This window comes from Ciconia boyciana, chromosome 8 (assembly GCF_034638445.1).
Source record: "Ciconia boyciana chromosome 8, ASM3463844v1, whole genome shotgun sequence".
In the NCBI taxonomy this organism is placed as follows: Eukaryota; Metazoa; Chordata; class Aves; order Ciconiiformes; family Ciconiidae; genus Ciconia; species Ciconia boyciana.
In genome coordinates, this window is record NC_132941.1 from 4,195,149 (window position 1) to 4,322,197 (window position 127,049).

At 40.0% G+C, this 127,049-nt stretch overlaps 3 protein-coding genes across 9 annotated transcripts; 2 read left to right on the top strand and 1 right to left on the bottom strand.

The window, feature by feature from the left end:
- Positions 1–23,587: 23,587 nt before the first annotated feature.
- Positions 23,588–52,310, bottom strand: ASB7 (ankyrin repeat and SOCS box containing 7). Of its 3 annotated transcripts, none has more exons than XM_072870195.1 (6): positions 52,175–52,310; positions 51,216–51,311; positions 45,578–45,674; positions 42,088–42,348; positions 35,048–35,653; positions 23,588–24,801 (listed from the first exon to the last, which is right to left on the bottom strand). In XM_072870195.1, the coding sequence occupies exons 4-6, from the start codon at positions 42,296–42,298 to the stop codon at positions 24,662–24,664; spliced, it is 957 nt and encodes a 318-aa protein (XP_072726296.1). In that variant the 5' UTR covers positions 42,299–42,348; positions 45,578–45,674; positions 51,216–51,311; positions 52,175–52,310; the 3' UTR covers positions 23,588–24,661. The 3 variants fall into 3 exon arrangements, with proteins under 3 accessions (XP_072726296.1, XP_072726297.1, XP_072726299.1); XM_072870196.1 differs by lacking the exon at positions 52,175–52,310 and adding an exon at positions 51,448–51,466; XM_072870198.1 differs by lacking the exons at positions 51,216–51,311; positions 52,175–52,310 and adding an exon at positions 46,514–46,626.
- Positions 52,311–52,551: 241 nt separating this feature from the next.
- LINS1 (lines homolog 1) lies at positions 52,552–65,685 on the top strand. Of its 4 annotated transcripts, XM_072870594.1 has the most exons (8): positions 53,047–53,467; positions 56,870–57,047; positions 57,223–57,413; positions 57,510–57,599; positions 58,822–58,963; positions 59,228–59,818; positions 63,196–63,376; positions 64,353–65,685. In XM_072870594.1, exons 3-8 carry the CDS (start codon positions 57,249–57,251, stop codon positions 65,242–65,244), a joined length of 2,061 nt encoding a protein of 686 aa, XP_072726695.1. In that variant the 5' UTR covers positions 53,047–53,467; positions 56,870–57,047; positions 57,223–57,248; the 3' UTR covers positions 65,245–65,685. The 4 variants fall into 4 exon arrangements, with proteins under 4 accessions (XP_072726693.1, XP_072726695.1, XP_072726692.1 ...); XM_072870592.1 differs by lacking the exon at positions 53,047–53,467 and adding an exon at positions 52,552–52,605 and having other exon boundaries at positions 56,870–57,413; XM_072870591.1 differs by having other exon boundaries at positions 56,870–57,413.
- Positions 65,686–65,845: 160 nt separating this feature from the next.
- Positions 65,846–120,944, top strand: CERS3 (ceramide synthase 3). 2 transcript variants are annotated; one of them, XM_072870596.1, is made up of 12 exons: positions 65,846–67,169; positions 68,199–68,348; positions 84,067–84,249; positions 85,846–85,963; positions 88,018–88,136; positions 91,940–91,997; positions 92,993–93,043; positions 94,243–94,335; positions 94,614–94,742; positions 96,473–96,579; positions 98,574–98,730; positions 116,645–120,944. In XM_072870596.1, exons 2-12 carry the CDS (start codon positions 68,287–68,289, stop codon positions 116,774–116,776), a joined length of 1,209 nt encoding a protein of 402 aa, XP_072726697.1. In that variant the 5' UTR covers positions 65,846–67,169; positions 68,199–68,286; the 3' UTR covers positions 116,777–120,944. The 2 variants fall into 2 exon arrangements, with proteins under 2 accessions (XP_072726697.1, XP_072726698.1); XM_072870597.1 differs by lacking the exons at positions 65,846–67,169; positions 68,199–68,348 and adding an exon at positions 73,402–73,450.
- The last annotated feature ends 6,105 nt before the right edge of the window (positions 120,945–127,049 follow it).

Consider the following 127,049-nt stretch of genomic DNA (forward strand, 5'->3'; position numbering starts at 1 on the left):
ACCCACCATAATAAATACTCTTTTAAACCCTATCCCCTGACAAAAACTAATTGCTAGGTGACAGCTTGAGTCAGGGAAAATATGCATGAAAACTAGAAATATGGCATCTAGTAAGCTGGCAAACAAAGGCATTTTAGGGTAGAAATCTGAGTTTGATTAAGAGAGAGAAAAAACGCAGTAGTTTGGGAATTTTCCCACTCTTACAATCACTATAGACTTTATTATCACTTTATACTTTAGAGGTAACTGTTTTCAGTGAAGTCAAAGATGGCGTAGTTCATGAAACTGCCTTAAGACACTGAAGTTCCAGAGAAAGATAGTAACAATACGCCTTTACTGCTGCGTCTTTTTCATGATAAGCGATAACCCTATATACTTGCATTTATTAGAAGGGTATGATAAAGTAAGCTATATCACAAGAAATACTTCTATTACAACAATAAAAGGACACAACCACTGTGCTGTCAGAAGCAGTGCCCTAATTCCCTGGTGTATTGCTATGCTAAGGTTGCTATTAGTCCTGAGCAGTGCAATACAAGAACAAATCACTTCGTAGCAAATAAGGAGAAGCTGCACAGGGTAACAGCAAGGATGAGATCCCACAAGTGAAAACTGAGAAACTTCAGGTGAGCACAGAAATCTGACACCACTTGTAGACGGAAGAATATAACAGCAGAATGAAGCTTCAGATGGCACGAAGATCCATCCTAAGGAAAAATAAAAGAAACCCAGACCGGTGCTCTCTGCAAAAGCTTATTCCAGACAGTCCATTTTGGGGAGGAAACATGCCTTGGCGAAGGGAAGCGGGGAAGTCTGCAGTGTTTACAAATAGTATGTGAAGAGGTAGCTGGTAACTGGAGCGGTGTGGAATGTCCCTTGAGGAAAGGGAGGCGGGGGGAGAATGAAGAAATTTGGTAATTTAACTTCCTGGAATAATGCTTTTAAAATCTCTCTTAATAAGCCATAGATTATGCCTTGTAAAATGTGAAAATAATGCCTCTGACAGTAAAAGGAATATGAATACCAAACTAGTTCTTCCTATGAAGTGCTCACTATGGCAGCTACGTAGCAGCTGCCTGTATAGCTGCACGCACTTGAAAAAGCCAAACACAGCTGCCCTGGGTAAAAACTGCATCCTGTGTTGTATTTTCAAACCAAACATTTAAAGAGGTTGCAGTTTTGTGGATGTATTTCATGTCCTTTGCACCACAGTAGCAACACTGGCATTCCCAACCCATACAAACAAGGAATCAGTCTGGTATCTGTGTTTTGTAAAAACAGTGTCCCTGGTTTAATGTAGGGGTGGGCTATATTGCTCATCCTACTGGATTATATAAAGATAATAAATGGATCTTGTAGTTAATCAAAGAGCAAAAGCATCTATCAACTAACAAGACCAAAGCTTAGCAACTCAGGTAACCAATTCAGAAAGTTTAAGCAGCTCATCCAGCTCTGCCTGTGTAAGAGCACCCCTCCCGTAAGCACACAGTAAGACCTCAAAAGCTCATGTGCAAAAGGAACATCCTCCATTATGTACTGGAAAATTCAAGATAACCAATACTCGGGCTGTTTCCTTTTCAATATAAGGTCTAAAATTCTTCTATGCTGAAGCTACAGGCTATTGGTGTTATTCTTACTACTAGGAGCTGGAATAAGGATATGATGATTACTTTTTTTTTTGAGACTTCTTCATCTCTTAAGTTGGGACTTTCAAACTTCTTAAATCACACAAATATTCCCATTAAAATGTTTATCCAAGATAAAGATTGATCAGCTGTTTCTTCACTTTGTTTTTAAGGCTTAAGCTACATACACGCTTGTCTACCACTACGCTATCAGCTTAAGTGGCCATCCAGAAAACTGGACTGGACATCCAGGCACTTACGCTCCGAACTTCACTCCTTGTTACATGTACACGTACTTTTCTTGTTTATATCTCAAAAGATTAATTTCCATCCCAACGTACATTTAGTTTGTTTATGAGAAACTGCTTCAGTCTGCATGAATTTCCTTGTAGAAGTGAAGAGGTCCTGCCCTCCTATATAGCCCGCTGAACTGCGAGGAGTTAGAGATTAAATTACCCGAACCCTTCCCATTAAACTTTAACTGAATCAAAACAAAACACCCCACTGGAACAGAGGCAATAGTGCTTGAAGGAGCAGAAGGAGCTTCTGGATTCCAGAAAATATCTTAACCTAGCAACTTTAGTGGTTGCCTGTATCTGATGGAGGAAAAAACAAACACAAAGAGCCAGGCATATTCATCACCAGAAGAGCCCGTCCCCAGTAGCTGCTCATGGATGCAGGGAACACACCTGTATTTCTTACGTACTTTCCATCCAAGCACATTGTTCATTGCTCATTTGAATGGCAGCCAGTTCCCAAATTAGCTATTAAAGCCACCTCCAGTGAGCCCTGCTTCTGCCCCTTTCCCGAGAGCTGTGCCACTTGTTTCTGGCTCAAAGCATCTCCTCTATCCCACTGCTTGTTCAGAGGCTGCAAGTCCCTGCTCCACTCTGGTTGCTATTAATCTGGCTGCCCACTCCTTTAGTATTGATGTCCTCTTACCAAATCGTGAGAAAAGCAAAAATCTTGGCCTTTGAGGTCATTGAGGATGAGACATTGTGTGTCCACATTCATAACTGGCTCATAAAAGTGAACACAAAGGCAATTAATCTTACCAACAGTGCAAAATCCTTCAGGGTATTTGAAACTAGAACCTACTGTGAAATGTTGCAAAAATTTATGATACCCTCAATTTTGTCTGCCTTTGTAGCACAGTGGTAATGCAGGCAAAGTAACACACATGGAGAAAACCACTACTTTTGCCATACAGACAGTGGTGGTGACTGAATTAGCTGTTGCCACTAAGAAAAGAAATCTTGCCGTTATCATGAGTGATACTTTAAAAAAAAAAAAGTTCAACAGCTGTCACAAATGCAAAGAGAACAGAGAATCCAGCAAAATAAGCGATGCTATTCTGCTTTCTAAATCCACAGCTCACCCATGTCCTGAGCATGGCATTCAGCTCTAGAACTGCCCTTCCCCACAGCTCAGGAGTTTGTAGTAAAACAGAAAAGTGATAAAAAACAGGCTACATGCAAAGAGAAGAGTATGTGAATTATGACTGGAACTGGAGGTGAAGCAGGAAGGCAGCTCGTCACATGACTTGAATGGAAAAGATGAAGAAACAATTCACTTTTTTCTCATAACATGAAAAAATTAGGGGAAAACCAATGAAATAATCAGGCAGAAAAGGAAAGTATGTTTTTCTGCACAACAGTCATTCGATTGTGGAACTCATTGTCATGGGATGTTTTGGATGTCAGATTATAAGGGGATTCGAAAAGAGTAGAGGAAGTAACGGCAGATGATGTGGTGAGGGCTGTTAAAACACATGGACGGAGATGCAACAAATGAACAAGACCCATGAGAAAGGATCAGAGAGCTGATGCATGCCCTCTTCTTATTTTTCTCTAATAACAACCACTAGCTACTGTCGAAGTGAGATGGGTCTATTAGGACTGAAAAAGATAAGTCATTAAGGAAGGAGCTTCTGGGAAGGGAGCAGGATGTCCACGTCCCCTGCACTTGATCGCAGCCAACTGCAGATGGTGCTTGGAACCAGAAAGCTCAACGGTGCTCAGGGGCCTCTTACTCCTACCACCACCCCCAACCTCCCTTCCAATGGGAAAAAATAAAAACTGCTGTTGATTTTTCAAAGCTCTCGGGAAATTCAGTCTCTGTGTTGTCCTGATCAGCCCAAAAGGGGTTGCGGCCTCTTCTAGACCCACTTCTGTTTACTAACCAACTTACAAGATCAAGGAGCATCTTCACAAGACAAGGCTCTTCCGCCAGTATTTTGCTATTACACATACTTGCACAGTCTGAAATCTGCAAAGACTAACTCACTCGACCCTCTGACACATTTTGTTTCATTTTTTTTCAATAATGTGTAAGAATTCAAAACAACTCTATTTTTAAAACTTTTAGCCACATAATCAGGTGGTCTGGTTCTTGGCTTTCTACTTAACAGTATTTTAGAAAGCAAGACGGATTGTTCCAAAGGTGCTATCCTGGAGTGTAAGTGCCATGTACAGACCTCCATTGCTTTTCAAAAGAGAGTTTAAAAAAGTGTTAGACTTTTTTTCCCTATTACAAGGTCATTAAACTGTATGAAGCCATTGCCTGACATGAAGGATTACAGTTTTAGAGTTTTGCAAAAGACTGATTTTAAACTCATAAAAATCAAGGTCCATCCTTGCTACACTTCAGACACTGCCAGAAATCCCCGGTCCTGCCGGTGGCACCCCATGTTCAGCAGCTGTGCTCTCTAATGGAGTCACCTCACTGCAGGGCCCATTCGTCTACACTTTCCAGGAACATATTTACACATTCAGCATATGATTCCAGATCTTGTTTCCTACCTGCTACCTCTTTTAGGGCAGTATGAGCATTATTTACCTTGGCTTTCTTCAAGGCTTTTGCTACATCTCCTTACTCCTTCTCAGAGTGTTGCTCTGCTCCCATCTCCATTCTTGCCTCCACCTTGTGTAATAAGAACATCCCATCATTTAATATCTCTGGGTTCTGGTAAAGGAAAACCACGTACCCTAAGATCCTACATGACAATACAGCTAATTCAGTGATAATGAAGATGACACAGATGAGGAAGGAGAGGGCCAGGAGGTGCCATCTGCCAGGCAACCACTCAGACTGACAAACAGCTGCTGGTTCGAAACGAAACTTTGAAAGTTTTAGAAGGATCCGTTTTCTTTATGCCTGCAACACCTAGATAATCCCATACAAAACCAGAAGCAAAGCTCGTTGCATGTACCTGCTATCCCCAGACAAGCTGGGATCCCACTACTACACCACTGGGATTCTCCTGTGTGCAGTTGCCCATCCTTTGGGACTGATTTCCTTTGACATTTAGAAGACCCCAACGCACAAAGGTATTAATTTCCCAGTAAACAGAATACGACTTGTACTTAGTCCCAACTATCTCTCTATTCTCCCTGACCCCCATCCACCCACACTCAATGTCTCCTCATAGGAGACAATCTGTAAACGCTAAGTCAAACCAGTCAATATCAAGATAACTAGATACTCACTGTTGGCCAACTGATCTTGCAAGAATGAGAAAAGATTCACACTGAATCTGAATTGAAATGAGAAAAGCTCACATTTGCCAAATATGCTAAGCACAGTATACTGTTAGGATGAGACATTTCACTGTGGGGGTATGTGTTTATGTTTTAAAGATCCTCCTAAGCACAATTACATATTAGCAGCCCAGACAGGCAGCTTCTATCTTAACATACCAGCACCTTGATTTCAGCAGCTGGATGAAGCATGTACAGCCCTGGTTTATTTTTATGGTTCTGCAGATCGTGATGGAAAGTTGTTGGATATGTTACTAAGGTTCACCTGTAGCTCACTTCATTTATGTTGACATTGCGTATTCTTTTTGCCTCTATAATCCTGATTTTTCTTCCCCAGTTTCTTTCAGTAGAGGAGCTCAAAACAGCTTGCCCTTATGGGAGTACCTGCTTCAGCAAGAGTGATCCAGGTGCGTCTGCTGACAAGAATCCTTATCTCAGTGCTAGAGCAGTCCCTCCGTCCTCCCACCCCAAGGTACCAAACCTTGTGCATTTTCCTTACATTTATCACCAGTGAAGTAGATGTACAAATTCCCTGTCTAGTTTTTGCTTAATTTTAAGTTTGAAATCAAGCAACCAGCAAGTAAAATCCCTCTTGGTCTTTTGAGTTGTCTATAATATCCAGAAAGTCTCTTACTACCTTCCAGCACTGGTGCTGGGCCTCTCTTGAAAGGACTCTGTCCATGTGTTATGACCAAACATAACCATCAAACTCAGCAGCAGGTAACTGAAATGAGTAACCAGAAATCATCTTCCCTGCTATGCAAAATGCAGGGGTCACCTTTCCCAAAAGCTCAGCAATGCAGTCTTCTTCCGAACCACCTGTCGGATGTGCAAGTTGTCTACTGTTTCCTAATCTTCCCCTCCCTTATGGCGTTTTTGGGTGTTTCAATATTTCCAACTCATGAGTCTTCCTATACAGGGGTAAAAAAAAAATCTAAACCTAAACATTCTTGTATTTGATGGTAACACAGCTCAGACAACGCTCTCCGCTCCCGAAGTGACAAAAGTTAAACCACTTAATGACCCCATGTTAAATTTTTCCCACATCTTGACCATAGCTCTCAGTCCCCCCCTCTTTCCTTGCCTGTAATTCTTACTGTTGCCTACAGAAAAGTTACCAGAAATCTTGATCTTGAGTCATATCTTGCTGTTACTCATCCTTAATCACGTTACACCTGGACTACTGAAATATCTGTTTAAAATATTCCAGGAACTCTCCAGCTCACTTAAGCACTCAGGGTCTGGAATGCTTTGGCCAGAAACATCTCATTTTCCAGGAAATGGATGATATCATCCCATTATCTGTCAGCTGCACTGCCCATCATCCCAAGCTTCACAGCTCTCTGCTGATTTACTCTTATCCACCCACTTGACTCCAACATTAGCAGATGCAAGAAGTTACGACAGTTCAGATAAAATTCTGCCATTTTCAACTATTTAGCTGAAGCCGTCAAGATGTACCCCTACAGATTATCTTTGCTTTCCTCGGAGCAGAGGGAGGGTGAGCATTGACCTCCTTCGGGACTCTGGAAAGGCTGTGGTCCCCCAACATTCTTGATTGATTGAGCAAATTGTCCACGTTAGAATTTCAATGGATTAATTGCAACATGAGCTTATTGCATGAACAACTGCTAGTCATAGTCATAGTTCTGCTGAGCTAACTTCAGGCAAGGTTTAGGGAAAAAAGTAGTAATTTGGGGAGTGTTTCTTCCCCTCAAAAATATTTAAGTCAAACTAATAGGAGAGATCTCTTCCCCTACAAATCTTGCCTTGCCTAAAGACCATTGTGACTGTGACCATACTGCACCAAACATGGTTCAGTGCTTCTACAGCAAGAGACCTGGGAGATGCAGTGAAAAGCCTGTAACACACTCAGTAGATGTCTCTTAGGGACTGCATTTTGCAAAGCTCACTTTTTCATGCCACCGTGGCGTGGACAGTGAGTAGCTGATACAAGTCACAGGCATTTTCCACGATGCAAACTCTCTGCAGGGCTGATGCGTCTGAGAAGTTTCTGCCAAGAAGGGCTTTGCAGAGGCAGAACTCAATTCCGAAAATCCAGTTGTGAGAAAGGCAAGGACATGGGAACAGATCAGCAAGAGCAGGAAATGGGTTTCTAACTTCTTATCTCACAGGGTTATTTTTTGAGGGGAATAAATAACTAAATAGAGTTTATGCATACTAAATTCAGGACAACTAAAACGCAGTATTACTCACAAGAAAGCCAAATGTTCTGGGCTTTCCTTACCTAGTAATAGCAGCAGCATCTGGATTCTTGCAAATACACAAAATGACAGGGAATACTGGGGAAGCCTGTAAATTTTTTTTAATTTGATTTTTTTTTTTCCCCTGCAGAAGTGTGTGTGTGTGTAGAGAAAAGCATGACTTTTGAGTAGGGCAAGAAAGCACTGCATGCTCAGCCAGCAGAAAAGATCCTGAACTCTGGTTTTAGCAGGATCAGAGATTAAATTATAATACAGCAAAATGTCACTGGAGCAATGAGAAAAATGGAAGCGTCACCAGGCAACCAAATTGGGTCAGCGGGGCTGCTGCACCTACCCCACTGCCATCCTTCCAGAGAGGCTACGCAGGACAGGAGGAAAGTCTTGGGAAAGCCTCAGGGAAGGACCGGAATGGGATAATTCATTCAAAACCATATGCTGCGAGCATGCAGTGATCAAGCGTACCGAGTTACATCAGTCACTAATGCAGCCCCTGACAGCTAACCACATGGATCAGAAACATCTCCAGCGCACAGCTACACATGGCAATGTGATTTGAGGAAAACAAGAGTGTTTCCTTAAACGTCCTGTTTAAGATGACTGCACAACAACTATCAACAAATAGCAGACTATCACCATATTTCACACCACACCTAAGGCTCACATTAGGACAATCTACCCAGCAGCTGTTTTAAGGAGAGCTCGTTTAAATAATTATTTATGGGTGTATTGCATCCTTCAGTTTTTTATTTCACCCTTTTGGAACAAACTCCTTATTTATGCTCCTACTGTCCACAGCTTATCTGGAAAGCTCCCCTGCCACTTGAAGCCAGCTGGTGTGACTGTGAGCAAAACATAATGACTCCTATTCTGGATCAGCTTGTACAGTCCCACCCTGGAGGTCTTTCTCCTTTATCTCCAACTCTTCCTTACTTCTTTTCAACATCTGGGTAGCCCTCCTGAGGGTCCAGAAATACGTGCATCCTGTTTCCCCACCCCCCATTACATATTGTAATGAATACAGAAAACACATGCTCGAGTATAATTTGTTATCTCATGCAGAGCCATTAGCATCAGCTTCCTTCCCTAGATGGAGTCAAGTCAAGCTCATAGACAAGTTTTCCAGGTTGCACATGCCACATGTCTCCTTGCTCCTTCTCTCCCTCTCCTCCCATTAGGGACTATCCTTCCTGCTTATCAAGCTCAAGGAAAAAGAGCCAAACTCAGGAGATCTCTTGAGATACTGATCTGCCTATCCTGTAATGCAAAGCAGCTTATTAGTCATATGAACCACTCAAAAGCCATATAAACCCAACACAGATTTCACTCATTCCCCCCAGCACTACAGCACCTTGCGATTCCTAGTAATAAAAAGGTGACAGCACTGATGGGACATAGTTTGGAAGCTCTCCAGCCCGTCTCAGCTGAGGAATGGAGGGATTACCCAGGGCTCCCATAGCTTACACCAGACACTGGAGGCATGAGGGATGGGGGAGAAGGATGGAAATCACCTACTCTGCAAACTCAAGGGATAAATTCACTGTGAACCCACCAGATTCATATACTCTACAGAAGGAAACTGAACTTTGACGCACTGGTCAACACGCTTCCTGTCCTCTTTCTTTTTTTTTTTTCCAGAAGCTACAAAAACTGTTAATCTCTTCCAGTTCCAACCAGAGTGGCTGGCTCTTTCATGCAGGCAGTACCTGTTTTCAGCTCCTGAGGTCACCAGATCAAGACAGCGGCTAATGCAGATGACAATGCAAGAGTTTTCAAAGCTGGACTAGTCTTTGGCTCTAGTGAGTTGGTTTTATTCACAACAAAGAAAAAGCCTTCCTAATACAGGGAAGCTCCTGGTGAAATCGGAGTGGCTGGTAACATCTTGCTTCTTTCCTGTCTCAGACCAAGTGAGAAGCCCACCACTGGCAGAGGGAAGACCCACTGACTTCACCAGGCTTTGGCATAAAGTCTCAGTACAGAGAACTGATGGGGATGAAGTTTTGGAAGCATGGAGGTAGCTGACAGATCCCAGAACATGACAAAGCACTCACAGCATTTGCATACAAATGCTATTTGCTTGCTTATTGCTTCATTTGCTGCTCGTAAGTCTTTTTAATGCACCCTTTAATTCTGTTATTACAAAAAGAGTGGATGCAAATAACTGCCTGAAGTGAACTCAGGCAGGGAACAATCCATTAACCACTATGCCGATATTCAAAAAAAGGGTTAGAAACCCTCAATAAGAAATGGTGGTTTGAGGGGAAAACCCTTAGGATTCAAGCAACTGTTGTAAATACATGGCCCTGAGAGCTGGAAGGCAGAATGCAGAATACAAACGTTCAAATTAAAACAGACTGCTAATTCAGAGCAGGCTTCATTATAGAGATTATATATCTTTAAAGACTCTCACTAGGCATGCATATTTTCATCCTCAAGCACAAACTAGCAAGCCACAGTAAAATACTCACAGTCTGAACCCATTTGTTTCTCGTCCTTCCTGACCCTAACGGCCATCACACATCTTTTCTGTTTAGTCTACAAAGTTCAGCGTCAGCCTTTGGGGGGGAGCCATGAGAAAGGAACAGCCGTGGCAGGGCTAAATGACACCGTGCCCCGTCCCCGGCACAGGCGAGGACCGCACGGGCGGCTGCCAGCAGCAGTCTAGCACCGGTTCCCAGGCCTCGACGGGGCTCCTCGTTCTATTTAATGGTACGAGAGCTGCAAAAACAACTCGCTCAAAAAATGCCAAAAGTGACCTTGTCAAAAGATTATCTGCAAAATCTCCCCCACTCCCTCTATTTTTAATGAAAAAAAAGTATTTTCAATAGTAGAAATGTCAGGTTTTTGGCCAGATAAACCAGCTACAGAGAATGAGTGCTGAGTTTCATGGATGCAGACTGGCATATAATTAGGGACAAGTACAGAAGTTACTTGTCAGATTTTTACCCTTGAGAAATAAACTCCAATGTTGATGTAAGAAAAAAGTATTTCTCAAGTCGTGGCCTCATTTTACTCATTATTTGCCTTCCTATTGCCACCTGTTATTTTGAGAACTGTTTAAATACAAGAAACACATAACCAAGTGTTACATAAAGCAGACCTATCACATATGACATTATTTCTCTACTAAAAATGTCTTTTAAAAACATACGGTTAGTCCAGCATACAGAAACTGGATTTACTAAAATAACTTGACTACCTGAACTCACAGAGCTTTTTCCGAACTTCAGAGAATTACCTTGCTGTTGAAAACTGGGTCTCGGACCTCTATAACTCATGCCCCAAACCAGGTGGACATCGGTTACAGCCACATTAGGTTGCTCTTTAAAACTTCTCTTTTTCAGACAAGACAATCAATCAAAAAGGACAAAACAAAGATCTGCCACATCGTCCCGAGTTGCAGTACCTGAAGAAAAACTGCTGGTATCAGCGATAGTTCAGCAGAACGAGTTACGGAGAACAGAGTTGGAATAACCTGTGCAACCCATAAAGCATACAGAGACTGCAGAGTCGGGCAGCCCGTCCTGTGTGACGGCAGCACACAAACACCAGCACCGAAATAAGCAGCTCAGTATCACAGTTAACCAGGGAAAGGTTATTTATTTAAAAATTATATCTTGCCCAGCTACAATGCACCAATTGTTTTCTTCTGCACCAAATCACTCCAAGAGTAAGCACAGCCTGAGCCTACTCCTAATCTCATCTCCGCCTTAATTATTGCTTAATAAGTAGGACTCAGTTTGATACACTGGTATTTTTTAACCACCTAGAGGCCTCCAATTACCCTATAGAAGATGAAAAATGCAGAAACAGCTTTTCCATTCTAGCCTCCAGAGGAAGTGTTTGCTTTTGGATGGGAAGGGTGAAGAAGAAAGCAGGGCTCCAACGCTCGTCAGGCTGCGCACATGCAAACCCTGCACTGTGAAGAGGCTTCCCCTCTGCATACACTGACGGGTGCTTTTTGTGTATCTTACTGAGCAACTTAGGGAAAAAATCTGGTTGGATTTAAAGCCTTACATTAGGGAAAACAAAGATTTTTTCAGCTGAAGGAACCAGTATATTTGCTCAACAACTTCTCTTTGCTTGCACAGTAAGAAAAAGTTCTGATAACTGAGTGTAGACCATGTAGCCTCTTTGGAGCAAGACCACATATCTATGATTTACACTGAATTCAGAACAATGCTTGCAAATCTGACAGTAGCTTAAATGTTAATTTTTGACATGGGCAACCATAGCTTCTTTTGGCGTAAAAAGCCCAATGATGCAATCAATGAATTTTATTCATTCAGGCACACCTATTCTATATTCCCAATGTAGCTATAAAACCGCTGCTCGTTTTCAGCACCGCACACCTTTTTTACGTAGTGCTGAGAACAGAGAACAACCATTTTGCTCCTGAAACACATGCAGCATGGGACTGAGAACAGACACATTTTCATCTCTGTATCTGTTGGAGACTTTTGTTCTTCTGAGTTACGCTGTCTCAAAGAAAAAAGAAAATCTTTCTTCTGAGTACATAGGATCACCATTCAACACGCTATCAAAAATGAAGGCTGATTGTACAAACTCTTACTTAGAACAACATCAGAAATTTTGTAAAGGCACAGGGAAATAAGTCATCGCATCCAGCCGGTTCCTTCTTCTCTCACCTCCAAATAGAGTAAAGCAGATTTCTGCTGGCATTTGTTTCAATTAGCTAACACTGTTTTTCCTTGTATGGTAGAGATTCTTACTATTATAGCTATCGAGGACTCTGATCACAAAGCATACCCCCAAGAATGTGTAATGGTCTCATTTTCCATCTGTGATATGGCACAAGAGCCAAGGGCAAGCCACTGACACTGGAGTATTTGGACTGGGAGTTTCAGTTTTGCCTCGTGTTCTTGTCAAAGGGCCACTGTTGAAAGCCTCCAAATAGGACTTTATAAAAGCGGCTTTTCAAGGTTCAATAGAAATTCAAATGAACTTATTTCCTTTGTGATGAATTTCTGAGTCAACTTTTCCAAGGGAGGGGAGAGGAAATATAATCAGAAAAGAGGGTTATTCCTATTCTGAAAGAGGGAGCAGATCTACACTAGTCATCCTTTATCTTGTCATCTTCCTGACCACAGTATTGTGAAAAGCCCAAAAGCAGAAACAGCAACAAACATCAATGAAATACTGTGCTCTTTATATCATTAAGTCCTGCAATGAGGAGGAAGGGAAACCATAGTATCTTTCAACCCTGCCTTTGTTACTCACATCACGCCTTCTGGAAGGGACAGCACACAAAATGTTATGCAAAACCAAGTAGTTCCTGGTAGCTTAGGAAGAAGTATTCATTATAAGGCAGAAAACTTTCATTTCAGCATCTCCTTGTTGACTGACAAAACCTGAAAGAATGTGCCACAAGACCACCACCGTCCTATGGTGGGAGGAACATTACATGGAGCATCAAACCATCCTGCTCCCCCCTCTCCCATACACTTCTTCACTGGGGTACACTGTAGCTCCCAAGACCAGAAAGTTGTATGCATGGGGAGATGGGTGGTGGGGCTGAGGGGAGGTTGTACCTAGTCCTGGGTCCTACCAACATGCCAAGAGGCACACAGCTCGGGTGAAGTCGCAACCTCCAAAACTCATTGGTGCCACTCTGCAACAGGCAACGATGTTGCTCTGCACTGAAACTGGGGTTACATTGACAGCTTTTGAACTCTCCCCTTTAAGACACATTTTCTGGGAATCTGCCTATCCGGGAGCTAGCTATCATCACACCAGATACTGGAAAAGTATAGTGCTTTCTAGTGAAAGTTTAAACACAAAAGGCACCCTCTCTCAATAAGTAAAAGGAAGGCTGATTTGAATTTCTAGTCTGCAGTTTTCCTTTACTTTGCATCTAAAAGAAAGAGTAGTTAGATGCAAGGGTGTCAAGCAATATGAATCATCTTTAAACTATTCAGTTCAATTAGACAAGGATAAAGAGGTTTAAACAATGTCACTGAAATCTAATTCTCTGTATTAACCTCTGTCATAAAGCAGAAGAGTGAAATCAGTAGAAGTGAAAATGTGATGGTTTAGCTAAGCTTATTTGTTACAGCCACTGCTCTTGAACAAAGTGATTTTTATGGCCATGAGCCTCCATAAGAGAAGTCAAGGTCACGATAGCAATACATCATTCTGGGGGGAAGAACTGTACTGTAACCTCACATCTGTGCACTGCAGGAATAAGAGGCAGCTGTGGCTAGCTACTCTGACAATAAATGCTACTTAAAAAACATGATGTATCTATGCTGCGGTATGTTCTGGTAAAACGGATGAGTCAAGGGAACTTCACTGAGTGTCAGCTCATCTCCTGCCTTTACAAGAGATCACACTACACAGAGATCAACAGCAAGCTGTGGAGCCGTATCCGGACTTCATTTACACTCTATAATAAAAACCTAAGTTTCTTAATAGTATACAAAACATATTTAGGATTTCAATTCAAAGTCGATTTTTTTTTGTTGCCGAATAGTTGACTTGCTGATGCTATATTTGGGAAAAAGAGATGGGAGAGGACATGGATGAGGACAGGAAACGAGAGATGAGACTTCAAAAACGAGCTGTGCATTTTCTTCTGCATGGACAGGAAAATATAGCACTTAAATGCTATTTCAATTAAAGATCAGTACAGCTTTATGCTTCAACAAGAGTGTTTATTCCAGCACCAGCTCTGAGTGTGGCTCTTATGCAAGGAAAAATTTTATGGGTGAGCAATTAGAACAACCTCCAAGGTTTCTGCCTACAAGGGCACTTTTGCATGGAGCACTTGATGATGTTCTCTTGACCTAGCAGATAGGCTGGAGGGGAAAAAAACCCCAAACACCCAAAACCAAAGTCCATATATTTTTAATGTTCTTATCTGGGCAACCAAGTGGCATTGCTTCTTCATTACATCACAAACAAGAGAATCCTCCAAAGAAGGTTTGGTTTTATAGTGCCTTGTCAGAATCAAACAACCTCAGTAAAGAACTGGTGGGTCTATACCATGGAAATGTTCGATAAAGAGCATAGCATAAGAGATGACAGCAACAAAAACAATGTGGGGAGTGAGAGACACAAACTCTTTAAGTCTCATTTTAAAGAGGAAGTCTGAATAGTAATCATTTGCTACCCCCATGATTATACAAGAAAATTATATCATCAGCAAGATGAAAGACTGTACGGAAAGACAACAACATTCATTACTTCCCAGCTGAAATCAGAAAGGCTCAACCTGGAAACAAAAGCTTCATCTCCTTTGCGGTAGGGTAATTAAACACAGAAGCAGTTGAACAGTAAAGGCTTTTAATTTGCCATGATATGGACCTTAAAGGTGCATTCAAACTTCTTTCCTGAAGTTAAACTATCATCCAGTTATCAGGATAGATTATTTGGCTCAAGTAGATGGAAGTCTGAGTTTTCCTTCTGTTCTCCCACAACCCATTGAAGAAAGGGGACCCATCCACACGGAGCTCAACATTCCCGTAATACTTTTGGCTGTCTATTAAGAGTCAAGGTCATACCACCTCTGGGGCTTTAGAGCAGCGTTCTTGTCTGTACAACAGCTCTGTCCACAGCAGAAAGGCCTGAGAAGGACAAGCATGGCATTTTTGCTAGAGGAAAGAGCTATTCCTACTTGCTGGCGAGGTACGGTTTCTGACTCCGAGCCACGGGCAAAAAGTCTTTGTAGTGCAAAGTACAAAGTATTATAGAGTCCAGATGTAGCTCATAACAATGACAACCAAATTCTCACTGGAGGGATACAGTTTTGCAGGGCATAATCACTACAAGTGAAAACTATGCAAGCCAAGAGAAAGATATAATCTAATTATTTCTGGTTTCTCAGGACTGAAGGAGAGAGGGAAATTTAAAAGCAAACAATGCTGTGTTGCTCAATATGGAATGCTGGAATATAAGGAAGTGAAAATTAAAGCACTGCAAAAAACATGTCAATTTGCAATAGATATGACACTAACATATATTAATATTTCTGAAAAGCCAAGAATGTCAGATTTCTAAGCACAATATGAATCACATTAGAATTAAGAACAGCTGAGCCTGCACAACCCATTATATAAGTATTTATGAAGCACAGGAAATACTCAAAGCCAGCAAGTTCAGCTGTATATATGAATACAACTAATAACTGTTATACTACATGTTATCTGATAAAAAGCCACTTTATTGACAAGATAACGGCAAATTAACAAAGTACTAGATAAGACATTGAACATCTGGGCAAAATGTAGGGGCCATTAAAAATGCCCTTTAAAACAAGGGGTCTGCTCTCATTAAAAGCTGTTCTCTTACCAAGACAGAAGGAAGGCCAATGAATTGCGAAAGCAATTCAAGTTCAGCAAAGTTTTTATTTGCTCAAAATGGTAATTTCAAATTTTGGCAAAATATCTTGAGGGGAAAGATAATCAGTGTTGTACCCAAGCTTGGGAAGAAGAAAACAAAAAACACAAGACTCAATTAGCAGCAGAAGTTATCTGAAGCTATTTACCAGATAAGATTGAAATTGCCCATATCTGGATCATCTTTCACAAAAGTCTTATTTGGAATTGTTTAAATTGTTTTCTAATATTGGTTGATAACAACTGATGAGACTCTTAAAGAAAGCCACTTAATTTAATTTACTTGGACATGAACAAATTAAAAGCAGAGTTACAGGATATAGTACTGAATGCAGATATGTCACTATAAGAATTTGTTGTGCCCTTAGTCAGTTTGATCCATTAAAATAGTAACTGGTTGTGATGAGAGAGAAGTTTGCTAAGTGTTTTCGAGTCTTAAAACAACACCACAAGATAAATCAGTGATCTGGGATGAAACATTGGAACTGAAGTGAATGAAAATGCAGGGTTAGATATTTTGGTTTATAAAAAAAAAGTATTGTTTCTTTAGCCAAGCAACCAGACTAAAATAAAATAAAAACAAAGCATATAGGAGTCCTGAGCAGTATCATAAAAACTAGCACCACATTAGATTTTTCACTTAGATTAACAACAGATCAATAGCAAATTCAGCTACACTGCAACAAAGGTGTGATCCTTCCTCCCAACCACTGCTCGAGGTGCACATGACAATTGTCACTGCCACCTTAATTATCATCCCCAGTCTCCTCTTCCTCACCACCTTTCCTCATCAAGCTACTCTGCCTTCGTATGGTGAGGAAACGATGCAGAAGAGGCTGACGTGGTAGGAAACCAATGCCCCTCAGATAGGGAAAGGGCAGAGGAGACGGCATTAAGACTGATACACTACATCCACGATATCCCAAAGTTGTAGCGATGGCACATTCCTCTGATGGAAGAACAGGAGGTCTAAGCAGCCAGACATTTTGAAATGACACCAGTAAATACATTTCAGACAATATCCTACCTCCCCTTCTCAATCTTGCTCTATACATCCCAGTTAACATTTGCTTTGTATCTGCTTTCACAGCATCCCATTTTTCTAACCACACAATCTTAGGTCCATGCTCCTGGATGCCAGCTCAGCTGCCCACCCTACTTACAAATTCAACTTACACAAATATTCATTCTTTTCAGACTCAGCCTAAATATCCTTCCATACGCTTCACCCAGACTCCTTCCCTCTTTCAGACGCCTGCAGGGATCACTCCATCCATTCCTTGGTGGTTCTGACTACTGCCAAGCACTAGATTTGGGACTGGCAAATGTCACCGGTATGTGACGCCTGAAATCCCACCATTCAATCCACCTGCTAGGGCAGTCTCCTTCAGAGCAAGGAAGGTCTCATTCCCTGCTCATCTCAGTGACCTGGTGTGGAGGACAGATTGTGAAGAGGAAGAGAAGGTCAGCACTGATATCAAAGACTAGAGCTGGAAGCAGGCAAGTGCCCATAAATACAAACACCACCAGAGCTCAAGATAAGGCGCTCAGGGAACCAGAAGAGGTCTGAATTATTTTTTCCAGGTCAATTACAGATAAGTAGGGACAAAAACCCCCACAAGCATCAGTCGTTTGTTCACACATGCAAGAGATGTAAGGGTGAGCTCCATCCAACTGGGTACCTGCTTTGAATTACTTTTCAGGGTCAACCTCGGAGATTGTGTAACAGTTTTGTTACGCTCTCTCTCTGTGGCACACTTTTACAAACCTGTAATCACAGCACTAAGAGGTGGGAACGAGAGTGCAAATCCCCATCCTTAATTGCTTTGCCTGGTTCAGAGTGGGAATTTTAATTCAAGTCTTCCACTCATCAGGAGGGTGCCTGAACCATCAGAAAACACAGTGATTTTTTTTTCTGGATCACTAACCATTAAATAGCTCACACAAAGTAGAAAAAGAACAGACTCAAATACTCATGCAGATTATTTTATGTTAAGGACATTCAAACTTCTGAGCCCAACAACCCACATACCAAACATTTCTGTAAGATCAAAAGCCATATTTTCTGCTCTCACTCACAATCCCACATCTCAACTTCATCCTCCTACCAAACATCCCCGTCACTTTATTTTCAGACTGACTGCTCTCTAAAAATTATTTGGTTTTGCTTCCTAACAGCTATATTAAAACCCATTATGAGATGAGCAATATCCAGATAGCTAGGGGATGGATCTCATGTCGAGCTGCTTGAGACAGGCATAGCTTGGAAGTCACATTTCAATAACCCATGTCCTGCAGCTGGGCACTCTCTGAGGTGTAAAAATCAAGCACTAGAAGCTGAATCTAAATTTCTATTATCCCATGCAAATGCTGTAGTCAGGTAGGAAGAGATGAGAACCTAGAAATCACACAGAATTGGCCTGTAGCTGAACAGGACATCGACATGTAACTTTTCCCAGCCTCACTTTAGGCTTAGACATAGCAGTGGCAAGGGCAGCTCTAACTGTTTTGGCCAACAAGATGCTACTCAAATTCGCAACCTAGTATTTTATACACATTGTGAATGCAGACTGCTGGCTGCAAGCAAGCATGCATGCAGCAAAGAACAGAAGAACCTGCTGTTACACTGACGCATATAAAATTTAATCTGTAATGGCTTTAAAATTAATTAAGCCTTTAAAATAAAATGAGTTTACATTTCACTGGAGATGTACTTTAATCTGCTGTATTAGAGAATAAGCAGATACGTTAAGTTTCTCAAGATACTAAATGGACAGTCAAACTGAAATGTCTCTCACCAACTCAGGACTAGATATCAAAGCACTTAAGCAACTCTATGAAAACAGGCCATGTTTTTAGGGGGGAAAAAAGCAATTGTCGACTGGTTGCTTATAAATTTGGCCCCAACTACAGAATCTCTCTCAGCGCTCCTTCACAAAGTGTTTTGCAAATACTTTCCAAAAATACTCTCCTCATTAGGCCATAAAGCAAGGAGCAGGACTGCAAGCTGGCCATCGAAATCAATTATTTGCTCTTTCACACTAGATTAAATGTTGAATAACCACCACCTTCAGTGGAGTTACAATGGTGTAAGTCAGAAATGAGGACAGAATTTAGTATAATACTTCCATTAACTCTTAGTTACAGAACAGGAGGAGATGATCTTCTGATATATTTGGAGAGTACTAAGATTGCAAATAAACTCTATTTTTGCAAATCAGAACAGAAGAGTTATGGCCAATTTTGTGGTCTTTAAAGATGCTCTTTGCTGTACATCAGTTGTTTACAGACTTAAATTTTCTCTTAAAAACATTTACCCTTGTATAACCTACTGCCTATAAGCTTGCTTTTCATTCACCTTTCCCAGACCTTTTAAGAATATTTCATGGATGCTGAGGTGTCTGAAAAACACTGCAACAGATCAAGTCGAAGTCTGGGAAATACTCACTCTGTAGCACCCATCGCTCTCAAAGACACCTGCTATAAGACTACACAAACTCCACTATACAGAAAAACCTGGCAAGTTTCGAGAAGGCATAGAAATGCTTTCAGACCCTTTACAGGCACCCTCTGTAGATGCATCAAACATCCTTCTTGCAAACATGAAGACAAGCCCTAACAGCATTCAAAACTTACCTGGGACCTCACAAACAGCAGTCAGCAGCACTAGAGATCCCAGATGTGGAGGAAACAGCTGGAGTTCCGATTTCTTCACTAGGCTGCTGGAGATTTCCCAATAAAAGTCAACGCAGCTTTCGAGCCCAACTTTTTGCTGTTCCAGCTGCACGTTGTGGATCCCTGGGGAATGCACTGGCTGAGGAATTCCTGGTAGCATGGTTTCATAAAGCAATGTATATATGTGGTTTGTTTCTTATTGTCACGGAATTAAATCTCATGTTGATCTTTACTTTGGCTAATAACGTAAGTCAAGAAGCAGAATCATACAGAAGAGATTCAATATGCCAGTGATATAGGAAAAGAACAAACTTTAGCCTGTCAATACTATTCCAGTTTCAAAGAACAGTATAAAGCCTTTGAGGTGGTGGCAGCCCCAACCAAAGCAGAGGGGAGAGACTAGAGCAAAGAGAATTTAAATGCTTCAGTCCAGGCTGTTTGGGTAAAGACATGGCAGAGCCTGTTCTTTGCTCGTTTTCATCAGCTCCATTACTTTTGCTTTCAAAGGTACAAAAGTTTTGTTATACACTATGGTTAAAAAAAAATGTTTTGCCATATAAAATAAGTACGCTTCCTTATCGCACGCTTATACCAATATATGGAAAGATTGTATATTCTAAACACGTCATTTGTCAACAGCTTGTAAATCAGTTTTTTAAAAGTAGTAACATTAGTCATTGTTTTAAACTTAACAAGTGAACACTCAAACAGGAAATATAATACATAAACAGGAACAAAGTCTTTAACACAGCATTCAGTAAATACACCAGTCAAAGTCTGGCCAGTCTGTTAGTAACCATCATCAACAGTTCTAAACACAACTGTTGGTTGTACAGCGTACGTACTCCCAGTGACGTTTGTCTAGTTTGCTACCGAGCAATGGAAAACGTGTTTTTTTTTCCCCCTACTACCCTTTAGCAGTAATGTCTTTAAATCTAGTCTCCTTCCTCTCCAAATTTTTAGGATCCAAAACCTTACTGCAACTTTTGGTTGTACATTACTCTCATGACTGAAACCAAATGCTTTCAGTTCCCATTTGTGTGCCAGGAATAGTCATATACGTCCCCCTCATTCAACTTTTATTAGTAGTAAATGGGACACCGAGCAGATTCAGTTGCAAAACATGACCTATATTTGGTCCATTTTTGTATCTTAGTCAGTACACGAACTTGAAGAGGAAAGGTGAACCTTTCCGAAAGCCCTGAAGGGGCTGCACTGGAATCTGAGCAGAGAAACCCAACTACTCATAGCTAAAGACCAGTTTGTTCCCCCTTCTGAAGTCCAGCTCTAGAGTGGGTTTTATGCTTATATTTACTGGTAAAAATCACATTACAATTCATGAGACATCTGAACTCCTATTTGTGGGGGCAAATTTGAGTACCAAACGCATTACCTGAATCACGTGCACCAGAGAAGGGAAAAGGAGTAGAAGAGACAGACAAACATTGAGAGAAAATGTGTAAAGTGGTATTATGTTATTAAACCATTACATTAGAAATAAACAGAACATAAACAAAAAAAAAGGTTTTAACCAGGTTTAACTTTTTTCTTTTTTTTAAATTCAAATTGACCCAAAGCAAAAACTTACATTGCAAAGGAAGAACAAAATACATTATGGTATTGGTAACACAGTGTTGCATGGAAGCTAGACCCGTGGGCAGGCTGCAAGCTGCTCTTGTCACAATGTCATTGGGGACTCTTGACAAGATTTAACTGAGAAAGTTAGGATCCAAATTTTTGCATCTAGCCCAGGTCCACCCTGGTGAACACGCTACATACTCTCTTTTGCCTCTGGGTATTTATCTGATGAATTTGTCCAGATGTGTTCTCCTATGATTGCCAACTAGAGCCAGAAATCTGAATTTTCCACGCTATCCCGAGGAAGCCAGAGTTATTCCAAACACGATTGATAAAGAATTTTTTTTTTAAAAAAACAAAACAAACCCAAAATAAAACAAAAAAACACTCAAGAGCTTTTCAAACTAACAAGTATTGTCTATAATGTAAATAGTTTAGAAATATGGTAATTAAATAATCTAAAAAACACTCTTACTCTGCTGTACATTTATAAACATAAATATTTACAAAAACTTTCTGCTTTGTTTTAAAGGATGAGGTTTGCAGTTTGTTAATGATCAGAGTCTTTTACTCATATTGATTCTTTGGTGTATTTGCCAATTTTTTAAGGTTTAATAAAAGTGTTCAACTGTGAATTTTAAGGTAATGGAACTAGGCTACATAACAAGTCTATATTATGCACTTCTCCTTCCACATTCTAGTCCAAATGAAAAACAAAGTTCAGTTTGTTCTGTAAAGTATTTGTGCACAATATTTAAAATAATAATAATAAAAAAGACCAGATTCCCCATTACTGAAATTTGGGCAGGATTAACAATGAATAATCATACTTCACTCGCACTCGAGCACATGTATAACTTAAGATAGTGAACGGGACTATCAGTAGGTTCGGAGACACATGTGCTGCGGTGGCTTGCTGAATCCAGGTCAGAGAAACCAGCTACAAGAGATGGCTTAGCATTGTAAGAAAGGGTGAGGGCTTCCCTCCGCCTTGGGGAGGGGAGAGAGGATAGGGTGAAAATTAATTTAAATGAAAGCCTTTTTACTGGCCTGAAATGTATCTGTGTTCCCTTTAGATGTCAGTTACTTAAAAGAAATAACCAAAAAACAAACCTCAAACAATAAATAATGGAATTACACATTTCTTCATTAAATAGCATTCTTGTTGCCAACAAAGTCTTCCATAATTTTCTTCAGTCACAGCGACAGAACAAATAATTTGCCTTAATATAGACTGCAACTAAAATATACTCTCGATTACCTTAGAAAATATTACGGTAAAACTTCAGTGGGGAAGGACATTGGTTTAGACCAACTTACAAGTGTAGTGAACAATACTAAGTGGTTTTGTTTTTTTTTTTTTTTTAAAAAAAGGAAGAAATTTTAAGGTTCTGATCTCGTGTCACAAAACTGAAGATTCATGCTTGAAACCTGCCAGTCAATTCTTAACATCTGTCCTGTCTCAGTACTGCAGAGCTTAAAGATCATAACGGCTGATCTTTCTTGCTTCAGTAGAAGCCGACAGACACCATCATGCACACAAGCTCACAAGCATACCCCCAGCCATGCTCTCAGGTTGTCCCTGCTACAGTGCCACCACCATTCCATACAACCTGGAGGAAGCACTATAAAGCTCTACTGCCTAGAGGTGACCGCCGCACAGACTGCGTGGTGTTAAGGTTGGACATACTTGCTCGCTCGTGCTGCTGAGACATGAACTTTTGGTCACTGCTCAAGCAGGCTGAACTTGAACCGATACAAGTTGGAGATAAAAAGGTTCAACATCCCATTACCAATCCTCTGAGCCATGAATCTCCAAAATCACTTATTGTTTGGAAACCTGATGCAATGCCAGGCACAATAGGGAGAGATAATCCTCCTTGCTTGCCATAGTTCCGGTGCATTCATTATCAGTGATAAGGTTCGTGCTCAAGGAACTGGAGTCCAGGGTTATAAGATATTAAAAGGAACTAGCGCAGTTAAATAATATGAGTATACCTGCTTCACCTTGCTTTTCATATTTTTAATATTAAATATTTTGAAAGTGACAGTGTTAAACTTAAGTCACCACCGTTCCTTTCATCTTCCCACTTCCACTCGTATAATTGGTACAGAAGCACTCCTGATATTAGAGAGGCTCTTTCGGAGCCAGTAGGATGGCAAAACAAAAGTAGAGGACACTGGCAAGAACCTTATGATGACTCAGTAATCCTTTGAAAATAAAGAGAGTGAAACAACTGCACATTTTGGCCCAATCTTTTTTTGATAGCAAGAACTCTTTTTTTTATGATCAGAAACAAAACTCTTTAACAGATCTTTTTAATACCTAGTATGAAAAACACATTCAGTAGCCGAATTTCAGTACTCCTTTCAGTTGCTGCTTTCAGATTAATTGGAAACCACTTAATGTTTGCAAAATTTAAATTTGCAATATGAATGGGGCTTTTCTTGTTAGTGCACATACAAAATGCATCTTAATAACTTATGTGCTCTTCCCACTCTCTAACCTGAAACAAACAGAATTTCACAGCAACCAAAAAAAAATTTCAGCCTTAAAAAAAAAAAAGGGGAGGGGGGTGTTAGCCAATTTCTTTTCTTTTTTTTTTTTTTTAAATGGACTGAGAACCCGTAGATAAAATTTCAACTGAAAGTGAAATAAAGCAGGTTATACATTCATGAAATTCAGGGAGTAATAATGAACAGCAACTGCCACTTCACTTTAGTAATGTCACGTCAACACTACAGCGAGGCAGCAGTTCCTATTCTCACAAATAATGCTCTGAGACTAAATGAGGAATAGTGTGTGTGTGGGGAATCACACATAAAGGGAAAATACATCAGAAAGATTATTGCACAAGAGGCACTGTATGAGAAACAGAATACATTGGCTTCAAAAAATCTAAATTTGTTTACTCTTAAGTTAATGTAAAAAATACAGAGGCTATGCCTCTTTGTAGTGTACTGTCACTGTTAAAAATAGACTTACAAACAGCCGCCCATTTAACAGGGAATGTCAGGAAAGAAGAGTGCCTGAATTTTATGGGCATCCCAACTACAGTAATTAGGAAAAGAATAATATAAAGAGAGCCAATGTATAGACCCTCAAATTGAATAGGGTAACTGCATTTTTTCTTTAATTTCCAAATTATATTCATACAGTACCCTAGGACATGTTGATTATCAACTCTTCCCTCTATCCTGCAAAAACATACACCCTGGCAGAGACAAGTCCCAACAGACAACAGGGCTCTGAAGGTCTTTCTACTGGTATCCTTTTGCAGGACTGGTGCCTTGATTTCCAAACTTTATTTTCTTGAATAATTGCTCAGCATGCCAATTCAAACCAACCACTCCCTTGAGAGGCTACCTTCCATCTCCACTGCAAGTCTGCACACTTAATGTGAAAACAAACAAACAAAAAACCAACAGCAATTTTTAAAATGTAATATTGTATAGAAAGCTTGGACCTTGTAAACTTGGACCAAGAAACCAAAAATTAAGACCTTCTAGCGTGTGGTATAAAAAAACCCAAGGAAGTGTATACCTGCCTTCTGACTTCACAGAAAAATCAGAATTTGCATAGGATATACTTTGTGCAAGGCAACAAGCCTCTTCAGTATCTGGAATATAACTAATCTTGCTCAGAGTTCTTCTCTTCATGGATATCAGATATCATCAAATTTGTGTTTTAAGTAGTCTTTCATGACCTTGGCAATGGGTAGTTCATCAAGTAGTTTTAGGTTTTGAAGGCCTATACACTGACGGATTTTAATTCGGCATAGATCTTGCAAGTTTCTGGGCTGTCCTGAAAAGACAAAAGGAACACATAAAAGTAAAATTATCACATTTTAAACATACTTTAAGAGATTATTTACTCAGAAAAATCACAGATGTTTGCTGTTTTCTAAGAGGCGGAGGGAAGGGAAAAATCACAAGAGAAAAAAGGGTGGAAGTTAATACCTTTCTAATGAACAATAATTCAATGAAATCAAGGGTTGAATCCTAGAAACATTTTTACATGGACATAATTTTACTGATGCCAGTGTAAAGTGACATTATCCATGTGAGGATTCCCACGAGGTGGCAACATACACTTAAGCACTGTAGAACAGCATAACTCCTCCATTTAATTTTTTGTGGATTTTTTTTTCTATCCTTGTATCACTTGGGGAAAAAAAAACCCCTCAGTCTCACTTCTTTTCAAAAATTAAGATGAACACTTCTATGTTCAACTGTAACAGGACTAGGCAGTCTCCTTCGAGAGTGAGGCTTTATAAAAGTTATTCAAGGATCGTGTGGCAGAGTCAAAGATTTTTTTTTCCCCTTCTAATGAAAAGGAGAAGCGATTAGGTTTTGGATACAGCCACAACCTTGTCAAACAGAAAGAGATGAAAATATGAGTTAACCACTGTCCACAGAGGAAAAGCTCTACTGACATCACATGAACTTCAGAATTTCTGGCAAGGATTTTCCAAAATAACTGGTTCCTTTTCAAACTTATTCTTAACAGGAAACTGTTCAAACACCTTGGAAAACGGTCCCCCATGCAACATAACATAAGAAAGGTTAATCTAGCCTTGTATCTGGAAGTACCCAGCAATGGATCCCAAGGAAGAAGGAAAGAAAGAAACAGCAGAACAACAGACATTGAGAAATCCTGTCCCAATATACCCTTCTAGCTTTCAGCACCGGTGCCTTTGGGCCTTCCTAAACCAGAGATTGCACACAGATCTATGCCTAATAGCTGTGAATGGCCTGCCCTTTGTAAATCTGTCTAATGTTTTTTGAACCCATTCATACTTTCAGTATCCAAAACATCCTGTGGCAACAAATTTCACAACATAATTAGGCGTTGGCTGGAAAACTACAAAGTGCTTTTATTTATTTTAGATCTGCTTCCTGATCACCTCATTGCATGCCTACCATTCTCTGAGTTACAAAAAAAATAACGAATAATTGTTCTCACGCCAGTCATGATTTTACATACCTTTATATTAATCTCCGTCCTCCACTCATGCTCGGTACCTCTTTCCAAAGCTGAAAACTCTATTTAATAACCTCGCACCGCGGGAATCACTCCAAACCTCTGACCAAACGCTGCCTGCCTTTGTGCTTCTTCCTCATTCTGCTATATTTTTTTTTTTAAATTACCCAAATAACACATTGAGGGTGTGGTAATCAATATTTTGATCATCGACTTCACTGTGTCAAGGCTTGGGAAAAAAAGGCTTACACAGTTATGGCACCTGATGGCTGTCCAAGTCAAAATACTCAGCACCATGAACAATGTAGGTGCTCATGCAGGTATCAAGATAATCTGTTGCCAACAGAGCAACTTACTGCAGTCTTTTATTATCTGTATAATTGTTAATGGTAAAAGACAGCGCTTGCTTTTGCAAAGAAAGTCACGGCGATTTTATTGAGCTGACTGCTTGAATCAATCATTTCTTTAAAAAGCAGTATAAAAGCTACTTTAAATAACTTAGATGGACGTTTCCACCTAGCTTTCCTGAGCTGCCACCAATTAAGCAGGACATCTTTGAAAAAGGAAATGCCTTCCGTACGGGGCTCGATGCGGGCAGGCTTTACGGTGGACAGTAGGATGCTGTCAGCTCACGGGGCACAAACCTGTTTGGAGGAGACAGGAGGGTTTTTCTCACCCGACCCATCCCCAGAGCTGGCTCTGGAACCTGTCCCTTCTTCCATCCTCCTCCTAGTTCAGCAACAAACCTTCTATAAGCTAAATAGACATTGACATTATGAGTTTATCAGACTTTCCTGGTAAGCACGTAGTAAAGAGATTACGAAACTATTTCCTGTTTTCTACTTTGGGCATTCTGTACGTGGTTTCAGTTACCCTTTATAGCAAGTTCCTCCTTTTTCCCTCTGCATGGGTTTTTCTATAGAAAAGGGCTGACAGACAGGTATACACCAGGATTTATCTTAAGCACTAAAATTATCCAAGGTAAGCTAGCAGAAGTAATGCATGAAAATAGTCTCAGTCTGTTTTTAAAGAAATTAGATTTGAAATTGAAGAACATAAAAATTTGAGTTTCCTTCATATAAGTTTAAAATACTTTTATTATACTTATCACCACAGTATCTGAATGTCAATTTATTTTTAATTATATCTTTCAGCCATGACTTAGAATACAGACCATTAATTACTTTGTCCACTGGTGGTTTCTTCTTAGCAATTTTTTTTTTCCCCACCTGAAGGAATGAATTTATACAACTCGGACAACAGCTGAAAGCTCAAGCTTTAGGGAAAGAAAAGTTACTTTTGGTAAGAAACCAAGCAGAGGAATCTTTATGCTGATGAAGTAATAGTTCTAATGCTTTAAATGTGAACACAAACAGGGTTCAGAAAGGATGCACCTTTTCAAAAGTAAACTGCAAACAGCAGCAGTTAGAGGGTATAGAGGACTACAGATCTATATGTGTATTTTCTGTAGTAGAGTACACAATAATACAGCTATGAGACACTGATTTCTGGTTTCAGAAATGAATGCCTTTTAATTAACATCCTATGGGTTTTTTGAGAACAAAATGGAACAGACAACTTAAAATACCCAGAAGAAATTGGTCATCAGTTAATTCAAAAAGACCCGATTATCAGATGTATGAGATTTTCCCCTGACAAGCCTAAATATTTCCTGGCAACATGTTAACAATGGACATTTCCAGTGTTAAGCACCAGTTGCTACATCTAGTGGCTGTTAGTGTCTTAGGTCACGCCTTGCAAATTCCAGGGTTATTAATGCATTTGTGATTTATTAGAAACGGTGTCTAGAACACTTACTCATTCTTGGTTGCATCTGAATGAAAAAGAAAAAAAAATAAAGGATTACAGACCAATGTCAGTGAACCTTGGTTTGGCAAATGAAAAATGTTATTAGTAATCTGGCAAAGACAAGTTAAATGATTAATAAAGTTCTGTTTAAAAACAATTAGGAAGTAGCAACTTTGGTTATATCCTGCATCACAAGTGTGGAAAGTTATTTAGGCAAATAAGCTAGAAAGGAAGAGATTTAGAAAGAAAAAAAATGAACATAAAAGGTTAAGACTGACCTAATTACCACCATCATGCAAAACAGTGACATAAAACTACTGATCACCTTAAAAAAACCCCAACACATCCCTGATCTGGTCTCAAAGGGACACCTTGATGATGGCAGTGCTGTTATTCTGGAGCAGCCGGGTTATTGTTAGGCTGTTACACAACCCGAGTTACCACCACGGCAGCAAACACCTGCCGCGGTTGTAGAGCTGAAGGTTTGCTAACGTGTTCACTGGAACAACTTCAGTCGATTTATTGTGCAAGCTTTATAGCGATAGTCAAATAAATTAGAAGTATTAGTTACAGGGGAAAAAAAAAAAAAAAACAGAGATGTATAGTTCATCTTTTGTCTTCCACAGCTCATGCTATGTGTTGTAATGAAAAGCAGAAATCCCCACCAACGTGCTTCTTGTGTATAGTTTCCCCAAACATGACAGAAAAGTTGCTTCCAAACAGAAGAAAAGTAAAACATAGGGTTATAAAATAAAGAGGAATTCCTTTTTGATTTTTTTTCTCTCTAGAGCCAGCAGACTTCAGTATATATAAATTTAAACATTTTCCTAACTCAGTTCTTCAACTACTAACAAAGCAAGCTCCTGAGCTCCCCCTCCCCCTGAAATAATTAATAATTATTTTACTTAAATAATGAAATAAGCCTTTTAAATTATTATTAATAGATTGGCCTTCTCTGGTAAAGCAAGTGAAAAAATGCATGTTTTAACAGCAATAAATTATTACAATTAAACCTCAATCTCCACTCAATACTCCATTCCTTTCCTTTTTGCAGTTTCAGGATTTTTCTGCTATTCTATCTGGGATTTTGCTGTTCTATTCCAGAGACAGACAAAACTTACATTTAGGAGTTACTACCTATACAAAGAGCTGTATGTCATCGTTACAACTGCTCCACAGCTTATGCATTTAGATTTGTGCCTGCCCATTTTTCCTATGCAGACCATGCTCCCCAAGAAATAAAATCCTAACTCACCTCATAGGTCTATATTTAAGGATCATTTAGGCGTTATATTAGGCATAGTACTTCTGACAACACTGATTTTTAGGGATTCTCACCCGGTTTTAAGCAAAAGCATTGTAAAGGCAGAAAGGGGGAATCCCTACCAGTTTCCTCCACTGAAGATACAAGAGTACCTGCGCAAAGCAAAAATCATGAACTGACCTGTTCTGTTACCCAGCAGAAAACTTAGGAGTAACTGAAATTAATACCCTTGTAGGCTGCAATAAGATCCTCTCTGATGTATTGTTCTACCTACTAAAAAAAAAAAGTACTTTTAAAAAAAATAATCAGTGTCATTGGTTTGAAGTAGATAGACAGTTTCTGAAGAAGTTAAAAAAAAAAATCAGTGGCATATTTCAGAAGCCGCCCACAGTTTTCTCTGCAATATTAGTACATTTCTCTAGAAAAAAGCTGACTGTGGTATTTCTCAAACTGAGCCTCTGCCTCCCCTGGGAACTGTGAAAAGCTGAAAACAGTAGCAAGAAACCATTTGGTAGTTTCTTTTTAGCTACAAAGGAAACTTAAAAATAAAAGTTTTGTGAAACATTAAACAAAAAGTTGAAACCAAGCTGATGTATGGCTGGCAGCAGCTCAGTTCCTCTAGAGTATCAGAATAAATATTTATATCCACAGCTAACTATTAAATCCATCCCTTATTTCACAACTGTGAAGGAACTCAGCTACTGCCAGCAATTAAATTTAGTTACGATTTTGTTGGCTTTTGGGTGGGGAATTAAAAAAAAATAATTGAACTTAACTGGAAACTCACACCTACCAGCCCAGAAACACATTGAAGAAGATGCATGAAAAAACCCAGGATCATACTGAGAGGATGCGATCACCTAGTAAATGGCTGTTGCTGAGCTGAATGGGAATTCAGCTGTTCATTGCAATAGGAGTAGGTCTAACAGTTTAGGAAATGCATTGCCTTGTACTCTATAAAAAAACAGTGGAATAACTAGAGAGGATATTTGGTTTTCCAGCATTCAAAATGCCAGAAAAATCCAGTATCAAGAATCTGTAAGTCTGAAATATTAATGTAAGACACGCAGGACTGAATTTAGAGAGAAAGAATTACAGAGTGTTCACTGACAAAGTGAACAAACTCCTTGAACAGTATCTAGCTCAATAGGATAAAGAGAGCTTTTAATTCTTTTCAACTGGATATCATACAAGTTATTTTAAAAGTTCTAGTTTAATTTTGTGTTCAGTATGCCTCTGTTAGAATACTTGAGCTTGAAGTATGTTTTCATTGCTCTTTGAAAAATAATTCTCCACAATGAGTTTTAGATGTCTATTAAATTTCAATATTTTTGGCACAGAAAATATGTACCAAGGAGGAGTGTATTTTGGACTGAAAATTTATATATGGGAAAGCAGAATGCCAGTAAAGCTCAATGTTAAGTATAACAGGTGTATTTAGCAATGAAATTAAGATTGAATATGGTTGTATAAATTGGGGGTTTTTATATTTTGTAACATTTCTACAAATTCAGTCTTACTGAAATTGCTATGAAAATTCAGCTAAGAATTTCAATACCATAATGTTTATCTATTTTTAGGAGACAGTAAATAAAGTGCTCTGAACGTAAAGACAGGCTTAAGATGCATTGTTACACTCTTTTTACATTATAACAGAGTACAGCATAGGTGTGCAAATGGGAGCGGGGGGTGGCTGTACCTTACATATAAAAAATATATATTTTTTTAATTTTTTTTTTTTTTTACATAGGCCTCTTCAAAAAACTCTTCCAAAGTATACACCTGTATATAGATATATAAAAATGATTCAACTGCGTAATATAAACAGTCAATTGCACTCTGATTTAGTAGCTATATTTTTCACTATCATACTAGGCAATTCTGAGTTGAGAGTTAAACAATTATTTGAAAGGTACCTTCCCTCTTTCTAGAAAGAAAAAAAATTGGGCTATGTCTTTATAAAGGTATCAAAAACTATGCTGGTCTTTAACAAATAGGTACCTGCAATATGCAGAAAGTAATCATGATTCAGATGGTATTTGTTTATCACTGATCCGGCTAAGATGAAAACTATAAAATAACCCTCTTACCCTAGTTCCCTGCATAACTCTGGATGACAAAGCAGACCACATTCATTAGTGCAAGATTTCCAGCAGCACCCAAGGAAGCAGACAAAGCTTGCAATTCCAATACAGTTCTTCTATGTTAAAACAAACATGAAGATACTGTTTCCTTTGCAATTATCCGTGTAATAAAATACGCAGAAATCTACTTAATTCACTATGACACTTCTGTATTCATAGAAGTTTAAACTATGCAGAGACCCTTTTAAAAATGTTCTTCCAGTAAAAAAAAAAACCCTAGTGAAAAGTTATCTTTATTTCGCAAAGGAATAGAGACAGAGGATGTATAAGAGTTTCCTTAACAGGATTTTTGTCTAAATTTTTCTGCACATTTACAGTGCTGTATAAATCTAAACACAAAATTACACTGTCTAGTCAAAGCCAAAGATTTACCCTTTGAAAAATTAAAAAAAGGAATGCAGATTAAATATTTGTAGTTTAATTCATTTGGTGTCCTTTAGCTCTTGTTCCAGATCTGAAATTAGTTCTTTGATACCTGTTAACATAGATGCCATATTACGACACTACTGTGGCCATATCCATCTACTTAGCTATTTGCCTGGACACAGACAAGCAACTCGCATAGCTAGTCATAGACTCTCTTGTCCGCTATGTTATCTGACCAGTGATTAAATTAAATGAGAGCTATGGGGAGGGGAAAGGGTTCAAGCCTTTTTTTATTCCCCTTTTTGAGATCATAATTGAATTTCTAGTGTCTTAAAGTTTATTTAAACCTTTAAGTATTTTTCTAATACTTGCATTTTTTCCTACTGCCAGCATTCTCTTTATAAGCTTTAGTATTCTCAAATCCCATTCAACTTCAGCTTCAACATAATCCAGGACTGTAATTGCACATGTTAATTCTGTAGACATATACACTACCAAAAAAAGTCTATATGTATCTCTGTCTTCATATATATTACATACATGCATCTCTACTTTAATTTTGCATTAGTGTATTCAAAGCTTAACCCATTGACGCTCCCGAAGAGGCAGGTTCAGATCTCATGAAACTGAAGCATTATACTGAAATGCTCCAAAACAACTCTTTATCAGATGATCTCAGGTACTATGGTGGTTGCCAATAAATGTTTTTTGGAGTAAGAAAGTGTAATACAGATTAGGAAAAGGAAGGTGATTAATAAATCATTGAGCAATTTTAATCTTCAATATTGTTTTTTCACAGGAAGACTTTACTCATTTTTGTATTGTAAAAAAGAGGGGGCGGGGGGAGGAAGACATGAGTGACTGTCTAAACACCAAGTCAACGGCAGACTCATGATGAAAAACTTTTTTCATAACTTCCAGCTTTGTGCTTAAATACTGAGATACAACTACAGAATAACTTCCTTCCTCTTGGAATTATTCTAGGAGCAAAGGAATCTCTACCTGTAAGCAGGAAGAATATCAGACCTTCAGGGTCAAAACCCAAAATCCAATATCTTCTTGCAGACTCTCAGGGCCAATACTGAGTATTTCTGAGAGCTTGGTTTCTTGCCTGTTATTCACAGCCGGGGACCTGGGCTAAAGGCTGCGATTATTACCGATTACAATACCTACCAAAACAAAAAGAAATTCACATACGATGTTTTCTGAGGAACTGAAACTGTACAAATATATTTTCTAAGTATAAAAAAAGCTACTTATATCTTACATGTAGACTGCTAAATAGGATCCCATTTATATGAAGCATGCAACTGCTTTCACTTGAAGACACAGATCAGTTTGATAACTTTCATAATTCACATATATTAATCTTTAAGCTTAAAAATTTTAATCTACTGCAAAAGTAAAAACTAATCCCTGTTTTGCTATCGGATATACTCTTCAAAACTTCGGATGCACATATAAAACTTACAGCTATGGATTTTTATATTAAGCACTTAGTATAAAGTTCAAATAAACAAACTAGAAATTCCCATTAAGCCCTACGACCAAGGCACTGTTACCAACTGCAAGAGATAATTTCAGGAATACTTCCACTAGAAGAATTCTCTAAAAATTTTGTACATTTTTCTTCTAGTAAATACATATTGCAAAAGACTCAGAAACAAGATTCTTCCCCGAAGTGCTACAGTGTGAGATCTCAACAATTCCCTGTACACAGTCTGATCTAATTGGGAACTCCGCTACCAAAATCCCAGCTCACTCTTTATCCATTTCATCTCTCCTACACCATCTTATTAAAGTGATTATTCACGAAAGCCGTGGAAGACAGTGTTTGGATATTTATAATAAGGGCAGCAGAGTCTGTTTATAGCTGTTTGTAAACATATATTCATAATAATTTTCCTCAGAAGCACAAAGTTGAAGTGTTTTTGTCAGCACTAGTCCTCCCTGCTTTCCCAGTTCTCCCTCCGTCAGCACAAAACTGGGATAGTTCCAACACTGTTATGCCGGCCCCAAATCTAAGCTACTTTTTTGTAGCAGAACTTACTTCTCACTTAACATTAAACCCTTAAGGTATGGAATCTGCAACCTAAAAGTAAGTTACAGTACCAGTTCCCAACTTTCTGAATTGCTCTTTAGACACTGAGGAAGCACTTAAGCAGTCTAAGCCTTCATGCTTACCAGTACATTCTAAGACTGAAAAACTGCAAGTCTCGATATTATATCATCTAATAACAACCCTAATGGTGCTACTATATAGCAAGAGGCTTCCAAAAAAGGAACCAGAAAGAAAAGCATTTGAATGAGAAGGGGCAGGTAAATCAAAACAAAATCTATTAGTTGCTTGTATTTCTTATTATCAACTTCCACCTTTCCAAAAATTCTCTTTCAGATAAAAGCAAAAACACCACCACAAATCATGAAGACAAAAATGAAATTCCAAATGCTTATTTGTGTCAGCTACTGACAACAGATCTCAGCTGATTCACCCCCAGCCCACACTAAATTTAAGTTTCTTAGCAGAGTATATAGGGTGCTTAATTCTCATTAAAAACTACCACATCAACAAAACATAAAAGCAACTGTAGGGGGAAAAAAAGGATATATGAAATACCCCATCCTCTGTAGCACAAAGATCATCCTAGTTGGATGGTAATTTATCAGGCCATCTTAACACGTTTGAATTAGCAAACTCCTACTAATTGCTAATCAGCAATTCCTAAATGCTTTAGGCAATACTATAATTATGAAACACTATTCTAGCATTCAGTGGTGAATGAGAGGGGAAGAGAAAACTTTCAGTAGATCTAGTACACCAAAACCTGATAATCAAAAGTAACCAGAATATTAGGAGCCTAATAGTCTCTTTAAATACCAGAAGTCAAGACGAGTTCAAATCTCTTTCATATTTCAAAGACATCAACAAAATCAAGTCAAAGCTACGCAGCACATGAAACCCCTTCTTGGTTGCACAAATAAACTATGCCATTTTGTTGTCTGGTGTAGGGGAGAGAAGGAGAGAGAATGCGGGAGAACACAAAGCAGCAAAAGCTCTTTTCTGCCCTAGTCGTAGTGCCAGATGAAAAAGCCAGCAACTGCAGAGTATTTGCATGGTAATTAAGAAAAAAAAGCAAAAGACACTAAAAAACCCAAACAAACAACAAAACAAAACCCAAACCCCCAAACATCTTATGTGCTAATGCCATTAATAAAATGAGATTTTACAGTTCACTTTTAAAAAAAAATGAATGCTTCCTGTAGATATTTAAACACAACTAATTTAAACAAAATATACTTAACATTAGCACCTTTGCCGAGTAAGAGATTCCCAGTATCACAATCCCTTCACCTTCCCAGAAACTTTCTAGTGCATTTAAATAGCATCAAGGGGTAGAGAGGAAGCATTTTTTTCTGGGGCTAAATTCAAAGAAGGCTTTTAGAGGACACTGTGTCCTGTGATTAACTTCTCTTACATACATACTTGTCACTTCTTGTAAGAAATCCAGACAGGGTCGGCTACTTCCAGAAATACTTATTGAAACAGCCAGTGGGGTCTGTCCTTCATAGTTCCTTGTGTTAGTGTCTGCTCCATAATTATACAACATTTGTGCACAAAGCACATCATCTCTAAGAGCAGACAAGTGTAAGGGTGTCTGTCCATCTTCCAAGCGACCCAAGTTTGTATCCGCCCCTCTCTGAAGGAACATTCGGCAGTAAGAGTGATTGCTTTTGATCACAGCGTATCGTAACAGGAAACCATTTTGAATGTCGATGTTGGCATTGTGATCCAGAAGGATTTTCACACAGCTTGACCTCTCTCGGATAATGGCCAGCTGAAGCGGTGTAGTACCTTTATCACTGAGCGGATCAACCTCAGCCTTGAACTCCAACAGGAGCCTGACAAATGAGTCTCTGCCATAGTGGGCTGCTACATGGAGGGGAGTCCAACCATCGTTGCTTTTTGCATTAATAATGTCACTTCTATATTCAGATTCCAACATCAAGCGTGCAATCCTCGCTCGGCCATGCATGGCTGCATAATGCAGAGCAGTGAAGCCTCCAATTAAGTCCTTAACTGTGGGATCAGCTGAAGTTAAAATAAAATTAAAAAATAATTAGAAGGCATTACAGTAAACCAGTGCTGCAAAAAAATAACCAAATGGTTGAATGTTAGTATTTTCAGGGATAGCATGACAGGATTTTTTGTACTTCAAACTAATTCTTGCTTTCATGAACATGCTATTTTTAAGAAAAAGTTAAATTATATTTAAGAAAGAGTTACACAAAAAAAAAAGGCTTTTCATATACATATGTTTCCATTTGACAAATAGTTTTCCACATCTTCCTAGCACTCTTAGGCTAATTACTCAAATCTCTCTGTCCATCCAGTTTTCCTCCAGCTCTACAATATTACATTTCTTTCTCAATGTTCAACTTTTTTATTTTCCCTTGTGTTGCTTCTTGGTCTTAAAAAGAAGCATGTGTAGAAACATCTGCTGTCCCAAATTGCGGATGTTTTGTGGTCTGGCAGGACTATATTGTTTTTAGAGTGTAATACTGTATTAGGTAAAATGCGTCTCTCTGGTCTGCAGGATTTCCAAAGCATGTAGGATATATGTTATTTTAGATTATCTTGATAAAGTCTGTTTTTATAGATGATGAATCTGTTCTGAATTTATAGTTTTACAAAAATTTAAGATTTTACAAGAATGTAAGCATCCACTTATGGAAGGAGTCAGGAAAAATATTAGTGCAGAATACAAATTATTACACGGATTATTCCCCCTCCCCCCCCCAACACGGGACAAAAACTCAGTCTGATTTAGGAATTTAAAAACTAAAATAATCAAATCAATTTACTTAATTTCCTCAATACACCCAGACTTCTAAAGCAAGTGACTATTCCTATGTACCAAATTAATTACCAAAGGAAAGGTGCCTGCCTCATTACCATTTCTCAGCTACAGAACAAGTCAGGCTGCGAGATTTCTCCTTCCACCATCCATAGATGCTGCCTGTGAGACACTAAAAAGTACAAACTACAGTTTGGAAGTTTGAGGCACTTTCCTAACCCAAGTCTCCTAGCAGGTAAAGACAGATACTACCTGCAGAAGACACTAGCCTTAAGCTGACACATTTTCAATACTCCTGTGTATCTACTGAAACAACTGCTGGGGTCTGTCCTTCACAGTTGCTTGTGGTGTTGTCTGCTCTGTAATCATACAACATTTGTTCACAAAGCACATCATCTCTAAGTGCAGACAAACATAAGGGTGTCTGTTCACCTTCCATAACCTTGACAGCCCTGTCCTTGCATCCTGGCACATTGAATTCTTTGTAATTTCCTCATCTATACATACTGTGTTTAGAGGGAAAGTAGGAGTGGTCAGGGTGTGGGTGGACAACCCCAAAAAAGAAAAAAGAATAGGATATTGTGACCACGCAGGTTTCAAACAAACTTGGCTGAAGGCTATGAACACCCAGTGCTCACACATTGCTCAAGAGGAGTACTTGCTCTCCTGTACCACATAGAGAGGGCAGAGTTTTCTGCTTAGTTGCCACCACACTCAAACAGGACAGGGGAAGAGGGTGGGAGACACCAATTTGCATCTCAAAATTCAGACCTGCTGTAAGTTAAGTTCACAATACAATACAAATTGCAAGCTAGTTTAGTCCAAACACATCCAAACGTACAAAGGTGCTAACACAAAACAACAGGAATAAGCTTCCCAATATGGACCTACTGAGACCATATCCAGATAACACACTGAGATAGACATCATATCAAAATAAAAGTTTTAAAATAAACATTTAATGTTGTGCCTTCTCTCTTCCATGCTGCATAGAGCATGGAAGTCAATCATTTCTACCTCCCAACTGAGGTGCAGGATACTACTGTTAGCCTGTTTAGTCTATGCTATTTCCAAATCCAATTAGATATGCCTCAACTTTTATGTGTGCACGTATATGCATTCTTATACAAGTTGCTGTAATCCAAATCCAACAATTCACTTGAAAAATAAGGATGCTATTTAACTACCTTTCCATGCCTTCCCACCTCCCAAAGTTTCATTGCTTTTGACCACTAAAGTGAACCAAAATAAAAAATACTAAGTCATGTAAGAGAAGTGTCTCAACAAGAATAGGAAAAAGGCCTCTCAGCTGGGCAACCAAGCAACACAAACAACTAGCCTTCCAAAAGTAAACCCGGTAGCAAAACCTCATGATAAAAATATTGTAATTCCCGTTAAGATTATGGGCTTCTAGTGAGCTAATAGTACCAGTCTCCCCCCCTGATCAGGGAAACAATTTTAACAAGACCAAAACGGCTGTTGCTATTCAGTCAATGTTTTGCTGCCATCTCCTGGAAAGCTTTTGAACTTCACAAGGGCTTTTAGCAGAAGTTGGACCTGTGTTACATTGCACACAATTTCCATCCTTTCAGTCCCTGTGTTAGTAAAAGTAATGCTGCAAAGCTGATGTTGCCTTAAGAACGTGGGCCGTTGTGGGGGTTTTTGTTTGTTTTTTAAAAGGCTTCAGTATTGGCATCATACTGTAAAGTAACTCTCTCCCCCTGGAACACAAGCAAGGTAGAAATGAATTGGGAATGATTCTCAGCTTACCTTTCAGAATCTGCACAGGGGTAAAAAAAAAAAGTACCTGGTACAAGCGTATTTAACTAGGAAGGGATGAAGCCAGCACTTGCCAGCATTTATTTACCTTGCCTCCATCCTGACTGTCAAACAATTATTTCTTTTCAAGCTTCCCATTAATTTGGGGAGAGCAGAATCTAGAAACATGAACAGCTACATTTGGTCACTTCTAACACTCTTAAATATAAGGCATAATACAATGGCATAAACCTTGAACTGCTTATCAAGAGTACCAAATTATTGCAGTCAAGGTCACTTGTGATTGAAAATTTGCAACACTGAATGATATTCAGATTATTTTACTTCATGTTAAAGTTGGGCACCTAAGCTTGTCATTTAAACTCTACTGTTAATGAAACTCTTTTCTAATACTGTAGTCTAGAGGATATATAGATTCCTAAACAAGAGTCTCTAAATCTCTAATTTTCTCTAAAATATCAGAGTTTCAATTTACAGCTCAGTGGGACTGTTTCCCTTCTTCCTTGACACCTTCATTAGGTCGCTCTATCACGGTCTAACTTAGGAAGCCAAGAAAGCAATCCTTCTGGCTTCATAAAGTACTTCTATTACTTCAAGCTTACTTCCTCCAACTAGGGCTTAATTCTGACCACAAGGTTTAGAAACATGGCTACATATAGCTTCTGTTTTGAATTTTCTAGGACAACACTGATACAAAAGACCTCCAGGAAAGCATCACTCTTCAGACACAGAAACACTTTGAGCTGGCTTAGGCGGATGAGCATTTGGCATTCTCTAGTTTCTCCTGGATTCTGCATGACCTAAAATTTAGATACCTTGCAGCCAAGACTAAAAATAAATAAATAGGTCGTTTGGCTACTTCTTTCTGTTAGTCTTCAATTTCTAGGAGCTTTAGTGAATCATTTCTTCACTTTACAAGTAAAGTGTTACTTTACTTCTATACAAGTAACCAGAAACTGTCCTGCTCAATTAGTATTGAGAAGATACCGCCAAGGGACAGCTAACAACTACACACTTTCAAGACTTTAGCTCGTTGTAACATTAACAGTGGTGGCTGGGGATTACTAAAACATAGTTCTTGTCCAGCGTTGGATTGCCTGTCTCAATGTGTCATTTTGAAAATAAATTTAAAAAAAGTACACTAAAGGGGACACAAAAAGGCTCGTTATGCAAAAAATCCAAGATTACTGAAAACTATACTCCCTATTTTTGTGTTGCTTTCCTGTTGAGCTTTGTGACTCTAGATTGTTTCTATGGATGGAAAGAGCTGGCTTCATAGAATCTTCACTTTATTAAAAGGAGACAAATACACTAAGAAAGTCAAATTCACTATTTTTCATGAAAACTAAGTTTCTTCATGGTTCTGATCAACTTTCTGCATTTCATCACTCGCTAAACAGTATTTATTATCTGACCTATTATCTCTGTATCTAGTTGGTATTTCTGCTGGCTTCATCCTTTAGTCTGGACTGGTTTTTTATGCATTTTCCCCATCTACCTGTCTCTCCTTGCTCAGCAGATAATAAAAAGCTTCCTCCTGTTCCACCATCTCCACGCAAATCAGCCAATCTGCATGCACAATGCTGTCCTCTGGCTGTTTTCTTTGCTGGTGAGCAATGATGGAAGAGAAGAAAAAAAAGCAAAAGCAGGAGGTGGCCAGGTCATGACTCCCATAAGAAGCTACCTTTTATTTCCAGGTCAGTGACCAGGTTCCTTCTCAGCCTTTATTAGCCAAACTCCATCTCCATCCCACTACTATGCAAGACTATGTCAGTAGTCTTCCAGCTTCTCAGATCTGAGGCAGAGCACTCTACACTCAGCAACAGCCCAGTGTGGTTTTCTCATTCCTGTACTATGAACTATTTCCAGCTCTGCTAAGCTTCATCATCCCTCTAGACAGCCACAGCTATCACCAGTTGCCCCTTCCTTCCCACTAACATCTCAGTTCCCTCTTTCCTCCAGAACTCCATCCACTCCCTCTCACTATCTTCATTACGAATATATAGTCAGTTCAGTACTCTGTTTACCATAAGATTCACACCAGAAAATGACTTCTTCCTTCACCCCAATATCATTTTGGTCCATAGGGATTAAGCACCAACATCAAAATAATCTGCTTCTTGAGGGGGAGAAAGGTGGAGACTGCATGAAAAAAGGTAGACACAAACCTCTCACTAATGAGGCAGGCATGATTAACTCAGCTTTTAAGAGTCAGCTCATTCACTGCTTAATAGCTCATTTGTGACATTATTATGTTTTAAATACTCATCTTTTATGCCTCTGTTTTGAGGGAAAACAAGGCAAGGAACAAAACAGTGCCAATTTTCTCAAGCGAGGCTCAGCTACAAGAAAGCTGCCGTAGATGACTAACCCTCACACTATTTGTTACTCAACTTTCTAGTCCTGGTGATTAAACGCTATACTGCTTCCAGAACAAGGGTGTTTCAGTACAGGCAGTTTTCACGAGGCACCAGATTCAGCTGGTGCTTCGTATAGGAAAGAGTAACAACAAAAATAAAAACAAAATATTGCATCAGCAGCTATTTAATATCAAAACCTATACAATGAAAATACATAGGAATACATAAGGGTTTGTTTCTTTCAGATCATCTTCAAGTTTACAGAACTAAACCCAACATATTTCAAGACTTACAGCCTAAAAATTTTGAATTATCAAGCTGAAGGCTTGAGATTATCCACATATATTACATTTAAAAAGTAGAACTTAAAGTTATTTATTAGTGCAATTTAGTAGCTTTTTCCCCCCTTCCAACAAAGACATGAGAGTTTGCCAGTATTATATGGTTAGAGTCTGTAGCAGGTATATCAACGGGGTCCAGTTGTTCAGGCTATATTTCACTACTGCTCTTAAGGAACATACTACTAATTGTACAAATACCACAGCCTATTAATGCCATTCAATTTTAAGGGTGATCCATACCTCTGACAAATACTGCAACACACATAAGGGGCCCATATGGCCTCAGATAAGTAAAACATTAAAAAGATAATTTCACTTTGCTTGGGACTGAAAATGTCTTAGTTCATAATTCATTTGATAAGAACAGCGCTAGAATAGAGGATGCTGTTCTTTAAGAGCACTAATCAGAATGTGGAGAACACCTACTGATTTTTATTTTTCCTCTCCAGTATCACATTAAAAGATTAAGACTATCCATTTCTAAAACTTTAGGTGGCCTTGAAAGAAGACATAGCAAAAAAATACTGACTGTACCATTTGAGGGGTAATAACCATCACCCAAATGAATATATCACTTAAACCAACAAAACTCAATCAGTTCTTGAAATAAAGCTTCACTATGGATGGATGCAGGAGAGGTGTAAACTCAACTGGACTAGCTGACACTAAAGTCCTTGCACAAAGAGTACTGTTTTCATAAAGTTTAGCAGACTCTGTTAAAGCCTATAACAGAAACTTAGTCTTTAATGCGACTTGTTAACTTGCTTGAGAATTATGAAACAAACTTCTGTAGGGTTTCAATTCAAGGACCTGCCTTCTTCTAATAATACCCCCTAACAGAGAAGAAAAGCCTATAGTCAGTGCTGTGAGTGCATTTAATTTTATAATGAGTCCTTCTGCCCTATTTTCATAATGCTTATTCATTTTTTTTAACAATTCCTACACAACTCTGGGGAAAAAAAAAAAAGGAAGGTATCGAGATATAAAACTAATCTGTTACCTCATTCACAGGGTATGCATCAGAAATAAACAGAGATGAAGTACTACTCCAAAGAAAGGGGGGGGGGGGGGGGGGGGCGGAAATCAGAAGTAGTCTCATACCTAGCCAGTGCTGGAAATCCCTACAATAGAAATCAGGATAGAAAGTTGTGAGATGGGTATCAAGATTTTTCTCTATAGGCAACTCACCTCCATGTTCAAGAAACACACGGACACATCTCTCTTTCCCTCTTGCTGCAGAGAAATGAAGCAAGGTCCAGCCATTGGCATCTCGACCATTTGGAGAGTATCCTTGCTCCAGCATCTTGCGCACGGTGTGAACATCGCCAGCAGCAACTGCAGCCTGAATCTGCAACTCTTCCTGTAGTTCAGGGTTTCTCCGACAGTGATGGTGTAACATCCTAGCTGAATCTGGCTTTTACAGAAGCGTCATGAGGTCACACTAGTCACCTTGAATCAATGTAAAGCATGAATAAATTAGGATTGGGACCAGGAAAGAGATATCTATAAAAAAGTCAGTACTAATGAAAAGCAATGCTAAGATTTACTCTCTATATGCAGAGCAAAGTCATCTTATACATAGGATAAAAACCAATCAATCTCACTGTTGCTAGCAAAACCATAGTACATGGTTCACATCACTGAACTGCAAAAGAAAAGGATACTTACACATTATAAACAGTAAACATTTTCTTCAGAAATGACAGCAAACAGCAGTCCACAATTAAAGCACATGAGCAATACGCAAAATGAAAAAATCTCTAGAACCCAACATTCATTTAAAAAAATCACAACATGGTTAATATCACTAACTCCAGAGACACTGGTTAATAGATGATCTAAACTGTTGCATAAACAGCACTGCATTGCTACAGCAACTTCACTAGGATATTCTTTTTTTTTTTTCTTTCCTCCTAGAAATGTATCACTTCTAAGCTTCAGTGAAAATATTTTCATCTTACTAATATAATCTTTTCCTGTGACCTACTGCACATGAATATTAGTAACACTAATGTTCAAACTGAAAACTTTAATTTTCTTTTTTTCCCCCCTTTTTTTTTTTTAAATTAGAGTCTACTGTCTGTATTTTGGCTTGTGGACTTCTTTATTAGTACATAAAGACTGCAAAGAACCCCTATATTCCAAAGATCAAACACAAAGATGATAATATACGAGACCTGAAAACACATAAATGGAGTTAATGTAGACCTGTCAAACACCATGAGAACATATACCAGAACAATTCAGTTTATCACCACCTTGATCCAGTAGGAGTAGCCCAGTTACAGAGCTGGGCTAAAAGGCTATCTAAAATAGCCATTGTAAAAGAGCCTAGATACAAGCATACATTGGGAAAGAAAGAAGTACTATACTCCATGCTCTGTTTGAAAAGTACTCATCTGCAATTCTACTTGCTACCCAGCTGGGGACAAGAAAAAAAAAATACAGGTATTTAGGGATTTCTTCCACAGTACATGAAGTCTGTTAAGTGTTTACATTTTCACATACATTGTGTATCATATCCCATTAACAGGTATTCCTAGAATGGAAAGGAATATATGAAGAAAGCAAATAAAAGCAGGGTATTAGAAAGGTAATGCTGAGCAATGGGAGTCTCAGAAAATATTCAAAAACTGCTGCAATGGATATTAACACAGTACTAAAAGATAAAAAAAGAGAAAGAAAAATGTGTTTAGACTCCTGTAAAGTTAATCAAGATTAAAGTACAATGAAAAGTTCTAAAGATGAAAATTAATTTTAGGCAAAACTTTAAATTTACAGCAGTGTTGTTTTATTAGGATGTCAACCCACATCATCACCTAAACCTTCTTTTACGTAAATATCATAAGGATTGCAGATCCTCATGATTCATAGGTCATTCAGAAGACATTGCAATCAACTCCCCATATCCCACTGGGCACTTGTTTTCCTGTGATCCAGATATACACACAGACAAGAGAAAAGTGAAAACATCAATCACTGCCATCTTTCCAGATAAAGGCACAGATGCCTATTCACTCTTCTATAACCTAGTTGCGCCCATTGCAAAGAAGTTGTTTATCTGCTTCTTGGAGAGATATAAACTCATCACTACCAGGTAGCTACAATGACCCTACTTACATTGCAAATATGGAACTTACATGCAGCCAATGCCTGTCTTTGACATTTATAAATGCTTCAACTTACCATGTATGACAACAATCACTATTTCAGCATAAGGTTATGAAGGAAGACTTTTTAGCTCAGTATGTTATACATGGCTTAGGCATTGGCTTTGTTTTGTTTTATAGTATGAACTCCATTATCTGACACTAGAAGAAAAGGGGATTTACAAACCAGCAACTGCTAACTCAGTAGTTCATCTTTTGCAGCATATTCCAAAAATCAAACTTGGTTAATCTGATGACAATGGAAGTATTTCTAATGACTCTAATAAGCTTTTGCTAAGCTCTTTTCTAAACTCCAATTAGCACTTCCGAACATGCTCACCTATAAGACAGTGAGCTTGACTTCATTCTGGATCACACCACTAATAGTACTGTTAATGAAATTCCAATTACAAGAACAAGATTTTCTTCGGATTTACACGTGAAAACAGATAGTAGAACCTGACTGATAAGTATGAGCCATGGGGAGATCCTTAAAAAAAACCACAACAAAACAAAATCAGTGTGCCCCTTTGGCCCTACTTTCTGAATCCCTTTGGCCCTAATTTCTGAATGTGTACAAAAACAAGACATGAAAACTCTTTTCTTAGACTGAGAATATCTGATCAAAAGTTAACATAAACAAATTTCTACTACCATTTTTACAGTCCCTTTTTGTAAAGCACTAATACTTGCAAGATCTCATGTGATCCTGAAAATTAAGGTCAAACTAGTTGCTCAAAATGCTACAGAAAGAGATAGGATGACTAAACAGATGAAGAGAAATGGGATTTCTCATTTAAGGGGACAGCAGTATCCCCCCTGCAAATATCTATGAAGACAGTTGGTTAAGAAAAAGCAAAGCTCTTTATATCACACTTCTCAGCTGGTGGGTATATTTGTAATGCAGCATTATAAAAAGTTGGCACTGGCCCCATATGTTGCACGTGACTAGCAGAGCTTATTCAAATTAGCTAGTACTAAAGTACATAAGTACTAAAACATACAAAGCAGAAGACAAAGTCAGGCATAAGTAGCTCCTTTTATCACTTGCGCAGTTTCTGTAAATATCTACTCTTCTATCTCACCTCTATGGCAAGCAATGAAATTCAAATTACAAGAATACTTAACTGTAACTTTAAAGGTTTCAGGACAGTTCTAGGTACACACCTGCTTTGAAAATGTTTTCACTTCTGCTCTATAGATCATTTAAAATTACTGTTTGCAAATCCCCATTTACAGCATCAATCTTTGGAGAAGGAAAGGAGGACTACTGGAAGTCATTAGCCATTTGGCATTTAATATTTAATGTTTTGCAACTGTAATCAATCTCATTCAGAACACAGTATGCATTTGGATTGCTACATATTGGCTTTCTCCACGCAAGTAAAAAAATGAAATGAAGAAGTGTGTGTGTGGGGGGAAATGTACCTATACATTCTTGGTTATAATGATTGTATAGGAGGACAACAACAACTACTTAATTGATTTTGCAAGCACAACAGAATAAATTCAATGTGTTCCTGAATTACCTTATAAGAGGTTGTCACTCTTTGATGGATGTCCCACTCTTCATTGTCTTCACTTTTCATAATCTTGTATGCCCATGTGTGTCAAAACCTGCTACCCCTTAAAAAAAAAAAATTTCTTATTAGTTGCAAAGAGTAAAAGTGAGAGGTTTACTTACTTTTACTTTGTACCTGTGCTAGAATGCTACATTTGAATGCAGTTATGCTAGAAAAGGCCCTGAAGTGTGTTTTCTTCCATTATCAGACAGTCCTCCAGAGGCCGGGGTGGGGAGAGTTTGCTTCTGCCAGATGACAAAAAGGCTACAGAGAATATTTTATGGAAAACAAGAGAAGTGAGAGATGCACTTCCTCTCTGGAGTAAACCTTGAAGAAACAGCCTAAACTCTTCTTTACGGATTATGCATATCTGCTGCTGCCATGGAACAAGAATGGATGCAAAGGTTACAGTAGGTATTTCTGCCTGACTGCTCAACATCTCCCTGTGGGAGTCAGATGCCAGGAAAAACCTTCAGGATCCATTTAGCTCCTCCCAACCCATTTTTGTGGGTTTTTTTGTTTGGTTGGTTGGGGTTGTTTTTGTTTTTTTGCCCCCCCCCCCCCTTTTTTTTTTTTAAATTTCCATCCCATCTATGCTTCCCTATCTAAAGAATAAAACGTGACAACATAGAGCATTGACTTCTCTGTCCTTCAGCTGGACTTCTAGTGCCACCAGATAGTCATCTCTCCCTCACATGACGGATCAGGCTAACACATGCTGCGTTTCACAAACAGGTAAAGATACCTTCACAATACAAGCAATACCACCACCTCAAAAATCTTCACCCTTTTCTTCATATATAAAAACTATCCTTTTAGTATCAAAGTTTACTGAACGCCAGTTACGATCTCTATCCAGTTTCCTCCTTCAGACTAGCCTTCCTTATCCTCCTTCCTTGTCACCTGCAGTTAACAGGATCAGTCCCAACGTCTGACCATGTCTCACAGCACTGTTGAGAGTCCGTACTCATCAATGTTATTTCATTAATCCTTTGTACACCTCTATCTGACCTTTCGTTCACTTTGGCTGCAAGCTTCTCACGACAGGACCCCTTATTTATTATATTATTGCAGTGCTCACACATGATAACAAAAGCATTAATTACTTCATTGTATAGCAGACCACACCAAACCAACTGTGACTTGTTTCTTCTGCAAATGAGTTGCACCAGAACAATTATATGAACTGTACAGCTTTTAGCTTAAGTTAAAATTTCTGTCACTTAATGCAACATAAAATCTTGCTTTCCCCGATGATAGCTCAGAAGAGGAGGATGAAAAAAAGCTCTCTTCATCCCTCTTATGCACATTTTCTAAGAGCTTTGCTTCCCAAGATAAAACATACAAGGTCTGCAGATATGCTCACAGCCCTGCAGAAAATTGCACTGCCATGACCTAATTTGATCACATTTCTAGCCTTGTTTTTTTGCGTAGATGATCAGTGGTTAGTTCACCTTTTTTTTTTTTTAATTTTTTGCATGATTTTCACTTTAAAACCCACACATTTTTTATTAGCTGATGCAAATGAGAATTGCACTGACTTCACAGACTACAGACAAGGTAACAGATTGCTCCACTAAAAAAGTAACAAGCTTTTTTCCCCCCAAAGGAAAATTAGCTGCATATGGCAAGAGTAAAATCTGCAACTTTAATAAAAAGAAGTCATATTTAGCAAAAGTAAGGCTCACTTACTCAATGACTTAAAGTTTGCTTAAAATACTAATAATTGTAGTAGAAGTAGCACACAAAAGAAAAATAAGACAAACATCTTCATTATCTATTGATGTCTCATGTTGTCAAAGAGATCTTAGACTTTTCTACATCAATGTGTCACTTCATTAAAGCCATTGCAAACATCACGTGGAAAATTAGTTCTGACATATGTATATACTTATTTTAAAAAAGTTCAAGGTTGGTACTAAAAGCAAGACCTTATAATACAGTATTTTTCTCATTCAGATGGCCTAACAGATAGCCCTGATTCTTAAGCCCTAAGATTATACATGCAAGAGCAGAATATGGGCAATAATTTACTGACGTTAGCCTAACGCTGTACAAGAAGTGTACCATTACACATGACATTTAATATCTAGCATAGACCTAATCAATGTAGATCCTAGTTGTCTGTGGTTGAAGTATTCCAAGATGTTTAAATCAAATAAACAACAACAACAACAACAAAAAGCCCTGTGGAATAAGGATAATCACATTAGTATTCATTATTCTCACAAGCCACTTCTCCCACCCATTTCAAAACTCGAACCAGCTAAATGTGTTCTCACTCAAATGGCATTTTAGAAATGATCAATATGTGTTTGACAAAGAAACTAAATGCGACTATCATCTTCATATGTTGCTCAGCTTCCTATTTCAGGAGCTCTTCAGACAAGAGAGTAAGGCAAACAATCATGTTAATGTGTTCTCCTATCACAATCGTAAAGTTTGCAAATAACACGTGAAATATTAGTATTTCACAGAGCCTTATAATCCTGAACGTATTTTCTGCTAGATGTTCTATGCTACATCCCAGACAGACATCAAGCGAGGTATCCAAGTGGCCGAGATGAAAATCACCAAGCAACACATGCAAATTGCTGGGTCTGAAAGCAATGAGTTAACAGTGCATGAATCCAAAACATCACAGAGGATCTGCTACTTCAAAGGAAAGAAGCCTTCACTCTTCATAAGCGGTCATTAAAAGTTACACATTTCTCATCAGAGCTTCTGTAATGCCATCTCGTAGCTTGGACACACTAAATTTAAAATAACTAAAAGAGTTAATCTAAAAGTCCTCCATCAACTTCAGGTGTTTATAGCACTGTATGATGCTGACTGGTGTTGTTATATACTAATAAGCAGCTGCTGTGTTGTTACATTCTGCAGGTGGCTGAAACTGAAGTACAGAGGTATCATTTTACCAGCTATTATCCATTTCACAGAGATGTTGTGAGGTCTGACTTTTGGGCCTGATGGAGAATTAGTGAAATCACCCAGCTCAAGTAACTTCAGGTCTGCAAACTGGAGAGTAAAAGAAGAGACCTCACCTTCAGAAAGCACCGGTAACGCATCAGCTATTCACCATCCTCAAAATTCCCACCCGCACATTGGCAACCTTAACCACAAGCAGAGCCCAGTGAAGAAAATACTGCGAATCTTTCCAAATCAAGGACCTCAATACTAGTGCTAAAGCAAGGCCTTACGGATCTTTTTCAGTAGAGAATGCTGCATCAGGTTCGCACAGCCACAACTCTCCTCTCTCAAGATGTGCGCTGACAAACTGCAGGGAGCTTGTGCTCTGCAGCATGCTTGGAGATCCTCTTGCACCAGCCATAAAATACAATCTCTCTTCTGACTTACAGTGGTGCTGTTACTAAGTTTTAAACAGTGAAAGTCAGCTGAAAGCTTAGCCTTAAAAGTAAGTAATAATTCGTAGCAAGTGCTAATGTGTAAGATTTATGTATTTTAACACGACTTGCTATCATTAAAGAATCCAAACACCAATATTTCATAGAATGACAGAAGCAGAAAACAATGGCTAGTTCAAACCATGTTAAAGCGGTTACTTCAGCCCTAATACTTGTAGCACAGCTGATGAACAAAATGAGTACCGCTTATAGAGTTTATGTCATTCAACAATCTCTGGAACACTTATATTTGCTCTGTATTTCTTTTTAATATAGCCTAAAAGAATCCAAGTGGACAAAATTCATTGGATGACTTCAGTGGATAAAGTAAGTTTTTCACTGCAATAGCATCATTCTGTAAGCAAATGCTGGAACAACGGAAAACAGCCTCTCAGCACATTTTCTTTAAGAGTTTAGAATTCACAATAAGGCAAAACAAAATGAGTATACAGCCTGAAGATTAAAAAAAAAAAAAAAAAAAAGGATGTGCAACTTTATCTACAGGGCTAGCTATACTTGCAGTATGCTGCATTTCTTCCAGAGATCAAGAGCAGGACTTCAGCACATCGTTTATCTCTGTTCCTTGTTTTAACCATGTGCAAATTTCTGCCAGAAGCTAATTCCCTGATTCCTGTGAACTCAATTCCAGTCTCTGCACCTGAATCAAACTTTGCTGCACCAACATTTCACATTAGGAAGGGGCTTCACAAATCAAATTAAAACATACATTTCCTTCTGTGAATAAATCCCAAAGATCTTATGACTTCCCGGAACCAAGAGGTGTCCTGTTGGAGTAGCTACATTAATGCAAGCCCCGAAATTAGATGCGCCAGATGTGTTGTAAAAGAGGGTGTTATAATAAACCAACTTCGGATGAAACAGGTGTGCCATAACTGCACTGGTAAATTTGTACTAATGCACATTTGTCTTGCCTATTAGCATAAAAATCCCTCCTGCAATCACACTGGGCATCTCCACGAGTTCCACTATTACTCGTGGTTTTGCAGTATGCTATCTAAATAATATGGAATATTTCTTTCCTGTACTTTCAAAACACGTCTCAGAATTTGTTGCACTTGTGTTACGGGGGGATTTTCTATTTAATCTTTGACACGTAGCAGCTACTTTTTATCATATGCTAAAGACAACTATATTAGAAAAATGATTCACCCTTGACCAAGATTGTTGGCAACAGGTACAGCTCTTTCCCCTCCAACTACTGCTAAAAAATAATTTATTGCTGACACAATGAAAAACATTCTGGTAGAGTCAATGACATCTCAGAAAACACAAAGACCAGAGGGACCTATATAGAGGATACATTTGCCAAAATAACACAAACTCATCTACATTTGAAACGGATTAGAATGAATTCAAGACAGACTCTGCATTAAAAGGCGGTGCAGAAACTCCATTATTTGGAGCACACTAACAGTAGGATGCAGAAAAGGCTGACTGACATCATTCACCCCCCCACTCTCTCTCCTTCTAGAACCCATCTCTTCATCTCACCACGTAAAGCAAGCAATTCTCCCTACGAACTGCTCTCCCCCTGAAACCAAACCTTCCTCCTACCAGCAGGATTCAGTTTTTGATGACTCCTTTAATTTTTTCCCTTGAGCACCTAACAGCATTATCTTCTTCTGTGATCTCAACCCAAAAAGTAAGTACTTGTAAACAAACACCATCCAATTAAATGAATTTCAATTTTTGCAGCTCTGTTACAATACAAAAAACCCTGACCCACGCAAAAGTTAGGTATGACTAAACCAACATAATGCAATTACCATGATGTACTCCAATAAAGATTTTAGAATCAGAGTGGAAACAAACCCAGCATTGCACCCATAAACTTGTGAAAAGCCTTTAAGAAAAGAGCCTTTTAACTACCAAGAGTGAAGTAATTTTAAGTGACATTCCTGAGACAAGGAGACACAAAAAACCATTAAGTAGCAATTCATAATAAAAATGTTTGCAGATTAAATTTAGAAAATGACAAAGCGCTACAAGAAGAAAGAGGAACCGTACTTCAAATGGGCTTCAGAGCTTTCAAACTTTTAAAGCTCAGTAACAAGTAGGTTTTAAGAGAACAAAGAAATCAAATGCTACCTATTCAAATCCATCAAAAACACAACACGAGGCCCCAGTCCCAGCCAAACCATGTGTCTAGGATGATTTTGAGAGTCTACATGAATTATCACCTTTCTGGGGGTTTTTTTGAGTGCTGCTTTCTCTCTTCTGTCTTATTTTGTTCTTTGGAGTCACAATTTTTAATTCTCCTTTAAGGCAGCTTAAACCTAAAAAATAAAAGTAGAACTGAGCCACACAATGACATAAGAGAGAGAAATGGAAAACAAAAATGGTTAATACCAAAGCAACAGCAGGTCGAAATAGGGAGAGCCTTCAAAAATTAGAAAGGAAAGGGTTATTTACCTAAATCGGCAGCTCAACTCGAGAAGAAGGGCACTCTCTCGGGATACTAAAGAGTTGGAGGGACAATAACGGCAGGACCGCTACCCTGTCAAGCCAGCTCCTCCAGGGAATTGAAGTAAAGGATAAGTACTAAAGAATGGGACAGGAAGTAACCCAGAAAGCAGAGCTGCTGGGAAATGAAAATCACTCCCTTGCAGGAGTTCATGCTTCAGGAACCGTCAAGCGCACACACACACACACAAAAAGCCGACCAAGCCCCGGCGCGGAGTTTCAGGGCCCGGCGGCGGGGGAGGCAAGCCAGGGCGCCGCCGGGGACTGGGGAAGCGGGGGACGCGCTCCAGAGGGGCCCGAGGCTCCCCTCCGCCCTCACCGCCCGGGGAGCCCCCTTCCGCCGGCAGCCCCGGGAGCACGGCGGCGGCGGGCCCGGCGCCGGGCGGGGTGGCCCGGAGCCTGCCTGCCTAACCCCGCGGGCGGGTTGGGCAGAGACGGCGGGGGACTGAGCACCCCCTCCCGAGGGGGGGGTGGGGGGGGGAGCGGGGGGGAGCCCCCTCACAGCCCGCTGAGGGGCAGCGGGGCGGAGCAGGCCGGCGGCCAGCCCCGCCGGAGGGGCTACCCAGCAGCGGCGAGGGGAGGCCCCGCGGCGGGCCACGGGGTCGCGCCCCCCCCCCTCCCTCCCCCCGTGAGGGAATCTGGGGGCAGACGGGGCTCCGCCGCTCGCGGCCGTTACCTGTCTGCCGCCGGGGGGGTGGGGGGGCCGGCGCGCGCCCGTGCGCAGCCGCCCCCCGCGCTGGCGGCGGCGGCGGGGCGGGGGGAGCGGCGGGGCCGGCCGCGGGAGGGGGCCGAGCCGTGTGGGGACACTTTGCACCGAGCCGCCCCCCTCGGCTCGCTCCGGGGTCAGCGGGCAGGGACTGACCTCCGCCGCCGCCAATCCGCTGCTGCCGCGCTGGGCCCGCCCTCAACCGCGCGCCGCCGCCGCGTCTGATTGGGCGCCGGGCTGACGGCGGCTCCGCCCATGGTTCTTCCCCCTTGCCGTAAAGGTGCGGGGGAGGGGGAGGGCTTTGCGACAGGGGAGGGGAGGGGAAAGGGGGCGGCTGCGGCGGTTCCGGCGTTTTGACGGAGGAGAGTTGGGCCTTACGGCGCCCTGTCTCCCGGGGGCGGGTGAGTCGCGGCGGTTGCCTAGCAGCGGTTGCCTAGCGGCGGGACGGGGCGGGGCCCGTACGCGCGGCGGCTCGGGGTGACTAAGCGGGGCCGCGGGCTGCCGGGGGTGGGGGGCGAAGGGCGGGGCCTGGGGGCGGTCGCGCGCGTCGAGGTGGAGGGGCGGGGTCTCGGCAGCGGCGGGCGGGCTGAGGGGAGCCGGGCCGAGGGGGCGGCGGGAGGCGAAGGGCCGCCGGGTGGGTTAGGCGGGTTGAGGGGGCTCGGGACTGGACTGGGCTGGGTGGGTGGGTGAAGGAGCGCGGAGCTGCGCTGGTTGAGGGGCGGGAGGGGAAGGGAGGCGGTGCTGAGGCGAGCGGCGGCGCAGAAGGCCTCGGCTGGCCCTCAGGCCGGCGGGAGGGGGTTGTGGAGGCTGACGGGGCCTCTTGAAGGGGGGGTAAGGGGAGAGGGCCTGCAGGCCGGGAGGGGCAGTGATTCCACACGCCGGCCGCTCTGGGGCAGTGATTCCACACGGCCGTGCTCTCGCCTCCGCTCCCCGTCAGGCTGGAGCGTCGCTTTTAGCGAGGTCTGCCTACGCAGTGCTGGCATTTCTGAAACGCCAGTGTGAGAGGTGCAATAAGGGGCCCGTGAGGTCGGATCGGGTCCGTCTAGTCCTGTCTCTAGTGGCTAAGGATGCTTGCAGAAGAGCAGGTAAAGCATCTGGCATCCTTAGGTGTCCAAGTTAACAGCCAGGGGTTGGACAGCTCGCAGCAGAGGTTATTTGCAACCTCTGGAAGGAAATGACATTATTTTAGAGGCGTTTACAGTATTTCAGCGCTGAGCGGAAGCATATTCTTTATTGAGAGATGAGCCTACCAAGTCATTGCAGGTACAAGTAGTCCAAAGTATGTTTTATTTCTTAAATGATTCAACCGTTGCATTGTAAGAAGATCCAGAGCCTTCAGACTCCTATCCCAAAGTCATGGACTGTGGTTTCACTTCGCTTTATCTGATTTAATTTTTTAATGAGAATAGGTTTTTTTGGGCAGTTTGTTTTCTCCCAGTTGCTACTCATGCAATTAACATTTAATTGTATATATAACAGGGAAAGACTAATTTAGGAACTTGACAATAGCTTTCTCTAATCACTCACTAATATCTCTGAGTAATTGTGTGTCATCGTATGCCATTTGTGTTAGTAAAAAAAAGTAAAATGTGATACCAACAATGTTAATCCAGTCAAACCAATGCTTTCTACGACTTTGTGCTAAATTAAGTATCCCACCTGGTGGAAATATACATATTTTATAACTCTGATTTAGGATATTCTGGAGGTGTTTGCAACCACTTAGACTTCACTAGCTTGGTTTATGATGATCCTTAAACCTTACAGGCTTCAGCTGCCATCTGAGTTTTCATCTCCAGTTCTTTGTTTCCTTTGCCATCAAGTTTCTTCTCTCATTCTGTTTGCAGCTCCACATGACTTTGGTTTTGATTTTAAAGCCTAACTAAAGTAGTCATGAAAATAACGTATAACAAAATACTTATTTGGGTTTTTTCTGTATAGTTTTCCTTTCTGTCTTTTGCCTGATCAGTCTATATCTAAGGTTTCTAGAACTGTTTCCTGTTGTTTATGCAGGAGTCTGGCACTCTGAGGCGTTACCTTAATTGGTTTTTAGATGCTGTCATGAATAACTCAAATAAATAATACAAGTAAGGGTTGGAGTTTGTCATTTCTTGTGTATGAATATGATTGCTTTTCTTTACTCTTCAGGTTTGAGCTTTTCACTGTGCTTTCTTACTATATCTGAAACAAATTTAGTCATTGTCTGACATTTCCCCCCCCTTTGAAGTAAATTTCTTCAAAATAAGCCCACTCACATTTCATTTCCTTTAATGACTTCTATTCATGAACTGTTGTCATGTGTGAGTGAGACACAGATGTTTTTGTAAAGTGTTCTGTAAATTAATGGTATAATATAAATGTGTTATGGTAGGATCAGGGAAAGCACAACCAATATCATGTGGTGAAGGTAGAATCTCATAGTGCATGTCCTAGGGGAGTTCTAAATCTCTTCTGCCTTAACAACCTTGCTGTATCGTGTGAATTTGTGCATGAGAGATCTGATCATTTACCATGTAGGATGATAATTCAAGTTGATCTTGAACACAGAGGTAAATGTGTTGAGATAATTTTACTTTATTAGGTATTCATTTAGGAAGAAATAAAACTCAAAAGATAGGAACAATAGCTATATAAAATATTCAGAGTGATTTCTGAAGAAATTTTACGAGGTTTCAGGTCATAAATTTCCACCTCAAGTAGAATTCCAAATAGATTCTGCAAATGAAGAAGGAATTTATTGTCTGAAGTATCAGATTTATTCTTAACATCTAAAATGTGGAATATGGGAAAGGATGCGGGAATGGTTCTTAGCTCTGTCAGGTGAGGGTTAGGTGAGGAACATACTATAACATTTTGGAGTTGTCAGGTCAGCCATTGCTGAATGTGTCTTTAAAAATACCACACTGGAGTGAATTGTAGATCACTCCCTGCAGGCAACTTCTTATTCTCTGATTTTAGTTCTCTTCTGAAGGAAATAATGCCCAACGGTGGAAGAAGTGAGGAGTCTGGGTAGCATATCTTGGTCTGCCCCTAATCCTTTGTACCTTTGGGAAGCCATTTTGTCAATGCATACTTCAGTTGCAGTTAAAAAAATCAAATTGTAGAAATGAAGGTGTAATTCTCAATGTTTGATAGTGTTTTAAAACCTTGTGAAGATTATAAACTAAAACAAAAATGCCTCATATACTGAATTTTATAGTTTCATTGTTTTCTAATATTCTGCTAAAAAGCAATAATAATTTAAAATATTTGGTGTGATGATAAATGCAGGTGTAATTGATACATAGATGGGCAGATCTTTAGAATTTCTTACCAGTTGGAAGACTGAGCTGTTTTCTTCCATTGGTAAGAAAGGGGAAATGTAACATTTAAATAAAAGCCAACTACAGACAGATGGCTTCAGGAGTCCACCTGGAAGTCCCCCTGGTTGATTATGCCAGACTTAAAGATGGGGATCCAAAAAGCATGCAAAAAGAAAATTCCTATAAACAACATAAGTCCCACTCCTAACTTCACAGTAGATAAAGGTAATGAGTTTGTTTGGCTTTTAATTAAAAGAATTCTGGTTGGAGAACATGTTAAAACTGTTCTAAAAAGATAAATATTACAGACTAGCGTCACTCTTAATATAGGGGAAAAAGAAACCCTGATGTTCTTAAGTATATCCTTTTTGTTTTCTGGGGAGATATGATACCTGTCTAGCCATTTACGTAATGGCTAGAAAATTGTGGGTGTTTAGGTGCTCACACTTTAAAGAGAGATTTGAATTCTTAATAGCTCTTCTTTTTGCGCTATAGTGAATGTTCCAGTGTTGTGATTGAAAGATATGATCCATTGACATGGTGATAAAGATATTTTTTTAATATAGCTTTCCTGAATATGGTTAAGTATTTTTATTGGCTCTTAATAAGTTTTACACTTTGTTTTTTAAGTATTTTTTAATTTTAAACTTCTCAGTCACTGGGCCCTTGAGACCAGCCCTGTGGCATTGTTGGTCCTTTGCACTATCTGAAAACCTGTGTTGGGTCTCAAGATGTAGGTGCTCAGAGTAAGAGTTCTGCACGTGTAGTCGTAAAGGAATTATTTGGTCCTCCTTACTAAATTAAGAGCCCAGTTCTCCCCTCCTGTATCTTCACGCTACTTACCTTAAGCCTATGTGCAGTAGAAGACAAGACTTGTCCTTTGGTTTCCATTTTTTTTGAGAAGTGTTGCCATATCCAGCCTTAGTGGAGCAATAAATGGTTGCCAGTTCAGATGAAAATTTGCAGTTGAAACTTTATGCCTGTTTTTGGAGGAATCTGTCAGAAAAGAAATGAAATTTTAGTAGTTTTAGCAATGTGGAGAAAGATTTGATCCAAATTCTCATATCTTTCAGAAGTAGTCCCTAGTAATAGTCATCTTTGGTTTTGTTAGTTCCAGCAAACTAATGTTGGTGTCAGTAGTATAATATTGGAACTGTAAACTTCACGGCATGGTAATTCTTGTATCATTTTAATGTCTCACTGGGACAATTTTGTGCTATCACTCTTGCTGTTTTTAAACAGTAAATTCATATTTTCAAAAGAAGTTGAATAATGGCAGTATTAACTCTAAAAATGTGTGGTGTTCTTTTGTATCTTTCTAGTTATCTGTTACATTCAGTAATAGCAAAACATTTATTTCTAGGTAACTTAGAAGAGAAATGCCTAATAGTGCTTCTGTTTCTCTTACTGGATAAAAATAACTTGGAAGCGGATTTGCAGTGACCGTGAATAATCAGTGAAGACATACGGCATTTTCTGGAATATTGAATGTTCTCATAATGAAGATCTCTCTTCTGCAGCAGATGTATAAGGATGTACTGGTAGGCATCCCACTAGCAAAGGAAAGCCATCATTATACCTCTTTACTTAATCTGTGTGTTGAGCAGTCACCAGAAAGAGATGAATCATGTAATCGCATGCATCTGCCATCTACTAATGGTGGTATTAGGAGCCATGAGGACATTGATATGTCCGATGCGGTTGTCCCTACAACAGATGATATATCAAATAGCTTTGCAAACATGAACTCCTCATTCTGCCCACGAGAAGTGATGCTGCTTCAGTTAACCTTGATCAAGATGATGGTTGCTAAAGCAGAGTCCCAGGAAATTGAATTCCATATGAGACAGAAGTACTGTGAAATCTTTGTCCTTCTTCTGAAGGAGGCAAAAATTGACTCAAAATTGGTAAGCTTTTATAAACTTTTGAAAGATTTTTGTGAAAAGAGGGGAAAAAAAAAAAGGAGCATGCCTTAGAAACTTTTTCTTTCTACATGTCTGCAGATTTGTCTGCTCAGTGGTTATGATCACCTGTTATCTCACATGGCTTCAAAAAGTTTAGCATCTCTTGTGTATTTCCAGCTGAAGGAAGAGGTGAGTATGGCATAACTTTTAACAGCTTAAAAAAAATGACTTAGTGAATATGTGCCTTAAAGTTGTTCCATTTGACTCTAGAGCCAATTTATAGTGTTTATATGGCACAAAAGCAGTCACTATATGACTACTGTAAAACCTAAAAGTACTTCTAAAGAGGCTCCTTTCGTAAGTAGACCCACCGAGCGACGTCAGAACTGCTCCTTTCCTCCGTCTGCGTATCTGCTCTAGCTTTCTGAAAGGCACATCTGCAGTCTGCTGCTGTTCAGCCTGCGGATTCTGTTAGTCACCTTAAAATGCCACACAGTTTCGTTGAAGTGTGTTTAGCTCCAGTATCAGGAACAACATGAAGGTTATACAAGATAATACTATGTGATAGTTCTCCCATAAAGTGTGTCTTAAGGGGCTTTGGGTTCTAAGTGATGGATAGGAAAGATATGTAATAGATATTCCAGGAGAGTATTTCAAGTGTGTTGGGGGGGCATGGAGTATAGAAAGAAAGGAGATCAGATATGTAACAAGCTTGTAACGTGAGGTAGAATGTCTTTATATATAAAAATTGTGAATTTTATGAAACTATTTTAAGGTAAAATGTGTCTAGATGACAAGAAGTATTCTCTTTAAGGTTGCAATACAGGTATTTCAAAAAACAATAGACTATCAATATTTTTACAGTTACTTGATACTTGTTAGGTGATGCAGTAGATAAAAATAGGTAATAACCTATTGAAAATTAATCAAATGCTTTTCTGTATTTTCTTGTTTGAATATTCCTATTACTTGAGGGTTTTTTTACTTGCTGTATATTTGGTGAATACATACTGTAGCCTCCATAGTAGCATCTCTGAATATAGATTTCTCAGAAATATGTTTGTAATATTTCTTGCAAAGTTGTCTGGGTCTGGGAATTATGAATTCAGGTATGGCCTGTCTACAGTATTATCTGATTTTAGGTAGGTCACATGACATTAGGAGTTTTGGTTTTCCCTTTCTGGAAAATGCACATAATTTCTATTGCATGTGTATGTGACTTCACGTTTGTAAATACAGCCGCACATACTTAAAGGGCACTGGACAGATATGTTGTTTCTACCTGTGTTTTGTCTATGCCTACATTTGAATCTTTTTAATGTACAAATTTAAATCATTGTATTATGATTTAATTTCATTTGCATAGCAATTGTAAAGCATACGTGATTATTTTTTGAACTCATTTTCTTAGAACGCATTAAATGTCACCTGGCTCACCTTTAGTTTGAAGACTCTTTCAGGATTCTCTGTGAATACCCATGTAGCACAATGTCTGTGGACTCTTACAACTATTATCAAGGACATATTGAAAGATACAGTTTTACCCAAAGCAGGTACTGTGGCAATTTTATGATGTTATCGATACGCGAGTACCCACTAGGGGGAGGGATGTTACTTGCAATCTCATCTAGAGCAGCTTGTCTGAAGAACACCTATTTTCTTCCTTGTAAAGAGGGTGACAAAGTACTATTACAAATGTAGTGGCTTAAACGTGCTTAAAAACTGAGAATAGTCACAATCACCTGTTTTCTGGTTATTTGATGATTTAGCTGACTGTGTTACACTCCAACTCCATAACGTTCTTCTTGTTGCTGTAGGTATTTTGAAGAAGTTGTTGGCTCCTCTTGATGCTGTGCTTGAAGGATTTTATAATTCCATTCTGTTCCATCATTTTGACAGTCACCACTATACTTCACCTTATTCTGAAGCTGCAAACAATTTGATCAGTTTCATAGATCTGCTTGAAGCACTTTTGGCTTCCAGAATTGAATTAGACCTACTGCTCAGATGCCAGAGACTATTGTTTTTGAAAGTTTCTTACATCCTGAACCTCATTAGCTCATCAATTCACTATTTAATCAAGAAGAAGTTCATTATGCTCCTTAAAAAATGTGTCCTTTACAAGTCTAGAGAAGATGCTAAAAGTGGATCGCTGTTCTTACAAAACCCATCTTTATACGAGGACATGCTTGCACTGAGTAATGCTGTTCTGCAGGTTGTGAATTTGACTTGGCTTAATCAGATCCCGCTCAGTGAAAAGGTCAGCTACTTTGGAGGCAGTGAAGCTGCTCCTGGAGGTGATACTCAAGGTGGTTCTGACCAAACTGTTCTCAGAGCCTTAAGTCTGGTTGTGCTTAAAGCACTAGAATTCAAGTGTCACAACTCTGCTACAGAAGCTGAAATCAAAGGTAATAGTCTCTTTTAGTTTTGTTCATTAAGCAGGAAGAGTTTTAAAGCTTTCAGATTTTGTAGTCACAGCTCATTAAGACTGTAAATAGAATTCAGCTGAGTTAGTGGTGGTGGGAGGGAGGAAAGAGAAGACCCACCCAGGAAACCTGCAATCACTGTGTCTTGCCTAATTAGTTGCCTCCTTGCATTTTATCCTGTCCTTAACCCTGCAATACGAGGGGCTTGAAACAGCTGCATTTGGGATTGAAAACTTTTCCTGTTAAAAACGTGTGTTAATATTTGAAATAGTTGAGCCAGCTTGGGAACACCAGGCTCTTCTCCAGTTGGAAAAGAGAGCCCATAGCACAAGCATCTACTCTATTCAGGGTGGGGAACTAAAAGGAAGTGCAGGTAACACTCTTTTTGTTTTCTAATGTGGAGGTAAACCTGTAAGTACCGTTATCTTGGTTGAAGGTACTAGGCATTACTGTAATGGACAAATAATGTAACCGGGCAAAAAGCAGCAGTGGCAGAGAAGGTAAAAATAATGAAGCTGTAAAGTAAAAGACAGGAAAATTATGGGAGTTGGCAGAGTATAGTGGTTGTGTTCTTCACCCTGACTTACAGATCTAGTTCTTTGAATTAGTAGGTGTTAGGCATACTTTTCAGACCTGCTTACTTGAGTATGTTTGTTCTACTGAATAGATGAATTAGATTAGTGGAACAGCAGATCTGGCTCTTGTGCCAGGGCTATGCTACAAGGCAGGCAGTGGGATGGCAGGGGAATGCTGTGTAACTTGCGTTCCTGATGGGAGAGGATGTGTTGCTGTGTCACGCTGGTAGCCAGTTAGCAGCCTTCTCCTATGCTATATTGAAGTGGTGGGGTGAGGCTTTTTGCCTGAGAGAGACTCCTGGAATCCCATCTTTCCACTTGCTCTTTACCTCTGAGAGGCACATGATGCACATCTGATGCTAAGCCATGTGAACGTGGATGTGGGAATTCTATGATCAAAGCAGCTTGCTGTCCTTGGATTATAGGCTTCATGGCAAAAATGGAAAGGCAGTTCTGAAGCAGTGTTTCTAGTGTTACAAGTGAGAATGGGTCTTCCTTATTGTCAGCCAATTGGTGATGTGGCAAAAAGTAAAAAATAGTTTATATTTCTTTTTAAACAAGGTTGAAACTTTACAGCATCTTAAATGTATTAAAATGCCTTAATATAAGTTCTAGATGTAAATGTTATTTTACTTTTTATATTTCTACATTATGTAGCAAGCGTAAAATCAATTTTTAATTCATCTGACTTTGCAAAAGAGCCATGGGCTTCTGCAAGACAGCTTATGACACTTTTTCCAGATTTTGGAAGATGTTATATTTGTGATGCCAGTTGCGTTCTTAGAGTTTTTTAAATATTTATAAAGAATATTTTACTTATGGTCCACCTTCTGAAAAATGTGTAGAGACTGAGACTGTCTAAGAGCAAATGAATAGAAAAAAATGTAGGTTAAATCTATTTTAGGTGTCTCTATGAAAATTCTTTCTCAAAGAAAAAATTCTCCTTTCTTTTCCACATTCATGACACAAAAATGAGGTCTTTAATTAGATCCAAATACCCCAACTGTCAAGAGGAATTTCAAGTTGAAAGGAATGGTGCTTCTATTTTAGTGACATTAAATTAAGTGGTTAAAACAAGTATCAAAATGCTTTAATATGCTAACTTCCCTTCCGGGAAGCTGGTTGATCTTATCTTTTTTTATTAACATGAATGACAGTGGCTTAACTTTAATTCACTTCAATTTTGAGAGTAATTTCCAGATAGCTTTGATTTATAGAGAAGAATTTCAGTCTGAATAGTAACTATTAATAACAAAGATAATTTGCTGTTCCTATTATTTGCTAAGAGGAAAAACAAATCTTGAAGTCAAATATTAAGGAAAACCACATAATGATGGTTTTGTAAGTAAAATTGATTTCCATGTTGCAGGGAATTTTTCAAAAGCGGTAATCACTGTTTACATAAATGATGCAACTGTGCTCTTCAAGCCATAGTGTACTTCCAGCAGCATTAGAGTTCTTACTTAAGGAGTACCTTTGGGGTAAAGATATATGTCACTATATTTTTTTCTGTTTTCTAAACGTTAAATGTATCCTGTGTTACATGAAAAACTGGTACCTACGTTCAGACATAAAGAATCTTTTTATAGTATGTCATTAGTATTGAAGAGGTAAGTTTCCTGACTTAAGGGAAGGAGTCTGTCTGTCGTGTGAATACGAAGTTATTTGTATGAGTAAGCTACAGCGCTAAAATGGCATAAATTTTGAAGTGCTTTTCCCATCCAGGAGTGCAGTGTTTAGAGGGAACGGAAAAATGAAGATTTGCAGGAAAAACACTGCTTACATTAATCCTTCCAGCAAGGATTTTAGACCATCTCATGAGAGTACCTTTATCCCAAGCCTGTATGTACTTGAAAACGTACATTGTTCGTGAAGAATTTATTTTATAAAGAATGTGGCTATACTACAAGCTTCATACTTTGTTTTATAGTAGAAATGACAATTTATTCCCATCAACTATAGATCATTGCAGTTAATTTCTACAGGGAATCACACTGGGGGGGTTTACCCTCAATCCTATCAAAACATTACGATTGTATTATTATTTCATATGGGAAGAGCTACCTGAGATGAAATCTCAGCAAAGTGCTCATATTGGATCATTACATCTGTGTCATTGACTTGATTACAATTCACCTTTCTATAGTTTCTGATGTACCTATGAAGCACCTAATTGGGGAGCTAAAGGAAAGTATAAATCCCAGCTGTGTAGGTATAGTCACATTTTTGTAGGTTTCCTGATATATGCAAATTTTTAGAGGGTGTAATCTTGTTCATTAGTCTGCAAGCTTAGTTGTGAGAGGATTCACCCTGTTGTACCCAAAACTTTCTAGGTTACCTCTGATTATTCTTCCTTGAATTCCAAGGAAATGAAGAATGCTGTTAGATGAATAAATTGTGTCCTTAAGTTTTATCTGTCTTGGGGGCGGGGGGGGGGGGAAGTCCTGTACTTAATGAGTAAATTAATTTTCTGCAGGCTACTTATAGTTGTTAACATTGGCATCTAAACATTGGTATGTTTAGAGTTTAATAAAGTAGTCATTCACATTGAATTTAAGGTTGGATAACTGCTTATGGTTTTCTGCAAAATATTTCTTGGGTTTTTTTGGTACCAAGAAGCAAGAACTTACCTATAAAACTTGATGCTGTGTTAAATCAGTTGAGCTAAGGTATGATAAATGCATACATGAACTGTTATGCACTGTTAACTTAAAAAATACAAAGTGTATGTTTTTTAGTAACAAAAAATGTATAGCAAAATTCATGGTTACTTCTTTTTTCTAGGAGACTTTCAGAGTTCCATGTCCCAGCTGTTGATATTCTGGAGGAGTCATCTGAAGTCTTCCCCACGGTCTCAGCTGGTTGTACATCACTGTGAATGGCTCTCCTTGATTTTCATAGAGCAAGATGATGATATGTGGGAAGCTGCTAAAGCTTTATTACTCATTTATTTAAAATTTGATAGGTTAGTGTACATTTTATTTGACAGAACTATGGAAAATCATAATTTAGTGAGGTTATTGTGATATACATAACATTTCCATTGATTACTTTTGTATAAAGAGAAAATATTTTTAATAATTAAAAAAAAAAACCCTAAACCTCAGGACAATGTAATAATGTGTGGTGTAAGAGCAGTTAACTTTGCCGATATTTTGATTAAGTGTTTTTTGGATTGAAATGAGGAAGTTGTGCAACAGTTCCCTATTAAACACTTTATCATATCCTGTAATTCAGAGTAATTGACTTCACAATCTAAAATAGTGGTTAGACACAGATAAAATGCAAGACTGTTTTCTTTCAACACTGAGAGTTTGACAAGAGTGGGATATTATAATTATAACTTCAAGAATTCAGGGACTTCTGTCAAAGTAGCTCTCTACAGATTGGACCCATGTTCATTCTAGCTAGTTGATAAAAACTGTTATTGCTAACAGCTGAAATATGTCCATCATTCTGGATATTCACTGCTTCATTGTTGTTCAAATTACCATACAAGATATTATCCTAATTTATAAAAGGTCCCTCAAGCTTCAAATGTGAAGGTATTGCAAGTAGTATCTTAGATACACACAATTCTTCTTAGACACCTAAATAAAAGTAGGCCACTCTTTTCCAGTGTGCTTAGCATCCTGCAAGCTAATCTATGTTCAGGTTTACAAAAATATTAAAATAACAATTCATGCATTGTAAGTAACTTTGTTTATTCCAGAATGCTTCCTAAGGATGAGTGCTGTTCAAGAAGGCCTGCTTTAAGTGCTTTGGCTTCCTAAACTGTCCGATCTCCTAGCCCCACCTGCCTTCATTCTTTCTCATTCTAATATAAAAACTTTTTTTTGGTTCAAAAAAAGAGCAAGAATACAATTTTCTGGACATACTTGTTTTTTAAAAAAACTGTAGATTTCCATTTAATTTAATCCATTTCATGACTGACTTTTCAGGTTACGGCATGATGCTGCTGATAACTTAAGCCAAAAAGAGGAGGAAACCTGGAACTTCCTTACACATACAAGTGGATATAATCCTCACTGTATCTTTTTATTTTTGCTAGAAAAAATCGCATTTGATTCCACAGTACTTCTAGATTTTCTGATTTCATCAGAAACTTGCTTTCTGGAGTACTTGGTAAGGTACTTAAAGCTTCTTAGAAAAGACTGGCATCAGTTTTTAGATGTCTGTAACCATTTTGATACCAAACATAGCACTTTTCAATCAATTTCTTCTGTCAAGCCACGCCATCAAGAAAAACAAAGCTGTATGACTGATGACAGTTTGCAAAATGCTTGTTGTGAACGAGAACCACAGACTCCGATATCTTTGGCTTCTTCTCACAATTACCTAGTGTTTACAGCAGAGCAAGGTGATAATGAAGTTGCAGAGTCTAACTCATTGGTATGCACTGATAGTACATCTCTGCTGGGTTCTCTTCAAAGCCTTGTTAATTATGACAGCTCAGAAGACTCTGAATTGGAATCAGATGGAAAAGAGTGCTTGGTAAACACAAAGCAGGTGCCTTTAAATAATGAGGATGAGAGGAGGATAAGGGAAACTGGTTGCAGCTACACAGATGATAAACGGAATGCACTCAAATCTGAAGTGTTGCCTCTGAAACAAAAGGGATCCAATACCTCATCCTGTTTGGCTTGTATGGCGTCTTCGGATAACATCATTCCTCTAAGAATAATGCTTTACAAATCAACAAAGTGTTTGGAAGAACTGCAAAAAGCTATTTCTAGGTTGCAGAGAAGAAATCTTTTCCCATATAATCCATCTGCATTGTTGAAACTACTGAGCCACATTGAGAAGATCAGTAAGAACGTGAATCCACAATAATCCAAAGAAGTGTTCTAGTGATTTTTTTAACTAGTACACTAGGGAATGTTTCCATGAGATTAATGACTTGTAAAGCCCATGCGTCTTGCACCTGTCAGTGTATTTAACCTGAAACAGGATAAAGGTGGTTTTGGTTGACACCTTAAAAATCTGCAATTGCGTTCAGTGATATGATCCATTACCTTAGGGTCCTAGGCTTATTCGTGGTATGTATGTCAGTGTACAGTATATAAGGATTAATTGTTAGGTATTCAAAATTTGATAATAAATGACTAATGTGAAAGCATATCAACAATATATGATACTTAAGTATTGTTGATTATACTTAATGTCGTTCTATATATGACATCATTGCCAGATTGGTAGTGATTTATGGACTACAGCGCAGTGTCAATGCAACACTGGACTGCTTAGAGGTTGAGCTAAATAAAATATTTTAGTTGGGGACAGTTTTGGTGTCTATACTGTGTGTTCCGCATCAGTGCTTTGCTCTAAGTGGACATTCAGATGTGCTACCACAATCACAACAATCCATGCCACGCTTTTCTTGGCTGAAGTGCTTAACTGATGTCTAGGATGTACTTTTTTTAGCTTTTACTGTTTGCCTGATTTAATCAGCAGCATTATCATTTCACTGAAAATTGAATTTAGTTTTATGGTATATTCCTTTAATTAAAAGGAAAGGTAGATGTGGGACTAATGCATATATTGTCTATTTATAGAACATTTTAGTGGAGCATGATATCTAAAATCATGCTTAGGTAATGCAGAAGTGAAATTTCAGCAGAATTCCTCACATCCATTACGTATTTTATGTAAGTATAGCATATATACTTAATAGATTTGTTAAATCAGAAACAGATAACTAGAAATTAAGTGTCTGCAGTGCAGTGAGATGGATATTGAATTTGAATTCTTATATGTACATCTTTCATTAGGTCTAATTTGAATAACCTGAAAAGTAAGTGTCTAAGACTTTGCCTGGGGAGAGTTAGTTCAGAACAGGATCCAAACCAGTGTGTGCACTTAGCAGGAAGCCACCTAATGTTGGTAAACTTAATGTGTAGCTTGTAATGATTTTACAAGGGTTAGGCAATGGGAAAGTCCTGACGACAGGAACTACTGTAAAAATCTCAGACCTCATCAGAACTGTACGAAGCAGTTTTCCTCTTAGGATCATCTCTTGAAGGTAAGTGCTGTATTCTGATTGAGAGCCAGGTAAGTTCTATCTTCCTTCTAAATAGCTATTTAGTGTTAAGTTAAAATAGATACTGAGTTAAGACGAACAGTCTCTGGAGCAGGTGACTGACCCCCAAATCTCTGTGGCCGTCTTCTAGATTAGTCTTGAGCTTTCAACTGGTCAATCAGCACTATTGGGAGGGGAAGAAAACTAGGTGAAGCTTATGGGATAATTTAGCTGGAAATTACAGTGCTCTCCAGAGACACTTGAATGGTATGAATTCCCAGACAGGAAGGTTTGAACCTCAGTCTTATTCTTTGAGGATGACTGCTGCAATCACTTGGCAGTTACATAGGAAAGAGTGATCCCTTTCACTGGCATGTAGGAGATCTGAATATTCTGTGCATTTGTTGTGCTTTGGTTTCTTCCTGAGAGAACCTTTGTGCATAGGAGTGGGTGAGAATGTCAATGAATGGAAACTTTTCCATTCATGCTTATAGTTACTTTAGTTAAAAACTAACCTCTGAGTTGTCCAGGGCAGAAGAATTCCGGGTTTCTCTTTACTGTTTGAACTTGGTTATGCTCTAGATGCCGAGTTGCTCATTCCTGTCAGGACTAAAATGGCTCTGGGCGTTTTCAAAGATGCAACTCTAGACAACTTGGGAACTTTTCAGTTCAAACAAAGGAAGTGCCTTTGGCAAGGCAGTTGAGCAAGAGTTTCTCAGGATTGCAGTTTTCAACATAGGTAGGTACTTCCATTTCAGTGAAATCCTTTCCACTATCCTCACTTTTCTAATCTAGCCTTTGCTGACTAGTTTATTTTAAATGAGTAACTTCATTGTTTTCACTGAGCATAGTATTGTTCAGCATTTCTTCGTCTGCACTTTGCCAGTGGGAAGTATCTAAATTACAACAGGATTTCTCAAACACTGATAAGATAAGCAGGGTGGGAAAGGTAGAATGGGGACATAATCTTGGTTTTGTTAAGTGCTAGTCGTCTTGTTTGTCAGTGATTACTACAACTATAAAAACTTCTTTGAAGTAAAAGTTTAGACATCTCAGAACAGTGTGTAGAATTTAGCAAGAAGTGTAGGAGCCATAACTTTTGATTTTTTTGAATACAGCAAATCCAATTGCAATCCAACTGTATTTAATTCTTACAGGCATGAAGTTGATTGTGCGCCCAGTTGGTTATTAGTAGTGATCATTCCCACATGTTTCACTTCTCAGAAAGCCATTGTTTTAATTCTCAGAATGTTTTAGTGGTAAAAATGGGTAAATGTGGTTTGTATCTGGCAACTAGATACCTTAATGTGTTGATATTTTACCAGTTATGAACTGTAGGACCTGAGATGGGGTAAAACTGATGTGAGTCAACTTTTTTTGTTATTGCACACAGAATGAGTGTGAGCAGTGAAGGTAGCTAGTAGTTCTATGGCTATATTCAAAAAGCACAAAGAAAACACTTGGCAAAAGAGTTTGTATTTTAATCCATTGGTGAGTTTATAAGGTAGGATGGTTGGGGTTTGTTTGGTTGTTTGTGGGTTTTATGGTTTGGGGTTTTGTGGTTTGTTTTTTTTTTTCTTGAGTTTTTACTATCTAAAATTTTTAGGCAGAGCTGTTATTTTATTTGTTAGAGCAAATAAACTCAGCTGCAGAACCTATTACCATTGTTAAATTAGAACTTAGGAAGTAGGTCAGTTATTACTAGGAGGTTGATGTGCCTTACATTTGGATATTGATATCTAACAACTTTTCTTGTATTATTTCAAAGCAAGACACAGAACAAATCAGGTGACCAGTCTGGAGACAGTTTTCTATCTGAGGTCTTATCCTGAAATGTCCACAGTCTCCATTTATGTATGTGCAGTTGTTTTGAGGAGTTTACCTTCAACATCAATAGAATAAATTATGCTTTAATGAGGTAAGCAGTTAGCACTAGAAGTTGCTTACAGGATGTGCTTTATAAAAAGACTATTTTTGAACTTGAATATTTGTAGAGCTTGATTGCAATTACAGCTGAATCCAGGTGGCTCCATGCTTGTGGTTCTTCAAACTGGATTTCCTCCAATATTATGACTGCTTTCCATTCTAGTTTTAAGACTTGTAATACGAGTTTTAATCCTGTAATACAAGAATAAAAACCAACCTTCAGAATTTCTATATTTATGATACTCTTGTAAAGCTGGGAATAAGGAGCCTCGGTTGTTCCCTGGCTTATCGCTGCAGGATAAGCATTGTTTGTACTTCTTCCAAAGTCAATCTGGGATGGTGTCTGAAGTCAGTATCAAGTATCTATCACAGCCCTTCAGTGTCAGTAGGAGTGAAAATACTGTGGTCATTACAATTTTACTTGAGTGTATTTTCCCTTAAAGAGTTGTCCAAATGAATTTGTAAACTCTTGTATTTTGTACAACTCTTTTAGGCTACCCGGTTCACTCTGAAATCTTGTTAGAAGCCAATTGTATGTGTCGGAATGGATGATAGGCAGTCTTTTACTATCACTCCTAGCTCAACAGCAGGCATGGACTTGGGCTTGATTGAGAAACATCTCAGGGATTTAAGCTTTTCCACGTCATTGTCTTTTTAAATATTGTGCAAATGAATTTATTGCTGATAACCCTCAGAGACACTCTTTAATAGACAAGCTGGCTTGCTGCTGGCTTACATACAGCAAGGAAGGAAGGAATACAACAATATATTTTGTGGTAAAAAGCTTGCATGGAGAATTACAGTATCCTTAGTTATTTCTGGTTCCTACTTACCTGTGCTGCAAAACATGAGTTTTGTCAGTCAGCAGTGCCCTTTCAGGGGGAAGATGTGAGAAAAATGTGAAATGTTTGAAAAAGTAGCACATGCAACCTCAAAAGTAATTGCACTGATGAATATTGGCTTCCTTAAAAGGTTGTAGGAAAGTTTGTATGTACATATCCTGAAACTATGTCGGGAGTTCTAGCTGCTAATCGTAGTTGTCCAAGAATCTGTCCCATCTCATCCTGGTGCTGGAGAGTTGAAACCTGAAAGACTTTCTGTGGAGCTTCAAAGAGCTTCCAGATGCCTATAGCTACTTTGAAGGAAGTAATAGCTACATAGAAAACAATGGATAAGATTTTGAAGCCTATTTTGCAAAAGAGCATGTACTGATTAAGTAAAAAGCATGTGCTGACAAATGACAAAGTCCTGTGTGCTTATTTCTACATTCACAATGTTCATCCTTTGCTTGCTAGCTTTATCTTCAAATGTAATCTTTTGGAGTTCGTCAGCTCTTAGAGTAACTTTTGTTACTACAGACCTTTTATAGCTATTTCACGTAGGGATTTAACCGAAACAGAAATTAATGCTTTCTGGAAACTTACCTCCAGTACTTGGCTTCCTTAATAGTATTTATATTCTTATGTATGAAATGGTGTTCTCTTTCTGCTGACACCACTACAGCTGCTGCGAGAATTAGGCAAAGATCCATTATGCTGCAAATGTACGACTCAACCAATTTTTTTTTTTAATCTCCTCAAGAGAGAATCTAGTACTTGGTCATCTTCGACAGCTTATTGGTCTCTCTAAAGGGGTGTTTCTTCACCTAAGCTAAAAATACTGACCAGTATGATGCCAGTGTTTCCTGTAATTTTCAATTAAGAGCTGGTGCAGAGGGAGGAATTGCTGGCTGTGAAGCATCAAAGGGATTGCCTTTCAGTTTCACCAAGCAAATGCTCATAGTTTGCACTTGTGTTCTCTGTGGATGGATAAAGATTGATGGTCTAAGAGTCTTCTAGTAATGTAATCAATATTTGCAGCGTTGTCTTATGTGCAAGTGTTACAAATTGTTGAGGTTTATTTTCATACGGTTGTTAAACCAGTGCTTCCAGCTCCAAGGATCAACAAAGCATCTTTTTTTTAATCTTATGTTATTTCATAGAATCATAGAATGCTTTGGATTGGAAGGGACCTTTACAGGTCATCTAGTCCAACCCCCCTGCAAGAGCAGGGACGTCTTTAACTAGATCAGGTTGCTCAGAGCCCCATCCAACCTGACCTTGAATGTTTCCAGGGATGGGGTCTCCACTACCTCTCTGGGCAACCTGCTCCAGTGCCTCACCACCCCCTCATTGTAAAAAATTTATTTCTTAAATGCAGTCTAAATCTGCCCTCCCTTAGTTTAAAACTATTACTCCTTGTCCTGTCACAACAGGCCTTGCTAAAAAGTCTGTCCCCGTCTTTCCTATAGGCCCCCTCTTGAGTACTGGAAGGCTGCTATAAGGTCTCCCTGCAGCCTTCTTTTCTCCAGGCTGAACAACCCCAACTCTCTCAGCCTGTCCTCGTAGGAGAGGTGCTCCAGCCCTCGGATCATTTTCATGGCCCTCCTCTGGACCCGCTCCAACAGCTCCACGTCCTTGTGCTGAGGGCTCCAGAGCTGGACGCAGTACTCCAGGTGAGGTCTCACCAGAGCAGAGGGGCAGAATCACCTCCCTCGACCTGCTGGCCACACTTCTTTTGATGCAGCCCAGAATACGGTTGGCCTTCTGGGCTATGAGCGCTCATTGTTGGCTCATGTCCAGCTTTTCGTCCATCAGTACCCCCAAGTCCTTTTCTGCAGGGCTGCTCTCGATCACATCATCCCCCAGCCTGTATTGAAACCGAGGATGGGTTATTTGCACTGTTGGAAATGAATTTAAAAAACTCTCTGAATGAATTGGTTGGACTAATTGTTAAATCTCTAGTGTTGGAGCCAGAATATTTTGTGTATTAGTCTCCTGCATCTTAAGATAGTAATAGCACACAGGAGTATTATTTGAGTGAATTAGCAGTGCTGTATTTGGAGTAGAAAGGGTGAACTATAGAAGTCAATCCTTAGATACAGTTGTTCTTGCTAAGATTTTGTGAGCAGCACCCAAGTTTTAACATACTGCTTACTATAAATGTGAGCAACTGAAGTTACTCTTCTTGCTAAATTTACCTTTTCAAACATACTAGAACATACTTAGTGAAAGGACCTTATATAGATTTGTGGTTATATTTGAACTGCTCTAGTGTTTCTGGTTATTAGAAAGGTGAATTTGACAAGTATGGACAAGGTGATGCTAAATCAAGGGGAAAGGAAAAAATCTTCTCACCAAGGATAATTTAATGACAAAACAGGCTAGGTTTTTGCATAAAGAATGCTGACCAAACTGTAACCATCTGAATTCTTCACTAAATCACACACACATCTCTGCCTCTGGATATGAGAGCATTCTTAATTGCTGTCCTGGAGGCTTATTGGTACACTGGATGTTCAGTATTTAAATGATATACAGCCAAGAGTTTGTAACAACTTGAAAGAGATAGCACAATTGTGGTATTTATATCCCTCAGTTGTTAAGTGTGCAAGAGAAATTGGTTAGAAAGCCGTCCCCAAGTAATGTCAATGTCTTTTCCTGGATGGAGCCTTTTTCCTAGGGCATATTTGAAGCCTATTAATTGTCCTGTTCTCTGCATTTTATTGAAGTGATGGTGGCTTGGGTCAGCAGTAGAGTATGTTGGTCTGTTCCTTCACTTCTCTCCACTGTCTTTATCCTTCCAGTATTACTACTGACATTCTCGTTTTATCCAGTTGTCATCTTCCTTCTTGTTATTAAGGCCCAGATTCTCAATTATTGAGTTTTCTAGTTCTTATTAAAATTCACAGGAACCAAATTCTGAAACAATAGTTTAAAAAGATTTAAGTGTTTTGAAGATTTCAGCCTGTGTGTTCGAATTGTGTGTATTCCTGATTTAGTCCTGCAATGGCATTCATGTACGATAAGTATTTATTACCTTAACACTTGCTCTGTTCAAAATCAGGTATCTAGTCTTCAATTATGACAGATGGTATTATTAATTAATTAGAAATGAACCTCTCGTTACTTAAAACCCTGTATGGATTATGAATCAGGTCATACTCCCTAGTAAAAAAGGTCTTGAGGAGAAAGCTTTTCGAGGGATTGTAAATGGACTTCGTCATCCCTTTTATGTAGGGGAAGGTTGGTATATTAGGAGAAGATAAGAATTCCTGTGAAGAAGAGGAGCTTAGCTTTTTAAATTACAGATTGTAAGATTATGAGTTATGATATTGATGTCCTTGAACATGTGACTTGGAATGATTAATTTTCAGATATTTGTTGATTCTTGGGGAGCAGAAAGTATAGGAATGTCAAAGTTTTTTACCTTAATCTTGAAGGAATGCCAGATGGCAAGTAGATGGGTTTCACTGCTGGTGAAAAGAGAATTCAGAGTCCAAATTATTACTATTAGATCAAATTGATTCCTACTTTTTCTCTGTGTATACATATGACTGAGATTTGATTAACTGTCTGCCATTGAGATAATCAGTTAGCAAAAATGACTAGGTACTAATAGGCAATATATTTAGAACATTTATCTGTGGGCTTCCCAGATTAATATATTTTTTTTTTGTATAAAGGAAAACAAAATAAACCCTTAGGTTTGGGGGTTGTTTTTTTTTTCTTCTTCCCCCTGCAGGTGCAATCATACACAACAGCTATTATTCTAGAAGTTTAAGATTTAATACAGTCTCAAAGATTTGCTGAGGGTTTTCTCTACTGAGAAAGTTAATTAATACTACAGTCTTTCTCATGTAACCCCTTAGAAGCTCAGGTGAAAGCTCACATCCAGTGTGTGGATTCACTATAATTTAATATATGTATTTAACTGGCTGGAAAATGGAAAGAAGTGAATTTTGTGATTTTTTTTTTGTTTTGTTTGTTCTAATATTTTTTTCACTGAAAACTTATATATAATTTCCAGTGATATGTGAAATAATTATTTCAGTCAAATACATGTCTCCATTATCTAGTTATATTTAATTGTCGTATGATTGAGTAGGTGTTACACTGCAATCAAGGAGTAGTAACACTTAGATTTTGGTTTTTTTCTTTTCTCAGTGAGATGTACAGACTAAGGTGGGTTTTTTGTTTGGTTTTCTTTTTTGCAGCATTCAAATTTAAGATGCCTGAAGGATAAGTACTATGAAAGTGCAGCGATAATTGAAAGGTCAGTGGGCAGCTTTGATTAAGAGGATATGGTTAGCTTGTTATTTACCATGCAGTATCTTTAATCTTGTAATAGTCCTGCGTAGGTGGTGAGTGCTACCTAACAAATGCTCCTCAAAAAGTATGTAAAAACATTTTTTTCCCATTTTATTATTTGTAGCAGCCCCACATTTGCTCCAGTCAAACAAGCATGTTTTCTGCAATTTAGTGTAACAGTGAAGAAATCATGGATTGAGGCATAAGAAAGAGGTGTTTCTGCCAATTACCTATTACATTACTGGCACAGTATTAGCCAAGTGATATATGAATCAGCTTGCTCTAGGCTTTCCTAATTGGCAAAGTGTTCCTAAATGTTCTGCTTGGTTCATACTAGTGGTTCAGATGTGGGAAAGTATGGAGATGATTTAAAGCAACAGCAAAGCCATAATACTACCTTTCTGGAATAATCCTTCATGTTTAATACTTCTCTGGTGCATCAGTTTCTTGAATACCACTCCCAGTTTTATGGAAGGACTGAAGACTTACAATAGCTGCAAAATAGAATACCTCAAAAAGAGGGAAAAAAAAAAAAGGCAATATGAACAAAACCAAACTTTTCCCTGGAGGGAAATAAATGAACAGGATCCAAATATTGCTTGGGTCACATCTTCTTTTATTGCAGTCTTATGGATTATGATGAAAGTTTAAATATACTCAAAAGGAGTTGTGGAAATTAAGGCTGGGTGGGGAAAACATCTCCAGTGTTATTTACATAGACACCGTCTGTGGTTTAGGAAGTCCATGAGCCCCAAACTACTGAAGGCTGGGGGTATGATGAGTTACTATTTTGTGTTTATTCTGTTCTTGTACTCTTCTGTAGCCATCTATTATTAGCTTCCTTCAGAGACAGTATGCTGGGCAAGGTGAAACTTTGGTTCAACTTTGACATGTCTGTTCCTATTTCATGGGTTGCTGTTTGCTGACTGCAAGCAGGAAGAAAGGGCTAATAAGAGGTTCTCTCCTTCCTTTTGAACAACATTAAGGTGTCCTGCCCACCAGAATGCTAAATAATGCCAACACTTCTGAATGCTGTTACTTATTACTTGAAACTGGGGAGAGCTGGTGAGGAATGACTTTCAGCCTTATTCCTTAGTCATGGAACTTAAAAGAAAAATTAAAAACTGATACAGGGTTAGGTAAAATTTACATGTTTGTATGGTATCTCTAACAAACATACACTCTGTATGTTTCCCTTTGCTTTAGGAATTTCAAAAATTCCACTTTATATCTTCTGAGGAACTGGAACGCTTTCTGTAAAACATTTAGTTGATCGAGGCTGGAAGTATTCCTGAGGCTGGTCAATAGGAGCAGAAACCTTTCTCTAACTTTATTTGAAAACCCCTATGGCATTTAATAATGCATCTAAAAATATCAGTGTGAAATGAGGCATTTGGGATTTCCTTTCCTGCACAGGCAGTGAGCGCAGCATCCTCCTGTGCATATATAGAGCAATATAAGTTGAGACAAATTCTCATCCTGCAACAAAATACCATGTGACTTCAAACATTTCTTCACCTACTATGTTGAAACAAGCACAAGGGAAGGCACTCAGCATTACTACTCCTGAGTTTCACTGAGTAGATACATATGACATCAGGATTGCCTTCAGTCAGAAATCTTGAAGTGCAGCTTTGCTGGGTGGGTCCCTGAAGAATTTGAAAGAGTTCTGTAGATAGGGCGTGTTTACCTTTGTCAAAGTAGTGAGCGCAATGCCTCTTCCTTGCTAATGTGCTTACGTTCTCTTTGACTGCAACATCATAAAGGTAGGAATTTCTTTTTCTTTCCTTTTTTTCTGGTCGTTTTTTTTTTATCTTTCCCCTCCCTACGTCAGATTATGGTCTGAATCGTTAGCAGGTGCTGGTCTCTAACATTGTCTGTTTTATAAGGGAAAATTAGAGTAACTCGGATGATAGTCTTCAGATAAAGAGTGGAATAGGTGTTAATGAGATTTTATGTTGCCCCTAAGTATTCCAACCGATGAGAACTTTTATTTTCTATTTTAGAGAAAGGTAGTACAGGTTACAGTAGTAGTTTTGCTTTTCCCCTTCTTGTATCATTATTCTGTTAAGTGCTTGTAAGAGCACTTCTTTCTGAACTGGAAGGGAGGAAGATTTATTAACACGAAAAATAATGTTAGCTAATGATGTAAACGTGATTGCATAAAAAACCCCTTGAATTTAAGCTGCTTGAAAAAGCTAGTTCTAATTTTGTTCTGTAAAATGCTAAGAAAAATATGTTCTGTAAGAAATTCAGTTTAACACAGTTTTTTATAAGACTTACCTGTTGAAGATCTGAAGAAGCTAGTGTTATAATTAACACATTTAAAGAAGCTGCCAGAAAGGGTTCTTTCATAGTAATGCTATAGCATTCAGATGGAGGAGCCCTGTTCATTTTCTCCTCTTACTTTTTGTGATGTGTACCTATTTTTAGCTAGCTTCCTGTCTTGGGTCAAATCTTCAGCTGGGGTGCCACTGTTGATGAAGAGGCTATGCTGGTACGCGTTTACCTGAAGATCTCTCCCTTGCATTTGTTAGGACATGAAAAGGATGGCAAACAGTGGCTGAAATAATGAAATACCAGTTACGTTCTGGCTCCTCCTCTAGTTGGCTTTGTGGGTGGAGAACGTCTGGGCAGGTTAAACTGCAAAGGAGGGGACAACCAACAGGAGGAGAACTGAGAACAGTGGAGCACAACAGACTTGGTTTAACTGCTGGTTCAGGGCGGTGTAGAGATCATTAAAGTCAGCGTACAAGCTTGAGCCGCTACATGTACGTGGTAGCTGAAGACCCTGTTTCAGGAAGCTGCAAATAGGACAGTTTTCCAGAGCGCAGATGCACCAGCCCTGTCCCTTTCCCTGCCTCCCAAGGGCTAATTTAAAACCTTGAGTCATCCACCGGGCAGGTGGAGAAGCCAACAACCTTTGCATCTGCACCCTCGGGTCCCCTCTCCAGTTTCTTACTATTCTGCTGTCTTCACATGTTTTGTGGTACTGTTGTACTTAGAATAATGAGCTTATCCTGGCCACTGTGTACCCGTATGCTGCTCTGTTCTGCCCTTAACGCTTATCTTAAATAAGTGACCAAGAAGGCTCACAACTCTGGTACAATCTCCATTATGTAACTTCTCATTTTAAGTTAGATTTCAGGTTTTTATTTCAAATACAATTTTTGTAAGCTAGAAAAAATAATAATTTTTTGCATCTTTCCCCAATAGTAATAATTTGAAGAAAAGTGTCATACTTAAAAAGATTTTTTTTTCCTTACCTTCTGACAAGTGTTACTAACAAGTTCTTGAAGCAACTGATGGTGTCCCTCTAGGTCCGTTCAAACTTTTTATGATTTAACAATCTATTAAGAACCTGTAGTTTGGATAGGCCTATTTTTCCAAAGAACTATTTTTTTACCTCAAAATTATTGCAGATATTTATTTCTTAGATCTTTATCCAACTCTATCAATGTTATGGATTTTTAAAGCTTAAAAGCAGACATAGTTTGCACTATAACTGTACAGTGTGAGGACTGTATTTCACTTTCCTCAGCTGCCTGCAATCAGCTAAAATAGTTTTAGCTGCTCAAACTTTAAGTAGAGAGAGCATGGTAACTTTCACCCAGAAAAGGAATTACTTCAAACAGGTCTGGCTTTCTTTTCCCCCCCCAGAGAACAGGGAAAAATATAAAACTCACTTGCCACCTTAATTGAGATTTATTCAAAGTGCTATTTTAGCCTGGGACAATATAGTAACCAAGTTACAAGGTAATGTGATAGAATAGTAAAAGAAGTAAAATACGCTAATTGCCCCATAACTGGGCACTAAAACTGTTTACAGTTGAGATTTGTACAAGCTAGGGAGTAAATTTGAAGTTAAAGGTCTCATAGCAATCTTAATTCAGCTGTTTTATGTGTATGGAGTATTTCAGTGTTTCATCATAAGAACCTCCAAGTCCAACAGCTCTCTTATTCTGTGCTGCCACTGGTTGTATGTGTAGGCTTGGTAAGATGTCATTCACGCTGTTGGCTCAGGTTGTGCGGAATTTAACTGGAGTCGTGTTTTCACATTTAGACAAACAAGATGAGAAAAGACAAGATGCAAAGAGATGGTAGCATCAATCCAATATACTTCATTCAGTTCTCTCCTCCACAAACCATAGTTCAAACCCTTTATGCCAATTAGGTGCAAAACACTGCTCAATCAAATGCAAAAAGCAGTGCCAAGAAGCAGGAACAAGCAATGTCTCCAACTGGCAGATACCTACAAGTAACAACTGATGCCTGAATGAATCATTCTGTGTGGAAGAAAACAGTGGAGGTCAGGGTTGCTCTTGCTGCCTTAGGGACTAATAATTTTTTATGCTAAAAAAATTATCAGTGGATAAGCTAATCTGGTGTCACATCCTGTGATTTCTCAAACTTGCAAGTTGCAAGTATGTCCAGAAGATGTATAAAGCAGCTGTTGTACATTTGAAAGGCTGTATAGCACAGTATCAACTGTCAACACTTGCACAAATACTAAACCATTGACAAGTTAGGGTTTGTACATGTGGGGTTTTTTGGATTTTATTAAAACTCACTTTTCTGTAGTATTGGGATTTTTTTTAAAGGTATCTCTTAAGTAGTGCTTCTGCTATCCTCAGGAGGAAAAAGGTTGCATAACTGTTAGCAACAAAGTGTAAGTCCCATATTTTTTCACCTGTTTTGTGGTGGTGATGGCAGTTGGGATTCTTTAAACAATGTGATAGCTATTTTTAGCAGAACACAAATCTGCTGCTGGAACTTGTGTGTTAACTGTTGCATATATTGCTTAGTCTTAAGCAAAACCAAAACCTGTGATGCGGTGGATCTGATCTTTATTTACTCTTTTAAACCACTTTGTAATGTTGATTAACAGCCTGGAACAGCTTTGCTATCTCTCTTGATATCTGGGAGACCTGATTTTTTTCCCAACAGTCGCTGCACAAGCTTTGCTAGTTCTACCAGATGATGAGAGAAATAGGAGAATTATGTTGTTCTTGCTTTTTGCTGATTTCATTCTCTTCCCTGTTACACCTCTGGAGTTACACCGAGTAGACAGTCTAGTAAGATGCTTAGAGAAATTAAGGCTTCTTTCACTTCCATGTTTGTGTTAGTGATCTGTTGGGTTTTCTAATTTAGTCAGTACAGAAGGATAGGAAATCCTCCTAACACATCCTTCAAACCTGGATATTGCACTCTCTTAGTTCTGGTTTTCGAAATGTAGTTTTTGCAAGCAAGAGCTTTTGTGCAGAGAACACCATCAAAGCTTTGGCTCTGTTTCTTTTTATTCATTCCCCAGACTGCAGCAACCAGAAATTCCACTTCAAAGCAGCTCCTGAATTTGTTTTTTCAAAATGTAGCCACGTAGCTTTTGTGAAAGCAAAATTTGCCCTTTTTTGCTTAACAGCATCAAACATACAAGATTCTGGTTTTTAACTGAATATATCAAGGATCCAAGGAACAGAGCTTTGAAAGAAACTTCACATTGGTACTCCCAACTGTGTAGGCTTTCCTTTAATTATAAAGGATGCAGTTCCTGAAGTAAGCATTCCTGATTTTCCTGTTTTGCACTAGCCCGTTTAAAACTAGATTAGGCTACAGAGGAGATCCTTCCTTAGCAAGGAGGTGATTAGATTTCTTTACTTGGAGTATTTAATTTCCAAGATGCAGCGGAAATTTCCAGTTTTCTAAAATACCTTTATTTTATTGTTAGATTGACTTTTATGCCCTCCTAGAGCAAGGGCAATGATTCCTGTTTTGTCAATGAAAATAATATTGGCAGTGCTGGTGTAGGGATAGGCATCTGGGAAGAAGCAGGGTCTTTTCACCCTAGGTTGGGCAGAATATCGGTGGCTCGGCTGTTGTCATTTCTCACTTGACGCATCTTGCTCCTTGCTTGGTGCTGTTATGAGCAGTAAGGGGAAAAAAAAAAGCTCTGAGCTCAGCCCTCAGCAACAGGAGGTTCAGGCTGGGTAGGCTTTCGAGTTTCTCGTTAGAGCTGGTCCCAAATCAGGACAAGCTGCGCCTTTGCATATGCTACCTATTCTTTGGAAGCAGGGTGTGTGAGGGGAGAATTTATGCAAACTACAAAGATCGGCTGCCTTTGAAATCCAGTATCTACAGCCCTGGAACTGGTTGCTACCACTTGTGGTTACACTGGAACACATGCCTTTGTGGTAACCAGCTCCTGACAAAAGTAAGTGTCCTCTAGTTTTACGCCGATGTACTAGGGAAACAACCTGGGTCCCAAGGACTGCAGTCAGTGCTTCTCAGAGGAGAACGTTTCTCAGCAGCATAAATGAGCCTGTTGCAAAACACGCTCCGCTCACCCAAGTGATAAGAAACTGGTTCTCCTGTTTCCCACTCAGATTTTGGGCACTATGTGAGAAAATGCCTGTTTACCTTGCCATCACTGCTCATAGCCCCTGGGTGGCAGAAGGGACAGCTGAAGGACTTCTACCTATTTATTAGTCCCTTCCACAAGAGGAGCTGTGGTGGATGCCTTCCCTTTCCCACTCATGCTACGGGCACTTGGAAGAGATGTTCTCAGTGTAAGATTGTATGGCCAAAGGGTTACTGACCTTCCTAACCTGTTAGGATTTAACAAGTTGCCAAAAATCTTTGTGTTAAAACCAAAACTAAACAGTACAGATTACATAATTTAAAATATATGCAAATGCTTGAGGTTGGTCTACATGTAATATGCCAGAACAATAGCCCTTGTAGGGGCAAAACCTTTTTTTTCCAGAAAAAGTAGCATGCAAACAATAATGGGAAAATGTTCTCTCTCATGGCACTGGCAATGTGCCTTTAACCTGGTGTGGTCTGACAGCAGAGTTTGCTCTCTTCTGGCCATTCAATCTCTGCCTGGTGAGTTGACATAGATGTGGGATTAAGGGTTCTGAGAAGTCACTCTGCCACAATTGTCCCAGGCAGCTGGTAAGCGGACGGAGGAGAGATTAGCAAATGGCAGCTATGTTTTTTCTAACAGACAAAGCTTGCTAGAAACAAATTACTTGTGTGCTTTCTATCTGTCTCCTTTTCTCCATCCTCTGGCCTCCTCTTTTACGATTTACACAGCTTTTGTTTAGGGTCAAAAGGATTCAAAGCAAATAATTTAGAATGAAGTGGTCAAATCATAATGTGGAGAAAGCTGATAGTGAGGATTAGCATTTGGGACAGTGGTTGCTGTACGTGTGGTGAGTAAACCATAGAGCTAGATTATTTGTATCGATGATGCTGTGGGAGCATTGAAAGAACCTTTTTGGCAGAGGGGATGGGCTAATAGGTGGGTTCATCTTTAAAAGTGTAATTGAGTTCCAATACTAATTTTAATCAGGGTTTCTAGGAAGTAGCAAGTATGTTTGTGGAGAAGGAGATGATGCATAAAGCTAGTGCTGAGTTATTCCTGGTTAGCTTGCTTTGAGTGGTGCTTGCTGAGATGGAGACTTCTGTCAGGTGTCAGCTTCTTTTTCATACAGAAGAAACATACGAAGTACGTGTGGGTTTCATGAGAGATTTCTCAGCAAGCTGAAAGGGCCACAGCTTGCTTGCTTGTACAGGAAAAGAGAACCTTGCTTGTATATGATGTATGCGACAAAACAGTATTTATGGAGTTCCTGTGTTTCAGGATCTCTGTGATTTAAGGAGGGATAAAACTACTTAAGCACATGGCCACAGCCGTCAGCCATTTAAGAGCAAAGAGGGCAGAAAGAGAAACTGTAAAATGCTCAGGTCACTGCTGCCCAGGTGTGTTTGGAAGGACTTCCTCACCTTCCAGGTGCTCCAGGAACCTCATGATGAGAACTAAAGCTGAAGGGAGACAGGAAAACAGCCCAACTACTTAAACAGCTGCTATTATGAAGATGGAAATCTCCAAGACTGCCCAGGGAATGGCCTGATTTGCTGTGGTGAAAACATAGGTTGGATGTAGGGTGAACATCCAATTTAAGGGTAATGAAACATAAGAATAGGCTGCAGACAGATGTAGAATCTCATCCACAGTTTTCTAAGAATTACTTGGACAATGTTCATCGGGAGTGGTCTAATCCTGTGTGCAAGGCAAGTCCTGGTGCAAATACAGAGGATTACAGAAGAAAGAGTTTCAGAGAACCCACCTTTCTATGACTCTACTTGGTGTTTGTGAGGAAGGATTCCTACCGAAATCTGTGGACTTTCAATCAGACTCCGAATCCCAGAATTCCCTTAAATTTTAGATTAAGCATGTATTTATGAGTTTAATAGAGACATATTAACTAATTTAAGACCTGAAAAGGTAGTCATAGGGTAAGGCATCTGTGTGTGGAAGCAAAACACGAATTGGTGAAATCCCATGAACACATTATGAAAATACACACTACTGTGTTTTTCTAGGGTTTAAGTGTGGTCTGGGTGGATATTCAGTCACAACCCATCTCACCATAGTCTGACTGTTAGTACTCTTTCCACTGCATTATAATAGACTGGCCTATTTTTATTACCATTACAGTTTGTGATAGTTTGCAATGCACAGCCTAGTTTAAAAATACAGATATATTAGGAAGCAGAACTGTGTAATGAGTCTCTCTCCTGGTCTTCTAGGGCAGTTTGTCTGCAAGCCTTTCTGTCTGACCTAAAATGTCATGTTTCAAAGCCCTGCTTCATTATCATGGCGCCTGCTAGCTGTAGTTAAGGGTCTGTTAGCAGCCCCATTATAAATCCCTACTTCCAGGAGTTTATAATTCAGCAGTAAAAAATTGCCCTAGGCTGAAACTTGGCATATAAAGTCTCGGTGCAGGAACAATTGTGATTTCTCCCTCCTTTATTTTTGCATTTGCTTATACACACACAATTCATTCAGTAGGTTTTTACTGTCCCCTTTTGGCATTTAAAAAGATTAAATGGCTGGGTTATTAATATTTCAATACTGACTACTGTGCATGGCCAGTAAATTGATTCACAGCTCTGTTTGATGGATGCAAGTCACTGTTTCACAGACCTGCTTGCTTAGTGGAAACAGCCCAGTGTGGATTGCAGGGATTGTTCGTTAGCTGTTGATTAAAGTGGGCTTCGGAGCCAGCCGTGTCCGAATCTGGAAAGCCGGTTTGAGTGCACTAAGCTGGGTGTCCTGATCCAGCATGGGTGGAAGCTACGTGTGGCTGCAGGCAGAACTAAAGTTGTGTGGCCCCGGCTCAAATACGGAGGAACATGAAAGGGCCTGAGCTACGATCTGCCCTCAGCATGATTTGATCTTATCACTTGATCCGATATAAATGTATCACTGAGATCTTCGGATGGGATTTCTAGTGCTATGGGGAGACTTGGTTGAAATTCTCCCAGCTCAACTGTTTCCTCATTGAAACTGCAGTTCAGTGAAGTCAGTTATTTCCTTATATCTTTTCTGGTTTACAGGAAATTTTAGTATGGAAAAGGTTGGTTTTTTTTAAATGTATTAGTCCTAGAAATTATAGACAGAATACTTATTTCAGCCTTATGGAAAACATTATAGTAACTTCTATTTTTATTCAATTTTAGAATATTTTTATAGGATATATAACATTTGTACTGTGAAGTCCTTACAACTAAATGAGGGATAACAGAAACTTCTAAATATATAATGTAGAATGCAAAGGTTGAAAATGAGACTTCTACAAGAATGAAATGTTTTTGTTTAAGTGAATTTTTTTTCCTTCAAGAACTGATTTTAGACATTTTGTTCTGATCTAGGATTTGGTCACAGTTAAATCATAGTATTTCTTGCAAATCCCAGAATAAGCTTGCTGTGCGCTGTAATTTTTATACTTGGTCCTTTGCGCAGGTGTTTGCAAAATCAGGATCAAGGTGTATATTGCCATTAGCATATTAAGCAGCAGTAATTCAGCAGTGAAATGTCTTCATTATTACGGAACTGAGTCACCCCCTGGACTTCCTCATTTCTTTTCCACCCTTCCACCCACTTATTATAACTTAAATTTATAATTAAATTAAATACAATTTACAAAGACAGCATAGGGGAGATCAGTTCTCTTCAGCATCTTTTGTCTATTGGTATGATAGATTATAAATTATTATTGTAAAACATTTGACCAGGTACTAAGCAGTCTAGTGTGAATGATTGAAATGAGAGTAGATTAACCCCCCGCTGCAGATTTCAAAGGCTCTGCATTGGTTTATACCACCTCAAAATTTAGCTCTATTATTTTATCTCCTGCTGGATTATAATCCCACCGGCATGCTCTAAAGCAAGGGGTTTTCAACTTCCTGTAACTGATCTTTTTTTTTCTTTTTTTTTTTTTCTCTGAGAAAACTGACACAATTGCACACTTCACTGGCAAGATCTGTTTGCTCTTGATTTAGTCTGGGACACCTGAGCATCCCTACAGTGTCTGCAGGTTCTCTGTAGAGTGCCAGGACAGCTTGCTCTTGTGGGACTCGAGCCTCGTCTGCTATTTGCTTGTACCTTATCTTTAGGAAATGTCCTGCCAGCTGAGAACCACTGTTCAACACAACAAAACTTCAATGTGTTTTATTTAATGCATTTTCTTTTTAATATATTAGGAATAATTTTTAATTATCGTTTTATTTGCTTAGCATGGCGCACATATTAAAGACACTCAACAGCTGGTTCTGGTGGGAGAATATCTGGATGCCCGTCAATGTCACATGGGCACATTTTGTAGACCGTGATGGACTTGTCTTTCCAAAACCACATCAATTATATGCCACAATACCATATGCTTTTGTATTGCTGATTATCCGATTCTTCAGTGAAAGGTAAGAAACAAACACAATTTTATGCTAATGTTAATCCTCATTAATGCTAAAAATTTTTGAAAAATAAGGTATCTTTAGGTCAATGTTCTTACGTTTTTATAAAGGAGGATTAGCTGGTGGTTTACTAGAAAGATCTAGTACAGATAATATGGCAGGAGAAAAACTGAGAAATATTTTCCTTCTAGATTGGACCACAGCCACATGTACCTAATAGTGAAAATATTTCCATCTAGCTTTTCTAGATCAACGTTTGGATAATTCTAATTATCTCCTTTCACTAGAGATACAATTAATCCAAAACCATTTGGGTTTCCTTTTGCTTTTTCTCCTTCGGTGGAAGGGTAGAGGTATTTGTCCTCCAAACCAAGCATCTCCTTTTGTTTGGTCCTCCACCAGAACATTTGTCTGAGGCTGATAGATCCCAGGTGTCTAGCTGTTGCAAAACTGGGCAGACTGGAGGGATCTCACAGTTTCATGTAAACATTTTATGGAGATCTAGTAATGCTGATTCTCTCCCCCCCCCCGCCCCCCCCTTTGGCACTGAAAGATGGATTGCTTCTGCAGCTGGAATCTTATGGGACAGGCACGAGGTTGGGTCCACAGAGGAAAGCTACAAATATATTAAGATTTGCAGTGCTTTGACTTATTTATTTGTGCATTTTTTGCTTGACTTTCTTTTTTTTGCTCTAAAGAACGTGATTAGTAGGTTTTTTTAATTATTTCAGGATAGAACGAGGAAATTTGGAATGTCGTAAGTTGGACAGACTTAAAACAGAACCAGATAAGATCATTCATGTTAGAGATCAAAAGTAATTTGGATCATATGTCTATAACCATTCACAGCGTCTCCTGAGTAAATGCTTGCCCAACTGTGTCTCACTGCGCTGCTATTGGAAATCGCTCGTGTGAATAATTAGCCCACACATCTGGCCTGCAGTGAATCTGTCCATGAATGAGGAAAACTGACCGCTGCTATGAGTTATAAGGAATCAATTGCTGATATCAGCAGGAGTGAAGGCGGGCTTTTTCAAAAGGCCTGCCCAAGTAGAAGAGCGAAGCATTTGGCATGCTCTGCAGCAATTTGTATTGGAAAATGGAAGAGAAAGAGAAGCCTTCAGTCTCTGGGGGAGTTGCTGTGTGCCGCAAGCCAAATCCAGTGTCTTGGGCAGTGGTAGCCTGGTGAAGCAATGTGCTAAGTGACTATCTGCCACTAGGAGAAAGTATCCCGGTAGCAATCTTTCAGCTCACACGGAGAGAGCATCTGTTCTGGTTTCACTCTCCCTTAACTGTTGCTTAACTCCGATATGCCTCTGAAAAAAACAAGGACACAAAAATCAGCATCTTTCCTTTAGTTTTATAGCATTTCTCGACCACATACTTGAGTCCTTGGGTCTGCTTTTTTGCATAACTGCTAATATGCTATGGTTCTCTCTTGGGATTAGCTAGAGGGAGATTCCTTTCTCTTACAGTGCACTGTCATATCCCATGGCAGATTAAATTGCTTCAGATTTATTTTCTTCATATCCTGGCATGAGAATAGCTAAGGTCTTGTAACTGTGTTGTATTTTTAAAATTTTTCACGGTATGTCTTTTCAGATATGTTGCTATACCTCTAGCAAAAGCCTTAGGTATAAAGAATGCAAGACGTGTGAAGCCACAGCCTAATCCGGTTTTAGAGAGTTATTTCCGGGAGTGCTCAAAACATCCATCCCAAGTAAGGATTCTCATTCTTTTAAACTAGTTTTGGTTTTGGAAAATCCCAAGTCTTACTGTTTGAATCAGCTATCAGCAATGACATCATGGGATGAGTTCCAGCTGATTGACAGATGACTTAATTTATTTGGGTTTTTGTTGCTGTTCTGCTGACAAGGGTATATAGCATCCAAACCAGAAAATACGTTTAAGATGTTTAATTTTCTGGCATGCTGTCCTAGGTTAGACTGTTAATATTATTTCCAGTGAACATCAGTGTTCCATCTTTAACTCATTCTGCCTGGAGAAAACATCAGCTGACATCTGTTGTTGGAAAGTGGTATCATATTTATTGCAAGCAATAATATTGGAACACTGGCATGGAAGCCTTTTGATCAGTTATATTGCTGCATACTTAATCCTGGCTTATGTGAGAAAGAAAAGCAATCTTTCTATTACCTTGCTGTTTGTTTTTAAATTTGAACAAGAAAAAAAAGATAGCCAAAGTTTACCATCTCAAAAAATGAGGCAACTTGATTGTTGATGGGAAACAGGTACGTTGCTGTGAATGCAGCCGCAAAAAATTCACTTACCTGAGTACAGATACCAAACAATTGCAGTGTTCCTACGCTGTTTTTTGAAAAGCAGTATGTGCTTTCTAGTAATGAGGGATATTGATAGTTATTGATACGTGGAACTTTGCTTTCTATCCCTAACTCTGCTATTCTCTTACTGTGTCTTTTGCCTGATATCATCAGGAATAGATGTATTCGTGTTCACATATGAGCTCTTCTCTATCTGGGCAAGTATCCTGATCCCTGTGTCACACCTTCCTTCTGTATGAGTACAGTTTGACAATTAATCTCTGAAAGGAAGCACAGCACTTTTATACTTGTCAGTACATGGGAAAGATTCAGACTGCCTCCTTTACATGGCCAGCTTGAGGACCATTGCGCCTGAGGATGCATGCAGAGGCCTGGTTGGCAATTGAGGGCATCTAGGCTCCATTGTCCGTCAAAACAAAGTCAGTATTCCTGTGTGGCAAGTAGAGAGCTCTGCAGCCAGCAGGATGGGCTGAACACAGAGGCTGTTTGCGCTCCTGCCCTCCCTGGCAGCTGAAGTGCCTTTGCTCACATACCAGAGCTTTCTCTGAGGGTAGGAGACTAATTGAACTGGACTTACCTTGGTGGAGCCAGCGCTGCTGCCACCCGCTATTTGCATACTAGCCTTGCGGGGAAAGAGCTTCCTCAGGGATGAGTCGAACTCTACCTCCGTGCCTGCAGCAGCCCCAGGGGAGGTCAGCCCACACCTTCTGCACTTGAGAACGGAAGAGAGGGAGGAAGCCTACAGGTTGCTGCACGTGGGCACCGAGCACCCAGTGATGCAAGAGTCACTCTGCCTTGTGCTTAGCATGTGCTAGCATGGCTGCACGGCAGAGATGCTTCACCTTCAGAGCACACATAAAGCAGACACACCTGACTGTTGCACTTGAATGGATGGATGCATTTCTAGGCTATGCTCTAGCCCTAATTTATTTTTAGGTGTCAAAAGGCAGTCTGGATTTTGCTCAGTAAGATTGACTTGCCCTGTACCACAGAATTACACTGGATTTGAGGACAGAGCTCAGGTCACCTTAATTCCAGGCCCGTGTCTCACCTGTGAGACTCATTTAAATATAATCTAATAATTATAATTAGGTAAGATATTAGATACGATGTCCACACATGTTGATACGTGGCACTTCCCCTCTCCAGGCCAACCTCTTGCTTAGCAGTAGAAGTTGCATCTTTGAAACTATCAGAAGCCACCAGAAAGACAATAGCACAGTTTGTCGATCAGTACATCTCATGCCTGCTTTATTTATATAAATTAGTGTCTTGAAAATCCAGACTTTCTGTGAGTGTCACTCAAAAATTAAACCAGGAAGCCTGCAAGGTACACCCCCATAGATAGTTATCTTAGTAATTTTTTTAAATGAAGACCTTACAACAGTGGGAAGCTGATCTGTGAACTACAAAATAAATGAAAATGACATTGGATTACATCTTGTTGCTAACACTATTCAATTTTTTTCAGTCAGAGATTCAAGGCCTTGCCAAAAAGTGCAACTGTACGGTCCGTTTGGTGGAAAAGTGGTTTAGGAGACGGCGAAACCTTGAGATCCCAACAGTGCTTCGGAAATTCCAGGAAGCTTTGTAAGAAAAGACAATGCTTTTGATTATTATGGATTTTACTGTTTTGAAAAAAAAAAATGATTGAGGTCCTCAGGTGCCGCTTAAGGGGGACTCATTTCCAGAAAGCTGGATCTGTCTGAGTAGGGTTTTGGTTTATGCATATACAAACTGAAAAGATCTAGTAGCACTTCTCCAAATGGTGTGACTTAAAAAGATTAGGTTAACAGCTTCTCCTGAAAAAAACCTCAAAAATATTTTACAGTTTTCTTCATTGTGTAATAATGGACTTATTTGTAGGCTCCTGCTACATAGTGCTTAATGAAAACATGCAGAGAATAAGAAAATATTTTTCTGGCTGCCAGTAATCATCAGGGAACAGAAATGCTTACTCACTCTTGTTTATATATGGATGCATACTGTTATCTTGGGATACTGTTATGTGTACAGAAGTCAGTTCAAGAGCAGGAATCATGGCATCCTAACTAAGTGGCGGGTGTCACAGCTTGAACATGGGGTACTGCGCAAAGCATGACCTCAAATATGCTGATGAGAGTGGGCCGTTGAGCAACTGAGTGATAACAATTAATATGTAAAAAGTTTTGAAACCTCCTGCATATGATTCAAAACTGGAAAAGCGTTCAAGAGTATGATTTTTCACACGTGTGAGAATTTCCCCATACCTAAACATTTTACTATTTAACTATTCCAGTGTTATCCAAAATCTCATACAAATTGCAAGTCCCCAAATGGCTTTACTTACATAGCTCATCCCTTTTGGATACTGAAATTAACTGTACCAGTGTAAAACACTTCCCTAATATCCTGTGTATTTGGATTTTTGACTAGCGTGATTACATTGGCAAAAATTCAAATGATTGTAATATTTAACATCTTTTACTATAGCCTAGCTTAAGGAATGAGGGTTAACAGTACATCTACAAAGCCCAAAGTTGAGTACTTTATCAAGATTATTTTCAGTCTGAATCAATATGATAATGATTTGATGATGTCCTCTGTTGGGCAAAAATCCAGTTGATAGATAGAGATGTGTCGCTCTGAAGCCTAAATGAGTTGACTAAACTGGCCTGGCAAACAACATCCATGGTTTATTTCTGATGTTCTTTTGTGGAGCAGTTACCTTTGTTTTACAAGTGACAATAAGATTTCCTGCTATTGATAAAAGACCTATCCGCCATGGATGCGTGTCTCTAGTAATACACAGCCAAAGACTGAAATTAAAACTTGCTTGGCAGCTCGAGTGAGAATGAAGCAAACAGGTTTCTCTTGTGCAATTTTGTGAACCTTGCTCTGCTCTTTGTCAGTGAATTTAATTGGATATAATTATCAAGGCAACAAATGAGGAACAGAGTTATTACATGCTAGTAGCCAGTGTTACGAGCATTATGAAATTTTTGAAAACCTGCAATCTCTAGGATCACTTTTCTGAATCACAAGGAAAATCTGATGAGCCAGATTTAAACCATACTTAAGCTATTAGTGCTCCCAGTTAAGCAACACTGGGGTTTGGAAAGCCCTTTGCATGAAACCTTCCCTGCTTTAAAAGACTTACCAGCCTTTAACTTCACCTACTAAATTCTTTTTTGTTAAACTCAGTTCAAGAGAAAAGATTCCTGAAGTTAAATCAGAAAATCCTTTTGCGTAGCTATTGTTCAGTGCTCTCCCTGGTGGCCAGGTTCAGAGCTTAAAAGGCACTTGGGTAAAATTTGGTGAATTTGGATGAGTTTTACTTTAGGTTTTGTTCACCAAATTCATAAAGAAGCTTGGCTAAATGCAAAATGAGGTAGTGCTCTGGCAGTCTTGCACGTATAATGAGTTCATCTGAAGCACTGAGTGTTTATTGCCAAGTGTGTTCAATATATGTTTGTAGGGCTAGGGACTAATGGCACAGTCTTGTTAGATGCTCTGGGCTTTGGATCTGATTCAGAAAACTGCTTAGGCTTTCCAATCAACACAGAATCTATATCCACTGGACTACTCGCACCTCCCTTGCTTGAAATAAGAGGCATGAGGGCAGAATCAGCCCGTGTAAAATGTCTGTCCCGTGCCATGGTGGTGGTTTTCCTAGCATCTCTTGGTTAACTCTGAGCCAGGTATTACTTGTGGGTTCCACTCTCCCCTTCCATTTGCTCTCCTAATTTCCACCGTTTACCTTTGAATTTTTCTGTCTGTGCGGTGGGTGTTCTGAAGTGTTATTTTCAAATCGCCTGAGGAAAGATGCTTTAAAGTTGAAAAGTAAAATGATTGTTTATTACCAGTGTATCAAGTAGCAATTTTATAATTGTTTTCTTGACTTCTTCCACAGGCGTGAGACATTATCTTGTCTAGCCTCCGCCATTCCATGTCCTCATCTTTTGTTTGTTTGTTTTTCTTGTAAAATGCTGGCTCAGTCTTTGAACATCTCATTCTTTCACCTGGGATATCAGCCTCCAGGTAATGTAGGGCTCAGAAAGGAGGAGCTGCTTTTACCAGACAGGTTCTCATCATCTTCTCTCATATGGCACTTCATTAATGTTTACCAAAGGCCACAATCTCATTTTTACACATCTCTCAATCCATTAGTACAGTGTTCCTCTTGAGGCACGCTCTTCTCCTTTTTAGCAAATTTTGGTTTTCTGGGAGGCTGTTTGCTGCTCTCCTCTGGGATACCTCTTGTTCCATAAAATGTTCTCACTGCGTTTGGGGCCATGTGCCTGTCTCTGTGATCACGACCTTTCTTAGCATGTGAAGTCCTGCAGTGTTTTCCTACTGACCTTGATGGGCTGCTCTGGAAAAGGTCAGGCTTGTTCTTGCCAAGGAGAAGAGTGGAAAGGAAAAAGTTTTCCATCACCTGTAGAGGTGGGAGTGGGAAAGCTCTGGATGAGTCTCCAGCCACACCCAGTCCCAGGGACAATACCTCCCACGCAGGCTCCAGAGTCATTACAATGCTGATTGCTGGCTCCAAATCACAGCATCCTGCTCGGACATATATAAGCAACAACATACAACATAGTTTCGGTTCGCTAAGATACACAAGAACTTTTTTCCCTTTGCTGACTTACCAGATTGGTGGTGAAAACCTGAAAGTTTTATCTGCCTTGATGGATATCCATTTAAGTTACAAAAAGCTTAGGTCAAGCTAAATGCTGGCAAACCTAGCCAAAGATTGAGGTTTATAGTTAATTCAGACCCCTGTAGTAAGACATAAACGAATCCAGTAGTCGTTGCTAAAGTCTCATAGGGCTCCCCTGTTTTCAGCGATCAGTGTTAAGAGAGAGCAAAAGAAATTAACCCAGCGATTGAAACAAGTCACTGTTGGCGCTCACAGCATTCACAGTGTTTGATCGGATTGGAAAGTATGTGCCACGTGGCTGAAAGACCTTCTGGAGTCAGGGAACTGCGAGATGCTCTTGTCCACTCACTCTTGTCCACTGCTCGAGTCCAGTGTGAATATTCTAGAGGGATTGGTACAGCAGGACATGTTGGTGTTATCAAACGTTAATTTTTATGGAATTTATTACATTTGCTGTGACGGTTCTCTTGATCAGCTCATGCCTGGCTGGAAGATTACTGCTGTAATCACAATCAAGATATCTGTATTGTGATAATGTAAAATAATTTACTACTTTAGCAATCAGTCAAAGCTTAAGTATTTAAATATTAATAGTTCAGATATAGTTAATATGTGGCAACTGTTAATGTAGAGTGTGAAGGCATGTTTATGTGAAGACTGTGATATACAAAGATTTGCAGGAATTCTGGTTCAGGATGATATCTATAAAAAAAAAATAATGCTTTGCTCTTATTTTTTCATTTTAATTTTGCAGCTGGCGATTTTCATTCTATCTTACATCCTCCATTGCTGGATTTATATTTCTGTATGATGTAAGTTAATCTTTTGAAGGACTGATATGTGGGTTGTGTGTGTTTGGTGTGTTTGGTTTGGGTTGTTTTGTTTTGGTGTGGGTTGTTTTGTTTGGGGTTTTTTTGTTTGGGTTTTTTTTGGGTTTGGGGGTTTGTTTTTTTTTTACAAAATAAGGACTGATTTCTAGATCTTTTTGAAGCCCATTGAAAGCTTCACTGGCTTCAGGGGCTCTTTGGGTTCAGATCTCTGTATGTATGTAATCTAGATGATAGGCTGCGATATGCACTGAGGTTTTACTTAATTTTTAAATTCTCTTTTGAACTTTTATGATAAGGTAATTTATGAGTAATCAGTATTTTTAAGGAAAGTTTTAAGAAGTCACACAGATAGTTTTACTACATGCCTTGTTAACACCTACAAATGCATCACATGGCCATGTTTTTCCTCAAAGGAGGACATAAACCTTTTCTGGCAGCACTTTTGGGGGTCACAGCAATGGTGTATGTCACTGCTATTTATTGAGGTGTTGCTGCTGAGTCAGAAGTTGGGAATAACAGAGTGGTGCTTGTAACTGTGAGCGCTGCCTAGGGTGTCATTAATGCTTCTCCTGAGCAACAGAACAGTTCTCAGCGTGTCTACGTTCATATGGCTCTTCTCCCCAAACACTGTTTATCATCATGAACCGGGGATGTGCGTGGCTGGTAAACACAGCAAAATCTAATCACTGTGGCAACATATCTTGAGTAATTGTAGTAATAAAACACACACCCACTGCTTTGGATGATGAAATGATGAACTGGAATGTTTCAGGTGTCCTGAAAAGAAGCCAAAAAGCTGGGACCAATATAATAAATCTAAGATGTAAGATTCCTTTAGAAATTGCTGGAGAACAGTTATCAAGACTATAGCTTCTTAGCCTGCTCCACTTAGAGAAATTTTAAGTATTGAAGATTTTGAGTTAAGATGACTTATTGTTGCTCAGCTGATCAGTCTCTGAATGATCTGTCTTCCCCAGAAACCTTGGTTTTATGACATATGGCAGACGTGGGTTGGCTATCCATTTCAGGTGAGCTTTTTGGCATTGGGCCATTGGCCTCGAGGCATTCCAAGTATTTCCCCATTGGAAAGGCTAATCCGCAGAAGCGCTTCTCCCTCGCAACGGGCACCACCTAGAGAGGTGTGGTACCAAAGCCTTTTGCCATCGTTTGGTACCTCCTGCTGACTGTTGCTGGACTTCTCCATGATCTGCCTGTGCTGCAACTCAGCCCTCCAGTCTCCACGATTATTTCCACCCATCCCAGGTTACCAGTTGCGCGCAGTAGATGCTATCTGTGTTACGGGTTTCAGTGCAGAACCCCTCAGCTTGCACCAGTCCTGATGATGCTTCAAGACACTGCAGAATAGTGTTACACAGAGGATTATGCTGAGTGATGTGTGCCTGCTGGGCCCTAGTGCTCAGTAGTGCAGGTGGAGGGAGTGCTGCAGTGATTTGGCATAATGCGAGTCCCTGCTCGGGGATCTCTGCTCAATGCTCTGGTTGTTCCCAAGGGTCACGAGGCTCTCATTTCTTCCTGAAATATTTTACTAACAGTCCCATAACAGATGACTCCAAGCAAACTGCCTTCTTGCCCGCTTGCCAGAGGTTCTTCTGTGCCCCCCACTCCTATTTTTATAAACCTGTGGCGCATCACACTGCCTTCTTATTCCTGTCCTACTCAGGGGCCAAAAATAAAAACAATCCTGCCTCCCAGCTGAGTTGTCTCATGGGCCCTGATAACCAAGCCTACTTCATGCCACCCAGGAAATGTATTGAACCAAGGGAGCAACCAAGCTCAGCATCTAGCCCTAAGCAGATGCACAGGACTCTAGCGTAAATAGCTGACATTTTAGTCATGGGATGTGTGAATGTTTAAAATGTTAATTGTTCACCAAAATGGAGGGCTTCACTTATTTGCAGTTGTTTGTGATTAAATGCAGAAGCACTCTGCGTGTAGTTCTCTGACAAAACATAGAAAAAAGCATGCTAAAATTCAGCATGGGGGAGGAACTGCAGAAACTGAGAGTCTGGTCTGAGTAAAGGTTAAAATATTTGGCTCCCACAATATCCTTCTTAATGAAGCCCAGAACAGGGATTTAGTTTAGTTTAATTTCTTTAAGTAAGACTCAGCAGAGGAGCAAAAGAAGTGAGGAAAGGAAAAAAGAAGTAATTTCACTTGGCATTCATCTTTTGCTATTCTCAGTTAACTGTGTTTTTCTTCATTACAGACTCTGCTGCCATCCCAATATTGGTACTACATGGCTGAGATTAGTTTTTACTGGTCTCTCTTATTTACACTTGGGATTGACAACAAAAGGAAGGCAAGTGGTCCTGGTTCTTTGTAGCTAGAACCTCTGTTTCTGTGAGGGAGGAAGAAAATGTTTATAAGGAAAAGCACTGTCCTGATACTGGATTTGGTGCAGCCACATGAGGGCAGCATCAGTCTATCCCTGGCACACCTGCACACATCCATGCTCTCCTGGCTGCCAGGGCATCTATCTCTGTGTGTGTGACAAGTCTTGCTTGTCACTTCATCTGCATGGAGTCCCTCAAGGGCTGTACTTGCTTGGCTCTACCTTTTTTCTTCCCTCCTTCACAGGATTTTCTGGCTCATGTCGTTCATCACTTGGCAGCCATTGGGTTGATGAGTGGCTCTTGGTGTGGCAATTACGTGCGTCTTGGAACACTGGTGATGTTTGTGCACGACACTGCAGATTTCTGGCTCGAGGTAACCTTGCCCTCCATCTTTTTTTTTTTTTTTTGCTTATTTGTTTTGGGTTTTTTGTTGGTGTGTTTTGGGGGTTTTTTTGGTTGTTGCCCAAGTTACGTTCAGTGACGTTTTAATCGTTTTGCCACAAGTTTCATACGATCCCTTCCTGTCCCTACAGAGACACGGCTTCACAGATTCATATATTGTAAGATAAAAAATAACTTCTAGATAATTTAAGATGATACTCTGTTACAGAATTCATTATGAGAAAAGAGCAGAAGAGATGTTCTTCAGTACAGAACGGGGACTGGAAATACAGCTCCCCCCCTGGATTATTCTTGTTTCACTGTTAAAATTAGACCATGCTGGCTAGCCTGTGAACAACTTGTCATGATACCAATTCTCAAGCAAATTTAGCAGCCAAAGTTTTGGCTACTTCTCCAAACTGGCTTAATTTTGTCAGCATTCACACCCCTGTGTTGGCCCAGGGTGTACATCTACATTATAGACTTCTGGCTGGAAACACTCAAGCTGTCCCTGAACAAGATATCACAGGTATCTACTGGCAGAAGAAAACTTTCTTCCTCTGGACTGAAGGGGAAGTCCCTTCCCTGAACTTAGTATCAATGTTTAGAAATGTTTAAGATTAAGAAGGGTCCTTTTCTGCACACAACACTGTGGTCATAAAGACTTGCTGCTGGGTTTCTTGGAAGACAAATGCACACTGTGTTTCCTTCAATAGAGTTATCCTGGTTTTATAACACCAAGATTGAGAGCATAGTTTCATCATCTCTTTTGGTGGCAGTGCCAGTGTAAGCAGCCCTTGTAGGCTGTTGTCTGTTCATTTCTGCTCCTGATACTCTATCCATTGTATTGGAACAACTAATTGTGGGGTCATGCAGTTGGGAATGGTCCAGATTAAGCGCATACATACAGGTTTTTGCTAGGTTAGTTTTAATCCTGAACTGCTTTGTGGTCCAGTTAAGTGTGTGGCCTTACAAACAGTTGAGCTGACAACTGGTAGGACAGCACTCAGATGGAAACTGAAGCTGGGTACCAGAATAACTTAATTCCGCCCTGCCACTCAAAAGTTTGTCAAACTGCTGTTTAAAACTTAGGCTTGGCACCTGAAGCTTTGTTCACACTTGAGAACAGCTGTTTCATTCAACAGTGCCCAGGGTGATTCCTAAATGAAGCATGGAGAGTTGTACAGTTCAGCTAGGGGAGAAGCAGGAATTATAATTTTTATTAGTGGGATAGAGACCAACGCTAGGATGTCCACCTCTCAAAAAGGAAAAAACAGAAGCTGAATTAGGCACAGAGAAGGGTCAGTAACGTGCATGCACCAGAATGCCTGTGTATAAGGGGTCACTGCTGCTCCTGAGCATGCAGATGTGGCCAGCAGCTTCTCTTTGATCCAGCCCATTTTGAATCTGGTACAGGAATGGAGGATTACCTCTGTTTTCAAGAGCACTTTCTGTTTTCACGACACTTATATTCTGGTCGGAGAGCTGTTCTTTAGGCCTTTGATACAGAGTTCTTTCCTTTAAGATGAAAGGAGAAATATAAACAAAGAATCTGTTTTGATACTGGTTTATTAGGTATCAACAAACTGATTGCTTTACATGTCAAACAGGGAGGAAATTTTCTTCCTGCAGAGGTGGAAGATGAGTCCTTGCTTATGAAAATGCAGAAAGGAACTTATTTCAGAGAATATTTGTAATATGTTTGGTTTTTATTCAATGCAGGCAGCCAAAATGTTTAATTATGCTCACTGGGAGAAAACCTGTAATATGCTCTTTATCATCTTTTCTATTGCATTCTTCATCACAAGAATCATCCTGTTCCCCTTCTGGTAAGCAACATTTAATGTAGTCACAGGCTTTTATTTAATTCCCATTTCCATTGAGAGCTTAGTATTGGTTGTGATGGGAAAAAGAAAGGAATGGATTGTACTTTAAAGAGCAGAAGCAGAACTTTTGTTATTGTTGGCTACTAAAGGCCAGTGAGAAGAGTTGACAAAAACTGTCATTTTCTTTAAAAATTTAATTTAAGTAAAAATAGTTTTTAAATGAGCCTTTTGAAAATATGCTAACCTAAACAAAGGCTTTTATGTGTTATTTAACTTATTTTTATAAGTTGTAGTTAAATGCTGTGAGCTCCTGCATTTTTGAGGGGATTGAGCTACCTAACTAGGAGAAATCATTTTCCCTTTAATTCCATCCCACCTGCTGTAGCTGCAAAGTCAGAGTACACTGTAATTCCTATATGATTGCAGTTACTTTTTTGTAGAGCCTTCTTTTTGCTATCTAGTTCTTGGGTAGTATCTCGCCTCACTCACTTACATGAGGAGCATTCAGAAAAGTTAAGGTGAACCAATTAACTTATGAAGTCAATGCAAATAAATCATAACCTGCTAAATACTCGCATGACTTTGGAGTATCTGCTTTGGGGTATCCACATGGGTGCTTAGTGTGCTTAATGCTTAACATGTTTAGCTCTTAAAAAGTGTTTAATGTGTTTCACATTCACGGTTTCATTGACTTGCTCTAGTTTGCCTTCATGTCCCTCCCTGCATGCGGACAAACCCTTAGAGACTCAAGCTGGTTAAATTAATAGTTCTGAACATTGATCAACACAAGGTTTTAATTTCCTGTAGTATTTTCTTTCAGAAATGCTGATGTCTTTTACTTTCTTGTTGTTTTTTGATTAACTATACAAGTGGTCTCCAATCGTTTTGCTCCACTGAGTTTCTCGTTCTTGAGTTCTTGAGCTTGGAAGCAAAATGTGATGAGATTAAAGGGACTCCAAAAGCCCCAACTTTATATATAAGTAGTGAAGTCTGAAGATGGACAAAACATATGTTAATTAACAAAATGCCCTGTTGCAAAGCCTGTAGGATTTTCTCTGGAGTGTGGATTTGAGATTAGAAGAATTTGCATTAAAAAAAAATGGCACAGACAACCTCTGAGTTGCATAGTATCTAGACCACACAGAGCTCAAGACTTAGGAAAAAAAAAAGGGGGGGGGGATTTTTTTCTAACCTTATTGTTGTGGGTTGACCTTGGCTGGATGCCAGGTGCCCACCAAGCCGCTCATTCCCCTCCTCAGCAGGAAGGGGTGGGGGAGAAAATAAGATGGAAAAAAACCTTGTGGGTCAAGATAAAGGCAGTTTAATAAAGCAAAAGCAAAGGCTGCGTGCAGAAGCAAAGGAAGACAAAAGAGTTATTCTCTGCTTCCCATCAGCAGGCGATGTCCAGCCACTTCCTGGGAAGTAGGGCTTCAGTACGTGTAGTGGTTCCTCCAGAAGACAAACGTCATAATAACGAATGCCGCCCCTTCCTCCTCCTTTCTCTTAGCTTTTATTGCTGAGCAGACATCATATGGTATGGAATATCCCTTTGGTCAGTTTGGGTCAGCTGTCCTGGCCGTGTCCCCTCCCAAGATCTTGCCCACCCCCAGCCTTCTGGTGAGGGGGGATGTTGGAGAGACAGCCTTGATGCTGTGCAAGCACTGCTCCGCAGTAGCCAAAACTCTGGTGTGTTCTCAACACCCTTCTAGCTACCAATACAAAGCACAGCACTATGAGGGCTGCTATGGGGAAAATTAACTCCATCTCAGCCAGACCTAATGCGCTTATTTAGAATACTTTCATGCAAGACTCGAATTTCTCATCTTCTGAAGTCTATATTTCAATAGAGATGCATAATCTAGTTAAGACGGGGCTTGTTAATTAATCTGTCATCTTTGTAGAGCTTTTTAATATTTTGTGAAATAGGTAATTGCTTTGGAGTGTGAAATTAAGCAGAGAAGGATTCTTGCGCTATAACAGTGACCTTTATTTTTTAGGATTCTTCGTGCCACATTGTATCAACCTACATACTACTCCACGACTCCTGTCATAGCATATTTTTTGTTCAATGGGATGCTATTGATCCTTCAAGGCTTGCATTTGTATTGGGGTTACTTAATTTTCAAGATTTTGAGGAGGTTCATTTGCTTAAAGGTAAGCAATTTTGCTCCTGCAGAAAGATGTGTGAAGTATCATTCAGATGCTATAATACCTCCAATAGATTTACTCAATTTCTTACTGTTTTCCTGAACTTTCGTGTCAGCATTTTTGATAGGGATCTACAAAGTATAAAGATGTTTAAATGTGCTTTCTACCTCTCATTGTCACACCTAAGGTCATAGACCAGAATATCAAAACTTCAGCTAGAGCCGCCTTTGGCCTGTATCTGATGTTTTGCTCTGATAGTAAATGAGAAGTGAGCTCTCCCAAAAACTGAAGCCCTGAGATGGTGCGGAACTCTTCAGAAATTTCTGTGTTCAGACTGCAAGTAATCTTTTCTCACTGGACTTTGTAGGGACATACCGAAAAAAAGAGAGGAGACGTGAGTGATGAGATCTTTAAATACTGCAGAAAACTTGTAGTCAAAGTTCTTCAGGTTTGTCTAAATCTGAGGTCAGCTATACTTGAACACTGGTTTTGGATTACAAAAATCATATGAAGCTGATCTGGTATTACATAATGACACAATGAAATACTGTCATACTCAACTGGAGCAGAGAAACAGTGCAAGTCTGGTGCTGCCATAATCTGCTTTTACCTTGTAGAGAAAATTCACGAGGGGAAAAAGCTATAAAGAAAACTTTGCTGCAATTTAGGTCTTGTTTGATTGCCTAAAGTAGTAACATTTTCACAAGGTCTCTTGTTGTGAAGTGTGCAGTGTGGTGCGGTATAGATAAAACATTTAGCAAAAAGCATTTAGAAAAGGACTTTGGAGAATGTCTCTGTAGATTTGGCATAAGCATTGACAGCCATAAGCATTGAAAGGTGTATTTTGCTAGTTAAGGTGAAACTGAAGTTGTAATATTGAAACATGGTATTTTTTGAGGATCAAGACTCAAAAACTTAATTGAGCTGACTCTGTCCTTTTATCTGAAGCAATTAATGCTGTGAAGCATCTTAAGGAAATAGAAATATTCCTTTCTACCCTTATTAATTGTTGTTTGACTGATAACAGAAACCATCCTATAATTCTTCAATTATTGGATTCTTTCAAATCTTATGCAAACAGACAGCTGGATATCATGGGGAGACCCAATGTTTTCCCTAGAAGAAAACTGCAGTTACAAACTCAGCCCTTGTTAGGTGGCAAGCAGCTGTACATAAGGGACAAATCTGTAGAAGTAGTGCTACAGCATGCTTCTAAAACATGCTCCTATGTTCCCTTAGACACTAAGAAGTTTGTATTTCTTGCATGTCACTTACCTCTGTTAGATTAATTAGAAAATTATTTCTGGCCTGGCTTATTAAGTGTTAAAGTGTTTTACTATTTTCTTTTTTGATTCTGGCCTTGTCTCTGCACTGTTCTCGCACAACTCTTCTGATGAAATCAAGAGGGACATCCCTCTGCCTTCCAGCCGAGTAAGAGGAAGGCTTTGGTATAGTTCTCCATCCGCATTGGTTGAGGTTATGAGAGTACAATGCAAGAAGGTCTTCAGATACAGTGGTGAAGAGGACACTACTAGGCCAGCTATATAAGGCCATTCTGTCCTGCCTGCTTATATGCCTTTGTAAGGGGCAGAAATGTTTTATTTTGAGATAAGAGCTTTTTTTGTATTAGTCATTGCTAAAAAATGGAAAAGCATTGAGCCTGCATCCCTACCCTGGATTTTTGATTCCTTATACAGCTCTCCGAGAAGACGGTTTCCAAATAACATTTTAACAGTGGTAGCAGCAACAGCCCTAGCCCTTTTCAGTCTGTATGACTTCAGCTGGCTTGCATGTGCAGCCTGTTTTCCATAGCGGTGGCAAACTTGGCTGTGAAAGCAGCCAGTGCCTCCAAAGCTGTAAAGGCAACGTTGAAAAGAATGGTGTTTGCAAGGCAGCATTTTTATACCAACATATTTGTTATAGACATACTCCACACAAATAGCTATTGCTATTTTAGTGAAATACCAGTAAACCATCATCCTTGTATTAGCAGGGGTTTGTTTCTCTGCCCAAGACTTTTAAGCTTTCATTCAGAAAACAGGCAATTTTTGACATTTTTCTTGAAGCAACATTTAGCTACTTCAGATGGAAAAATGAAGTCATGATGTAACTGGGAATAGGGACTGATGTTGTTGTTTCACTGAAGGAAGCTCTGAGCATAGCAAGGGTGTAAGGAATTTTTTCAGAGCCCTCTGTGCCTTGAGCCACCCTGTGTTGGTGGGGTCATCAGTGAAAACCACTATAGTGCAGCAGTTAACAGCTCCTAGCACCCATCCAGGGGCAGGTGTCTCCCCTGATGGAATTCTTTTGACCATGTCATTGCACTGTCAGAAAGTTAATGGGCTTGAATGTATTTATTTTTAGTGGGAAGTGCTGTTGTCCCTTGTCAAAGGACAGGTTAAAGGACTTGTCTAGGTCAGACGTGAAATGTGGGACTTGGTGGGGAATGTAAACAAGAGGGCCCAAGTCTCCAGGAATTCATGTACCCACCAAGTCCCCTTTGCCATTCCTCAAAGGGTCACACAGAGCCGTGTCGCAGCTTGCTCAGAGCTGTGGGTCTAGGGTCAATGCTCTTATCTTCAGATTGTGGCAGGAGGCTTTGTTAAAGGCAGGAATTAATACAGAAGTGACGTTAAGTACTGCAGCCTTGTGAGTTGGTAGCTTCTTCCCCCTCAGGGAGAGATGGCTTTTGTCTGAGACTGGCTGGTCAGGAGCTCTTCATATCAGATGTCGCCTCCCCTCTGCACTAATAAAGGGGACAATTATCCTCAGTCCTCTGGGATAACTGCTCAGCCGACTGAATTTCTTCAGCAAAAAAGAACTTGGACTAAAAATCTTGCGATTTCCCTCCTCCCAAACACTGCAGGCAGAGATTAATAAAAATGAGGAAAAAGGAAAGAAGGGAGGAGATGATCTTGCTCTGTGCCTCTGTGTCCTATTTTCTCAGGCATGGGAGTCTCTGGCACCTGAGCTGGTAGCACAGAGCAGCACTGGTCTCCAGGCTTACAGAACTTGTGCCACCTTTCCCCTGGCCCAGTCCTGCAGAAATGCCCTAACAAGGGGGAATTCTGCATCCACAGGCTAAGCTGTAGTCAGCTACTTTGCATTAAGAAGCTTTTTATTTTCTCTGGGGCTAGACTTGAGGGGACAGGGGTATTATATTTTTTCAAATCAAAGATTGTTCTTACTTCTGGAAAATATAAAAATACCCAAAAGGGAACCCAAATGTCCTTTCTCATATGACATTTTGTGACCCTGTATATTAGTAAGGCATATGCATGTAAGAAAAGCCCTTCAAGGTCAGACCCGTAGCCATGTATATTAGATCAGTTCTGCTGCGAGAGGAAGAAGGACATTCTTCAGTGTAATTTCTTTTCAAGTTAGGTCAGGCAATTGCAGTGTTAGCTGCTGCCTGCCATCTTGATGTCCAAGGCCTTTTGTTGCTAGGAAACTCCGTGTGTTTCTGTAATATTGTTCAATTACATGGTTAAATTACCCACTTGTATCAAGTTTCAAGCACCACTGAAACATGTCTAGTCATCATGTCTGCACATATGAGAATATTTTAGGAAAATTGAAAAAACATATAGAGAAGTATGTACATATGCACTGATTTAAAGTATCTCGCCAGGAAAATCCCATGGAGATTAAACATTTTATTTCCAAGGTCAGAAAAAGGGAGCGAATGACAGCAGCTTATAGCCACATTATTATGGCAAATTAAGATGTAAAATATATGTTAAAACCATTACACACTGAGTTAAGGTTTTGAGACTATAGTGCTTTAAATCTTGAAAAATATGTGTAAGTTGTAGGAAATGGGCATGATGTCCACATGACTCAGATACTTCAGGGCTGATGCAAAGTCCATCAACAGCAGAAGGTAATGGCAGGTTTTTAACAGACTGTAATGTGACCAGGAATATGTTTTCTTTCGCTTTTAATTGTTTTGTCACTGTCAGACTGCCTTCAAGTAAGGCAATGAGCTTCTTACTAGTGGTTGCTATTATTGAGGAGTCGTCAGCTGCAGTTTTATTTGATTCACTGTGGTTCTTTCCTCTTCCTGAAGTAGAAAAGACCCTGCAATGCTGTAGAGCAGGCTTTTGGACTTGTCACTCTTTAAAAAAATTACTGGTGCCACCTATGTATCTTCAGTATTCCTTTGGTATTTTGTAGTCAGTAAGCAGGCTTTTTAAAGATTTTGGTTGGGCGTATCCTTGTCCAGGGTTTGTTCATTCCTTATTTGGTCCAAATTCCCAAGGGAACAGTGAGAGTTAACGTTCAACGAATGACTAATGACAGAGTAGGGGTAGCTGCAAATGATAAGAAAATACTATTTTGGGATTGAAATGAGAGCTGTGAAATATTTGTTATGATACTTTTGCTGTTTCCAGTGATCATTCTTCTACTTTAGCATTTTGCTCTGTCTGAGGACTGCTCTCGTACTGAGAAATCTCTGCCAGTTTGAGTTAACTTTCTTTCCTTTTTTTTTTTTTTTTTGTCTTATATACTGATACTGGGATGCTAGTAGAGTCCTTGCCAGGAAAAGTGGTTAGCCATATAAAGACTCCTTAAATCAGTTACTCCCTTTTCCATATCAAAAGAAGATATACTACTAAAACTGTATCCCTAAAAGTGTGCCCATGGACTAGAATACTTGACGTGTTTTAATATTAATGTGTAGGCAAGGCCTGAAAGTCCTCTGGAACACAGACATAATATGCTCTTATAAAACATGCCCCCACTACTTATATTGAAGAATAATGATTCTTTACACCTGCAGAGGTGCTGGCCTATGTTACTTTCTATCTTTCATGTTGTGAATTTATCTCTTTAGAGACTTGCTATAACCCTTTGTGTAAGTTTTAAAATTAAGTTATATGGTTCCCAGAGGCCATGCTACCTGCTCCTGACAGATGCCTTTAGCTGAGTTTAGTCTAAGGCTATTCAGACTCGCCTCAGCTTCTGCAGAACTTTCCTTCCCTGGGATCCTTTTATTATTTTTCCTCTTACTTTTTTGTGCGTGATCTGTTTGCATCAAACAGAACCTTTACTTTTAATAATTCATTTGAATCTTATATTTATTTTGTAACCACATGGGTCCTGGGAGCATGGAATTTCAGTGCTGAACTTGGGTGAGAATTTTCTTGTTCGTGAAACACAGGCCCACAGCACATTGTTTAAAGCAATGGGGTTTTTTTGGTTTGCAGGTCCTTAAACATTTCCCCATGGAAGTACAGACTTCTGTATGACAAATCTAAGCCCCTAGTACTTGCTTTGCTTTCCTTAGCTGCCTTCAGAATCAGATCTATATCCTTCAGAATTAGACCATGGATCCACAGTGGTTAAAATGCACTGGTTTGCCTTTATTAAACGAGAGTCACTCTTTGGCCTCCATTCACCCAGGGGTGCTGTGGCTGCGAACACTTAGCTGTTCTGACAGCTGAGGCAGCACTGCCTTTCTCATTGAACTGTGTAATAACTTGAGATATTTAATCCTAAACAGAAATCTGATTTTTAAAACTACAGAGAGGAAAAAAAGCTCTGTGTAACACAAAAGTAGAATGGCCTCTAAAGAGATTACATTTTAAATCTCTTTTGTGGCAAATAGAATTGGATCCAGCATTCATGTGCTTGAGCTGTGTGCTGTTTGGTGTGCACTAGACATACCATAGGTGAGCTGAGCCTGATTGCTCCCAGCTAATAAACTCTGACTTTTAACTTGAGCTGTGAAAGGTCATCACATGACCCTGATCACACACAGCAGTGCTGCGCTTCCATACACCGTGCAATTACTGGGATGTGAAAATGAAGCATGAAATGAAATGTATATTCGGTTTTGGCATGCACAGCAGTTTATTGGACTCCTAAACAGTTGGACTTTCAGCTGATTATTTTTCTTCTTTCTGAAGCAGTAAAACAATCTATTTTCAGGACACTTATAATCAGAAAATGAAATTTAATGAGAATTAACACATTCAGTGATAAGTCATTCACTTCAGAAAAATGTCATTCTGCAGGAGTTAAACAGAGGACAGGGTTTAGTTTCCTAAACTAGATGCGCGTAAGTTTTTTGTTTTCTTTTACTTAGGTGTTTTGTTAAGCCTGGACTGCACCAATGGCTATCAGGGTGCTGATAAAATGGACCAAGAGGTGTGCTTGCCTTAATTCCAAGTAGTCATTTTAAAAGCAGTAATATATTTTAGAGGATAATGATAATCAAGTTAGTTGCAATTTCATGACTCTCTGGGACTGGGAAGTTGTGGAAAAGCTTTCACTGGAGATTTTGCGGTTACTTTCTAGACTGGGAAGGGCCAGCACATGCTGATGTCCTGCTTCTGAGTTTGAGTTCTCTGAGTGAAGGTTTAGCACAAACACAAGACAGATTGAACTAGATTAGCAGGGGTTGCCTTTTCCCCATTTTAAAGGAAGAGGGGTTATGGAGAAGTTGAATTTGTTGGTTCTCAACAGATAAATATTTATAGCAGATTTTCTCATGAGGATAGCTTATTAGGGGAACAAAATAGGAGAAATGAAAGCTTTCCCTCTTGGAGATGAAAACCAGTCTATCTGGGAACCTTCCCAGTTGATTCAAATTATTGCCTTTGGGACATGAGCTTTTTAATAGCCTGGAGATGGGAGCTAGCCAGCCAGGTCAGCAGCGTGAAGGCTCATGCCCTAGTAAAGGGAAATTACTTCCTGTTATGACTCTTTCATCTGCATATTTCCCATTCTGCTACAGCAGACTAGTTAAGCCCAAAGCCTGGCTACATGTCTCATTTTATGCTGCCAAATTCATCTGAGGGAGGAGGGGTGAGAGGCAGGCAGAAGAAAGCATAAAAGAGTAAGAGGTTTGCTGGCTGGTATTTACAATGATAGGCAAAAGGGAGAAAAGCTGCTGCGTGCACGCTGGGGAGCTCTGGAGTCCTACCCTCACTGGGGGTTTGAAGTCAAGGCTGACCTCAGTAATGTATATTGTCAAAGTGTGTAGCCCAGCAGAGTCTGTGAAAGAGGAAAAGCTGCCAGTTCTTCTCTACTGCACAAATGTTACATGCCAATCCAAGAGCACTGACTGGTCTCCTTTGCCTCAACCAGTTCATTTCCTGGCACCGTGAGTTAAAAGGCAGATTGCTATTTAAATCTTTACTTTTTACTCCAGATTATGAAAGGGGTCAGCAGCTGAGCAATGACTTCCAGGGAGGTATGTTATACTGTATGCTAAAATATACTTCTCAGTTTTCGAAACAGCAACAATGTTCTCTGCTGGAATTTTGATTTTTTTTTTTTTAAATAAACTCTGTTTAGAATGCCCATAATTCCACAACACCTTTCACTTGAATATTATATAAAAATCAGGTGAAGTTTAGAAAACTTAACTTAAGGGCAGTCATGACCGTTATGGAGGAATGAACTAATGAGAAGCTGAAGAAAATAATTTCTGAGCATTTGATTGGAATAGATGGGCTTGTGAAGGTGCACTGGGGTGGGAGCATTAGGACAAAGTACCCTTCCACAGCCCTGTTATGCACACACAAGACTATGCAAGAGCAGACTCAGTCCTCTGGCCATAGTCCAACAAATTGGGTGTGTGGATGCTCCCTTTGCCTCTCTTGTGTTAGCTGTGCCATAAACGGGGCTGTGCAGGTCTCTTATGTGCTGCAGTAAAAGTCTACTGTTTCCAAAGTTGCCGAGTTTGACTTCAGTAGGAGCTGCAGATGACCACTGCCTCTAAGAATAGAAAATCAAAACTATATGTAATTCTGAAAGCAAAGCTTGCTGCCCTGGCCAGTTCAGCAGAAGTCTGCAGTGTTGATACAGGGCCAGGTTCTCAGCTGGTATAAATGAGCACGGCTCGACTTGAAGTCAAATGCAATTGTGTTAGTTTTCACCAGCAATGGATCTGGCCAAACAAGCACCCCCACTCCTCTCTCTGCATGTAAGTCTGGCACAGAGCAACTCTACTTTTAGTAAATCCCTGATCTAAATTACTCTTTTTATGTGAAAGTTCCTAATTCAGATAAAAGACAAATGCTTTAAAATTCAGTGATTTACCTGGCTGTTCACAGAAGGGCATTTGCTGACAGTTTTTCTGGCTTCCCTTCTTAACTGCTCATATCTTTTAATTTTCTAGCAGGATATTTATGAAATGTTCCATTTGTTGCCAGTTTTATATATATGCACCTATATAAAAACTATATATCTCTCTCTATATAAAATAGCGTGCATATGTATGTATTTTTTCAATTGCCAAAAATCAATTCACAGAGCAAACCCTCGGCCTTCTACAGAACTTTTGATGCCTTCATTTACTGTTTTTAATATATGCTGCAGAGATTTGAATTGTGACTTTGTTATGAGGTGAGTAATTCTCATACTTTCATAGGGGTTCACAGTACTGCAATCTGCTGAACTGATTAAAAAAAATAAAGAGCTTGAAATAAAGCTAGTTAATGATAGATTAATATCAATTGAGAAGGGAAATTGTTCTATCTTGTATTTAAAGAAAATTACGTTTCCCTAGGAGTGCTCCATAATCCTTATTACATGCGAAGAAGGGAGGAAATCTTAAAAGGAGCAGTCTCTCCTCCATAACACAATTCTAGTAACTTTTGACCAGGCACAACAGACTGCAGAGTTCACATCATCAGAAAGCAAACAGACCAACCTGATCAGTCTATCAGTCTAATCAAGCAGTGATGGGTGTGAAGCATGTGAGGGTAGGATTTGTCTTGTGTAACTTAAGCTGTGCTTAGCCCAAGTTCAAGGATCCCTCTGTAATCAGTGGAGGAAGAGTGGTGTCTCCAGCGAGCCATTCACTGTGCCCAGTATTGTCACCCCAGCAGTGGTGGGCCAGGTGACCCTCTGGGGAGACCCGTTTCTCTTTCTGTTGTTTAAGAGTAGTCCTAGATAACAATCTCTGAGTAGATACCCAACTTTCAGAATGCTGAACTTCAGTGAAGTAAATCCCCTGCCAGGTGACTTAAGCACACAACTCTCAGGGACTTCTAATGCTATTGAAGAACCTTTGTTCATTAGGTACTACTAAAAGTATTCTATATCCAGCCTCCGTATCAGGGTCTTTAGAAATGCTGTATTGAAATGACTTATTTTAGGTATTGTGATATGAATGTCTGATGAAAAAATATTACTTTTTGGGTATATGACTTGAAAATTAGATTGATAATGTTTAAGTATGGAGGTAGCCTTTAGATACATCACAAAAGGAATGGAATGCCTCCTGACAATGACAATAGACGAATGAGCACCTTAATGGACACATTAGATAGAAGTGCCTATCATTTACATGGTTGTATACTTTGTGGTTTCAGGTTAGTTTAATAGTGCTATAAGACTTCTGTAGGAATATTCTTTAGCAGCTGTGTTGTTTCAAAACGTTCATCTGAAGTGCAGTATCATACCTCACTGAGAAAAGTGCGAGTGTCTGATCAGCTGTTTTGTAGCCAAAAAAGCATTTATAAGGAATAAAAGTGCATGTTCTGATAAAAGTTCATACCACTGAACTCCTTGGCTTAATGCAAGTTCTGTCCTAGGGTAAAAAAAAGTTCACTATAGAGAACAGCATCAAATGCCTATTATATTGTTCTTTGTTTCTTTGCCAACTGTGGATTTAAAATTGGAATAATTCAAAAAGCAGTGGGACATTATGACTCACTCAGTACCTCCTGGGCTTTTGACATTATCGTAAAGCCACATACACTTGAGTGCAAGGTTTAGTTAGTGGATTTCAATAACACAGCTAGCAGACTTTATTGAAACCGCAGAGTACCTGATTAACAGTAAACAATGATTTATTTCTTCTGAACGGTCAGGGTATTATAGCTCCAGTTACAGGTGTGTTATGCTGAGTGACAACACAAGTGATAGTTTTTTGAGGTTAAATTTATTCCTTCAGTCAGAATCGGGGACATGTTCTAATAGTAACATCTAGTTTTCTGAGACTCTTCTTTTCAATATTTGGGGAATTAGTGTAACTTTTCTTTTAATTTGTTTTTCACACGTCATCTTTGAGTTCCCTCTGAAAACTCCTGGTGGAAAGCTTGGGGAATGGGTATTACACAGAAGAGAGAGATTAAATAAGAGGAGTTTTGGCCACAAGATGTCCAATACAATTAATCTAGAAAGTCTGCATCTTCATTTAAAAGCTGCAGAAAGCAGAGTCCAACAGCACATCTTCCACTGAAGATCAACATTATTTATGTTGCCTAGTGTGTATAAGCTGAAAAGGGAAATATATTTTCCAATAAAATCTTCCAGGCTGGAAATATAGAACAGTTTGCTTGAATCCAAATGTATATTGCTTAGTCTCCACAGGAAAGTAAAGACGTATTAAGTCATATGTCAGCTGAGTTGAATTATTGATGTTGAATTAAACATGTTGAACTCGGAGATTCATCAACTTTATAGTATTATTTGTTAGAAAAGTACCCCCTTCTATCTATTTGGACTGACTTTTTATTATCTCTCTTGTTTATTATCTCTTTTGAGTCAGTGGTTGCTGACCTAACTAATAGCTTTCATCTTTGTACTGCAAGCTGTTTCCATATGGGCAGGTGCTGTGGAATTTATTGTCTTTACATTGAAAAATCAAGATCTAGTCAATATGTTTGTAGATATTTAAATTAAAATATTCTTAAGGTAGAATTAAGGTATAAGATTTAGGACATTCTGATCTTAATGTAAGATACATTTAAGAGTTGGGAAATTCTGACTAAAGGATAAAAATAAATATTTGAAAATCCAGAAATCTAAATTTCACCAAATTGGAAAAACCATAATTAAAATTCCAGAATCAGCTGTGAATTGCCTTTATATATCTGTACCTGGTAGCAGAAATCCAGTTAACTGTGTGGATGTAAATTATGCTTAACCGAAAAGGCCCAAATGTATATCCTTGAGCCCTACTGTCTTCGAGAGAGAGACCTGGCTTTCCCTGTGTTTATGATAACCAAGGGGCTACCTGTGGGCTCAGTGATTATGCAGAACCATGCAGTTGTACTCCATATATGAGAAAAATGGAAGAAATGTGTCTTCTGTGGCACCTGCTAATTACAATAGCGTATTCCTGTGCAAGCATATGACCTGGCTTATCTCAGGTGCAGGGTCATTCTTAGGGTCAATCCATGAGGAGTTGACTGACGGCCTGTTTTGCAGTATGAGGTCTCTGTTATTTGGAGAATGAATAGACTAAGCTGTGATACACCAAGTTAGCTGGGATTATGCTGGTAGAGTTCAAAAGCTGTGCTCCCAAATAGATGCAGTTATGATAGTATGAACATGGTCAGGGTGAGGTAGCCATTGGATCTTACAGAGACTGTTGCTATTAGAATCATAGAATGGTGTGGGTTGGAAGGGACCTTTGAAGATCATCTAGTCCACCCCTCCTGCTGTGGGCAGGGACGTCTTTCACTAGATCGGGTTGCTCAAAGCCCCATCCAACTTGACCTTGAACACTTCCGATGTTCCACAGCTTCTCTGGGCAACTTGTTGCAGTGTCTCACCACCCTCATCATTAAAAATATCTTCCTTATGTCCAACCTAAATCTACCTTATTTCAGTTTAAAGCCATGGCCCCTTGTCCTAACATATAGTATATTAGCCTGTGTGATGATCTGGATTCTGACTGCTACTATCAGGGCAGAAGCTGACATTCATGTTGTGATTTGTGTCATAACTGCAGCATTTTCTGTGGGAAAGTTACAGTGCTGGAATGTGCAGATAATGCTTAAAATAAGGGCTAGAATCGAGATTTATTGAACACATTCAAATTTCCTGGCATTTAAAGATGTAGAAACTTAGTATTTGGGTCTTCTAATTGCACTTTAAAAGCAGTATTATTTTTTTAAAAAATATGTAGTTATAGAACTAAGAAATATCACTTGAAACAGTGTAACTGCCCTTTGACTGTGCCTGTGTATGTATTAGTAAGAGTCAGAATCTTTTCTAGAGTTAGTGCATATCTGCAGCTAATCTTTTTGTTTTATACAATAAGTAAAAAATGAGGGCGTCGGTGGACCTGATAAAGTTCCTCCACATCAAGCGCTCAAAGAAACAAATGATCTAATAAAAGACTTGGGATTTAGTCCCAAGTTATTTGGGACTAAATAACTTGTTATTTAATAAATAAATAACTTGTTATTTATTTATAAGTGTATTGTAATTAATGTTTCTATTCAGGTACACAAATCTCTTAGGAGTTGGAATTTGTTTTTACTCTGAGCTGATTTTAGTTTGGTGGCAGATCTTACTATGCTAAAAATGATGTAGTTCAGAGAGAGTTTGTCAGTAGATACAAAGGGCGGCTTCAATTTTGATTCCTGCATGACTTTATAGCCAGTGCTGGCTTTAAACAAAGTGGGTGGAAAGTCAGCAAAGTCTGGGGCAGTAGACCCTGGGACTGGCAAGGCACCTGCAGAGTTACAGCTATGTTGTCTGCATCTTCCCTGTCAGTGTCCCAGAGCGCCCAGCTTGCTGCTGCTGCTGCAACAGGGATCAGGTATGTCCGTCTGCTACAGCTAGTAGGTATGGGGAAGCTGTTCAGCAGTCTGTGCTACTGCTTTCCTAGCAGCGGCAGGAGGAGTGAGCTCAGCTTCCAGGATTAATTGGTTTTAGTCTTGTCCAGGCAGGGGCAAAATGGAAATCTCCTTATGCTGCTGAGAAACCTTGAGTCAATGTTGATCCCACCAGAAGAGTTAGGCCTGGTACATCTCCCACCCCACACATGGACACAGTCATACCAGTGAGAAAGAGCTTGAACTGATATGGACTGATCTTGCCTACTTTTGCTTGTGGTAAGGCACAGCAAACCTCTATCATCCTCTCTTGTTTTCAGCTGGTTAGCTGAAGAAGCAATCAAACATTCCCCTGCCACTCTACGCCCAAACTGACACAATGAATTTGTAAAGTAGACACTACACTATTGTCTTCGTAATGCCAACTGAAGTTATTGCATGCCTCTTAAAAAGTATGTGCCTTTGTCGGGGAGAACCAGGGAGGAGCTGGATTGGAAGCTCATTCATGAAAAAAATGTTGTAGCAACTGAACTTCACTGCAGAAACATCTTCTGCTCAGATGTGTCTCAGCCAGATTCTTTTTCTTTTTCTCCATGCTGCCTCAGCGGGCGGCTATTTCTGTTTCAGAGCATGTCATTATAGCAACAGCTTACATTTTGAGACCTCCACTTGACAAGCTGCAGTAAGCCACATTGACCCGACGATGCATTTGCTAGCAAGTGCCCTTCCGCTTCTGAGAAAGCAGAAGGCATGTTGCTAAGGCTTTCTCACTGTTTATAGGATCAATCCACGTTGCTACAATATATTTTTGCCTTTTTTTATACTGCTTGGCACTGTCTTTCCGTCTGCTCTTAAACTTTCCACTTCAGTTGCTGGGTAGCAGATATGAAGCCATGGCTGCATTGCGACTTGACATGCACATGGACAAAGATGCCATGTGCCCAGTAAAGAGGAGCAGGAGAGAAGGGTGGTGTCTGCCCAGTCCCATTTCTCCACCAGCTTCAGATGGTATCACCAGCACGTAGGAACAGGAAACCCACACTTCCATCTGTCTTCCAGCACAGCCGTGTCTTTCTCCCAGTGCTCTCATGAGCTGTAGCAGAAAGAGTGCAGCGCCAAGAGCTTGTCAAGAGAGAAGTGATTTCTGAGTGCTTTATTGAGAGACAAACTTGCACAATTAGGAGTAAATTCTCTGTTAGTTTAGATGGAGATTTGACCAATATTTTTTTTCTCTAAAGAGGCTGGGAAGTGGCCTATGAAGTTTGCTCATCTCTTAATTGCAAAAAGTCTTTTTCCTTGGTGAAGTCTCTTGGAAGGTCCTTTACTGTTCATGTAATAAGATGGGGTGCTAATGACTTAAATGATACGCGTTCTAACAGCAGTGAAATGCAAGAAGCCAAAACTACCTTAACAAATACGGTTCATTTAACTAAAAGAGGCAGACTGAGCAGCAGGTGGAAGGGTTAAACAAAAGGAAAAAAGATTATACAAGTTTGCGGCTTTGGCTTCACTACAAATGGCTGTCTTGCAGACTTTATAGCATTAGTGTTGCTTCTCATAAACCTTGAAACCATTCATCCATTTAGAAAGATTAAATTGGTTAGTCATCCAGAACATAAAATATACACATCCGTTTTGTCTGTTACCCTAAACCATCTGAAGTATAATAAATGCAGTTGATGCCATTAAACCAAAGCATTGAGTATTAATGATGGCCTCAGTTGTGGTATTTACAGTTTGCCAGCTCTTGTGTTTCTGATAGTATATTCATCTGTTGTTGCTCAGGGACAGTAAGAGCAGAGTCTTTGAGTTGGAAAACACAACTATAATATATGATGTGAGGGGCTCAGAGGAAACATCTTAGTATTCAAGCAGGGAAAATCCTAGAAATGTTACTTTTTTTTGTTATTCTTAGAAGGTCAAAGTTAAGAGGCACAAATTTCACTTACGATATCTTAATATATTTATAATGGTCTGTTAAACAGTTTGCAAAGACAGGTTTGTTTGGTTTTCTAGTTATAGATGAAGCTATTGCTATTTAAAGTTCTGCTCTGTCACTTAAACAAGCTAGACGAAAATGGCCAGACCCGTCTAAAGCAAGAATTTGTAGAGGCACTTGGTCAGGAAGCAGGTTCATGGTTAAAAATTTAATAAAAATTTAGATTTGACTTGGCAGCATTTTTTCTTTGATTAATATCAGGATTTCAGAAGTAGTACTCTTTCCCAGAATTAAGCAAATTTGCAATGGTTGCTTCAGAATAGAAAGAAATTTAATTCCTGCTGCTTTGAAACATGTAAGACTATCTCAAAGGCAGGGATTTCCAGTGTGCTGGAACAAACACATATTTTTTTAATTACTACCTATAGTGCCTTTAATCAGAGCATCCAGCTTGACAGCATTAAAACTGGGAAGGAAATCCTACCTGAGTTTCCAGCTCCATGCTGGAAATACCAGCTCATTCCTATAGGAAACAGGAATCAATGTCACATATCAGCTATCATTCAAAGCAAAGCAGATTGCCAGCTATTCTTAAGCATATGCTTGAGTACCAGCAACTTCTGCGGACCACAATGAAGTACTCAAAATGAAATACCCACTCAAGAACTTTCCTGACTCAAGTCTATTCTCAGTGAGCACAAAAGCACTCCTCCCCCGGCACTCCCCACGTTTGCAGCCTCAGCCAGCGACTGCTTGGGAAGATGAGAGTACTTCCAGTAAGTCTAGCAGATTCTGCATCAGATGCTGTACTTAGGTTTAGTTCGCGTGTCTTTTCTGAAACATCTCTGGTGGCAAAAAAGTAACAAGCCTCCCCCCATACCCTCAACATTTGTCTTTTACTGCAAATACAAATTGCAAAACTACCAGGAGTGAGAGAGGTGATCTGAAAGAGGCAGAACCTCATAAATTGTTTGTGTGGGAAAGGCTGTCTTTCCTTTTCTCTAACTGATGGCATGCCAAGTTTATTTTACAGTATTTACAGTAAGATTTGTTTGTTTTGATACCCTTTGTATGTTGTTAGGGAAAAGGCAAAAGAAAATCTCCAGGAAGTTTATAGTTTCTGATGAGACAGAGTTTAGGCTTTAATTTTCTTTCTAGTCCTATACATTTTACTAGAATTGTAATATATAAAGGGATATGAGATTGCAATTGGATGAGTTATTACTGAGCTGTCATTTATTTTCTCTGTATGAATTTGGTGCTTAAGAAAGACCTCAGACCAGCTGGCTAAGAAAGTGAAATCGTTAGTTCATTCTGAGATACAGATACAGCATGGGCAGGAACAACACTGGTTTCTCCTTTCTGCGTCTCATCTCTGACCTTGGCACATCACTCCAGGAGCAGGAAGAACGTGCAGTCTCTCCCTGTTTAGTTGAGGTCCAGACAAATGACAAGGAAAACAAATTTATCCATGATGGAGCAGTCCCCGGTGTGGCTGCACAAGGGCTAGCATGCCTGCCAGCTCCAGCACGCAGCTCTGGAGGCAACGTACTCTGTTATGAAGGGAAGCCTCAGGTCTCCCTCAGCAGACAGTCCTGCAGGCCGAACACCCCCTCATATAGAAAAAGACACCGTGACACCTGTAATCGTCAATACTTGAACATTGACACCACTGACTGTCTGGCTGTTAAATTTTGGGAGTTCCCATTAACAAACTAGATACCCTGGTGCTAATGGGGAAATTGTCAGCCACAGTGTGAGGGCCCAGGTTTTGATCCTCAGCTGTGGGGAAACTCCTGGTTTTAAGTAAGAGGTGCTCTATTAAATCATGAGATGCTGGAGGGGGAATGACTATTGCCCATCTCTTCCAACACAAGAACTAGAGGGTATCAGGTGGTATCAAGTCTACCAGGCACTCTCCAAGTAACTGGAAGAGACAACCAGTGGTGGCTGCTAATCACACAGGAAACTGCTGGAGGTGAAAAAGTTTCTTAGGTGCCTGCTTTGATCTCATTTCTGTTCTCAGTCACTGCTTAGGCAGAAGGAAGTGTTTACTTGATTTACAGCATCTTTAACTAGAGCATCCTACCCTGAGTCTGCAGAGCAGGTCATCAGTTGGTATGGAAGGTCCTTCCAGGGAGGCAGGTACTGCTCTTGTAAGCTCGTTGCACTGAAAGGGAAATAGAGGTGTTTGGTTTTAATGCCAAAGCCTCGATTCTTTGAACCAAATTTCTGAACACGTTGTAGGGTCTTGGGTTATGGTAGGAGTTGAGAAATAAGAGACTAATGGTATATTTTATGTGCCATGACAAATAGCAGGGAATTGTCTTACCTTTCCCTAACCTTTGCTGTGAAATACTGGGTAGACACAATGTCTTTTCTCCGTGTGGTGGAAACATTCATTAGCAAGTGCCATGTTTGACTGTCTGGGGATTGCCAAATGTCAGAAGCTGTTCCTATAGAGCTGGGAAGGGATTTTCATAAGGGCAGACTGTGTCTCGCTGACTCCCTTTCACTGCTAATGGGGCAGCCATCCTCTCCTCCGTGGCAATTCCCTTAGCAGGATGATATACCCAAGATGCATGTGATAGCTGTATAGACATGGCCTCCCCTTTGCAAATGTTGATGTGATGTATACACCATCAAGCAGGGAAGGATATTTTAGGGTCAGTAGGTCTCTTTAAGCAAAGTTAATACTAGGAGATGCTGGCACAACTAGTCACTATTTAGATTACACCTGTCAGAACCAGGCAGCCTCTCAACTCCTATGTTTGGGCGGGTGTATTTATCATATTTAGCTTTTATACAATACTCTTTTCATCTTCACTGCACTTCACAATTGTTAATTAATCCCGCAGCACCCAGGGATTACTAGTAATGCTTTACAAGGGAAAGCGGAAACAAGCAAGAAGAGGTCAAATGACTGGGCCAAGGTCACGGAAGAAATTTTGTCTAAAGAACATTAGGTTCTGCAAGATTAAAATGTTGTTAACTGGTCTGTCCTTGGATGTCAGCCTCCATTTTGGGGGGAGGGGGTGTTTCTGGGGGGCACTTTTGATATTGTCTAGTGTATTTAGAGCTCCCCTTTCATTTGTTCCCCTTAGCGCGTGTTTTTTTGCTGAGACAAATGGGGACAGAGGAGTTTTGTCTTCAGAGGATGATGGGGAAATTTCCAAGAATGAAGAATGTCTCATGTTCTGGAACTTTTATGCACCATCTTTTTATTTTGCAATTACAAATGGGGGCACCTGACTAATGAAATTAATTGGTTACTTTTTCAAAATCATTGCAAGGATTCAGATACCCAGTTCACTTTAAAAATAAAATACTTGCTTGTCTGGCACCTGTAGGCCTTTTTGAAAGGCCTGCGCTGATAATAGCAATCTGGTAACTTATCTGACAGTAACTACTGCAAGTATAGAATATGCTTATGGTGCTTTCTTCTCCCTAGGACTTGAAAGATGACCGGAGCGATGAAGAGGAGGAAGATTCTGTTACAGATAATGAAGAGGAGTCTACAAAGAATGGCAACAAGAACGGCTGTGGGTCAAGCAAACATCTCCTAGACAGCAGTCACCACTAGCCCCTTCCTGCCTCACCTCCTGCAGTGATTTCTGCTCTATTTTTAACCCAACCTACAGGATAGAATTTAAGTCAAAAGGCTTATGAGAGACTGTGATTGATTTATTGTTGGCTACTGGACCTGGAAAAAAGCCCAGTTTAGAGGGGAGGTAAAAATTGCGTAACGTGACAAAATGTGTTAATGACCCACTTTCTGAATAGTTGCTAAGTGTTTGGAAAGATGTTTGGATGCACTGACTGACAGAGCTCAACAAGGTCAAAGCTCAAGAGCATCAGATCATTTAGCATCCCATTGATTCTAATGTTGTTTTTCAATCTGATATAAGATATATTTCACCAAGCAGTTTAATTCACAGATGTTTTGTGGTAGGTAGTGTGAACTCCATTAGGAACCAAAATTACTCAATGTGGGAAAAATTTGACAGTGGTGTACAGTGACTAGTATTTTAGTCTTTACTTTTCAGTTTAAACCCTCATCAGAATGGCTATTTTTTGTTAGATTTCATTTCCTGGAGGCCAGTGGAAGCTAACATGGAGGAAGTCAAACTACTTGCCTGTGAAGAGCTGGCTTCACTGCAGAAATATAGTCTTTCTCCAAAATATGCTGTATGATAGATAGCTCAAATATTGTGTTCTAAGATTTACTTGCCAAGGAAGTCACTGTTAAAATAGCAAAACTCAGCCCTGATTCTCCATTGAGCTCCAGATTTCACAAATGTCTTTCATCTCGGTCATTTTGGACCAGTGTTAGAACCAAAGGTGCAGTTACGGGGGAAGATACTGAATGAAAATTGGGTCTTCTCACAGGTTCTTTTGCACTTCTTATTTGTCTTCAAAACTGCTGAACGCCCCCTGCTCCTGACATATCTACAGCCCAGAAGATTAAAAATATCTCATCCATTCCCTTCTTGTGAGCTTGTCTCACACAGCGGCATTGGATGACTGTCTTCTCAGGACCGAGCCCTCTAAATTCTGTTTTGTGGTTCCTGTGTGTTCACTGCATGTATCTGGTCCTTGGGGTAGTGTGGGGCTAGCAAGGAATGTCACATCATCAGTACTGTGTATTCATCTGATATCAGGACCTGCATTTCCATCTCCGCTCTTTTTGAAAATCAGGAATCCCATCAGCTAGAGCCAAACTTGAATGTGAGTACGTGACTTAAGCCACATACCGTTGTTTATGCTGTAAGAAGTGGAGGAACAGTGGATGTTTTATCAGCTCCTCTTACCACAAGTGCCTCTATCCTAAGTTTGCACTTTTGTTCTAACGCTAGCGCAGAGTGCAGCAGCATTTTAGTCCTGGGGCTTTCCAAGGAGAGCCTGGGCCTTTTAAACAGGGTGGTACCAATCTCATTTCCAGATGCATTTAGCTCACAAGGTCGTAAATGATTTGTGTCATAAGTTTTAGAGGTGAGAGGCTCTCCATGTGGTTCTACAGTAGCTGAGATCATCTGGTGAACTAAATCCAGTAGCTTGATAGAGACCAGGGGGACCACTGCTAAAACAGCCTCAGTGCAGAGCTTTTGGTTCGGAAAGGCTCTTTTCCCCTTAAGGCTGCTCAGGCAGGAACTTGGTGACCTACGGGAAGCACTATATGACTGACTTGTTTTCTCAAGAGTTCCTTGGCAAAGGGGGATATAATTCAGTGACTGAAGCATTTGAAAGAAAGGGAAATGTTTGGGATCTCAGATATGAAGAAAGAAGTGGTTTCTGTGCAGTTAAAAGAAACTGTAGGAGTACTTTGTTGCAGAGGCTGGTAGTATGAAAAAATCTACGTATGGTCTGTTGAACTAGGCTGTGTTTAATTTTTTTACTTATATTTTGGACCATGTTATACCCCAAATGTTTATGTTTTACCACAAAGAATTAAACTGAGAAAGGAGTATGGCCTACAGCTTCTGAGAAGGATGGGAAACGTACAGTGGCAGGACAGGACTCCTGACCCCGTGGTTGTAGTTCAGTAGTGCTGCTCGGGCTGAGCGGGCAGAATTCCCTCAGCAGTTGCTGTATAGCAGTGTGTTTCCTTACATAGCTGTAGAGAATACCTTAAATACTGCAGTGTGGATTTATTGGAAGTGTAAGTACTTATTACATCATCTAAAGCAACTGGTGAGTTTGGCAGGGTCACAGTTGCTTATCAGGGCCTGTTTATTGCCTACATGAAAAGAACTGGCCTTTCCTAACAAAATGTAGAAACCTGACATCTTGGAGGCTTTACGCTCCCTTTGAGAGCAGTGGAGACAACGATGCTTTCTACAAGACATAACGGGGTTTTGGGAGATGGCCAGGGTATTATCATTTGATTTTGGAGCCAGAAGGCTTTCCTGCTATGACTAGGAAAGGAATTCAGGAAAGGAAACACGAAGAATGATGTTGTCACAGGAGCGAGCCTCTGAACAACTACTGAGTTTTAAACTGGAATTTATAGTCTCGTTGAGGCCAAATCTTGCCCTTCCTACTTGGACAAGTCTCCCACTGAGGCCAATTAACTCTATTGGAGTTTTGCCTAGGAAAAATTTTGGATTGCAGTTATCCAACCTAATTACAAGACCTGTTGTTTTAAATTGATGTGAAACTAGGGTCTTAAAGGAAGAGTAAAAGGTAGATAAATACATTCAAACATAAAACATTGAGGCAGATTTTGGGTGAGTACAGAAGAATATGGAAGAAAACAACGTCCTGAAGGTGAAGATCAAGTCTAAGCACAGTAAATAACCAAATAACTACATCATGTTGCAGTTAGGGCCATGGAAGGAAGGAAGGCCATGGAAGGAAAGAAGGCCATGGAAGTCCCTTCCCGGGGGGTTACTGTCATGGCCAACCAAAGTGATGAGGCCTACAAATTCTGAATGTAAACCATTCGGTACTGGGGATAAATACCCACAGCACAGATTGTCACAGTGGGACTGGACACATGTCCTGTGTTACCATCAGATTTGTCACTTCTGAAGTTACATGTGTTTCATTTTCCGCTTTTTACTGGTAGAAACTCAGAAAGAAGCAGCTGCAGTCATGGGGAACACAATTCATGCTAAAGAAATTAATGTCATGGTGCTTCAAGATTTTCAGTCTATTCAATGCCCTTTTTTTAATGTTATCACGAAGAGAGTCTCAAAATGCAAGTGCAGAACAATTGTAGGTAATGTATATGAGCACAGAGGACAGACTCTAACGCATTGTTTTGACCATTTCACACAGTGGGTCCTGGTTAATGCTTGGACACTGTGCATCTGGTTTTGCTATGTCACTTTGACCATGCCAAAATATTTATGATAGAATTACAGAATGAAAATGAAATCTTAGTCCATTAGAATCAGCAGAATCTCTTCTGTTCCATTTAATTCCTCTGAATTCTGTCCTCCTGTCTGTGTATACTATGCTGCCTCTGTACTTGTTTACTCCATAGATTTACCCATCTACTCTGGATTTGATGTAGAGATCTCCTTTACTCCACAGAACTCATTTTGTCAATTTGTATCATTCAGTATAATTATCTTTTTTTGTTCCTAATGCCACTGAATTTGTCTGGTCAGTTATACTACACACTATAAATAAATATTTTTTAAAAATAGGTATCTATGTAAGAATTTCCTTGTTTTCCCTGCCTTGCAGTGTCGTCCTCTCTGCTTTCCATTCCTTCCCAGCTTTCCAGTGAGGGCCCATTCAGGAACAAATTCCTTACTCTTCCAAGTTTTCCCCTTGCCTGGAAAAGGCTGGATGACCACCCCTCTTCTTAAGAGGTAACAGCGATTGCTGTAAATGAACTTTTCTTTTTTTTGTCCAGGACGATTAATGAATGGAGAGGAACCAAAATTAATGGGTGCATCATCCATCATTTGTATTATTTAAGATTCATGCTTTGACTAAAGTACTTGAAAGTGGTCCTATCTACACTGGGAACTACTCACTGTAGAATGCCAACACATTTTTGTATCTTTACTCAGTTGGTTTTTGTTGTGCGTATTAGGACTGCTTATGACGTTATGTGTATTTGAGGAATGTTAGAATGATATGCAAATACAGAGATAATTCTTTTTTTCCTGAGAGTGCTTATGTTCGTACATAGTCCGAGGTGCTATTGCCCAGTTAGATTGCTGTGGGATTACTACCTAAATGTCTCATCACAAGCACACTTGAGACAACTCGGACAGGGCTCTTAAGATGGCAAAAGCAGGAAAGCTCTACTGAAAACAAGGGAGCTGTGCTGATTTGTATCAGCTGAAAAGCTGTTCCATATTTTATATTCTTTCTATTTCTGCCTCCCTAGTCGGGAAGATCACAGAGGTTCTGACTTACCATCTCTTCTCATGGGCAAACAAACATAGGGGAAGGTGTTCCAGCCCAAATAATGAACTGTAGCAGAATACTTTGGTTTTATTATCTGAATTCATTTTTTTTTAAGCTTATGAGTAAGAATAAAGTAGATGGGAAGCAAATCGAACAGGGATATGTGAGTTTTGGCTACAAACAACTTGCAAACTGTGAAGAATTAAAAAAAAATCTTGCTGATTTAGAAAGAAAAACATCATCTCCACAGGCATTTCCCCCAGCTGTGGGTTTGAAGAACAACAGATAACCAGTGGGCAGAAATGAAAGTCCATGCTGAGACTAAGAACATAGCCCAGTTGTGAAAATGCCAAAGAGAGTTGGTTTGATGGCTGTTAGCTGCCCAAGAGCTGGGGAGCCTTTCTGTGTGGAGCAGCAAATGAGCCAAGGAGGTACTCCTGAGCTGATTCCATTGGTCATGTTCAAAATCACTGAAAACGTCTGTTCCTGTTTCCCAGTCAGTTTAATGGGCTCCCTCCTGCTCTGTCTGTGCCATATGGAGCCAGGGTTTTGTTTCTTGCCTATAGAGTTTGAGCTTTGGCTGCCCAAGGCGTGGACCTTGAGGAGGGTGAACACCTCTGACTTGTTGAAGGTCACACAGGACATCTGTATTCCCACTGAGAATGCGATTTCTGCTTAGGAAATTTATGAAACCTACCTGATGCCCATGCTTTAGAGAGAGAGTAACCAATGTGTGTCAGACAGCAAGGTGGCACTGTGAGTGACCAGCATCACGGAGAGCGAGCTGACCTTTCCTGAGCACAGCTTCATGAATATGGAGAAGAAAAGTCAGGAGAAGGCTTGGCCAACTCATCGCACAGGTTTTTCTTACAGATGTAGGTGTGAAAGACTCATTTAAAGGCTGCTTTCTCTAGTTATTTAGTGGGGAGCATTTTTTCTCACTCTGTCACCATATTTGTGCATGATGCTACTTGGTTTATAGAAGTTGCCAAACAAGGTCAGAGCAGTCACACTCACTTCTGAGAGCAGCCAGCACCAAAAGTTTGAGAGGTGGATACCAAACCAACAGCCCAGGGTAATCCCTCTCCCGCTCTGGTATGAGGCACAGGTAGGTTTGTGCTCTGAAACACATTTTGGGGGAGGAAGGGTGTTACCATGTACAGTCACAGCTCTAGATGTTCTTGCCACTTGTGTACAACAACCAGCTGCTCTGTGCTGCAGGGGTTGGGCACACCTTGAGTGAGGAACATAGTTCAACCTTAGGTTCATTTCTTTGAATTCCCATTGCCCAGCTTGTGTTTGCCATCCTGCCACTCAGGTTTTTGGTCACCTGCATTGCTGCTTAACCTCATCAGCAGAGATTTCTCCATGCCCCGTCTCTGCTCCAACCTGTAGTAGCAGCAGTGTTTGCATGTAGTGCTAAGGTGGCACACTTGCCTACTGAAGTGTAAGCTATTTGGTATATCACACAAGAGAGGGAAACTTCACAAAGTATTGGGACATAATGGAGGAGAGGGGAAATCATTGGCCAGAAGACCAGGACTCCTGCAGGAAAAAAATTACTTTCACTTTCTGTCCTGTCATCCACGTGTGTTAGGATCTTAAGCAGCAGAGAGGAGGTAAAGCCCTGACATTAATCCCTTGTCAAAGAATGGGATTCCCAGTCGAGGAAACGGAGGTGATCAAAGCAATGTAATCTTCACCCTAGCTGACTACAGAGAACTTCAAGTAGGGCTCTGAGAGTTTATTTAACTGAAGTACCCTTTGTGGGATTACTTGAAGTTTCTAGCTTAATAGAAGACAAGGCTGAAAGCACAGGTCTAAGCTTCAACATATGACTCTGCAAATACAAAGTCATAACAACCCATGTAGGATAATGTTGTTGATGTTCCAATAGTCCGAAGATTTATGAAAATATCTTCTATTTACTCAGCTGCAAAGAGCCCTGTTCTTCTGGAGTTTTGTTACCCCATAAAGCATTCAGAGGAGACCCCATAATCATTTCAAAGTCAGAAACATTAAGTGGAATAACAAGTATAAACCCTATCCACAGTGACTTTGAAGTGCAAGAAGCATGTCCTTGTAGCCATAGAATATTACTCTGCTTTGAGCCAGGGTGGGAAGAAACAGCTCCCAGGCAGTTGTTTCAGGTGATGAAAAGTCTGTATTTTTCCTACCACAAAAGTAGCTGGTCTAAAAAAAGTTAGAGTTGAGCAGTGATGATTAAATTCCCCCTGAAATTCACAGGATCTTTTCCCATGATGCTGATGAGAACTGGATCCAGACCTCAAGCGACCAGATAAAATGATAAAGACAGCATGGCACTGCATTCTCCAGCCATCAGGAGTAGGGCACAGCCCCAGTGTTTCCTCCTCCTATAGCCCAGGGCAAAATCCTCCCTGGAAAATGAGATCTTTTGTCTGCAGGACACTCACCTGAACTCAGTTCTGCCTTTGCCTCTGCCCAAACTGGGCATGTGTCTCTTGAAAGACATGCCTGGGAAAGCAGTCCCTCCCCTTTCAAACCAGAAACTTCACTTTCAGAAAGCAGTCTGCCTCCTATCCTCTGTGCTGTTCAAAATCTCAACAAAGACTGGATTGCTGATGCTAAGGCCTGCGATCCAAGGCCAAATTTACCAGGAAGAGGCAAATGATGAGCTGTGGTTATCACAACCACCTTAGCGTGTGAATGCATGAGAGGGCTGCTAAGCCACAGGTGAAAAGGGAGCAGAGAGAGAAACTGGAGCAAAATGGCTGGGGCAACACAGCAACAGTTTAAACACAGAACTGACATCACCAAGAATCACAAAGCAAAGCAGTAACAAGGCTAGGAAGAAAAAAAGCCCCAAGAGAAGAAGGAGGAGGAAAAAGACGGTAGTTCAGTAATACTGGGGATCAGCCCTTTCCAAGCAGCAGAAGCCAGCTTTGCCTGGACTCTGAGATGAACTCTGTAGCCAGGACAACTCCTTTTCCCTGAGCACCAGCGGTTTCAGATTGAGCCCAGCCGATGAGTTCCCAAGGCAGGAGCGAAGGCAGCAGGATCTGGGAAACACTCCTTTAGAAAGTTCCCAGTATGTGAGTGAGGAGACAGGGAGGGACTCAGCTGGGGCTAGGCCAGGGTAGCCACAAGTGGAGGCCAGAAGACCTGCAGCTGTGGCAATGACCCCATGGTTCACCTTCAGTTGCTGGGCAAGCCTGACTCTGCCTTGACTCTCAGCATTGGTTTTGTGCTTCTCCTGGCTGACCGAGGCTCCCCGAGAGTCATAGAAGAGCTCCTAGAAGATTTGTGTGTTTGCTTTCTACAACAAAGAGCAGAAGAAAGGTGCTAAAAGGCCCTTCTAGTGCTAGCACATATGGGTAAGTTTCTTGGTTATGTCATGGGCTGCATACAATGCAGGAGAGGTCCTAGTATTTCAGGAGAAGAATCTGTGGGAAGCAGGAGCGAAATCTTATCAAGTTGTCCTAAATCTTATCAGGCTATGCAAATCCTACCTAGCTTCTTTGCCATTTTAAAGGAGGAGTTATTCAGCAACAAAAAAATGTTTCATACATTTCCCTATTGCAAGGGGCAGTGAAGTCAGATAGCAGTTGCATGTTTGGAGCTTTTTTTCCCCTTCTAATCTTTTGGATCCTGCAAGGATGGCATTTGAGCAGAGAACATGACACTGTAGCAATAGCCCTTTTGCCTGAAGTGAGGACTATCCTGTAACCCATACTGTACTGCAGGACATGCACAGCATTTATTGAACTTGGAAATTGCCCCACACACCCACTTTTGTGCTGCAGTTCCCTCTGTGATTCTTCTCTGGCATAAAATCTGGGCAAGAGGGAAGCCAGCATGTTTACCCCTTCCCATGCCCTGACACGCATAGCTGACATGAGGGAAATCGTAACCCAGCAGCACCACATCTCTACACTGTGGATTGCAAATATGGCTGCTCCACCTCTTGTGGGCAATGATTTTAAAAAAAAAAAAACAAACAACATTTGGGGACTAATCCAAAGCAAACGTTGGAACTTAGCCATGGCTTGTGAGGTTAGTCCCACACCCTGACGGACACAGGGTCCCAGCAGCTCCACAAAGCAGTGGAGCTGCCAGCCTGCAGCTGAGCACCCTCGCCCTGGGCCATGGAAAGGCCACGCTCCTTTCACTGAATGTTAGTGAGAGGAAGACCAATTCCTGCTCTGTAACACAATGTTGAGAACAGAGAAACCTCTAAGTTTCTTAATTTTACACATGAGAGAGGATTTTACTGCCTGCCAAGGGAATGGATGCTCGTCTGTCCTGTTGCATGACAGAACTGTAGGTGCCAGTGCAAAACACACAGCAAAAAGTGCTGTTGGTCTCTGGGCCAAGGCAGCCGGCACCGGGCACGGAGGAAATGTGTCTCGGGCCTTCCCCCCGGTTCTGGCTGACAGCTCCCTTCAGAAAGCCCAGAGCAGCACTGCTGGTCTGTACGTGCTGCATGCAGTGATGAGAAAGCTCGAGTACCTATGCCAATACACCAAAACGCGTGTATTGGTTACCTGGTTATTGCTGCAAGGGCCCACGAGGTGGCAATAGCAGGACACTGCTCCCTGCTCGGACAGGGCTCCCGTGAAGCATTTTTGTCCATCTTTTTGCCCTTTAAAACAAAGAGATTCTGTCGAAGATCGGGGTGCAAAGTGTTTCTTACAACTGGTAATTTCCGCTTGGTCAGTCTCTAACTGTGAAACAAGTGTCTGGTACGTCGCTGGTAAAAAAGCACTACAAATTTTACCGAGAGCGAGTGTTTGGTACCAGTCCAGAGGACCAGCGTGTCGGAGTCCCGAGGGCTGGCATCTACCCGGGTGTCACCAGTGACCCTTTCCCCAGAGGTGCAGAGCTCTCCTGCTGACTCCCCTGGTACCCGAGCTGTACCTGCCATATCTGGGGTAAGGGCTGGGGAAGAAAGGATGTTAAATCTTCTCTGACTCTGCTTTACTGCTTGTACTTTTTTGTATTGTCTATTTAAACTACATATTTGTCAAGCCACAGAGTCTGCAGCTGCTAGTAAGTGAAGTCCCATTCTCACCTAGATCTTTAATTACTGTAATGCAAATAAGGATGATAAAACTCTCAGAATAATGAGGGTTACACTGCCATTCCACTTTAGGAGACAGACTCTCCACCCCAAGCACATCAGGTGCTCTGCATTTTGCACCATTGCCAACAATAAAGCAAAGCTCTAAGGGTAGAAGGGTTTGGGCCAGGCTCAGTGTGTGCATGTGCAAGGGAGGGAGCAGTGGGACATCATCTCCCAAACACAAAAGGAGATGGAGACTGAGGAGCAGTTGCATCTCAAACCTTTTAAATCCAACAGGGTCTGAGCATTATGGCCAGAGCAACCCAAGGATTTGGGAATGCCAAGAAGTGGCTTTGTGTAAGAAAAAAACCCTGTGAGCATGCACTGGGAGGGCACCCTACCCCACGTACTAACCCTAGCTGTGTTCAGCCTGCCTGCCTAGTGCTGTTACCAAGGGAGGATGGGAGCTCCCCGAGGACAGTCTGTCCCCAGAACATGGTCCGTCACCATGCTGCTGAGTAGGTCAACCAGAGAGAGGGAACGCCTGTGCTCATGGGGTGAGGGCTGTGAACAGCCCACCTTGCATCACCTGGCGACATCCCCCCACCAACAACTTTTACAAGGGCAGAAGGATGAATTAATTGGGTGCTGGCTGTGTGCTGGAAAAGATGAGGTACAAGGCAAGCTGCTCAGTGAATGGGGGCTACATTGCCCTGACAGGTACAATGTACAGGGGCACGGACTGAGCTTTGGGTTTTGTGCTCGAAGAATATTGCCTTAAAACACCTCCAAAACCACCACAGCGCACTGGCAGGAGGCACCACTGAAAAGTGCTCCATATAGAAAGCTGTTCCCAAAGTTCTTTAATGCAAATAAGTAGCGGTCACTGCAGCCCCAGGTTGAAGCGCTCACTAAGCAGTGTTAAATGCTGGACAAACTGGGC

Coding starts and splice junctions, on each gene's coding strand:
- CERS3 (XM_072870596.1), top strand. CDS start 68,287: ATGTGCAGTTGTTTTGAGGAGTTTACCTTCAACATCAATAGAATAAAT. Junction 68,349..84,066: donor ATAAATTATGCTTTAATGAG/GTAAGCAGTTAG, acceptor TTATTTGCTTAG/CATGGCGCACATATTAAAGA. Junction 84,250..85,845: donor ATCCGATTCTTCAGTGAAAG/GTAAGAAACAAA, acceptor ATGTCTTTTCAG/ATATGTTGCTATACCTCTAG.
- ASB7 (XM_072870195.1), bottom strand. CDS start 42,298: ATGTTACACCATCACTGTCGGAGAAACCCTGAACTACAGGAAGAGTTG. Junction 35,654..42,087: donor TGTGTTTCTTGAACATGGAG/GTGAGTTGCCTA, acceptor TTTTAACTTCAG/CTGATCCCACAGTTAAGGAC. Junction 24,802..35,047: donor TTTCTTACAAGAAGTGACAA/GTATGTATGTAA, acceptor TTGTCTTTTCAG/GACAGCCCAGAAACTTGCAA.
- LINS1 (XM_072870592.1), top strand. CDS start 57,006: ATGAAGATCTCTCTTCTGCAGCAGATGTATAAGGATGTACTGGTAGGC. Junction 57,600..58,821: donor ATTTCCAGCTGAAGGAAGAG/GTGAGTATGGCA, acceptor TCATTTTCTTAG/AACGCATTAAATGTCACCTG. Junction 58,964..59,227: donor TACAGTTTTACCCAAAGCAG/GTACTGTGGCAA, acceptor TTGTTGCTGTAG/GTATTTTGAAGAAGTTGTTG.